Below are 144,179 nucleotides of genomic sequence, written 5' to 3'. Positions count from 1 at the left end.
TTCTTCTTTTCCAATTTGTATTCCTTTTATTTCTTTTTCTTCTCTGATTGCCGTGGCTAGGACTTCCAGAACTATGTTGAATAATAGTGGTGAGAGTGGACATCCTTGTCTCGTTCCTGATCTTAGAGGAAATGCTTTCAGTTTTTCACCATTGAGAATGATGTTTGCTGTGGGTTTGTCATATATGGCCTTTATTATGTTGAGGTAGGTTCCCTCTATGCCCACTTTCTGGAGAGTTTTTATCAGAAATGGGTGTTGAATTTTGTCAAAAGCTTTTTCTGCATCTATTGAGATGATCATATGGTTTTTATTCATCAATTTGTTAATATGGTGTATCACATTGATTGATTTGCGTATATTGAAGAATCCTTGCATCCCTGGGATAAATCCCACTTGATCGTGGTGTATGATCCTTTTAATGTGTTGTTGGATTCTGTTTGCTAGTATTTTGTTGAGGATTTTTGCATCTATATTCATCAGTGATATTGGTCTGTAATTTTCTTTTTTTGTAGTGTCTTTGTCTGGTTTTGGTATCAGGGTGATGGTGGCCTCATAGAATGAGTTTGGGAGAGTTCCTTCCTCTGCAATTTTTTGGAAGAGTTTGAGAAGGATGGGTGTTAGCTCTTCTCTAAATGTTTGATAGAATTCACCTGTGAAGCCATCTGGTCCTGGACTTTTGTTTGTTGAAAGATTTTTAATCACAGTTTCAATTTCATTACTTGTGATTGGTCTGTTGATATTTTCTGTTTCTTCCTGGTTCAGTCTTGGAAGGTTATACCTTTCTAAGAATTTGTCCATTTCTTCCAGGTTGTCCATTTTATTGGCATAAAGTTGCTTGTAGTAGTCTCTTAGGATGTTTTGTATTTCTGCGGTGTCTGTTGTAACTTCTCCTTTTTCATTTCTGATTTTATTGATTTGAGTCCTCTCCCTCTTTTTCTTGATGAGTCTGGCTAATGGCTTATCAATTTTGTTTATCTTCTCAAAGAACCAACTTTTAGTTTTATTGATCTTTGCTATTGTTTTCTTTGTTTCTATTTCATTTATTTCTGCTCTGATCTTTATGATTTCTTTCCTTCTGCTAACTTTGGGTTTTGTTTGTTCTTCTTTCTCTAGTTTCTTTAGGTGTAAAGTTAGATTGTTTACTTGAGATTTTTCTTGTTTCTTTAGGTAGGCTTGTATAGCTATAAACTTCCCTCTTAGAACCGCTTTTGCTGCATCCCATAGGTTTTGGGTCGTCGTGTTTTCATTGTCATTTGTCTCTAGGTATTTTTTTATTTCCTGTTTGATTTCTTCAGTGATCTCTTGGTTATTTAGTAACGTATTGTTTAGCCTCCATGTGTTTGTCTTTTTTACGTTTTTTTCCCTGTAATTCATTTCTAATCTCATAGCGTTGTGGTCAGAAAAGATGCTTGATATGATTTCAATTTTCTTAAATTTACTGAGGCTTGATTTGTGACCCAAGATGTGATCTATCCTGGAGAATGTTCCATGTGCACTTGAGAAGAACGTGTAATCTGCCGTTTTTGGATGGAATGTCCTATATATATCAATTAAATCTATCTGGTCTATGGTGTCATTTAAAGCTTCTGTTTCCTTATTTATTTTCATTTTGGATGATCTGTCCATTGGTGTAAGTGAGGTGTTAAAGTCCCCCACTATTATTGTGTTACTGTCGATTTCCTCTTTTATAGCTGTTAGCAGTTGCCTTATGTATTGAGGTGCTCCTATGTTGGGTGCATATATATTTATAATTGTTATATCTTCTTCTTGGATTGATCCCTGGATCATTATGTAGTGTCCTTCCTTGTCTCTTGTAACATTCTTTATTTTAAAGTCTATTTTATCTGATATGAGTATAGCTACTCCAGCTTTCTTTTGATTTCCATTTGCATGGAATATCTTTTTCCATCCCCTCACTTTCAGTCTGTATGTGTCCCTAGGTCTGAAGTGGGTCTCTTGTAGACAGCATATATATGGGTCTTGTTTTTGTATCCATTCAGCCAGTCTATGTCTTTTGGTTGGGGCATTTAATCCATTCACGTTTAAGGTAATTATCGATATGTATGTTCCTATGACCATTTTCTTAATTGTTTTGGGTTTGTTTTTGTAGGTCCTTTTCTTCTCTTGTGTTTCCCACTTAGAGAAGTTCCTTTAGCATTTGTTGTAGAGCTGGTTTGGTGGTGCTGAATTCTCTTAGCTTTTGCTTGTCTGTAAAGCTTTTGATTTCTCCATCAAATCTAAATGAGATCCTTGCTGGGTAGAGTAATCTTGGTTGTAGGTTCTTCCCTTTCATCACTTTAAGTATTTCATGCCACTCCCTTCTGGCTTGCAGAGTTTCTGCTGAGAAATCAGCTGTTAACCTTATGGGGGTTCCCTTGTATGTTATTTGTCGTTTTTCCCTTGCTGCTTTCAATAATTTTTCTTTGTCTTTAATTTTTGCCACTTTGATTACTATGTGTCTCGGCGTGTTTCTCCTTGGGTTTATTCTGTATGGGACTCTCTGCGCTTCCTGGACTTGGGTGGCTATTTCCTTTCCCATGTTAGGGAAGTTTTCGATTATAATCTCTTCAAATATTTTCTCTGGTCCTTTCTCTCTCTCTTCTCCTTCTGGGACCCCTATAATGCGAATGTTGTTGCGTTTAATGTTGTCCCAGAGGTCTCTTAGGCTGTCTTCATTTCTTTTTATTCTTTTTTCTTTAGTCTGTTCCGCAGCAGTGAATTCCACCATTCTGTCTTCCAGGTCACTTATCCGTTCTTCTGCCTCAGTTATTCTGCTATTGATTCCTTCTAGTGTAGTTTTCATTTCAGTTATTGTATTGGTCATCTCTGTTTGTTTGTTCTTTAATTCTTCTAGGTCTTTGTTAATCATTTCTTGCATCTTCTCAATCTTTGCCTCCATTCTTATTCCGAGGTCCTGGATCATCTTCACTATCATTATTCTGAATTCTTTTTCTGGAAGGTTGCCTATCTCCACTTCATTTAGTTGTTTTTCTGGGGTTTTTTCTTGTTCCTTCATCTGGTACATAGCCCTCTGCCTTTTCATCTTCTCTGTCTTTCTGTAACTGTGGTTTTTGGTCCACAGGCTGCAGGATTGTAGTTTTTCTTGCTTCTGTTGTCTGCCCTCTGGTGGTTGAGGCTATCTAAGAGGCTTGATGGGAGGCTCTGGTGGTGGGTAGAGCTGACTGTTGCTGTGGCGGTCAGAGCTCAGTAAAACCTTAATCCACTTGACTGTTGATGGGTGGGGCTGGGTTCCCTCCCTGTTGCTGTGGCGATCAGAGCCCAGTAAAACCTTAATCCACTTGACTGTTGATGGGTGGGGCTGGGTTCCCTCCCTGTTGGTTGTTTTGCCTGAGGCAACCCAACACTGGAGCCTACCCGTGCTCTTTGGTGGGGTTAATGGCAGACTCTGGGAGGGCTCACGCCAAGGAGAACTTCCCAGGACCTCTGCTGCCAGTGTCCTTATCCCCACGGTGAAACAGAGCCACCACTCGCCTCTGCAGGAGACCCCCCAACACCAGCAGGTACGTCTGGTTCAGTCTCCCCCAGGGTCACTGATCCTTCCCCTGGGTCCCGATGCACACATTACTTTGTGTGTGCCCTCCAAGAGTGGGGTCTCTGTTTCCCCCAGTCCTGTCACAGTCCTGCAATCAATTCCCACTAGACTTCAAAGTCTGATTCTCTAGGAATTCCTCCTCCCTTTGCCGGACCCCCAGGTTGGGAAGCCTGAGGTGGGGCTCAGAACCTTCACTCCAGTGGGTGGACTTCTGTGGTATAAGTGTTCGCCAGTCTGTGAGTCACCCACCCAGCAGTTATGGGATTTGATTTTACTCTGATTGCGCCCCTCCTACCGTCTCACTGTGGCTTCTCCTCTGTCCTTGGACGTGGGGTGTCCTCCTTGGTGAAGTCCAGGGTCTTCCTGTCAATGATTGTCCAGCAGCCAGTTGTGATTCTGGTGCTCTCGCAAGAGGGAGTGAGAGCACGTCCTTCTACTCCGCCATCTTGGTTAATCTCTCTCACTAACCTATTTCTTAGTTCTGTATTTCTTCTGTCTTTGAAGAAATAGCCTATTTCCTCCCCATTTAAAAAAAATTTTCAGGATATACAAGCAATATATTTAACATTAAGTCTGATGCATCGTTATAAGGCTAATAAATGCTTAATAAAATCACCGGTTTGTTTACTTTCTGAAATCACATAAGAAAATAAAAATATAATTCCTTTTTTATACGTATAAATGTAGTACTTCTGAAAGATGCCAAATGAAGGATTGAAATCCTTCATTTATGACCCAGATAAATAAAATAAAGGAATAAAATACAGAACTCTGTCATAGTTATTTAAGCTATTAAGTATTTATGCTGTTAAGTTTTATTTTAGGAATAATTTAGAGGAGGCATTTTTCACGTTTACAACCAGGAAATTTTAAATCAAAAGTTTAAAAACCATGTGGTACATTTTACCTTAATATTAACTACAATTATGCAAACAATTAGACTTACCTGTTTTCTGTTTAGTTCTATTCCTAGAATACTTCTAATACAGTCTTAGTGACCAAGTTTCTAGACATAGCTTGCAGTTTATCAGCTTGCTTCTATTTAGTAATCATTAGAGCATTCGGATGCATTAAATAGAAATATGAGGTATACCAGATTTTGATAATATATACAATTTACCTTAAGTATGTGTGGTGATTGCCTAGTGACTATATTTATGCATAATATATCTCTATTTATATATGTCATATATAAATACATATATATTTTAGAAACTATATTATAGAATGAGTGAATGTTATGTGTCTTTTATTACAGTATATATTTTTCTTTTTCCTTGAACGGCTCTTTTCAGTTTATTGTATGAATCAGCTATTAATCACAGCTAAAAACTAGCATTGCTTTCACATTGCTTGTGTGTATGGGGGAAGTGGCAGAAGGGAGGGAGGTTGCAGGTTCTGGAAGCATAGAGAATGGTGAGGAATCTCAGTGTATGGGTCCAATAGTTTCTTTAGAAACCATAATCCAGTCCAGTTCTCCTAGGCTTTGAATTTGCAATTATTGGAGGTTAGTAAATATTGTCTTTTGTTTAACATAGTAACTTGTTTTTCCCATGTTCATGTCCTCCTATGAATGTATTATCATTAAAAAGAAATAATTTGCTATTGCTGCTTTCTCTGGAGTACCATACCTAGAGTTGCCCATGTGGGAAGCAGCCAATTGCAAATCATCCACTGCTTGGAATCACTGTCTCTTAGAAACCATTGCTTATTTACTCCCTTCCATTTGCATCCCGTTGCCTGTGGCTTGTCTCTCCCATTGAGTAGTCACATGGGCCCCTTATTGTGCTTCAGTTTCAGCTGCCCTGAGGGATTTTCACATTTTTGAATCTTCAGTTTCAATCAAATCATCCCAAACATAATCTCAAATCTGGTGAAAATCAGTTCTTTTTTTTTTTTTTTTTAAATAAATTTATTTACTTTATTTATCTTTGGCTGCATTGGGTCTTCGTTGCTGCACACGTGCTTTCTCTAGTTGCGGGGGCTACTCTTTGTTGTGGTGCACGGGCTTCTCATGTTGTGGAGCAGGGGCTCTAGGTGCATGGGCTTCAGTAGTTGTGGCATGTGGGCTCAGTAGTTGTGGCACGTGGGCTCAGTAGTTGTGCCTCGCAGGTTCTAGAGTGCAGGCTCAGTAGTAGTGGCACATGGGCTTAGTTGCTCCACGCCATGTGGGATCTTCCCGGACCAGGGCTAGAACCCATGTCCCCTGCATTGGCAGGCAGATTCTTGACCACTGTGCCACCAGGGAAGTCACGAAAATCAGTTCTTAAATGCTGTGCTATTTGTCACAAAATGGAAATGTTTTATTTATGTTACATCATTTTTATTTATTTATTTATTTATTTATTTATTTATTTATTTATTTATGGCTGTGTTGGGTCTTCGTTTCTGTGCGAGGGCTTTCTCTAGTTGCGGCAAGCGGGAGCCACTCTTCATCGCAGTGTGCAGGCCTCTCACTTTCGCGGCCTCCCTTGTTGTGGAGCACAGGCTCCAGACATGCAGGCTCAGTAGTTGTGGCTCACAGGCCTAGTTGCTCTGCGGCATGTGGGATCTTCCCAGACCAGGGCTCAAACCTGTGTCCCCTGCATTGATAGGCAGATTCTCAACCACTGCGCCATGAGGGAAGCCCTATGTTACATCATTTTATTCACTTTACTTATTCCTCAGTACAACCCTATGAGTAAGGTATTCTTATTATTCCCATTTTACATATGAAGAAACTGAAGCTTAGAGAGGTTAATAATTTGCTGAAGGCCACATGAATAAGAGAAGCTAGGAATCACACCTGCTCTATCAACCTTCAGAGGTCAGGCTTTTAAGCAATGCATAATATTTATCCAGCCCTGGAGGTACTGAAAAATCTAATTAAGAGAGAAAGAAACAAAAAATGAGAGAATTTAGGAACAAATTAGTAAACAATTATACCCCATAGCATAAAACTGTTACATGGTAATAACTAGCTTTTCTAGTTCATAATCTGGACTACTATTTAAAAAAATTATATACACTGGGGAAGTAGAGCACATCTAACTATATTTTAACAGAAGAAAAGTAACTGTAACCTCTAAATGTGGGTTTCCTCTGTAACTGAATAGCTGAAAGTTACCTTGATGTCAATTAATTAACCATTTATTTTATTTTATTTTAAATTTGTATTCTATTTATTTATTTGGCTGCATCGGGTCTTAGTTGCAGCACATGGGATCTTTGTCGTGGCATGCGGGGTCTTTCGTTGTGGTGCGCAGGCTCTTCTTTGCAGTGCGTGGGCTTCTCTCTAGTTGTGGCATGCGGGCTCCAGAGCGCACAGGCTCAGTAGTTGCGGCATGCAGGCTTAATTGCCGCATGGCATGTGGGATTTTAGTTCCCCGACCAGGGATTGTACCTGCGTCCCCTGCATTGGAAGGTGGATTCTTAACCACTGGACCACCAGGGAAATCCCAATAATTAATTTTAAATGCTACCATGAGTTTGCTCTCCTATATCCACTGAACCTTATTCTCTATCTCCCCAGGGAATTGCCTTTCTCTTCCTAGTCTCACTGCTTTAGGTACCACCCATCATTCAGACTTTAGCACTCAATCTCCTTCAGTTCATTAGAGATCCCATCCATTCAACTTTAATTACTAAGCAGATGATCCTCTGTTAGATTCAATGTGACAGTCTTCAAGACAGAACAAGAGTTGAAGTTACTACTCCTTCCTTAGTTTTTTTCTTCTTTCTCATTCTTTTTATCTTAAGCTGACCCCTGGTAAAATCTATCTCATAGACCTTTGCTATTCTACACTCCAGAGAAGGCTTATCTGGAGAGAAAATCTAGGCTCAGTACAAGAGTCCATACTCTTATGCCTTTGGATATCATCTGGCAACTGCATAGTCCACTTTCCTTATTTCCATTCATCCAGTTCCTGAACTTGACTTGGAATGCCTTTTCCTTGACCATCTGCAGGTACTCACCTCAGACTGCTCTTAGGCCATTATATTCTCTGTGATCTGTTTTTCCCCTGAGTCTCTCAGTTTAGTTTTCCTGTGCACTCCTGTACTGTTTGCCTGGTTACATTTTAAATCAACTGAAAAAGAACCATGTTCCACTTTACTTCTGTTCATAACCCTGCATTGGTTTTCAGATGGTTGAACCTGGATTCTAGCTAATGAGATGCTCCTGGGGGAATCATGCCTTTAAAGGAAAGTGCTTCTTAATTTTGGTGTCAGTTTTATAGTTTTGTATAGGGTTAACCACTGGAGGAAAAAGAGATATTTTGAACCAGTAATCCCATTTTTACAAGAGAATTTATTTTATAATTTCCTAGGTAGGCAAAGTTACTTAAATAAAGTTAAGAATTGAAGAGTAGACACCAAGTGTTCTGCTTCTCTTTTACTTTAAGGCAAATATCCCAGGTGCTGGATTCATTTTGGCATCACATCTGTGGAATAAGTATTGCATACACTGAACATGAAGTAGGGCATATGCTTAAAACAGGCTTTTTATACTTCAAACTGTAAAATTTGCAGCAAAAATAATGATAAAGAAAACAATGACAGGCATTAGTATCAAGCTTTGCTATTTTAAATATGTATCTACTTAAAATTACTATTCTAAGAAAGACCAATTAAAGTAAAATACAATCAAAAGTGAAAAGATAGTAGCACCTCTCTTTGAAGTGAAAAAAATTCCCTTGGTCCAACTAGGAAGTGCTGACTTGGAAAAATTGGTAGTTTGACACTGTGAAAGAAATAAAATTGTCATGAACAAAGGTGAAAAGGGATTGTATTTGTCAAGAAGAGGCTCCTACTGGATGAACTGTCTGAGGGCTGTGGCATGTCACATCTTGTCTTGGAGAGTTAATGACTGGTAATGTTGAAGGAATAGGTCTTTTGTCAGATCATTACAGCAGTCCTAGTTACAACTGCCTCAAATGTAGTGACTGGTTCAAATAAGGGGCCAAAATACTTCATGTGAAACATGACTTAATCCAATCACCTTCTCCTGATTAGGAGAGGGAATCCAAGGCAGTTTTACCTAGAAAGCACTGAGGGTAAGTCCTAGGGCACGAACATAGGAGCTGCTTTTGGTCCTCAGGAAATGAGGGCTGAAGTTTGCTTGGTCTCTAATTCTGCACATGTAGTCCATTGCTACATGTACTACATGTACAATGTGCAATACATTGCTCAGCCTTGCTCTATTATGACTATACTCTTCTTACTTAAGCATTCTGAAAGAATGAGAAGAAAAAATTAAACTGGTAAATTGAATGAGGCTGGATGAAAGGTGTTATTGCTCCTGAATTAAATGAAACATTTTTATTGCTCCTTAGAAGAAAAGACAAGATCCCACACAGTTCAGGTAACTCAAGAATATCAGGAAGACACAAGGAAATTGTCCCTTTCCAAGATTACCAGAGGTTAAATTTAATGCCTGGGGTTATTGAAGGAGCATTGGTTTTTCTCACCCATACTGCATATCAGATATTGATGTGTATCTAGAACTCGTTGACTAATGTTAATCTGTGCAGGACACAGAAAGGCTCCTATTGAAAAACAAACAAATAAACAACCAAGAGACATCATTATGATGAAAAATAAATATACTTTTAAACCACACTTTAACAGTTAACTAAAAAAATATTTTCCTCTGGTTTAAAAAATATCTAAAAAGTTTTAAATGAGACAGTGCCTAGTACGCTACCCAGCTCATGGTAGGTGCTCAGCAGATGTTAGTGTTCTTTCATTCCCTTTAGTAAAAAAGAACTAATATCTTCATTTCAATTATAAAGCAGTTCAATTACAGAGATTTGGAAAATTCTAAAAAAACGTGAAGGAGAAAACAAATCATCTTATAATTCCACTATCGAAAGGTGAACACTTAAAATATTGCTTATTCATTTTCTTACCAACATTCTAAATACTTCACAAACACAAAAATCACCTAGCAATCTTTTCTTTATGACTCCACCAACAGTAGATTTCAGAGCTAGCAGTGATCCATTCATATGCCTCTACTAGTTAATTATTTCAGAAAGCCATAGCTACAAACTGGTGGATGTCACTTAAACACCTAGATTCATCAGACACTGTATAAGTGAGGGGCATTGTTACAGAGTTGTTATAAGCTTTAAAAATTAGCCTCCATTTCTGGCAAAAGGAGAGTAGCTACTATTGAGCAAACTGTTCCACAGGTAACAGTGATAAAATATGGACAGTATATCAAAAACAACTATCTAAAGGCATGGGAATATGACCAAAAGTTATAAAAAACAGGAGGGAATCAGAAAAATTAATTGATAAAGTGAATGACACTAAGTGAACTTCCTGTTTTTATGGTTTTTTTGGCCATCTGTTGCCATGCTGGGTGACTAAAAACCAGATAAAAACTTGCAATCTTACAGGCCTAAAGCACTAATGTTCAATTAGCCTAAAAATTGTGGATAAATAGACAAAGAGGAGCAAAAAGCTAATGGGACAAACAGAAAGCAAACCGTAAGTGGTAAGAATAGAGACAGAATAATAGTTACATTAAATATAAATTGGTTAAAAACTCCAGCTAAAAGGTAGAAAATTTCACAATGGATACTAAAAAAGCAAGACCCAACTACATGTTCTGTAAAAAAAATAATTTACTTTAAATACATGGCTAGGTTGAAAGTAAAAAGATGGAACATTATATAAACCATGCAAACAATCAAAGAAGGCTGAAGGGGCTATGTTAATATCAGATGAAACAGACTTCAAGGCAAAGGAAATTAACAAAGATAGGGATAATTCATAATAACAAAAGGATCAATTCATTATGAAGACATAATAAAAGATCTTTAAAGCACATGAAGTAAAAATTGACAATTAAGTGAAGAAATAGACAAATCTAATCATGGAATATTTAACACCCCTCTCCCAGCAATTCACAGAACAGCCAGAAAAAAACCAGTAAAGATATAGGTCTGAATACTACCAATTTCCTTGACCTAACTGACATTTATAGAATACTATACACAACGACTGACAGACTATCCATTCTTTTCATGTACACATGGTATGCTCACTGAAATAGATCGTATGCTGAGCATATGATAAAACAAGTCTTAATAAATTTTAAAAGACTGAAGTCTTGAAAAGTATCTTCTGTAATCACAATGAAATGAAATTAAAAATCAATAATAATAAGATATATTTCCAAAAATGCAAATATTTGAAATTCACATTACATGTTTAATTAGTCCAGTGGGTTAAAAATGGAAATCACAATGGAAATTAGAAAATATTTCAAACTGAATGATAATGAAAATATAACATATCAAAATTTATGAGATGCAGCTAAAACAGTGCTGGGAGAAAAAGTTACAGTTCTAAATGCATATGTTAGAAAAGAAATTATAAAAGTGGTAACTTAAGTTTCCAAGTTAAAAAGTTAGACAAAGAAAAGGAAAGTAAACTCAAAATAAATGGAAAAGAGAAATAATAAAAATAAGAACAGGAAGTAATGAAACAGGAAACAACAGAAAAAATTAACAAAGCCAAAAAGACAGCTCTTTGAAAAGATTAATAAAAGTGATAAATTCCTAGCTAGACTGATGAAGACAAAAAAAAAAAGAGAACACAAGTTATCAGTGTGAAGAATAAAAGAGGGTGTATCAGTACAGATCTTAAAGAATTAAATGGGTAATAAGGAAATATTATTAATATCTTTATGCCAATGAATTCAACAATTTATATGACATAGACAAATTCTCTGAAAAATATAACTTACTCTACTGACAAAAAATGAAACAGAAAATCTGAATAGCGCTTTACTTGAAGAAATTGAATTTTTCACTGAAAAACATTCTGGCAGAGAAAGCTCTAGGCCCAGATGATTTTATTGGTGAATGCTATCAAATACTTAAAGAAATAACCCTTGTCAGATACAAACTCTTTTAGGAAATGTACCAGGAGGGAACACTTCCTAAATAAATAAAATAAATGGTAGCCATTTTTAAAGTAGAGCAATGTAATTCTAAACTGAGAAAGCATTAAACATTTGAGCCTAAAACAAAGAAAGAAAATATCCATCTTAGTCCGTTTGAGCTGCTACAACAAAATATCACAGACTGGGGAGCTTATAAACAACACAGATTTATTTCTCACGGTTCTGGGGGCTGGGAAATCCAAGATCAAAGTGCCAGGATGGTCACGTTCTGATGAAGGCCTTTTTTGGCTCATAGCTGGTGACTTCTCTTTGTGTCCTCACGGAAGGGGGTAAGCAGCTGTGTGGGGTCTCTTTTATAAAAACACTAATCCCATTCATAAGGATTCCACCCTCATGGCCTAAGCAACCCCTCCAAAACCCCATCTCCTAATACCATCATCTGTCAGCGTTAGGATTTCAACATATAGATTTCAGGAGGACCCGAACATTCAAACCATAGCAGTATCTTTTTCAGTTTACAGGTAAACAGCAGGAAAAGGTATAAGGAGAGTTAGCTGCATGGCTTAATGCTTTATGCTCTTGGTCCATCCATATTGTTGTAAATGACAAGATTTCAGTTTTTATATGGTTGAATAATATTCCATTGTACAAATATACTACATCTTCTTTATCCATTCATCTATTCATGGGCACTTAGGTTGCTACAATATCTTGGCTATTGTAAATAATGCTTCAAAGAACATTGGAGTGCATGAATTTTTTCTAATTAGTGTTTTTGTTTTCTTCAGAAAAATACCCAGAAGTGGAATCGCTAGATCGTATGGTAGTTCCATTTTTAATTTTTTGAGGAATTGCCATAGTATTTTCCATAGTGGTCATACCAATATACATTCCCACCAATAGTGCACGAGGATTCCCTTTTCTCCACATCCTTGCCAACATTTGTTATTTGTTGTCTTTTTGATAATAGCCATTCTCACATGTGTGATGTGATAATTCATTGTGGTTTTGATTTGCATTTCCCTTATGGTTAGTGGTGTTGAGCATCTTTTCTTGTGTCTGTTGTCCATCTGCATGTCTTCTTTGGAAAAATGTCTACTCAGGTCCTCTGCCCATTTTTGAATTGGGTTGCTTGTTTTTATGATGTTGAGTTGCATGAATTCTTTGTACATTTTGGATATTAAACCCTTATCAGATGTATTATTTGCAAATATCTTTTCCCATTCAGTAGGCTGCCTTTTTGTTTTGTTGATAGTTTCCTTCTCTGTGCAAATGCTTTTTAGTTTGATGTAGTCCAATTTGTTTTTTGCTTTTATTTCTCTTGCCTGAGAAGACAGATTAAAAAAAAAATATTGCTAAGCCTGATGTCAAAGAGTGCACACTCTGCCAATGTTTTCTTCTAGAAGTTCTATGGTTTCAGGTCTTAAATTTAAGTCTTTAATCTATTTGAGTTTATTTTTGTATATGGTATGAGAAAGTAGTCCTGTTTGATTCTATTGCATGTAGCTGTCCTGTTTTCCCGACACCATTTATTGAAGAGGCTGTCTTTTCCCATTGTGTATTTGTGTCTCCTTTGTCAAAGATTAACTGATAATAAAAGTGTGAGTTTATTTCTAGGCTCTCTATTCTGTTCCATTGATTGATGGGTCTGTTTTTATGCTAGTACCATACTGCTTTGGTTACTGTAGCTTTGTAGTATAGCTTGAAATCAGGAAGCATGATATCTCCAGCTTTCTTCTTTCTCAAGATTGTTTTGGCTACTCAGGTCTTTTGTGTTTCCATACAAATTTTAGAATTTTTTGTTCTACTTCTGTGAAAAATGCCATTGGTATTTTGATAGGGATTGTATTGAATCTGTAGATTGCTGGGGAGTATGGTCATTTTAACAATATTAATTCTTCCAGTCTATGAGTATGATACATCTTTCCATTTGTTTGTGTCATCTTCAGTTTCTTTCATCAATGTCTTATAGTTTCCAAGTACAAGTCTTTTACGTCCTTGCTTAGATTTAGCCCAGGTATTTTATTCTTTTTGATGCAGTTGTAAATTGGATTGTTTTCTTAATCTCTCTTTCTGATAATTCATTATTAGTGTATAGAAATGCAACAGATTTCTGTATATTAATTTTGTATCCTGCAACTTTACTGAATTCATTTATTAGTTCTAATAGTTTTTTGTTGGTGTCTTTAGGATTTTCCATATATAGCATCACATCATGTCATCTGCAAACAATGACAGTTTTACTTCCTCTTTTCCAGTTGGATTCCTTTTATTTCTTTTTCTTGTCTGATTGCTGTGACTATGACTTCCAATACTATATTGAATAATATGATGAGAGTGGGCATCCTTGTCTTGTTCCTTCTCTTAGAGAAAATACTTTCAGCTTTTCACTGTTGAGTATGATGTTAGTTGTGGGCTTACCATATATGACCTTTATTATGTTGAAGTATGCTCCCTCTATACCCACTTTGTTGAGAGTTTTTATCCTTAATCGATGTTGGACTTTGTCAAAAGTTTTTTCTGCATCTATTGAGATGATCATATGATTTTTATGCCTATCCTTTTAAAATCCTTAAAATATAAAATAGTTGAAAATATTAAAGTATTTTATTTGCTAAAATAATCATTTGATCACTTTTTGTTTCTTCTCTCAATTCCCCTCTGTTATACTTTTTAAGACAGATGGTATTGCATAGCTATGGATATTTGGGGGGATTTGGACAGGGGGAGGTTGAGTTGAAAAAAATCATTTAATTTGGATTTAGGGGAATATATTTAGGTGGTTCACTGTCAATTTGTGAACCGTTAACTTTTCTTCCATAGTGCCCCCAATGTAGGAAAGATCTTAGGAATCCTGCTTCCAACTGTGCTGACTCACCTGGCAAAGCTACAGAGCCTAGGGATGTATCATGATGTAAGTGTGTCCCATGGTACCCAGCACTGGAAGTTATGTAGACAGTGAGGGGAACAGAGGGACCAAGCATGAAATATACACAGCTAGAATACAATTTGCTTCTATTAGCTTCCAATAATCAGAAATGCAAAATTATAAGAGAAAATGTAGGGAAAAAAGTACTATAGAAGTGTCCCAGGCAGTTAATAAAAATATTATGTTATTTTCTGGATTCTGTTATGTTTGTGGAACTATCATTTTTTAAAGATTTGTAAATTTGTAAAATTTAAAAAATTATATTTTGTTCTGATTTCTTTCCTCATTCTAAATAAACATTCACTTTCTTACCCAATTTTTAAATTTAGAATTTCAAATTATTTTAAAGAGTATACCCCAAATTGTATAAGCTTTGGGCTCTACAAAAATTGGATCTGCCCCTATTTGAGTTGTAGGAGAAAGTGGGGGAGAAGGGCAGGATCAGGGCAAGATACAGATGCTGCTTAATTCTACACTTTAAGAGCAAATATATATAAAATGGAGGTTAAAATTTAAATATATAGGAGCAGAATACAAAATAAGACGTATACTTTCTAAACTACTAAAATAAGAAAAAAAGCAAGCTTGATTAGTTCCACAAAAGGCAGAAAAGAAAAAAAAAGTAGTAAATAATATAAATAAAGTGGCAGGAATAAATACAGTCACAATAAATATAAGTAACTTGAATCCCCCTAATAAAATAAAGCCTTAATCTAATTGGGCTTTAAAAAAAATCCAGTCATATGCTTTTTAAAAGAGTAAAGGAAAATAGACTTTTAAATTATGTTGGAACAAACTCGTATCAGAACCACCTAGAAACTTAATATCAGAATCACCTAGAGAAGTCATTACATTAGAATCAGGGGGTGGACTTTGGGATAAAGGGCTTTCTCTATTCAGGACCCTAGAAAGTTAAGCAGAGTTGTTGGCATATCTGGGCACTGACACTTGTCATTGCTTCTGGAGAAAGAAATAGAGTACAGACGAACAGAATAGAAGGTACATTTATTTCTGCTCTTCACAATTTGCATTTTTGTACCTTTTTGAATTTAGTTTCTTCATTAATTTGTTTTGATTTTCTTACCAGTTGAATGTATTGTTCACTCAAATAATACATTTAATAGAATAGTTAGGGGAAATCATCACACATGAAGAATTATGTGATTTATGACAAAGGTGCAAGTCAGTGGAGGAAAGGATAATCTTTTGAATAAACTGTTCTGGATCAATTGAATATTTATATGGAAAAATTTTAACCTGACCCCTTCCTCACGTTATACATAATATTAACTCAAAATGGATCAAAGATCTAATGTGAAGGGTAAAACAATGAAACTTCTAGAAGAAAACATAGGGAAATACCTTCATGACCTTAAGATAGGCAATGTTTTCTTAAATACAAAAGCACAAACCATGAAAAAAGAGACTGATAAAATAGACTCCATTAAATTAAGAACTTTCATTTATCAAAAGACATTTTTAAGAGAATGAGAAAATGATACACAGAGTAGGAAAAGAAAAATATAAAACGACTATTGACAAAAAACTTACATCCAAGATATATAAGGCACCATTATAAATCAATAAGAGAAAGACAAAGAACTCAATTTTTTGAAAAACGGGCAAAAGGTTTGAATATGTATTTCATAAATCTAGATATCTAAATGATCAACAAGCATATGAAAAAAGATTCAGTATCATTATTTATGAGGGAAATGTAAATTAAAACCATAATCAGATACCACTACACACTAAAATTTTCAGAATCAGATACTACTAGTCTTGTACATTGCTGGTGGAGTGTAAATTGGGACAACTCCTTTGCTCCTACTGTTTCCATCTTCCCTATACCCACTAGCAAATTCTCATCCTGCCAGAAACTTCTTTGCTCATCACAAGGTGATAGATTTTTCTCACACATAGTTTTTCCTTTCCAGCTCAACTGGCAAATATTAAGCACATAATAATAGTTAATTGTATAAATCTGTACCAGCCTCCTTCCTTATCTATTCATCTTACCTTTACTCTTTGTATGTTCCTTGGTTCCTTGTTGCAAGACATAGGGACCTGTGTTTCCTCACTTTTTAGTGGTTGGGGTCTCAATCTATCACATTCAGTTTAATAGGTAAACAGTTTATGCATTGATGAGTGAATTACTGGAGAGAGGACATATGGAGAGCTTCTCAGAAACAGAAAACTTAAAAATTTTGTCTTACCCTCAAGATGCTCAATATATACTAATCACTCTACAAGTAGGGAATGAATTTAGCATGATTATGGTCATAAAAAAGCTAATCAGGATATTTAAGAAAGTTGAGTTGCTCTCACATTCTAGGCATGACTCTCCTATTTTGTCTGTGTCATTTTCGTTGTATCTCATCATATAGTAATATATTTTTTCTTCTATTGTAGATGCCCAGAGCAACAAATCAAAAAAGAAACCCACTTCTTTTTTCTCTTTCTCCTCACAGTCATCACACATTATAACCACTGTTTTCTACGGCCACAGATTTCCCTCCAGCCTCTCTTCAAACATAACCTGTACTCTTCCAACCTTTTTTCTCCATAGCAGTCCTACAGTCAAGTCAGAGTTTTCAGGAGTTACCTCTTGGTCTCAGTGCTTTCAAAATTCACTTTCAGGAAAAAGAATTGATAGAGAATTCAGTTTTTTCCACAGGTAACTGCTTTAAGGAATTACTGTTTAAAATGCAAACAAATGAATTTCTAATGGTGGAATTTTAAGTTCTGACAAGGTGGTAGAGGACTGGGGGTTGGTTTTTTAGTCTAGTAACCCCTCTAACCTTTCCTCTGTTCCTTATAACTATAACACATAATCTCTTTTCCAGTAAAGCTAGCTCTGTTTTCAACAGACTACAAAGTATAGCTATCTGATCTGCCCTTAGCCCCATGTATCTTTGATCTATTTTCTTTCAGAGGTATCGCCTTCTCAAAAAGCGAGGAGGAACTGGCAAGGAGTTGAAAAGAATTCTTTTCTTTTTCCCTCCCAAACTAAAATGACCTCAGTTGCAAGGACTGGGTGATCTCAGTTTCTCTGGAAAGTACAGTGTTGTTTTTCATGGTTGGTAGTAAACAAAGAACAGAACACATCATTTGCAATACTTACCTAAAACAACCCTTCAGTTTATGACCTATTGCCCAAATTAATGGCAGCTTACAAGAGACCTATCTGTAGGTGGGGACCCTGAATATAATAAAGTGCAAGCATTCACAACTTCTATAAGAAGCATTAGCAGCTAAACAAGATCCAACCATTGCTGCCTTTGCACTGAGCATGAACATTTCCACTGTCAAGTAGGGAGACATCATTTCAACAGTTTATAACATATGGTGTTCAAAAGTTACAAACCTGCAGCTTTAACATTTTAAAGTCAGTGCCTCAAAGTATAGAAGGTCTATAATACAAAGAGATCAATAGTATTACATATTATGATAATATCTTGCCATTATTTGAACTACAAGTAGGTAACCAATGCAAAAAACTCAGAGATGGTGGGCTCAATTCTTTTTGGTGCGTGAACTGTGCACTAGTAAAAGACAGCTATAGAACTCTTTGAAGTTCTCATTTAATTCAAACACTGCTTTGTCTTTTTGTATAAATAGTAAATTACCAAAGAAACACCAGTGATAAGAGGGTTAATATTAGTATCCTTATACCTAAGTCAAAACTGGACAGCTGAAAAAGATTTATAAGCTCTGCCCTCAAGTTGTGTCTTTGACATAGCTTCTTGTTTTTACATAGACACTTGGAATTTGTTATCTGTAAGAAAAGAATGAACTTATCCAAGGAACTGGTAGCCATGGCCTAAGGAACTAGCATGACAAAATGACTAAGCATGTTAATAACAATAATAATAATAATTGCACTTGCCATACATAGCACTTAATGTGTTGGGAATGGCTTTAAGCCCTTAATGTATATTAACTCATTTATTCCTCGCAATACCCTATAAGGTAATTATTATTCCCAATTTACAGAGGACGAATCTAAAGAACAGCGAGGTAAAATCATTTTTAACATTACGTAGTTAGGAACTGCCAGAATTTGAACCTAGGCACTCTGGCTCTGAAGCAACATTTATATCCACCTGAGTTCATTCAATTAGTTAATCAGTTATTAAGTCTTTAATCAAATATTTATCAAATATGCAGTATGTTCTTGGGTTCCAGGGCATACATAAATGAGTTAAACTATATATGGTACCTGCTCTTATAGAATGTATAGCAGTAAACACAAACATTAATCAAATAATTACACAAACAAATGTAAAATTGCAATGTGACAGGTACACAAAGGAGGGAATGTATGATGCTGAGAGTCAATCAGGGAGACTGGGGGAAGTTTTGCTGAAGAACTGACATATGCACTAGATATGAAGGATAGGCAGACTTGAACTGGACAAAGAGGAAAAGGAAGAGATTTCAAGGTAGAGGAAACACCACATACAAATTCTCTGTTGTGAGTATGAACAGGAAAAGTACTAGTAATTGAAGGAAGGCCAGTGACGGGCAATCAAAGAGAACAAGAGTGAGAAGAGTTCAAGACAACGCTCAAAGGGTTGGCAGGACCAGATCGGGCAGGAGTTTGGTAGGCTATGTTAGGCTATGTCTTTGCCTTATGATCTCTGAGTCCTAACAGGTTTTAAATAAGGGCAGGGGTGGTGGTGGAATTACTTGAGTAGATTTGTGTTTTAAAAGGATCACTCTAACTTTAATATTGACAGTGGGGTGGAAGAGGATCAATGGGTATAACTAGATGAGTGAGAAGATTGTTATAGCGGTCCAGGGTGAGAGAGGAAGGTAGTCTGGACTGGACTGATGGTGGTGATAAAGAGAAATGGATAGAGCCAAGCTGTAGTAGGCAGAAAAATCAATAGGCCTGTCTTGCAAAATTAGCTAAGTCAATTTGGTCACGCACAACTATTTTGTTCTTTTTGACAGATATAAGTAACCACCAATTTTTGATATAAGTGAAGGGGGTGGTTACTTTGACATAGCTTTTTTACTAAGTCGCAGTGCAAGCAAGTATTAGACCAAATTCTGTCACATAAACAAACATTTTAAAAAATAAAGTTATTAACAAGGAGGCTTACACGCAACAGTTCATACAATCTCTTCTATAAGTTCAATTAAGTGTCAGCTCTCTGTCCTTTTATGTACTATGATGTATTAGTTATCTATTGCTACATAACAAATTACCTCAAAACCCAGTGACTTAAAGTAACAATAAATATTTATTATCTCATAGTTTCTGTTGATTAGGGATAAATCAAGTTGGCTGGGTAGTTTTGGTTCGGGGTCTCTCATGAGTCAAGATGTTGGCTGGGGCTGTTGTTACCCAAAGGCTTGACTAGGCCTGGAGAATCTACTTCCAAGACGAGTCGCTCACACAGCTGGCAAGTTAGTGTTGACTACCAGCAGGAAACCTGAGTTCCTCCCCACACGGATCTCTCCGTAACAGCTTCACAGCATGGTGGCTGACTTCCTCCAGAATAGATAATCCAAGAGAGAAAAATGCAGGGTCTGCAATATCTTTTAAGACTTATCCTTGGAAGGCACTGTCTTCATTTCCAGAATATCTTATTCACACAGGTCATCTCTATTCAGTGTGGGGGAACTACAGAAAGGGATAAATACTAAGAATCATTGGTATTAAGGGCACTAAGGATCAGTTTGAAGACTGGCTACCACATATGACTACAACATGCATGAAAGGTTCACTTAAGGTAGATGCAGTAATATTTAAAGACAGGATTCAGGCAACCAGAGTCCAATGAAACAATAGCTGGATACAGGACATTTTAGGGATCAAATGTTGGTACCTTTCCTAAAGATACAGATTACGGTGCTTGCTAGATTTTTATACCCTATTCAGCAAAAGTGGAATGTCTAAAATATATTAGCCAATCCATATAACTTGAACAACACTAATTTCACCAATGAAAACTGATTGCTAATATTTATTATGCTAATTAGCAAAATTCTGGTGTTGGTCAAGATAAGTATGACTAAAGCACTTGTCATAGCTTTCTCTGGAGTGTGGCCTTATGGCTAAATATCAGCTGACCATACCTGGGAGTGTGAGTTCCTAATTAGGGCAAGCAACAGCACTTATGATGTAGCCTAAATTAACACGCATATATATTCACACATAATATCACATTATCCATGCTCAATTATTTTAAAAGTAAATTACAGACATCATAATGCCATCCATGATTTAGAAGATGCAGCCCATGAAAAGAGTAACTATCTTGGCCAATGACAGTTACTGAATGGGACTGCTCATATTAGATAGAGTAACTTACAATTGAAATTACTGAATGGCCATTAGCAAAGCATTTCTGGGATTGGGGTATGTTGCAGAAAACACCTATATTGATTTTCATTTTTGAAGGCAAAGCATTTAAGATTACATTATAGGGTTATTTTGGGAATTACATGAGTTAATAATTTCAAAGCACTTAAGATGTGCCTGGCGCATAATAAAATTGTCAGTAAATATGATAGTGATGATGGTGGTGGTGATCGTCTAACAGATAGATAAATGCCTCTTCATGATTATCAGGTGTACTGGACACTGGGATAGATTCCACTGACACCATATTCCTCTTCAGGACTGAAGGACTTGTTTGTCCAGCTGCTGGGAATGCTGTGGCTCACAGCTGTCAAGATGTCAGCTCCATCCAGAAACTGCCTTACCCAAGGTCACACCTACTTCCTGGGAGCAGTCTTTATCCAATGACTGATCATTGATGGGTATACAAGGGCCCAGTACCCTTGTCTCAACTTGGAACACTTCTGAAGGGCCACCCTAGCTTCAGAGCCACCCTCAGGGTAGGGTTGCTTTAGGCTTTGTTATAACTATTTCACAGCCCAGCTTCTCCTCTATCCAATCCTGCATTTCACCACAGGTACTAATTCCAAGAGAACCCCTTAATAAATTTTCCTGCATGCAAATCTCTATCTCAGGGTCTGCTTCCCAGGGAACATGACTAGAAACATCAGGGGTCATTTAATGAATTAAAATACTGTATAAACAAATGCATCCTTTTTTATTGGTTGGTAATGATTAGCACAGGGTGTAAGTTTGAGATACAGGTATATATAATTTAAAATATTGTTCATTTAGATTCAAAATTTGAGATCTTAAGTTGGTGGTAGAGACTAATAGAACAGGTTATTAATTAAAATGCTAATTATATTAAATATTATTGGAAAAGCTGTAACATATAACTATCATCTGACTATGGAAAACACAAAAGGCCATGAAAACCTTTAACATAGGCAAAGTTAGTATACAGATTCTATTTGTCAGGTTAGGCTAGGGAATGCTGCAGTAATAAACTATGCCAAAATTTCAGAGGCTTATCACATAGAAGTTTCTTACTCAGGCAAATCTGCTAAGAGTCCAGGAGTTTCTCCAGGGCAGCCCTTCATGTAGTGGCTCAACATTCCAGATTGCTTCCTTCTTCTGGTAACTCCATCTGAATGATACCTCAGGGTTCTTTGTGCCAGGAAAGACAGCACGGTGAATCATGCACAGACTTGTAAATGCTTTGGTCTGGAAGTAACATATCACCTCGGGTCACTCACTGTTCATTAGTAGAACTAGTCACACAGTGCTGCTTAACTTGTAGAACTAAGAAATGTAAGCTTTTGCATATCCAGAGAAAAAAAGAGAATTGAAAATATTGAGCATTGGTAATGTTAGCCACAAGAACAGCCTTATACCGTCTGAGAGACATTAATATTTTAGTATTTGTAAGGATCATCTTATAAGAGAAATTCACTTTTGGGACAAACTCTCTGTGTAGATTTTTTTTTTTTTTTTTGAATTATTTATTTATTTATTTATTTATTTTTGGCTGTGTTGGGTCTTCGTTTCTGTACAAGGGCTTTCTCTAGTTGTGGCGAGTGGGGGCCACTCTTCATCGCGGTGCGCGGGCCTCTCACTATCGTGGCCTCTTTTATTGCGGAGCACAGGCTCCAAACGCACAGGCTCAGTAGTTGTGGCTCATGGGCCCAGTTGCTCCGCGGCATGTGGGATCTTCCCAGACCAGGGCTCGAACCCGTGTCCCCTGCATTAGCAGGCAGATTCTCAACCACTGCGCCACCAGGGAAGCCCCTCTGTGTAGATCTTATCCTAGGATAGGAATTAATTTTAAGCTTCTATGTTTATTATGCAATTTAATTGGAGGTAAATTTAGTTCAGTATAAATAGAGAGAATCAGCAGCTAAAGTAGAACCTGGCAAGGTGTGGACAATCTCTTAAGTCATATGATAAATAGTTAAAATATAGATCACATTTGAGTGAGCTGTGAAAATTTATATAAAAATATTTTCCCAGAGGCTTCCTTAAAAATGGGATAGTAAAATTTAAAAATAAGAATAAAATATCAATAAAAGTGAGCTTTACCTGAATTTACTTTCACATTTGACCATTTATTCCTTTAAAGAAAAAGAATAAAATTACTGTTAAGTAAATACACCTCACACCCTATTTCTACAGCACTCTTCAATAAAAAAGTTTCATATGAAAAACATTCTATATTATTGATTATAAGACAGTCCAAAGCTAAACATAAAAAGTCAATGTAAACAAAAAAGTGAATAATGATACAAATTTTATTGCTTTCCAGAACCTTGAAGATAAATGTAATTTTTTTTGGTGTATAGTTGTATAAAATTGTATTGCATGTAATAAATTAGTGATCACCACAATTAGGATATGAAATTATTAATTATTCCACTACCCTAAAGTAACTTCCTCATGTTACCCCTTTATAGTCATACCCTCCCCCCAACCCTAACTCCTTGCACCACTTATTTTTTCTCTATCACTATAATTTTGCCATTTTGAGAATGTTATGTAAATGGAATCATAGCATATGTAACTTTTTGAGATTGGTTTCTCATCAACACAGTGGCCTTGAGATCCATGCAAATTGTTACATGTATCAAATTCATTCCTTTTTATTGCTGAGTAGTATTCCATGTTATGGGTGTACTACAGTTTATTCATTCACCCATTGGAGGGTATTGGGTTGTTTCCAGTTTTTGGCTATCATCACAGATAAAGCTGATTTGAACATTTATGTACAGATTTTTGAGTGAATATAAGTTTTCATTTCTCTAGAGTAAATATCCAGTAGATAGATATCTGGGTTTTACAATAAGTATATATTTAACTTTATAAAAAACTACCAATTGTTTTCTAGAGTGGCTGTCCCATTTTACATTCTCCTCAGCAAAGTATGAGAGATACAGTTGCTCCATATCTTGTCAGCACTTGGTATTATCAGTATTTTTTTATTTTAGCCATTCTAATAGGTGTGTAGTGGTATTTCATTGTTGTGTTAATTTGCATTTTCCTAATGGCCAATGACGTTGAACTATAACAAAGTCTTACATAGAGTTTTGCATTTTTACAAATACTTTTTTAAACATCTAAGTTAATTCTCACAACTATAGTGTGATGTATTTCAAGTGATAAGAGGCTGATATCAAGTAAATCTGGAAAAATCAGCCAAACGTAATTACACTAATGCAGAATCAAAACAATTTAAAACTCAAAAGGAACATGGAGGTAATTTAGTCAAACTTCCCCATTTTACAGAGAACTGTGTCCCAGAAAGGTTAAATGACTTCTCACACAGCTGGAATCATACCAAAAGTCATACTTCTGATGCTTGAATCTCTTCTATAATGTCCAGTCAAGTAGGTGACAATTTATGCTTGAATTCTTCAAGTGACTGGAAATGCACTCATTCTTTGCCCCATTCCATTAGAAAGTGTTTCCTGACATTGAGCTGAAATGGCCTATAAACAAATAAACAAGTCTGTAAATGTTTTGACATTGAACTGAAATGGCTTACTATAGCTCTTGCCAGTGGGTCTAGTTTCATCCTCTGAGGCTTTCCTGAGGAAGTATGGACCCTTTTCCATATGACAGTACTTCAGATACTTGAAGACAGCCATCATGCTCTCACACATATACTCCAGGCCAAACATTCACATTTTCCTCCAATCATTCTTAGATGAGCTTGTTTACCATCCTTCTTGCTTGTATGTAAACTGGTCCTAGGTTTCTTATGGTGAAAAATACCGAACAAAATATTTTTTGTAACACAACCAGAATTATATATATTTTCCAGGTATATGAATTCACTACAGGAAATAATAAAATTTTCTTTTCCCTCAGTGTATTTCCTTACATCATTAAACAATATTCGTAAGTGTATTTTAAAAATTTTATGCTGAATACTTTTATTTTCAAATTGCGTTTCTTTTTTGGATGTATTGCATGCAAATGGCACAAAACTCAAAACATTTAAGAAGGTTTACAGTGAAAAGTCGTGATCCCTAGACTTCTAGTTTAATAATAATATAATATAATATATATAATGCAATATAATATTGCAGATACCCTCTTTTTAAGCACATAATTCTGATTATACATTCCATCATATGGTTGAACATTTTAAAAAATTATTCATCTTAATTTTTTATTAGTATTATTAAAAATGCTGTTATGGGCTGCCTTATGTATATTTTATGTATATATTTTAGATTATTTCTTAGAGTAGACTCCTAGAAGAAAATAGCTGCATTGCACAGTATGACTTGTCTTACTATAACTTTCCACAATTACCCTTTTATACACATTAAATGTTTATTAATATACACCGGCAGTTTATGCATCCATTTCACCACACCTCTGCAAGCATGGAATACTATTATTTATTGATTTTTTTTTCAAATTTGTTCTCCTGATTTGCTTATAACTGAGAATGAATTTTTAAATATGTTTTTATATCTCTATTGGCTATTTGTATTTCCTCCTTAGGGTGTTTAAGTCCTTGTTAATTTTTAGAAGATCGATTTGTATGAGCTAGAATATCAGCCCACTCTCACATTCTTAACAAACATTATTTTGTTCAGCTTATTAAACTCTTAAAGGCGTTTTACATATGCTAATGCCAGTCCATCCGAAACAATTAAATGTAGTTAATTAAAAATTTTTTTTGCTAAATATAAGGCCTTACAATGAACATACTGTAATATATCTTATCTCTTTACACATCTGTTTCACCTACCATATTTTAAGCTAGTGCAAGTCAAGGACAATACCTTAATCATCTTTCTAAAGCTTAACATAGACATTTACAGAGAATAGATGTTCCCTAAATTTATGATATCTAAATGAGTGAATAAACTTAAAAATCCCTATTAGTTTGTTGGATTCTGCTTGTATGGTTACAGATTCCCCCAGTTTTTTGAATTCTAGTTATGGCTATCTAGAACTTAGCCCAGAGTCAACATTAAGCTGTTCTAAGGTTTGTTAAACCCCCTACCCTTTGAATCAGGTAAAAATTTGGAAAATATGGGTTTTCTCAAGTCAGTGAAATACAGTGTTGACCGATAATAGGGACCGTTGTTCTACCCTAAAAACCTCTGGAGAGGCTGACTGCCCTCCAGGAGTCAGTACCCATTGGGTATTAAGTCATTGCCTGAAGGTACTATCATCTAGCCTTTTTGCCTCCCCAACTTACTTGTAAGTAAATGATGAAAAATGTCAATAATGCCTTTTGGGCACAGATAAATATTGTCTACTGCATTTTATTGGCGTACTGGTCTAGTATCCCTGTCAGGAAGAAAATAAAATTAGACAAATTCTGGTTGGTAAACCCATACTGTATTTGACTGATTACTGCTTTCTCTTATAGATGCTCCCAGAGCATCCTTTTAATAATTCCTTTTACATTCTTGCCTAAGATCAAAGTAGTCCTGGTGGAGGGTTAGAGGTGTTAGGGACTCTCAAGTGAATGACTAAAGTCCCAATCAAGTAAGGATTGAAGGGAGGGTTTCCAAATGATATGGATTTCCATTCTATATCACTGGAACCCCTTTAGTTGTCCATGATATTTTCTCTTTTTCTGAGTGTTTGAGACTGCCAGGGACTAATGGAAAAGTACCTATTCCTATGGGTAGTTTGGATAGGATTGCAAAAAGTATTGGCATACAGACAGATGTTACTCCTGCTACAGATCAAGGGAGTGGGGAGTGAAAAGCATTTGTCAATCAAACAGAAACTCTTTTTGATGATATAAAATACTCTTTGGGGGAACTCTGAATATTAGATTGCCTGCCACATGGCTTTCTGGTTCTGGCAATGCATGGTAACCCTGTCAGGTCTCTTCTAAACTCTAACAATCTGTCAAAGCAAAGACTGTGGGGTCTGTAATTTGCTAACTCCACCCTTGTTCATATATTTCCTCCAAGGAGTCCCTCAGACCTTCTTCACCCTCCACCATCCATTTCACAATCCCCCATTCCCTCCAACCCAGGGAATTCTAATCTTGAGATTCTCTTTAAAATCTGTGTATTAACTTCATAGGGTTGCTGTAACAAATTACCACAAACAGGTGGCTTAAAACAACAGAAATGTATTCTCTTACAGTTCTGAGGCCAGAAGTCTGAAATTAAGGCATCAGCAGGGCTGCAGTTTTGGAGGACCTAGGGGAGAATCTGATTTTTGTTTCCCCCAGCATCTGGTAGAGCTGGTCAGTATTCCTTCACTTGTGGCTGTATTACTCCAATCTTAGCCTCGTTGTCACACTGCCTCCTCTTCTCTGTCTTCTCTTCAGTCTGTCACATAAAGATACTTTTCATTGGATTTATGGCCGAGCAGACAATCCAGGGTGATTGATCTCTTCATCTCCAGATCCTTAACTTAATTACATCTGCAAAGACCCTTTTTCCAAATAAGGTAACATTCACACATTCCAGGGATTGAGACATAGACATATCTACATCTTGCTTAAGGATACCATTTTTTTTTTCCTTCTTCTTTTAAGCTTTACCTCTTGAAGCTTTGAGGAAATTCAAGAAACCTCTTCTTTCTTCATCACCTTAGCTTTCAAGACTGCATCTTCACATTGAGCACTTTGGAAAATTCAACCTACTCCTTTGTTTCAGTTGCTTTTTTTTTCTGGAATTTCCCCTTCCCTGGGCAAATGAATATTACACCAGTGGGAGGAAACATCCCAAATAATTCCAGGTTTTAGATTTCCACTTTTCACCTTGAAGGCAGACATTTGCCCATGTTTAGTGTTCTAGCACCTATTCTGTTTACCATAATTCCTCAAAGATGGGAACAGTTGTTCTCAGGTCTCATTTGTACTCCCTGCCCCTCCACCCACAAAAGCCTGCGATATAAGCCATTCATATCAGATGATGGATTCTAAATTGGAACTGTTAGGTACTTCTTAGAATTCCTTTTTCTATTTGGGAAGAGTATTGCTTCTTGTCACTATTTATACTACTCTTTTGAGTAATATTAATAAGTTCCTATTTACTGAGTCACTACTATGAGCCTGGCTCAGTGTTTTGAATGTGTTACTTCCATTACGCAGAACAATCCTATGAGAAAGATATACTTATCTCCATTTTACAGATGGGGAAAAGGAGACCCCGGGTAATATAACTATTAAGTGTTGAAACAGAGAATTAAATCCAAGTTTGCCTGACCCCACAAATACACATAGTTCTTTCTACTATGTCAAGCTGCTTCTCAAGTTTCCTTTGTAGAGAATGAAGAAAATAATATTTAGGGACTCTGTTTTCTCTCTCAGATCTAACTTTATACCAGCAGCTGTAAGTGGGCTTTTCCCTTCCTTGATCATCTTCTGCCTTTGAAGAGAATTTTAAAAGGCCCGTTCTTTGTCCTCTCTTAGCATTTTTTACAAGTCTCACCTCATTTGGGAGCTTCAGATTTCTTGACTATGCTTTAAGGCCCATGTTACCTTCTTATAATTATCCTTGGTATGTGGTTGTTTTCTCCCAAGGTTTCTGTCACTTCCAATTAGCCAAGCAATTTCTCCTTGTTGGTCAGAATTAGGTTCCCCAGTTGCTCTGCTGGGACATCAAATCATGAGAAAGGCAAATCAAAAACTTGTCAGATGTTTTGCTTTTAGCCCAATGAAACTTTTAGGAGGTGTCCAGCTATTTGAGTTTTCTTTTTTGATTGTTGCATTGCTACATGTATTGACAAATAGTATGCTGTAGGGTATTATGGTATCAATAATGAATTCTTTTATGAATAATTGCATGTGACAGTACATGTTTGGAACCAGTTTTAAACTTCTTAAATAAAACACTCTAAAGCAGTTCCAAGCTTCCCATTGTCTATGTGTACACCTAGTCATTCTAACACATTCCTGTTTCTCATTCCCCACTCAAGTTTATCACATGGAGAAATATTTTTTATTTCTAGTAAACTAGTTTGTGTATCTCATTTTGAGCATAATCCCAAACCAGAAAGTGGAAGATAGGCTGGGGAATATGACCTCTCTGAAGTAAAGCATATGTTAGGAAGTCTATGAATTAAGGTCACAAAACAGAGGGCTGTGAATTTCTATGAAAAAAATATTATAACCTAATTTTTGCTAACCTCTAAGTGAAATTTAGCATTTCTTTCAATTGTGAACATAGGCAACAAACCAGTGTTACTAGAAGTACCACTGACTTTTTCACCAATAAAAATCACAAATATTTTTCCATCACATTACTATAGTTGTAGAAATCTCAAGATATAGTGTTCACTACTTTAAAATTATAGATATTATTCGACCCTCTACTAGATTTTGTTTTTCAACGCATTAATAAAGAAGCACATGTACAGAACACTTTTGTTGAATAACTTGATTACTGTATTTTAGTATAATTGGTTTCATTCATGATCCTATGCATATTTTATGCATTTAAAAACATGATTCTACAAAGGGCTTTATAGGCTTCACCAGACTGCCAAAGGGATCCGTAGCACAAAAAATGATTAAGAATATCTATTATGGATTCTGGCATTGCGTTAAGAGCATGTAGTCTGGTGTCACATTGCTTAGGTTCAAATTCTGCTCTGTCATGGTATGACTTTGGCTAAGTTACACATACATTTTGTGCCTCAGATTCTTCACGTGTAAAACGGAGATAATATTATAATACCTACCCAAAAATCTTGCTATGAAGATGAAGTAATATCTGTAAATGGCTTAACACAATGCCAGGCATATAGTATGTTATTTATCTCCACATATACCCAGATGACAAGGGTTTCATTCAAATCCTATTTACATTTATTCTATGTACAGATTTTCTTTTTTTTACCATGTTGTCACTGTCTAAAATTTAAAATTACATTATAAAATATTGGCTATTTTCAAATGGATATTTGTAAAATACATGTGTGATATAAGGAAGAATTATACAGTGATGATCCATAGGCCTCCCATCCAGTTAAAGGGAAAAAAGATACTTTAAAAAGGGTGAATATATAATTTACTATCCAAACTAGGACACTTTTGAGAGTGAAAGAGAGTGCTATTAGTTATTACACCAGGAATATAGGCAAACCAGGACTGTTCTGACTAAATTAACATGTATAATCACACTACTTTTATGTTCCTTGTGTTCCCCTGCCTTAGTCCATTCCCTTCTTTCTGCAGCTAGAGAAGATCACTATCTTGATTTTGTGGTTATCATTCTGTTGCTTTATAGATTTACTTCTTAAATTATTTATTTATTTATTTACTTTTGGTTGTGTTGGGTCTTCGTTTCTGTGCGAGGGCTTTCTCTAGTTGCGGCAAGCGGGGGCCACTCCTCATCGCGATGCACGGGCCTCTCACTATTGCGGCCTCTCTTGTTGCGGAGCACAGGCTCCAGATGCGCAGGCTCAGCAGTTGTGGCTCACGGGCTCAGCCGCTCCACGGCATGTGGGGTCCTCCCAGACCAGGGCTCGAACCCGTGTCCCCTGCACCAGCAGGCAGATTCTCAACCACTGTGCCACCAAGGAAGCCCTATAGATTTACTTCTTATGTTTGGTCTCTTAAACAAAATATTGTTTACTTTTACTGGTTCTTTAATTTATAGAAGTGAAATCCTACTGTACTATGCTTTTGTGAATTGCTTTTCTGCTCAGTGTTGTTAGAGATTCATCCATGTCCATGGATTTGTGATTCATTTTTCCCACTGTTGTATTCTACTGTATGAGTATACGTAATATATTTAACCACTCTACTGTTGATAGACAGTTGGGTTGTTTCCGATTTTTACTGTTATAAATAATACTGTTAGGAATTTTCTTGCTCATATATCCTGATACACATTTCTCCTGGGCCATAAGAGACGTGCAAATTCAAGTTTACTAGATAATGCCAAATTGTTTTCCAAATGGATATATCAGTTTATACTCCAACAAGTAACATAGAAGTGTTCTGGTGATATAGTCAGACTTTAACATTTTTGCTTATGTGGTGGGTGTGAAATGATATTCAGCATGTGGTTGAGCATCTCTTTGGGTTTCCTCCTTTATGAATTACCTATTTATAGTGTGGTAGTTAAGAGCATTATCTATTTTTAAAAATATTTAAATTGTAGTAATTCTTTACACAATTATTATTACAAGTATTAATCCCTTTGCCAATAATATGGGTGGTAAAGATCTCCCAGTTTGTATCTTGTCTTCTCCTCTCCTTATGATGTCTTTTTTTTTTTTTACTTTTTATTATGGAAAATTTTAAACATACATTAATGTATAAAAATATGCAGAATAAAATAATGAGCTCCGATTTACCTATCACCCAGCTTCAGCAATTATCAACTCATAACCAATTCAGCTTCATTTATACTACCACTCACTTTCTCCATCTCTTAGTATTTTACAGTATATCCCAGACATTATATCATTACATGTCTAAATATTTCAATATGCATCTCTAAAAAATAGGGATCTTTAAAAATTACTATTATAAACACACAAAAAAATTTACAATACTTCCCCAATATCATCAAATATTCAATAAGCATCCAAATTTCCAATTATCTTAAGTGTGTGTGTGTTTTAAAGTTTGTTTGAATCATGATCCAGATAAAGTCTTGTGGTAGCAAGCCTCTAAAATGGTACCCAATGATTCCTACTCCCTGGTATTTACACCCTTGTGTAATCTCCTATGTATGATCAACCTGTGGGTCACATATCTGTGTAATGGTATGTCACCTTTTTTTTAAATGGTTTTGATTTTCACATCGTTGATAACAAATCATATCAAGCATTTTTTTAAACTTTTTACTTTATATTGGAGTATAGCTGATTAAAAATGTTGTGATAGTTTCAGGTGCACAGCAAAGCGACTCAACCATAAATATACATGCACCCATTCTCCCCCAGAATCCCCTCCCATCCAGGCTGCCACATAACATTGAGCAGAGTTCCCTGTGCTATACAGTAGATCCTTGTTGGTTATCCTTTTTATTATTTTTCTTTATATTTTTTTTGAATTTTTGAATTTTATTTTATTTTTTATACAGCAGGTTCTTATTAGTTATCCATTTTACACATATTAGTGTGTACATGTCAATCCCAATCTCCCAATTCATCCCAACCCCCCACCCCCGCCACTTTCCCCCCTTGGTGTCCATACATTTGTTCTCTACATCTGTGTCTCTATTTCTGCCCTGCAAACCGGTTCATCTGTACCATTTTTCTAGGTTCCACATATATGTTAATATACAATATTTGTTTTTCTCTTTCCGATGTACTTCACACTGTATGACAGTCTCTAGATCCATCCACGTCTCTACAAATGACCCAATTTCATTCCTTTTTATGGCTGAGTAATATTCCATTGTATATATGTACCACATCTTCTTTATCCATTCGTCTGTTGATGGGCATTTAGGTTGCTCCCATGTCCTGGCTATTGTAAATAGTGCTGCAATGAACATTGGGGTGCATGTGTTTTTTTGAATTATGGTTTTCTCTGGGTATATGCCCAGTAGTGGGATTCCTGGGTCATATGGTAATTCTATTTTTAGCTTTTTAAGGAACCTCCATACTGTTCTCCATAGTGGCTCTATCAATTTACATTCCCACCAACAGTGTAAGAGGGTTCCCTTTTCTCCACACCCTCTCCAGCATTTGTTGTTTGTAGACTTTCTGATGATACCCATTCTAACTGGTGTGAGGTGATATCTCAGTGCAGTTCTGATTTGCATTTCTCTAATAATTAGTGATGTTGAGCAGCTTTTCATGTGCTTCTTGCCCATCTGTATATCTTCTTTGGAGAAATGTCTATTAGGTCTTCTGCCCATTTTTGGATTGGATTGTTTCTTTTTTTAGTATTGAGCTTCATGAGCTGTTTACATATTTTGGAGATTAATCCTTTGTCCGTTGATTTGTTTGCAAATATTTTCTCCCATTCTGAGGGTTGTATTTTCGTCTTGTTTGTAGTTTCCTTTGCTGTACAAAAGCTTTTAAGTTTCATTAGGTCCCATTTGTTTATTTTTGTTTTTATTTCCATTACTCTAGGAGGTGGATCAAAAAAGATCTTGCTGTGATTTATGTCAAAGAGTCTTTTTCCTGTGTTTTCCTCTAAGAGTTTTATAGCGTCATGGTCTTACATTTAGGTCTTGAATCCATTTTGAGTTTATTTTTGTGTATGGTGTTAGGGAGTGTTCTAATTTCATTCTTTTACATGTAGCTGTCCAGTTTTCCCAGCACCACTTATTGAAGAGACTATCTTTTCTCCATTGTATATCCTTGCCTCCTTTGTCATAGATTAGTTGACCATAGGTGTGTGGGTTTATCTCTGGGCTTTCTATCCTGTTCCATTGATCTATATTTCTGTTTTTGTGCCAGTACAATATTGTCTTGATTACTGTAGCTTTGTAGTATAGTCTGAAGTCAGGGAGTCTGATTCCTCCAGCTCCATTTTTTTGCCTCAAGACTGCTTTGGCTATTCGGGGTCTTTTGTGTCTCCATACAAATTTTAAGATTTTTTGTTCTAGTTCTGTAAAAAATGCCATTGGTAATTTGATAGGGATTGCATTGAATCTGTAGATTGCTTCGGGTAGTATAGTCATTTTCACAATATTGATTCTTCCAATCCAAGAACATAGTATATCTCTCCATCTGTTTGTATCATCTTTAATTTCTTTCATCAGTGTCTTATAGTTTTCTGCATACAGGTCTTTTGTCTCCCTAGGTAGGTTTATTCCTAGGTATTTTATTCTTTTTGTTGCAATGGTAAATGGGAGTGTTTCCTTAATTTCTCTTTCAGATTTTTTCATCATTAGTGTATAGGAATGCAAGAGATTTCTGTGCATTAATTTTGTATCCTGCAACTTTACCAAATTCATTGATTAGCTCTAATAGTTTTCTGGTGGCACCTTTAGGATTCTCTATGTATAGTATCATGTCATCTGCAAACAGTGACAGTTTTACTTCTTCTTTTCCAATTTGTATTACTTTTATTTCTTTTTCTTCTCGGATTGCCATGGCTAGGACTTCCAAAACTATGTTGAATGATAGTGGTGAGAGTGTGCAACCTTGTCTTGTTCCTGATCTTAGAGGAAATGCTTTCAGTTTTTCACTGTTGAGAATGATGTTTGCTGTGGGTTTGTCATATATGGCCTTTATTATGTTTAGGTAGGTTCCCTCTATGCCCACTCTCTGGAGAGTTTTTATCATAAATGGGTGTTGAATTTTGTCAAAAGCTTTTCCTGCCTCTATTGAGATGATCAAATGGTTTTTCTTCTTCAATTTGTTAATATGGTGTATCACATGGATTGATGTGCATATATTGAAGAATCCTTGCATGCCTGGGATAAATCCCACTTGATCATGGTATATGATCCTTTTAATTTGTTGTTGGATTCTGATTGTTGCTAGTATTTTGTTCAGGATTTTTGCAACTATATTCATGAGTGATATTGGTCTGTAATTTTCATTTTTTGTGATAATTTTGTCTGGTTTTGGTATAAGGGTGATGGTGGCCTCATAGAATGTGTTTGGGAGTGTGCCTTCCTCTGCAATTTTTTGGAAGAGTTTGAGAAAGATGGGTGTTAGCTCTTCTCTAAATGTTTGATAGAATTCATCTGTGAAGCCTTCTGGTCCTGGACTTTTGTTTGTTGGAAGATTTAAAATCACAGTTTCAATTTCATTACTTGTGATTGGTCTGTTCATATTTTCTATTTCTTCCTGGTTCAGTCTTGGTAAGAATTTGTCCATTTCTTCCAGGTTGTCCATTTTATTGGCATAAAGTTGCTTGTAGTAGTCTCTTAGGATGCTTTGTATTTCTGTGGTGTCTGTTGTAACTAATCCTTTTTCACTTCTAATCTTATTGAGTCCTCTCCCTCTTTTTCTTGATGAGTCTGGCTAATGGTTTATCAATATTGTTTATCTTCTCAAAGAACCAGCTTTTAGTTTTATTGATCTTTGCAATTATTTTCTTTGTTTATATTTCATTTACTTCTGCTCTGATCTTTATGATTTCTTTCCTTCTACTAACTTTGGGTTTTGTTTGTTCTTCTTTCTCTGGTAACTTTAGTTGTAAGGTTAGATTGTTTATTTGAGATTTTTCTTGTTTCTTGAGGTAGGATTGTATTGCTATAAACTTCCCTCTTAGAACTGCTTTTGCTGCATCCCATAGGTTTTGGATCATTGTGTTTTCATTGTCATTTGTCTCTAGGTATTTTTTGATTTCCTCTTTGATTTCCTCAGTGATCTCTTGGTTATTTAGTAACGTATTGTTTAGCCTCCATGTGTGTGTTTTTTACGTTTTTTTTTCCTGTAACTGATTTCTAATCTCATAGCGTTGTGGTCAGAAAAGATGCTTGATATGATTTCAATTTTCTTAAATTTACTGAGGCTTGATTTGTGACCCAAGATGTGATCTATCCTGGAGAATGTTCCCTGCGCACTTGAGAAGAAAGTGTAATTTCCTGTTTTTGCATGGAATGTCCTATAAATATCAATTAAATCTATCTGGTCTATTGTGTCATTTAAAGCTTGTGTTTCCTTATTAATTTTCTGTTTGGATGATCTGTCCACTGGTGTAAGTGAGGTGTTAAAATCCCCCACTATTATTGTGTTACTGTCAATTTCCTCTTTTAGAGCTGTTAGCAGTTGCCTTATGTATTGAGGTGCTCCTATGTTGGGTGCATATATATTTATAATTGTTATATCTTATTCTTGGATTGATCCCTTGATCATTATGTAGTGTCCTTCCTTGTCTCTTGTAACAGTTTTTATTTCAAAGTCTATTTTATCTGATATGAGTATTGCTACTCCAGCTTTCTTTTGATTTCCATTTGCATGGTATATCTTTTTCCATCCCCTCACTTTCTGTCGGTATGTGTCCCTAGGTCTGAAGTGGGTCTCTTGTAGACAGCATATATATGGGTCTTGTTTCTGTATCCATTCAGTGAGCCTGTGTCTTTTGGTTGGAGCATTTAATCCATTCACATTTAAGGTAATTATCGATATGTATGTTCTTATTACCATTTTCTTAATTGTTTTGGGTTTGTTTTTGTAGGTCCTTTTCTTCTCTTGTGTTTCCCACTTAGAGAAGTTCCTTTAGCATTTGTTGTAGAGCTGGTTTGGTGGTGCTGAATTCTTTTAACCTTTGCTTGTCTGTAAAGCTTTTGATTTCTCCATCAAATCTGAATGAGATCCTTGCTGGGTAGCATAATCTTGGTTGTAGATTATTCCCTTTCATCAGTTTATATATGTTATGCCACTCCTTTCTGGCTTGTAGCGTTTCTGCTGGGAAATCAGCTGTTAACCTTATGGGAGTTCCCTTGTATGTTATTTGTCGTTTTTCCCTTGCTGCTTTCAATAATTTTTTCTTTATCTTTCATTTTTCCCAATTTGATTACTATATGTCTTGGTGTGTTTCTCCTTGGGTTTATCCTGTATGGGACTCTTTGTGCTTCCTGGACTTGGGTGGCTATTTCCTTTCCCATGTTAGGGAAGTTTTCAACTATAATCTCTTCAAATATTTTCTCTGGTCCTTTCTCTCTCTCTTCTCCTTCTGGGACCCCTATAATGAGAATGTTGTTGCGTTTAATGTTGTCCCAGAGGCCTCTTAGGCTGTCTTCATTTCTTTTCATTCTTTTTCTTTATTCTGTTCCACAGCAGTGAATTCCACCATTCTGTCTTCCAGGTCACTTATCCTTTCTTCTGCCTTGGTTATTCTGCTATTGATTCCTTCTAGTGTAGTTTTCATTTCAGTTATTTTATTGTTCATCCCTGTTTGTTTTTTCTTTAATTCTTCTAGGTCTTTGTTAAATATTTCTTGCATCTTCTCCTTCTTTGCCTCCATTCATTTTCCGAGGTCCTGGATCATCTTCACTATCATTATTCTGAATTCTTTTTCTGGAAGCTTGCCTATCTCCACTTCATTTAGTTGTTTTTTCTGGGGTTTTATCTTGTTCCTTCATCTGGTACATAGCCCTCTGCCTTTCATCTTGTATATCTTTCTGTGAATGTGGTTTTTGTTCCACAGGCTGCAGGACTGTAGTTCTTCTTGCTTCTGCTGTCTGCCCTCTGGTGGATGAGGCTATCTCTGGTTATCCTTTTAAAATATTAGCAGTGTGTACATGTCAATCCCAAACTTCCTAACTGTCCCTTCCCTCTACCCTTCACCCCCAGGTAACCATAAGTTCATTCTCTAAGTCTGTGAGTGTGTTTCTGGTTTGTAAATAAGTTCATTTGTATTTCTTTTCAGATTCTGCACAGAAGCGATATCATACGATATTTCTCTTTATCTGTCTGACTTAATTCACTCAGTATGACAATCTCTAGGTCCATCCATGTTGCTGAAAATGGCATTATTTCATTCTTTTTTATGGCTGAGTAATATTCCATTGTATATATGTACCACATCTTCTTTGTCCATTCCTCTGTCGATGGACATTTAGGTTGCTTCCATGTCTTGGCTATTGTAAACAGTGCTGCAATGAACACTGGGGTGTATGTGTCCTCTTGGACCACGCTTTTCTCTGGATATACCTGTGATCAACCTGTGGGTCACATATCTGTGTAATGGTATGTCATTTTTTTTTTTAATTTTTAAATTATTTATTTTATTATTTTTGGCTGCATTGGGTCTTCGTTGCTGCTTGCGGTCTTTCTCTAGTTGCAGAGAGCAGGGGTTACTCTTCGTTGTGGCACGCAGGCTTCTCATTGCGGTGGCTTCTCTTGTTGCGGAGCATGGGCTCTAGTAGTTGTGGCCCATGGGCTTAGTTGCTCCGCGGCATGTGGGATATTCTCGGACCAGGGATCGAACCTGTGTCCCCTGCATTGGCAGGGGGATTCTTAACCACTGCATCACCAGGGAAGCCTGGTATGTCATTTTTGAGGGTAGATCAAAAAAACACATAAAAGGCATGGTAGCTTCTGTCTCTTTCTCTTGGATTACTTGCTTAAGGGGGAGGCAGGCAGCTCTCTGGAGAGGCATATGGTGAGAAACTGAGGTATTGTGCCAGATAGCTAATGAAGAACTGAGGCATCCTGCCAATGTGAGTAAGCCATCTTGGAAGTGGATCCTCTAGCACTAGTTAAGCCATTAAATTATTGTTGCCCCAGCTGACAGCTTTGACTGTCACTTCACAAGAGACTGTGAGCCAGAACTACTCAGCTAAGCTACTCCTGGATTTCTGACCCTCAGACACTGCATGAGTTAGAAATGTTTGTTGTTTTAAAGATTATGTTTTGGGGGTAGTTATAAAGCAATATAAAACTATTAAAGATTTTGGCACCTGGAAGTGGGGTGCTGACATAACAAAAAGCTAAAATGTAAGAGTGGCTGCGACTTCCCTGGTGGTCCAGTGATTAAGACTCTGTGCTTCTACTGTAAGGGGTGTGGTTTCAATCTCTGGTTGGGGGAGCTAAGATCCTGCATGCTGCACAGTGCCGCCAAAAAAAAAAAAATTGCAGTGGGCAGAAGCTGGAAGGACTTGGAGGAGAGTGTTTGTAGATGCATGATAACTTTGAGGAGGCTGCAGATGAGGTCTGACAGATTTAAAGTCGTATTGGAAATTAGAGGAACATGGCAGATAGTTTAGCAAATTTGTCACCTGCAGTTATGTGCAAAGTAGAAAATATGCCTAATGAACTGGGTGATCTAGTTAAGGCAATGTCCAGCCAGAATATGTTAAAGATGTCACCTGGTTTCTCATTGTTGCTTATAGTAAAATGTGAGAGGGAAGAGATAAGTTAAAGGAAGAACTGTTAAACAAAAAGAAGGCAGAACTTTTGGGATTTGAAGATTCCCAGTCTCTCTAGGTGACAGATGTTGTTAAAATTAGTAAATGGTTCAGAACAAGAACAAATACAGGGACTTCACTGGTGGTGCAGTCCTTAAGAATCCACCTGCCAATGCAGGGGACAGAGGTTCGAGCCCTGGTCTGGGAAGATTCCACATGCCGCAGAGCAACTAAGCCTGTGCGCCATAACTACTGAGCCTGTGCTCTAGAGCCCACGACCCACAACTACTGAAGCCCGCACACCTAGAGCCCGTGTTCCGCAACAAGAGAAGCCACTGCAATGAGAAGCCTGTGCACCACAACAAAGAGTAGCCCCCACTCGCCGCAACTAGAGAAAGCCCATGCGCAGCAACAGACACAATGCAGCCAAAAATAAATAAATAAATTTATTTAAAAAAAAAAAGAACAAATGCAAAGCACTAACAGGAAAATATGAAGTTGAGGATGTAGTTTTTTTTTTTTTTTTAAAGATTTATTGATTGATTGATTGCTATGTTGGGTCTTCATTTCTGCACTAGGGCTTTCTCTAGTTGCGGCAAGTGGGGGCCACTCTTCATCGCGGTGCGCGGGCCTCTCACTATCGTGGCCTCCCTTGTTGCGGGGCACAGGCTCCAGACGCACAGGCTCAGTAGTTGTGGCTCACGGGCCCAGTTGCTCCGCGGCATGTGGGATCTTCCCAGACCAGGGCTCGAACCCGCATCTCCTGCATTAGCAGGCAAACTCTCAACCACTGCGCCACCAGGGAAGCCCCGAGGATGTAGTTTTAAAGCCCTTTAAGACCTCAGAAACATCTAGCATGGTGCTTCAGAGTATATTTATTCAGACATAAAGGATGTGCCTGATGAAACTTCTCAAGTTACAGGTTCTAAGAATTTTAAGGGTGTGGTGCATCAAAAGCCCAAGGCAGAGAAGGGTTTATATGGAAGATATTTATGGGTGTTGCTTTGTCTAATGGCGTGAACTCAAATAAAATTCAGAGGAGAGCCACAAAGTTTATAAAAGAATTATATGAACAGAATATAATGTTTTAAAAGAGACTTTTAAAAGAGGATTATATTAGTACATTGTTTGCCCGCCTGAACTGAAAGGGACAGAGCACCAAATCAAAAGAGGCTTTTGGATATCCAAGCTTCTACAGGCAGAGACAAGTACCTAGCTGTAAATGTGGAAAACGAAGGATGACTCAGTGGGTGGATCCAAGTGACCAAAGTAGAGTTAGGAGACCTGGAGATTTACTCTCAGGCCTTGAATCTTAATGAAGAAACTGCCAACCTGTTCCCAGGTGGATTTCAGAATTTCTGTGAACCTGTGTACCTCATTTCCCTCCTTTTAAACACACATCCATAGTGGATGCCCTATTTTATATTAAGTGTGTGGAGGCAGATACCATGTGTCTTTAGTATACAGCTCTTCAGATCAAGAGGAACTCTATTTAAAGAACTGTGCTTAAGGAAGTACATACACAAGTCCTCATCTATACCTAGAATTGATTTACATTCCTAGACTTTGAGTTAATGCTGTAATGGGATCAAAGTTTGGGGGAGCTCAGGTGGAGGATGAGTATATTTGGCATACTGGAAGAGTGTGACTCTTTGGAGGTCAAATTGTGGTAGCCAGCTTCCTGATATTCATGCTTTTGCATAATTTCCTCCCACACTCTTATCAGGGATGATCTGTGGGATTAAGAGAATACAGGACAAGTAATGCATCACTTTGAGTGATTTTAGCTTGTCTCTTTCTTGGATCACTTGCTCTGGGGAAGGCCAGGTGCCATGTTGTGAGGATATGCAGGTAGCCCTGTGAATGAACCATCTTGGAGGTGAATCCTCTCTGACCAGGTCAAGTGTTCAGAAGACTGCAGTCCAGCCAATAGCTTGACTGCACTCATGAGACACTGGGCCATGAGACCTAGCTAAACCACTCCTGGATTCTGACCCTCAGGAACTGTAAGAGATAAGTATTTTTAGTTTTAAGCTGTTAAGTCTTGGGGCAATTTGTTATACAGCAATAAATAACTAATACAAGTTCACACATTGCTTCATATGTCTTTTAGGTGAGTCTCTTTTTAATCTACATTTGTTTCCATCTTCTCTCCCTCCTGCAATATATTTGTTGAAGTTAATTTGTCCCATGATTTCCATAGATGAAAATTTTCTGATTGCACAGCCACTGTGTTTAACACATTCTCTGTATTTCCTAATGTCAGGTTCAATTTTTTTGGCAAAAGTTTTTAATAGGTGATGGTGTGTTTTTCCATTAAGAGGCATATAAAGTTTCCTTATTTGTCACGTTAGCAGCTGTTGATATACAATGAATAAACCTATTTATTCATTAGGAATCTTAAAATTTTCTAATTTTATCATTCATTCTTCATTTATTAATACATTTATATAAAAAACTTCCCCTCATTTACTTACCTGTGGTACAGTTCATATAGGAAAGGCAGGACAAATAATTACCTTTTTAAAAACTGGTTTTCAAAATAATGATTCCAGAACATCCTTCAGTGTTGATCAATTAGATGCTTTTTGTTAGTTTTATTATCATTAAGAACTCATGAATATAAGGACATTTGATAATTTCAGATGTTCCAATCCATTGCATTTGGTATGCCCCAGTTTGTGCTCAAGGGGATTTCAGAATTTCTGTGAACCTGTGTGTCCTTACTGATACTCAAAGTGTTCCATCTTTGGCCAGAGGGATGCTTTTCAGTTGGCTCCTGACTCCATTTGACATGATCCTAGTAGCCTATGACAGCTTCCTTGCTAAACTGCACAACAAAATGTTCCAGGCTCATTGTGTACATTTCCTGTACCTAAATGAAATCAACTATTACTCCAAGGGCTTATGATGTCTTTTGAACAGAGATTTAAAAAATGTATTTGAATGTAATTCTTTTATAGGTTTTGCATTTACCTACTATAAGAGCATAAAGATCTCTCACTATCTTGTCTTCTGAAGTTTTAAAAAGTGAAAGGTTTTCCTTTCACATTTAAATCTTTAATTCACCTGGAACTGACTTTTCTGAATGGTGTTAACTAGGGAGGTCCAATTTAATTTTCTTCCATATGGATATCCAGTACCATTTATTGAAATGCTCTTGCTTTTCCCTTTGGCCTACAATGTCATCCGTCTTAAATCAATATCCCTTGTAAGAGTGCATCTATTTCTAAATCTGTATTTCAGTACAGACATACTTCATTTTATTGTGCTTCACAGATATTGTGTTTTTTACAAATTGAAAGTTTGTGGCAACGCTGCATTGAGCAAGTCTATCAGCACCATTTTTCCAAAAGCATTTGCTCACTTCATGTCTCTGTGTCACATTTGGTAATTCTCAAAATATTTCAAACCCTCCACCAGATAAAAGATTACAACTCACTGAAGGCTCAGATGAAGGTTAGCATTTTTTAGCAATAGAGTATTTTTAAATTAAGGAGTGTACATTTTTTTTAGACAATGCTTTTTCACACTTAATAGAATACAGTACAGTGTAGACATAACTTTTAAATCACTAGGAAACAAAAAAATTTATGTGACACATTGTGATATTTGCTTTCTTGCAGTGGTCTGGAACTGAACCCACAATATCTCCAAGGTATGCCTGTACTCCTTCTTCTGAGAATTAGAAAAGCTAGACAAAATATAAAACAAACATCTGAAGGCATCAGAGAGAGCTAATGAGGCAGTAGAAAATCCAGAAGAAGAAAAACCCAGAGTTGTTGAACCCAGTATTTACTATAGCTTTTTTCTGGGGTTATCTGCTTATTCCTGAGAAGATAGCTGAGAAGCTGAACAGAGCATCTGACTAACTCAGTGAGTTAAAAAGACAAAAACTGGGGTTCAGAGCCTGCCTTTGTTAACTCCACAGGCTTCAAGTTGAGATCTCAAAGGTCTATACCCTAGGAAAAAGTTTGAACTAGAAGTAGACCTTCCAATCATCTCAGCCACTGACCAGATTAAAGTGATTTTGGATTACTAGTGCCCAGAGCCCCTGCCAGGAGACATAAATCCTTTCTATCATCATTTTAGACCTCAAAGTATAATTTCATATACCAGTTCTGGCATTCAATAAAAAATAATATAAATAAATATAAATAAAACAATATAAACAAAAATTCATAAAAGTAAGTAAGATAATATGATAAACAACAAACACAACAAAGAAACAAGGAAGCTTCAGACAACAGCAGACCCCACAGCTACTACATACGAGTTTTAAAGTAGTTATGCTTAATATGTTTGAGAAGATAAAAGATCAGAATGAGATAGATAACTGGATAGCTAACTGGAAACTATAAAACAGAACCAAACAGAAATGCTTGAACTGATAACAACCAAAAACATAACTGAAATAAATGCTTCAACAGATAAGTTTCACAGGAGATTAGAGACTATTAAAGAGAAAAGAGTGAACTGAAAGGTAAGAATTATCCAGAATGAACCATACAGAGACAAATAAATGGAACATAAGGGATAAATTGAAATGACTGAATATTCATTTAAGTGGCGTACCAGGAGAGGAGAGGGCAGAGAGTGGGGCAGAAACAATAACTGATAAGAGCTGAGAACTTTCCAAAACAGAATAAGACATGAGATCCCAGATGCAAGAAGCATTACAAACCTCAAAAAGAAAACAAATTAAAAAAAAAAAAAAAACAAAGAAAACAACATTTAGTTACATAATAAAACTGCTTCAATTTTACTATGGACATCTTATAAACAGCCAAAGGAAAAAACAGATTACTTTAAGGGGGCAAAAATAAAACCTACATTTTTTCTCAAAAAAAAATTGGAAGCCAAAAGCAATGGAATGTATCTTCAGAATGATAAAATACAATAGCTGCTAATTTAGCAAAAATGTTCTTTGAAAATGAAAGTAAAATAAGTAGTTTCAGGATACAAAAACTGAATTTGTCACCAGCAGCCATCTACAAAGGAAATACTAGAGCATGTTCTTCAGGAAGAACATATAAGATCCCAGATAGCAGCTTAGAAACTCAAGGAATCATAAAGTACAACAAAGTAAATGTTTGAGTAAATATAAACACACATTAATTGTATAAAAATAATGTCTTAAGAAATTAGGAAATATGTGTTAAGTAAACACAATGTATATAACATGCAGTGGGGCAGTAAATTAAGTTGATGTGTTCTCAGGTCCTTACATTATCCAGGAAGAGTATAATATAAATTACTAAATAATACATAACTGTCAAGCTTATGGGGTAGAAGAAATGGATTAAAAATAATCAATCTAAAAGAAGGCAAAAAAGGAGAAACTGAACATAGGAGAGATGAGACAAACAGCAAATACAGTAAGTCCCCTACATATGAATGAGTTCCGTTCCGAGAGCACGTTCCTAAGTCCAATTTATTCATTAAGTCCAACAAAGTTAGCCTAGGTGCCCAATGAACACAATCGTCTATACAGTACTGTACTGTAATAGATTTATAATACTTTTCACACAAATACATAAAAAACAAACACAAAAAATAAAGAAAACATTTTTAATCTTACAGTATAGTACCTTGAAAAGTACAGTAGTACAGTATAACAGCTGGCATACAGGGGCTGGCATCGAGTGAACAGGCAAGAAGAGTTACTGACTGGAGGAGGGAGAGGAGGTGGGAAATGGTAGAGCTAAAAGGATCATTGGCAATAGGAGACAGAGGGCAAGCTGCAATTTCACTCATGCCTGACGCTGATGGCACAGTTCTGGTTCCTTGCTAGATTCAATTCTATCGTTTTTTTCTCTTGAAAAAACAATCCAGTGATGTCTGGGTAGCTATATAGTACTGTACAGTAAAGTACACAAAAGCACAACCACTTGTAGAGGATGCACGCACATGACAATGTAAGCCAGACACATGAACTAACTTATGTGATTGGACATGTGAATGCATGTTCGCATCTTTGAAAGTTCACAACTTGAAGGTTTGTATGTAGGGGACTTACTGTAATATGACAGATTTACGTCCATGTATATTAGTAATTGTGCTACATGTGAGTCAACTAAACATTTCAATTACAAAAATATCATTAAAGTAGATTTTAAAAATATATTCTTGCATATAACTCCTCAGGTTAAAATGCTTTTTCCACCGCACTTAGAATAAAATCTAAACCCTTTCCTGGCTTTCAATGCAACCATAATTTAGCTCTTTCCTACCCCTAAACTTACTCTTCTTGTAGTCACTATGCTCCAACAAGGCAGGCCTTTTTTTCGTTCCCAAAATATTACAAGATAGTTCATGCCTCAGGGTTTTGCATTTTTGCCCCCTCTGCAAGCAATGGTTTCCCCAATTTCTGCAAAGCTGGATTCTCCTGTCAAAAGGCAGTTTAAATAAAAACACTGTTTTAGAAGTTTTCCTTAGTGACCTAATCTAAAATATTCATCTATGTTAATTCCCTGCCTAGCACTATTACTATCTTATATTTTTCTTGTTTATTTAAGTATGGTCTATTATCACTAAAATGTAGTAGGGACCATGTCTGCTCTATTTACCACCGTTTCCCCAAGTATAGAACAGTGACTAGGACAGAGTAGATACTCAATAAATACTTAAAGAATGAATAAAGCTTATTTAGGTTTTAAACTTTTCTAACGGTTTTATTGCTCTCGGTGGTGGCTGTTTAAAGATCTTCCTGATACCAAAAGGTATCAAATGATATCAAGATCCCATTTATGTACGTTAGTAATCCTTGAAAATGTGCACTGTATAATTTGTGTAAAATTTGCAGGAGTTTTTCCACCAGTCAGATATGTAGTACAGTCCTAGATATAACTATAATAACAAGTAAATAGAGAAAAGGTTCAGAGGGAGGCTACTGAACTATCAAAAAGTTGCAATACACTTCTGAAGAACATGTGTGTTTGTATGTTTTTCCCAAATTAGAAAGGTGAGAGTAATATAGGTGGATGTTACAAAGCATAATTTTGGGGGGGGAAAAAAGCTCCTTTCGTCTACTCCTAAGTAAAAAAATTAAAAAAAAAAATTATCCCCTTACAGAAAGGTTGTTTTAGAGTGGTAATTCCAGTAACGATGATTGATATATTTTTGTTACTTCCTTTTTTACTCTTTGTCTATACTTAGTTTTTTCACATCAAAGCAATCATACTGGTCACATTTTCCATTAGAAAGACCAGTTTAATGGCTTTTAAAAAATAGCTAGATAATATTCCACTAAGTATACATGATAGAATTTGACCAATCTCTAATTGTTAAAGATTTTTCCTAATTTTTTATGATGATAAGTATTCCTACGGCTAACATTTTTGTCCATAAATCATTTTAAGGGCAGTTTAACTGAAGTGATTTTTGTCCACAACATTCCTTTAAATGGTATTTCTCAAGGGGAAGAGGGTGGGCAACACAAGAAGGTCCCAGGCATTTATGTCTAATTAGGAAAACAATATACATTGCGCGGAGGTGGGGGGATAAGTTATTATATTACTAAAATAAGAAAGAGCAGTGGAAATTTCTTAGAGGAGCTAATCTGGAAAACATTTTGCAAAGAATATGGAGCTAGACTTCAAAAAAGTGATAGGTCTTAATGGTTGAAAACGTTCCAGATAGGTGGAGGTCCTGAAGGCCGACGTAACTATTTGTTGGTGTTCTTAAGTACTGGAGAACAGTTCTCACTCAGGACAACTCATCACAAAGCCTGAATACTGAGCAACCAAGATTTTTTAAAATCAAAGATTGGACTCCTAACTTCCTTGACAAAAACAACCAAACTTCTTCTTAATCGCCATCATCCACATCTTACCCCCCCTTTCATTATTTTCCCCTCTTTCTGTACCTTTGTCAAAGACTCTCATCTACTTTAAGTAATGGAAATAGGTAAATTCCTGTACTTCAAGGCATGTAACCTTACACAACATACTCTGTGGGATTAAAAAAAAGACAGGGAGGTTGCAGCTTTAAAACATGCATGCATTTTAATCTTAAAAAACCCATTACTTATAACAGATTTTTCACACCGTAACAGAAACATTAAAGGATATTAACCAAGAGTTATTTACCAACTTGCCATATACCAAATAAGGAACATAGAATCCCATGATCTATTTAAAATGATCAGCAGATAACGAATACTGTGATTTCCTTTCGTTTATTCTGGCAGGAATGGATTCCAAACTAATCATTTCAGTCTTACTGCCACATAGGAGATGCTTTGTGAACCTCAATGAGGCTGCCAGGTCTAGGGCAGATGTTAAGACCCACAGTGTCAGAAAGGAGAGTAAGACTTAGCAGGATGTGTTGTCACTGACAGACTTATAGCCACTTTCCTTCTCCACATTTTCTTCCTCAAGGATCGCAGCTGCTTTCCACAGACACACCTGCCAACAGACTCCAATTCGTCTCTCCCAGTTACCATCTGCAATGCCCTGAGGCTTGTCAATTTACAACCTTGTTCCATACAGCAGAAGTGGAACGAACCCTCAGCGAAGTTCTGGATTCAACCTCAACAGGATCTGTTTCATAAAATATTTCCCAGCCCCACTCCACCTGCAGCTGTTTCCAATGTTAGTACTTATGATTCTTACATCTTTTTTAACTGTCACACTATTCATCTCCCAATAAAATTTAAAGTGAAAACTAATATAGAGTAACTGCCCTGTGCATGCTCCTTTTAGATGGCTGGAAGCTCTGATTCTCAGGATCTTTCGACCATTTATAGCTTGGTTATCTATGGTCTTCAGGTACTTTGGTAAGGAAGGTGAAACTTAACATCTCTAACCACCCCTGCCAACCCAATTTTCTTAAGTTCTTCTGAAGCTTCCTAGTTTCCCGTCTCAATTCCAGATTTACGACAAAACTAGACCCTATGGCAAAAAGAGATCCCACAGATGAAATTGCAGATACAGTTGGGACTTAAGCAAGTATCCCTAAGTTGTGAGATGAATTTCTGGGTTAAAGGTCCTCTGTATATCCACTTCAAGCCTGCCATTAGTACTATGTATAACCAAATAAAAAGACAAAGAGAGAGTTGATAGGTACAGAAAACAACACATTTTGAGAGTAAATGGGAGTTGTCTTTGGAAAAAAAAAACCCAGCACAACATTAGAAGTTATACGGGAGTTTGACTTTTTTCCATCTGATGACATATACTTTTTAATCTAAATGGAAACCGTCCATACTGCAATGTATTAAATAGGCAGAATTCTCTTGCCGGTTTCTCTGCTCTTGGTAGATGTCCTTCTGGCTTCAGCTGGTACCTGTAACGAAGAAATTTCTCACGAACAAATTCCACTGCCCTGAGGAAGGACAGAGCTGGAAGAGCCACTAAAGCAGGGAGCAGAGACGACAGAGGGACAGGTCTGTAAAGAAAGTCTCCAAGAAAGGGCAGCTAGAAAAACGAGAAGGTAAAAAGAGAAAGGGCGTGGCTGAGCTGAGGCAATTTCAGTGTTGTCTCAGCAAGAGCGGGGCTTAACTGTGGTTTTCTCCCGCAAGAAATCCGCTGTATCTGGAGTCGGCTCCCACCTCATTCACCAACCTTTATCTCCATCACCTTGTAGAGAGAGGCTGCCCTCTTGCCAACACCACCCAACCTACCTCTGGCTCCTCGCAGGCGCGACAGTGGCGCGCCGCCCGCCCACCTACCTACCTGTGCTGCGCCTGCGCCTCCCGCGTGTGCTCTCAAGGTCAGCACCTCCCCCAGTCTCTAACCTAGCGCCCGCGGAAGTGGCAATGAAGGACGTCCTGCGTAGCCTCACCTCTGCGTGGCGTGGGGTCGCCGGCGTTCAGCAGAGGGGAGGGACTTCCTGTCCCGCTCAGACAGAACTTCCGGCAGAGCCGGAAGATCTTCTCTCTCGCGGTGTCGAGTGGATCCCGGCTGTAGAGTGGTGAGGGGAGGTCCCGGACGGCCCCGGCGACTCCTGGGCGTCTGGTCCACGACCTGTCCTTGGCGCCATGGTGAGTCCTCCTGTGAGGGCTGGAATAACAACAGTCGGGAGGAAGGGGCCGGGAGGTCAGTCCTGTGAAGGGAGCCGGTTGGGTGCCCAGCTGAGGGAGGATGGAGCGGGCGGGAGCAGTGGGGTGAGCGGTAGGACAGGACCTACCACCTGTCCCGGGGCGCCGGGGCCCCAGAGGAAGCAGCATCTGTCCTGCCCAACCGCGAGATCTGTTCAGGAGTACGGAATAGGTAGTCAGAATGTTCATGGCCCATTTACTGTGTATGGCCGTGGGCCAGGTGGTCCCAGAGTTGACCTTGCCGGTTGATGATCTCCTCCCTTTACTCTCAGCTGTAGGGCAGTGACCAAGAAGTTCAGATCTTAGAAATGCCTATAGCCTTTCCAGGTGGACACAGTACATTCCCTTCTTGTAAAGGATCAACACCTGTCACTTAAAGAAAGGGCAAAGTAAAGAAACGGCAAAGTCAGTTTATCTTTCAAACTCAGCCCTTGTGGAGTTGGAAAAGGTGTCAAATAAAAAATCTGGACTTAATAAGCAGGGTCTATATTCGAAAGGAATAGCAAGGGCGTGGGCGAGGGAACTATTGGAGTAGGGAGAGTGCCCTGACCATAAGATCTGCAAGAGTCTCAAAGGTTAGGCAAAAGAGCTTTTCTTTTTTGGGCAGGAGGAAACAAGGCTAGAAAGAACTGGGTGTGGGGAAGTGAGATGAAAGGGATTGGACTGTAAATCAGAGAAAGTTTTACCCCCACGCAAACCTGTTCTGAGGGAAAACTGTTGGGGGGTTGTATCCTGTTTCAGACTGAGGGGGGCCAAAGTTCAGGAACCTAGGGGAAGAGATCTTGGAATTTGGGTAATATTTTGTTCCATTTGCTCTATGGGGACAAGCAGTTCAACTAGTCATTTTTGAAGGGAAGAATGGGAATTTGCAGGCGCTATGTCTGCCCTTGTTATAGGTAAACAAGGTGGGTGGGTAATTCCTGAGTCTTGCTTACCTAAGTCCTATGGAGACTGTTGGTTCTTTGCAATAAGCCATTTCCAGATCACAGAAGGGTGGCAGTGGAAGGATTTCTTAACCTTTGCTGTTTCCCAATATCACAGGGGTTTGGTAATGTTCAAAATTGTCAGTTACTTGACTATATAAAAGATTTCAAATCCTCATCTGGAAGACATTCTGTCTTGGAATTTGGAGTTTGCCATATTTTTTCAGGATCAAATGTTGACATTGTTCAGCTGCTGTGTATGATGATTGACTTTTGAATGATTTATAGAAACTTAACTGACTGTGAAACAAAAGAACTTCAAAATAATGTGGTTCCTGGTGCTGTCTACCAGCTAACCTCTGACTCTTTTGGGCACTGGTGCGTGTGTGTGTGTGTGTGTGTGTGTGTGTGTGTTTCTTTAAACCTCAGTGAATAGTAACAATTTGTAATCATTAACAGTTTTTTTCCCCTCCTTTTGTATCAGTGAAGTTAGACAAAGATAAGGAACAGTAGAACTGGAAGGAACCAAAGATAATAACTAGCGTAACCACCTTCCTCCCTCCCCCCAACCCCAATTTTATAGAGGGAAGGATCTGACGTCTAGAAATAGGCAGTGATTTACCTAAAGTAGCGATAGTTTGGCACAGTCTGGACTATAACCCGAATCTCCAGTTCTTAAATATCAGCTCAGTTTTTGATATCTTGGTCTGAAAAGTTGAAGATAGGGTGTAATTAAAAACTTTAAATTTATAATTGTCACAAAGAAGCTGAATGTGAACTTGTTCTCAGTATTCTGTAGTTATAGAAGTAGAACCCCTCTCCCCCTGCCAGCTCAAAAAAAGGTAGTTTTGTTTTAAGCTAAGGTGAACTCATGATGTTTATCAAAATGCCACTTAAGAGAGTGTCACCTGGAGAATGTCACCAGGAGCCAGATAGTTTACTCTCCATTTTGTTATTGCTTATAGTTCTGAGTTAATTACTAAGCTTGCAGCTTTACCTTCCCCAACTATGAAATTGATAATGTCTGTATATGCAAGGAAAGGGTTTAGCTATTTTATGACGTGAACAAGGGTTGAATTTGTTTAGGATTCAGCTTAGTTGAATTGAGGTCTTGTGCACTGCTTGGTCCTAATGATATAATGAAAAGGGCACAGAAGTCAGAAAACCCAGATTCTGCCCATTATTATATGAATTTGGCAAAATCACTCAACATAGATAAGAATTCCAATTTCCTTCTAGATAAGTGGAACTTGATAGGAATTAAAACACCTTTTAACTCTAATATTTATGATTCTGTGACTTCACCCAGGACTTTTTTCAGAATTTTCAGAAAGTTTCTGATTAAGTAAAATTTAGTCTGATTTCCACTGTCCTGTCCCCCCATCCCTCCTTTGGTTTCTCAAGTTGGATTTTTTTTTTTTTTTAATCATTCACCTTTTCATTTTTTAATATATCAGGTTGGTAATACTTGGAATCTTTGTCAATATGTTTGGTCAAGTATTTTACTACTGTTTTAAATACAACCATAGAATGGAAAGCAAAGCCTTTTTTATTTTACACCTTGATTTTATTTCTGTTTTAGTCGATATAAACTCATGATGGAGACCAAAAATACTGAGTATTCACTCTTAATTTTTTTGCTTTCATGATGTGAGAATGGATAGTCCATAGAAAATTTACTAAAGGAATAAAGCTATTTTATTATACTTTTTGAAAATTATAGACCAACTTTAATCAAATAGATCTTTACACCATTTAGGCTGCTTTGTGGGAGAAAAGTAGATTAGAGCTAACTCCTGGAATTGCAGGAATCGCATGGCTTATTTTATCTATGTAACATCCTCTAGTAACTTTTACTGTGGGATTGTGCTGTGGTGTGTTGGTTGTGAAAAAAAGGTTGTGAACCTCTGCCTTAATCAGAGTTAATGAGAAAGTTTTCTTTTTGGGGAATGGGGAGGGCTGTTGGGAAGAGATAATGTGGTATAAGTTATAAGAGAAATACATGTAATGTGTTCAAAGAATAGTACAGAGGAAAGAAATTAATTCTAATGGGGGGGTGGGAGTCATGTAATAGGTGACTTCAACTGAGTTTTGAAAAGTGGATTAGGACACCAATTCTCAACTTAAGTTCCCATAGGCTTCACCTGTGATGCTTGATAAAAATGCTTATCTGGTCTCCATTATTGGGGGGTGGAGTCTGAGAATTTAATTTTTAATGAGTTTTACAGTTAAGTCTGAAAGTCGTGGTCCTTAAAGCACTTTGAAGGAACTGTAATGCAGACATTAGAAACTTTGATGGAGATATTGAGGTTTTTGTGCTGAGTGATAATCAGATGTGTAGTTTGTTGATGTGGTGGATTACTTTAATTGATTTTTGAGTGTTGAACTAGCCTCAAATACCTGGAATAAATTCTGCTTTGTTGTGGTGTATAATTCTTATACACTGTTGAATTTGATTTGCTGGTATTTTGTTTAGGCTTTTTGCATCTATGTTCATGACAGATACTGGTCTGTAGTTTTTGTTTGTTTTTCTTGTAATGCCTTTGCCTGGTTTTGGTAGTAGGGTAATGCTGTCCTCATAGAATGAGTTAGGAAGTATTCCCTCTGCTTCTGTCCTCTGAAAGAGATTGTAGAGACTTGGTATAATTTCTTCCTTAAATGTTTGGTAGAATTCACCAGTGCACCCTACTGGGCCTGGTGCTTTTTGTTTTGGAAGGTTATTAATTATTGGCTCAATTTCTTTAGTAGGTATAGGCCTATTCAGATTGTCTACTTCTTGTGTCAGTTTTGGCAAATTGTATTTTTCAGAAATTGGTTAATTTCATCCAGGTTATAAAATTTGTGGGCATAAACTTGTTCATAGTGCTTCTTTATTATCCTTTTAATGTCCATGGATCTGTAGTGATATCCCCTCTGTCATCTCTGATATTAGTAATTTGTGTCCTCTCTTTTTTTCTTACTTGGCTTGTCTAGAGGCTTATTGATTTTATTGATCTTTTCAAAGAACCAGCTTTTGGTTTTATTGATTTTTCTCTGTTGGTTTCCTCTTTTCAATTTCATTGAAAATAATTCACATTATTTCTTTGCTTTTGCTTACTTTGGATTTAGTTTGCTCTTTTTCTTGTTTTGTTAGATGGAACCTTAGGTGATTGATTTGAGATCACTTCTAATATATGCATTCAATGCTGTAAATTTCCCTCTAATCACTGCTTTTGCTGTATCCCATAAAATTTGATTAGTTGTGTTTTCATTTTCATTTAGTTCATAGAAATTAATGTTTTTAATTTCTCTTGAGATTTCCTCTCTGACCCCTGTGTTATTTAGAAACATGTTGTTTAGTCTCCATGTATTTTGGGATATTCCGGTTATTTTCTGTTACTGATTTCTAGTTTAATCCCATTGTGATCTGAGGGCAGACAACGTATGTTTTCTATCCTTTTAATTTGTTAAATGTTTTATGGCCCAGAATGTGCAGTTTGAAGGATGGATTCTGGTCAGGTTTCATCACTTTGCCACATAGTGGCAGAGATTTGGGCCTCTTCTCAGTTCTCTGACTTTTCCTCCACTTCTTTACTAATTCTTTCCAAAAGAGGCTTAGTTCAAATAATCGTAGAGACTGTTCTCTTGGTTAGCATTTGGTTGATTCAAGGTTGATTCTTATGACTGGTTTATACTTTGGGCTCTGTCCACTTTTTAGATAATTAGTTTGCTTGTTTGCTCTGGGATAGAAGCTTAAAGCAAATATAGTTGATTTTAGAAAATCAGAACATATTCTAAAGTGTTCATTTTTTAAGAGAGAATTTATTATTTTCTTACTATTGTGCCATGGTTTTCCCGTGTTACTAAGTCAAGAATGAACACCAACTTGCCCCAAAGGAACTTTGAAGAAATAAACCCGTTTTGTACACTGCCCTCCTACTCTTTCTGTACCACCTACCCTTGAGTTACAGAAAAAAAAAAAAAAAATCTTTAAAGTCCTGGTGAGATGAACATTCTCTTGTTTTTAACTGAAATGATTGTGTCTTTTGTTTCACCAAACACTTAAAAATCATGCTTTTACTTCAAAAGTATTTGTTCAGTCATTCATTCATTGTCTGTTAAGCAGTATCTGTATGTCATGTACTGTTCTTGGCAACAGAGATATAACTGTTTATAAAACAGAGACATTCCTGTCTTTATGGACTTTATGTTTTATTGAGAGAGTCTGACAATAATCAAATGAGACATAATATTTTTTAGTCATGGTAAATACAATAAGGAAAGATAGAACAGAGTTAAGGAAATGATTGAGGTGGTTATTTTAGATAGGGCATTCAGGGAAAGCCACAATGAGGAGGTGACATTGAAATAGATTTGAGTTCGTATATATATTCAGCCTATGTACCTGGTATCTTTGAATATGTGTTTATGAACTGCACCCTAGAAAAGTGTTATAGTGTCAGGCACAAAGCTCATAGTTTCTTTAACTATAGTGGGAATCTTTCAATAAAGCCATGTATTATCATCTTTCCATACAGTGAACAGAAAAATAATAGAAATGTGTTTTTTTAAATCATATATTAGTAGGTGATATTATATTTTACTGAATAGATTACATTTTTTATGCCACATATTTTTAGTCTTTTAAGTTGTTACAGATCTTGGGAGAATATAACTTATTCACTCAAAATATTCTGATTTTACATTGTATCTTTACTTACATTAAACAGACTTAGTAATTCTTTTGTTAAAGTAAATTAAATATCTTTTATGTTTTGACCATAAACAAAGATTTAGAAAAACCTGAAATAATTTCACCTTTTGATACTTTGATGTTGAAGCTCAGGATTTTAATATCTGATTATAGTGTTTTATTTATTTTTTAAAAATTGTAAGATGTTACAAAAACCAACTGCTCAAACATGCGTATCTTTAAAAATGACTTTGCAAAGAATATAATAAATATATGGCATTGAAAGTCTGCTTGAACCAGAACTAGATGACCTCCATAGTTTGTTTCAAGGTTCTGTGATTCTGAATGTGTGATTTTGTGAATGTTATTGATGTACTTTTAGTTGAATGTACATTGAGGGAACAAAGGAGGGAATATTCAATTTGTATGGAGTTTAAGAAGGATTTCACAAAGGATTGATTGGACTAGGTCTTTAAGGGTAAGTAGTGGAATTACGTCAGGTAGATAAGAAATTGAGTGTTACTTTTCCTCAATAGCAATAATAGCTACATTTATTTAAAGTTAATATTTATCTACTCTACTTATATTAACTTAACTAAATACTTATAAAGTTATTCAGTCTTGGGTTTTTTTTTTTTAACTTCCTACTATTTTTTTTTTTAATCTGTGTATTTTACCTCCTTTTTTTTTTAACCTCTGTTTTACAGACGTAGAAATGGAGGCACAGCAACATTAGAGTAATTCATCCAAAATCACATCTAGTGGTGGTGGAATTTGACTTCTAAATCAGGCTGTTTGGCCACTGTAGTGTTGTGCCAATCTTATTGTTTATCTTTGATAAGTTTTAACTTATGAAAGGATTGAATTTCAGAAACATTTTCCTATAGAAGTAATATTATAATTAGTGATTATATTTCTAGAAAATCCTTCCCAACCTAGTTACTACCTAGTATCACATCTCATGGTATTAGAGAAATTAATTATTACTGTCATGTGTAGTGCTAATGATTGGCATTTCTAACTCAGCTGCTAAATACATCTGACACTGCTGCAGTAAGTCACAATAAGGATTCTGTCATATTCCTTTTACCTTAACTGGCACTCCTTCACGCCAAAGCATTAATTTCCCTTAGGCCTGGGGTTGAACTAGTAACACTGATGAAGTGTGGAGCAATTAGAGAACTGGGGATGAGGACCTGTGGTGAATTGGAATTTCTTATCAGCGTAAGCATGTAGTGTGTCACATTTGTTCCAAGCCTGTCTCACAGCCCATTTCTTTTCCTGAGGGCTCTCAGGATTGGCTTGCTCCTTTTCTTATCACTTGGATTGCCTATTGCTTGCAACTAGAACTTTGTTCCCTCCCTGAGTTGCAAAGAATGTGGTCTTGTAGAGTATCTTGCTTTCCCTCCCAGACATTCAGCACACTCTAGTAAAGGTTTTTACTGCTAGAAGAATTTGTAAAAGTTATCTCCCCATGAAACTTCTGAGAGACCATAAACTAATTATCTAGCTAGCTAGCTAGGTATTTATTATAAAGATCCTTTAGGGAAAAAAATTGAAGTGCTAGATGATAATGATGAATCTTTGCAATAAATTCTTGGAAGTAGAGAGGTTTGGATTGTGAAGAAGAGATGAGATGGAAATACTAAGGGGCATTGGTTAGAGAAAGGGAGACTTTTCTCCAACAGTAGAAATTACTTAGGAAGTAGGAACTTCAACAAGCTCCATATTATAAATATATGATAGTAGACTGCCATCAGTTAATGTCACAGATAAGGCACTGCTAAGGCTATGGCCATTTTTCTTTTTTTAAATAAACTTAATACTTTTATCTTTGTGATAAGTAATAAAAGCCTTTTGAAACAGTAATCTTGAATTGCTTGTTTTTTATATATAGTTTTAATGTCTGCCCTTTACACAGTGCTTAGCTGATTTTTGTTATCTTCTACCTGTTGATTTCCACTGTTTGCCTACGTGCAATGATCCACTTAGAAAAAGCAGTGCCATAGTTGCCTGTTTTCTTTTCCTGAAAGAAAAAGTCATACTGGAGGATTCTGCTCAACTAAAACTTTATTAACTTGAGTGTTTATTAAGTATTTTTATCATTTCTGAAGATTTTGGCTATTTTTATGGTGAATATAAATAATTGATTAGAAAATAGTTCCAGTTCTTTATGGTTTATGGGCATATGCTTTTAAGTGTTCCATGACTAGAATCATTTATTTCTGGATACAGTCTTGCTCAAAAGAGAAGCCATGCCTTTTTTTCCTCGAAAGTTTTGCTTTTATTAGTAGCTAATTCATCAGTAGAATTTTACTTCTGTTTAAGTTTATGCTTACTGACTTCCCGCTCTGTTCCCTATTGTCTTAATTAACGTTAAGACAATGAAGCCTTACTGTATCATTTATTCCTAGACAGTTTAGTTGTTTGGATAGGTCAGATGTTTCATGTTGATTATACTAATCTTTTCCTAGTCCAATTTTTAAGCCATAAAGGAATTTGAAAAGAATCTGGATAGCTGCAATTAGAATTGCCAATGAAATACATATTCCAGTCAGGAGGGACAGATAAGAAAGCTTTGGTAGAATTCATTGTAGTATAAGTAGTAACTTTAACTGAGACATTAGTTCTTTAAAACTATTTTTAAATTTGATTTCAACTAACATTGATTGAGTACTTATTCTTGACTTTAAGAGTTTCTCAATCATTACTGTCAGAAGTAGTTGTGGTCATCATAGTTCTTTCTCTTGATGGTCACTAAAAATTTTTTCAAATCATAAAGAAAATCATTTAATAAGAGAGAATTGGCCAAGTAGCTAAGTTTAAAAAAAAGAAAAAAAAGAAAAGGACTCTAGAACCTCTGGCATTCACAAATCTCCTAAGAGAAATTCCTGCAAACCACTATTTGAGGTAAGATGCTGGGCAGTGGGCTAGGTGTACTCCTTTACATTAACTTGGAGCTCTGATTTCTATGCAGGTCTACTATAAATATTAGCTCATTTAATTCTTATGAGGAAGTGATAATTATTCATTCCCATTAGCAATAACCACGTATCACAGGCTTTGATGGTGGCTTAGAAATGGTAAATATGTGAATGCAGCAATCTATTGTTTATTTAATTAAAGTTTTGCAGTCATCATCAGTAAGCTTTTTTAAGATTTTGGAGATCATTTGCCAACTCCTGTCATTTTGTAGATAAGGAATGAGTCCTAGAGAGGGCTTGTCTAGTTGCTGTACTAATGCTAGTTAGTGACAGAACTACCTCGATTCTAGTGTTTAATTACTCAACATATTAAAATATTAACAATGAATGCATTTTTCTAACAGTTAATATTAGGGGTGCACATTAAGTTTTCTTGGCTTTTGTATTTGGCTTAAAATTTAGAGATAAGCTGAAATTTTTATTTTGAATTGCTTAATAAAGCTTTATTAGCACACTTAACCAAAGTTTGAAAGTATTTGCAATACTTACTGCATTAAATTGAGAGGATTATCTTGTAAAAATAGCTACAACTCTTTGCGTTTTTTATTTTTAACATCTTTATTGGAGTATAATTGCTTTACAATGGTGTGTTAGTTTCTGCTTTATAACAAAGTGAATCAGCTATACATATACATATATCCCCATATCTCTTTCCTCTTGCGTCTCCCTCCCTCCTACCCTCCCTATTCCACCCCCAAAATAGCTACAACTCTTAACTCTGAGGTATGCAGAGTGCATGATGTATTGTCTTTCAGTCTTAAAGTGAATAATTTTCTTCTTTATTGTAAATAAAGTTCGGTGTTTGGCATGTATAGGAAACTGAATATAGTGAAGAACAGTGGGCAAATTTTTGCTTTATCCTTTTATTTCATCTAAAAAGTAAATATTCAACTTGTAATGAAAGCCTGCCTTGCAAGGCGCTTTTCTGGGAATGGAGTTGGGGCTGAAGAAATGAGTTAAGTACAGTTCTAGTGGGGGAGAGACCCTTAAATTACAGCTCAGCATAATAAAGTCTGTTTTGGAGTTATGCATATGTTTTTTAGTAGCCAGGAAGGTTTTATAGAGGAAATGAATGTTGAGGAATGAGGAGGAATTGGTTAGAATAAGCAAGATGATTTGTAAATGTCAAATATAAATTTATTAGTTTTGACTAATAGCTTTTTTGAATATAGATCTGTAGGGAAATTTTTTATATTGTCAGAAAATACTCTTACAGTTAAGGAAGAGTGGCAGAATTTAGGGATGTCTTACATTAAACCTTTTGTTTGTTATTTATCAGTATTATAATAAAACATTTATGCCTGTTTTGCTTAGAGATAAAGTAGTTTGTTAACATCTTTAAAAATATTTGTTTTCATCAACATTTTAATGACTGTATGGTATTGCTTTACATGAGATATTGCATAATTTATTCAACCTACTATAACTGGAAAATTATCTTTTAAACAACTAGGGACTTCCCTGGTGGCGCAGTGGCTAAGAATCTGCCTGCCAATGCAGGGGACACAGGTTTGCGCCCTGGTCCGGGAAGATCCCACATGCCGCGGAGCAGCTAAGCCCGCGAGCCACAACTACTGAGCCTACGCTCTAGAGCGCGCGAGCCACAACTACTGAGCGCACGTGCCACAAGTACTGAAGCCCGCGCGCCTAGAGCCTGTGCTCCACAACAAGAGAAGCCACCGCAATGAAAAGCCCGCATGCCGCAATGAAGAGTAGCCCCCGCTCGCCGCAACTAGAGAAAGCCATTTGCAGCAATGAAGACCCAACGCAGCCCAAAATAAATAAATAAAATAAATAAATTTATAAAAAAATAAAATAAAATAAACAACTATTAATTTCAACACATATGGTGTTGAAATTAATAAAATGGTTTATAAATTATATTTAATTAGAGTGTCCTGTATCCTTGGGAAAAAGCGTCTTGATCCTTGCACTCTATTTGTTGTTGGTCTTCCACTTTGCCTTATCAATTTATATCATAAAATATCTTAAGTTTTTTCTAAGTTTAATCAAATTCTGAAAAACGGCTTTCTATCATCTTCAGCAGAAAATCTGGAGCTGCTATTACTGAATATAGTTATGTCAAATTCATGCATTCTACTATGTTGTAGGTCTAATTAAGATATTTAGGGTGAACCGAGGCATTTTATTGAAGGTTTGTGGTTTTGGACCTTAGTTTTAAAGTACATTAAATTTCTTATTCTGAATTCGGAAACAATAACAATTTCTGCTTGTACTTTTTACTCTAAAGAAATTAAATTTTGTGGTGCAGAACATCAATGTTGGCAAACCGGACTAATTCTCTAAACATTTAAGTTTGAAAACCCATGTCGTTTGAGTTCAAATCATAGTTGTTGATAATTGTGTTTTCCAATTCCCTTTCTGTCATTTTACCTTCTATATATTATGTGTATATAATTCTATTTGTAGTAACAATTTAACTATATGAAATTGCTGTTTTGTAGGTCAAAACAAATATCTGATTTCATATGATTCAATCAATAAGTCTGTTAAATATCAATAGGTGACTTTATTCATATTCTTTAACAGCTTTCCTACCAAAACCTTTTATTTTCATTTCATTTGTTTAGCAAAGACCTCCTTATTTTCAGGTCTGTTTACTGTGTCTGTAAGGGCTGGAGCTATGATAGAAAACCAGATAAAGGCCATGATAGCCTGTATAGTCAACCCTGGGATTCTAGGGATGGTCTGTGGGGAGGAATTCTCCCTGCCTATTCATGATTGTTTTATGCTTTTATCCGCTTTGGCATTATATGGAAGAATTTCTCTTCTGGGTGAAATTTAGATAGCCTTCAATTCTATTAAAGAACTTATTGGAAGTAATTGTTTATAAAAATGCAGCTTGGGTTTGTCAGTCATCTACATGTATAAGTTCATCAGCCCTTTCTTAAGTTTCTGGACATCCTCTCAGTCACATTGCCAAGATCTTGACCTTGATGCGGTTATTTTTCAAGATCTCTCAAACTTTGTCCACTTCGGTCATTTCTTTGGCTCTTTTGACCAGCTACTTAATTATCCTGCAGATTTAACCTTTAACTCCACGTCTTTCATTTCTCTGATGTTGTACCTGAGCTACTGAGTCATGCAGACTTGTAGTTGCTTGGCAATTATTCATTCAGTTCTTCCGTTAACTTTTATGTCAAAGTTCTCACGACTTGCTGCCCCTCCCCTCTTTTGTTTTACAGATCAACTCCCTACCCCATCATGGTTTTTAGGGAATGATCTGAAGACTTTGAAGTGATATGTAATGAGTTTTCCAAAATGACTATACCCAGTGGAAAGCAGGACATCAAAAATCTTGACCTAGTTTTTCCTTATCCCACCCCAGCCAAGTTATGTAACCTTTGAAGACCTCAGTTTTTCAATTTAATACGTCTCTATACCTTTTGTGCTTCTGTTCAGTAGAACAAGGTCTCATAAAGTTTTACTTTCAACTTAGGCCTTTGGTCTCATCTATTTCTGATTCATAAGCAATACCCACAGTTAACTCCTTTTTAGAATATTTAGCAGCCCCCTTATATTGGTTCCTTCCCTTTTGCCTTAAGTATGTATATTTTCCCCCTTACAAATGTATATTTTTATATGTGAACCTTTCTAGTAACTGTCAGATTTTCCTCTTACTGCTTAATTTTTCCAAGGAATAATTATGGCCATTATTCTCATTTTATCTTTACGTAATCACTTAAGTTTAATCTTTACCTACTGATACTTTTCTTGCAGAGATAATTATTAACCTCATGCCTAATTCCTTTTTTTTCCTCTAAAAAAATGTTCTTAATTTTGCTCTTGTTTTTGAAGCTGTTTTAGTTTAGGCTTTTATGGTGTTGGTTGGACTATTTCAGCAGATATCTAATCTAGCTCTTTGCTTCCAATTACTTTTACCCACCTCCACTTTATTTTTCCACTGTAGTGGCAGAGTTATCCTTCCAAAATATATTTGGTTTAGTTACTTCCAGGCTTAGGATCCTGGACTTATTTCTAAGTGCCTGCAGAAGAGTCCATTTTGGGCAGCCCATACCAAAATCTAGCTGTGTGGAACTGCTCATTATTTTAGCTCATGCCATTTACATTCTTGGTACAAATAGGTGTATCTGTCTAAACTTGTATTCCTTTCCTGTCTGACAGTGGGATACTACTTTAACCTTGTGACATTGGTTTAGATGTCACCTCTGTGAACAACTCTTTCCCAGTTCTCTAATGTAGATTTAATCACTGCCTTTCCTGGAATGCTCCCATAACACTGTGCACTGACCTCTACCATACTACTTATCACATATTATTTGTAGGTGGCATGAGGGGTGGTTAACATTTTAATAGTTTGATAAAATCAACACGTGATGGAAGAAATAAGTTGTCCTCTTACCTTGAACTTAGATGTGGATTGTTTGCAAGACCTAAGGTAGACTAGATTGTAGCCAAATCAAATGGTATTTACGTGTCAAAAGATAGAGAAAATTTTAGATAGGTTTTCGTCTAAAGAAATAGGATTGGAAAGTAGTTTTGTCGTTTGAAAGTCGAGAAAAACAGTTTAAATAGCCAGAATTGGACATACTTATCCAGAACTATTTAGTGTTGGAGTATTTTATACTCTAGAGGGCTGTTTTATGTATTTCTTCAGACTTCATCTCTACGTGAATGAAACATCCCTCAATGATGCCTTTTGCTCTGAATCACTACGTACCAAGCAGCCTGTTTATAATTTGACTTCCAGTGTATCATTAAGACAGTAATGGAGTGGGGCACTTAGTGAACTCGAGCATCTGATTCACTTGATAGCTTATGTTTCACTGTATATTAATTGATAGAACTCTTACAAATCTGATTATTGCCAGTCTGTCTGATGTAGAATTGGTTGTACCAGAGAAACATGTTCTGTGTGTGTTCTGGATGGCTGAGGATACAGCCAAGGTGGGAGGCCTGTGGTAGGGTTGTTAGTCCACTTTCTTGAGTTTCCTTCAGCCTACACCTTTTTTGTCAGTGGCTCTAGGATTCTGCCAGTCACTGAAACTAAAGCATCCTGAAATAACCTTTGAGACAATCCTGTTTTATTCTATAGTTGTTTTCCTTCATGGTCAGTCACACTCAAAGTCTGATTGGTTTTCTACTGACCAAGTTTTAGTTTTGTTCTTTCCTTCCTAGTTTCAACTGTTTCTATCTTAGTCTTAGGTTTTCTCTTTAATTGCTCAATATATTGCTATGTCTAATTTTCCTTATATGTTACTTGCATTATTTTATTCTCCTACCCCTGACTGTTTAAAAAGCCTTCCAAGGTGATCTTTATAGACACCTCAGCTCGATGCCTCCTCTTGGTTTTAAAGACTCTTTAACAATCTGAAATTCTGTCTTCATCTGATTTCTCACAATTCTTTGTCATATATTAAAGTCTGCTTTGGTTGAGTTAAGCTTTTTGCTGTCCCATGGTTACTCTGTTCACATTTGTCATTTAGCCTGGAAGTCCCTTCCTTGATTTCAGTTTACTCATCCACTCTATGAAACTTTTGTATTCAATTTTTTGAATTTCTGTAACTTGTTCATAGTACTATGCAGTTTTGTGCTCCAACATTGTCTTAATATATTTGTTGTTACCTAATATGATAATCTTGGATTTTAAGTTCTGTTAAGACAGATGGTTTTGTAGTAGTGTCATTCGTTCTTTCAACCCTACTATGTGCCTTGAATTATTCTAAATGTCATTGCTCTGAGTATTTGGGTTATAATAGTGAAACACAGAAGTCCTTTGCCAAGTTTCTAATAATAGCCAGTAAGATATTGGATGTATGTTAGGCAGACAGCCTATATTTGTTAACTAAATTTTTGTTTGCTTTTCTCATTTATGGATATAAATAATTTCTGTAGTGACATAATTTGAATTTATAGATTTTTAACATTGTTTGGCCAAGACCCTAACTCATTTGTCACTATAATATATAGTGATTCTATATAGTTCTTATCACCAACATAAGAGAGGCTGCACCTCTCCTTCCTGCAGTACTGCTACTACCTTCAGTGCAGTTCCTCCTTTCATACCTGGGCAGTTGTCTTAGTGCTGCTGGGTTAGCCCTCATCCAGTCTTTACATGGGATCCAGAGCAACTTTTCTTAAATACTGATCTGGTCATATTACTTTTCATGGGTTTCCTTATTGTTTTCAGGCTAAATTCTAAACCTGTAAGTGTTGCCCTTTAGTATCTGGTTTTGGACTACTGTCATCCTATGTGAAGCAGGTATCACTGATGGTTCATCAAGCTGATTCCACCGAGTCTTGACTCATGCTTTACTTTCCATCATCCCCTTTCACAGCTTTTTGCCCTTAGTATTCTCTCTCTCTTCTCTCTTCCTGTGTTCTCATAGAATCCTGTGCCTATCCTCTCATAACTTTGTATTGTGAGGGTCCATTTACTCTGTTAGTGGACTGGTTGCTCATTGATGGCAGGGACTGTGCTGTTTCTCCCTATTGTGTGCAGGTGGTTCAGTGCCTGTAGCTTGTTACTTGATAAATGTTCATTGAATGCACTGAAACGACTTAGTGCATTCGCTTGGAAATTAGGGGTCTGGGTTCTGGATAAGTCTGTGACTGAGTAGTTCTGTGGTCTTTGCTGTTTGGACCCTGATTTCTTCATTTGTAAATTGTTCAGAGATGGTTTGCTTAAATGCTCAGTGTGTGAATTCTAAGTTTTATGTGAATCTAGATTGAAATAAAGTTCACCCCTTCTTTTGTAGTATAAATCATTTGAGCATCTCTAAGAAGTCTGTTTCAACATGTCTAGCTATCACTAAAATATGTAAAAAGTTAAGAAACCAAAAATAGCAACGTCATTGGGTAACAGCCTCTTTCTTTTATTTCCCTTCTTATTCAAGGGGGGTGATAATTAAAACCCTTTGGGTGGTGTGAGTCCCAAGTATGTATGCTGACTTGCCTTCTGATGCTAAACAATGTATACTTTGTTTCAGTCTGTTGTCAGCAGCAGAGCTAGTTTAATGAAACAAAACAAAATGTCAACTCCGCTGAGGTTGACATAATATTGTTCCAAGTTTGAATTTTAAAATTGCTGGGACTTCTGTGTTTGATCCCTGGTCGGGGAGCTAAGATCCCACATGCCTTGCGGCGAAAAATCCAAAACATAAAACAGAAGCAATATTGTAACAAATTCAATAAAGACTTTAAAAATGGTCCACATCAAAAAAAATCTTAAAAAAAAAAATTGCAACATGTTTGTTTTTAAGTTTGGGGAGTTTTATTGTCAGTATTGTCAAGCAAGGTAAAATACTGCTGTTTGATATATTTTATTTCTTGGAGAATTGTTTAATTTTCCTTGGTAAGAATTTTTTTAACCTACCCAGAAACGATTACTAACAAAAATTGAAATGATCATTCTTCTGTAGACTAAAGGCAAATAACTTTTTCTTGCTCTTCATGGCCTCAGGTTAATAGATGTGGAAAGGCTGAAACCTAAGTTGCCCCAGTGTTTCACCCTTCTTGGGTGCTTATGAGCTATTTCATAATTGACTTTCCCCAGTTCCAGTTATCAAGAGAATTGGGGCCTAGGGGCAATGAATCCAGACAGAAACCATCTCTTTGGTCAAGTTATTGTTTTGAGGCCCTAATAAAACCATTAAGGCCACTTGGGTCAATGACCCATATGGTTGTGTGTTTGAGAGTTCAGCCATGATGGACTTTATTGTTTCAGCGCATATCTACCCAGTTTAATAGTTTTTTCTTGTGAAATTTATGTTTGTTTATGCTTAAATTTACTTAAGCATTATCTTTTAATTAAAAATAATGAAAAATATTCAGGAAATTTGGTTTTTAAACATTTCAAAAATTCTGTTTTGTATAAACTTAGACATACATAGACATTTAAGTTGGTCGGTGAAGGCAGGTTATTTAAATGGCTTGTTTTTAAATTTCAAATGATTGTGCCTCTTAGTTAATGAATTGAAAACTTTATATTTCAATATGTTAATCCCTGGCATGAACACTGTAATTGTCAATTGTATAGTAATGTCTCAAAAGTTGATCTAAGTTTAGTATTAATAATATATTAAATTGATAACATATAATTCTATAAAATGGTTGCCATTTTGAAAATATATTCCAAGGACTCTTTTCTAAATATGTATGAAAAGGAATAACTTTGGGGACATATATTCCATATAATTTAAAAATTACTTCTCAAAAAAATTAGGTAGATTCTTGTACTGGGAAAAAAGCAACATATTTTCTTTCAGTACCACATATATAGTCACCTAACAGCTGATTCATTCTCAGAAAGATTTATTGACTTCTATTAGAAAGTTGGAAGAAAACTTCTATTATATAATATATTTAACCCAGTATATAGATGAGGTTTTGAGAGAGTATTTTCAACTGCATTTAAAAAGATGGAAATGGCATAGTAAGGTAAATGAATGGAGTGAAGTTACACTTTTCCATTGAATGTTTTTTAGTCAAACATTAACTACAACATTGAGAATGATGTTTGCCTTTCTTGGGGTTGATCTCTTTAGTTCCTCCTTTGCCTCAATATACCATCAGTCTCTGAATTCTTCAACAATATCCTTAGAATGCATTTTTCTTCTGAGTACCAGAGATAACCACAGTAATTTAAAGCATCATCATTTCTGGTCTGGATCATTGCAGAAGCCTAGTTGCTATTCTTAATTCTAGTCAGTCCAATTTGCTGATTTTTGTTTGTTTTTGCCTTCACATGGTTTACATTCTTCAGTAGTGGGTTTATCAGCAGTTTATGCTTAGTGATTTGGAGTAAGAGGAGAGAGTTTGGCAAAATGCCTCTTTTCCCCAGTTCATCACAGTCCATCATATATATATCTTCCAGATCAGTCTTTCTGAAATGCCATTTAATACCTGTAATATTTATTAGGTGTGACTAAGATATGATTTCTGCTATTAAGGAGCTTACACTTTAATAAATTGTTATATATGTTTATGAGAGATTGTCCTAAATGACCTTGAAGATACCGTGATACTATCACATTTCTTTCAAGGCTAGATTGAGGTTCACTTTGTCCACAAAACTTTCCCTGACTAAAAAAATTATCTTTTGCTTTTAAGTCTATAATCTCAAATAGACTAACCTTCTGACCTACTTGCTAATATATTTCTTGGCCTTGTTCTGCCTGAAAGAGTTCTTTGTAGCGGCATTCATTGTATGGAGATTGCAGAACTTCTATCACAATCTACATAGAAAATAGGATAGTAAATTCAAGTGATAGGAAATGTGAAAGAAAAAAGGTAAAAATGTAACCTTTGATGTTAGGTGAATATAAAAGTGGTCTGAATCTTAACCCAATTGGTAGAATTTAAGGCATTAAAATATCCACAGTGAAACCAGAGTTGAGGCAGGTTTCAAAGGCATTTTAAAAACAGTCCTGTTTAAGAGCCATTTTACTTTTTTTTTAAAGAACAGTAAGTACATTTTTGTTCCTCTTTTTAAATTAGGCATTTGTTCTTTTACTAATTGATTTATAAGAACTCTATATAATATCTAACAAGCGAATTATCCCTTTGTGATATGAGTTACATATACTTTTTCCCAGTTAGTCTTTTGACATTGTTTATATTGTTTCTCTGTGAATAAATTAGATTTGATTTTTCTTAAAATCTCATATTGTTGGAGCAGTTTTAGGTTCGTAGCAGAACTGATCAGAAGGTATAGAGGGTTCCGTATCCCCTGTCCTGGCATGTGCGCAACCTCCTCCACTATCGACATCCCACATCATGATAGTGCATTTGTTACAGTGGTGTACAGTCGATTGAACAGTTTGTTACAGTCGATGAAACCTGACGTTTTCAAAAATTTTTTGTGTTCTTTTATCACTTAGGAGACATGTCATTTGTTATGGTATGATTCCATTTATTTTGTTTTTTAAATTTATCTTTTATAGAAGTAACATTGGTTATTTTTTTGCAAAGTCTCCTCTATTCTTGAAATTAAAAACAAGTTATCACATAATAGTGATAATAATGACAATAACAACAAATAGTACTAATTCATATTGACTGCTTACTCTGTAACAGGCACAATTACTAACCACAGCTTGATTAGTAGGTAGGTTGAATTATTAGCTTCATTTTATAGAAGAGGAAATAGAGGTACAGAATGTTTGAATAACCTGTCCAGAAGGCATGCAGCTAGTAGATGGCAGATTCTATCCCAGGCAGTTTGGGTCCAGAGTCCATGCTCTTAAACCAGATAAACTATACTACTTTTTAAAAAACATTTTAACATTTTTTTAATGCACTTGTTTGGCATATTAGGTTTGAGGTAGGAATTCAACTTTATTTTTGGACTGCTTAGATAGAGGAAGAGCCAACAAAGAGGAGTATAAAGAAATGGTCATCTAGGTGGGAGTAAAGCAAGGGATTTGGTAGACCTTGTTGGGATTCTGCTGAGATTTAAGATAAGGAAGGGTAATTTGGCAAGATGAAGTGATTGTGATTGTAGGTGTTTTATAATGGAATGGGCCGAAGCAGAAGTCAGATGGGAACTGTGTGGGCATATGAGAACATAGAAACAGTGAAAACAAGTCTTCTGCAAAGTGGCTACGTATTTGAAGAAGGGGAGGGCTGTAGAATAAGGGAAAATTATTGGTATTTTTTAGAAAGGTGAAAGGTGTTAAAATGCTGATAGGAAGGATTTAAATAGAGAAGAGATTAAGGAAGATACAGGAGGGAAGCTATTCATTGGTTAAGGTTCCTGAAAATCAATGAGAGGATTTGCTCTGAAGCATAGATAGAGGGATTTGCTTTATACTGAAAATGCTCTGTTATTTCTAGAGGGTGTGGAAGAAGGGTGCAGATACAAGTGATTGTGAGCTTGTCGGTGGCAAGTGAGAGTTCTCATTTGATGCTGTTGTTTTTCTCTCTGTGAACTGGAAGATGTTCTTTACTGAGTAGAGAGTTAGAAGTTTGGTGGGGGGGATAAATTAGGAGTTAGGGATTAGCAGATACAAATTACTATATATAAAATAGGTAAATAACAAGGTCCTATTGTATAGCACAGGGAACTATATTCAATATCTTGAAATAACCTATAATGGAAAAGAATATGAAAAAATATATATGTGTGTATATATGTATTTATGTATAACTGAATCACTTTGCTGTGATTGTAGATCAACTATACTTCAATAAAAAGAATTTTAAAAAATAGTTTGAGGGAAGTTGGAGGTGTGAGGAGATGGGAGAAGGTTTGAATTAGGTATTACGGAGAACAAGAGAGGGATTAATGAGAGCAAACTACGGGCATTTTTGGACCTTGTTGAAGGCCCACCCACTGGAAGTTGGTGAAGACAGCATGAATTAAAATTTTTTTTCTAGTGACTTTCAGGCCAGTTCTGCTATCACACTTACTATAGTTAATGCTCTTTAGTCATTCACTACCACCCTAGAATTTAAAAAAAACGCATACTGCTTTTAGACCTAGCCAAGGTAGTGTTTTAAGTGTGTTGAATAGAGTAACTTTGGAGAAGGATGAAAAAAACAAAATCACCATTTTTCACTTCATTTTGGTACACTTAAGTAATGGAGAACATTTCTTGGGAATAGATTTTGAATGTGTATGCTACTTTAACTTGTAGAGGATTATGAGAGGAGATCACGTATTTTAAGTTTAAACATATGTGGTCTTGAATACCTAAATGGCAGAATAATATGTATTTTGGTAGTAAATCCATCTTTCTTAAAGTATAATTTTCAAAATGTATAGAAAGCTTTTCAGCAATGTCCTCAAATCTAAATTCGTTCATTGTTAAACTTGTTTGTTTGTTTCTTTACACAGGGTGTGATAGGTATACAGCTGGTTGTTACCATGGTGATGGCCAGTGTCATGCAGAAGATTATACCTCACTATTCTCTTGCTCGATGGCTACTCTGTAATGGCAGGTAAGGCAAGGATAGGCTGATTCTGACTGGCACTTTCAAATCTTTGTTTAGTTTACCAGGCTGATTAACTTCCTAGAAGTGAAGTGCTAATTCCAATTTTCTAAAAACATGAAAAAGGAAAATAATGAGGAAAATCTAGCTTCCTTATTTCTCTTACTTGAGATATTAGTAGTTTATCTGTTTAGTACAAAGGTAATAGGGTCATGGTCAAGAATTTAGTCCCTTCCTTCTCTATCCCTTTCTGTCCATGGCCACTGGAACTATCACATGACTTTTCTAGTTACCTTTAATAAAAGTTGGTCAACAAGAGGAAGAGACTGTAAATGGAAGTGCTTAAATATTTTTACCATTGTTGGAAAAGTGACTCAAAGCACATATCCTATTATTGGTGACTTACTTGAGAGTTTATTATGAGAATTAGGGGCTCTTTGTTTTACTGCAAATAATTTTAAACTTTAATTTAGTGAGGAGGAGATGAAGTTGTTTTGTAGGATTTTAATTTTGTTTACTGCAGTTTAAGCTTACTACTGTCGCCTCCTTCTGCAGAGGAGGTAAGTTACCTTGCTGAAATTTGTACAATAGAAGTATAAAATCAAAAGTAAAGAAGGTAAATATAGGAGGTGTAGTGAGGCAAAAGCAGTAAAACTCTGCATACAGAAATACATGCCACAATCTTGTATAATTATGAAAGGTAAATTATAGATTTGGTACCATGACTATAGCTTTGCTCCAATTATTTGTCTCTAATAAATAACCAAATTCTATTATTGATTTGTATATCAATTTTCTTCTGTTTAGACCGTTGGAAATTAGAAAGCAATGGATAGCTATTATCCTCGTAATGATTTCATATACTGTAAGACCAATAATAAGCAATTCTATCCATAAAGCTTAAATTTATTTTCTAGTTTTAAGTATATTCTTCTTCTCTAATGCTTTATACTTTTTCCTTATCAGTGTTTAAATATAGGAAAATATTATTTAGACTGCTTAAAAAGTTTTTTTGAACACTGATAGGCACACACATGTGTGTGGAATGTGTGAGAGAAGAGCAGTTTAAAAATGTATATTTTATTAGCAAAGTAAACAATGACTGAAGTTTTAGTGAAGTTAAATAAAAGCTTCATCAAAGCTATTTATAAGTGAAAAAAGTAAATCATCTGTGACTAGTTTTTAACTATGTACGTTTATGCCCTGTGCAACCTTGCTTCCTTTTTTTGCTTAGCAAAAACCCTTTTTTGTAGATCATGAAAGGGTGAACATCTGCTGGGCAAACACCATTAATTCTAAATAAAAGGAATCTGAATTAATAAACTAGTTAAAATACATATTAAGGTAGCTTGTTTTCTATTAAGAATTGCACATTTCTAGATTTTTGTTTATGATGAGTCTCCAGGGAGACTTCCAGGTCTCTTTTGGCTTTAAAGATCTTTGCAGTCATGTCCCTTTTTAGTCCATAGGCAACTTCTACTTTCTTAACGTAATCTGCAACGCATTTGTTTCTATAAAACTAAAATTTCAGAGCTTGAAAACTGATTCTCTTTGTTAATATTGGAACAATATATTTAAAATCTTTACTCATTTGACAAGTATGTGTCATAAGTACATATATTGCTAATTTGAAGAGGAGCTCAACCTTCAAAAATAAACGTGAAGTTGATGTTTTTTGTGATCTTGATTTGCTTTTATAAATAGATTAACTTTAGTGGTAATTAATGCTGTCTCTAATTCCAAATCAGGTTCCAAGGATACCAATCAGGATTTTCTAGTAATAGTTACTCTTCTGCTGTAGTTAGTTTCATTTCCGTTCTGTTTTTGTTTGTTTTGCTCTGTGTTCTTAAGATCATCTATTTTTCTTTAATATTAATTCTGAAATTTTTAGGTCATGAAGCTATATTGCTCAATGTTGCCTAACTCTGTTGAATAAGAATATTGATTTTATCATTTTGGGATCATTATTGTTTTGCCAACCTTTTGTGATATGAAATGATACTGTTTTAATATTAAGAAAATCTAAAATCTCTTCTAAATTGCTCATGTAAAAATATTATTGATCAGAAATGACAGTTTGCATTTTAAACCATATGATGTTGCTGAGTTGAAGGAGAAAGATCTGAGGGCCTTCTTAGATTATCGGCTCTAAAATACTTGAAGAAATTTAAAGGGAGAGGCTTATGAGGACTTTTAAATTTATGAATAGTGTAGGATGGTTTGGGAGTGACTATATTGAATAGCTATTTAATAGAACTATTCAAGTGAATAGATGTGTAGATACCACGATAGGTTAATCATGGGTATGACAGAAGAAACTTCTTTTTGGTTTCGGTATCTGTCGACTTAATATTTATTCCACTAGTATCATATCTTCAAATTGTAAGTATTCATATTTTTCTTAAAAGTTATGGCTTCTCTTTTTATCATGTAAATTAATTTCTGTCCATATCTCTCATCAGCTTCTGTCTCTTTTAGAATGGAAGGTGTGAAGTGGCACCTGTTTGTATTATGTTGACTTAATGAGTAAGCCTGCCTATTTCCTGAAGAAGTCAGTACCTTGAAGGAATTAGCAGTTTTTGCTTATAAATTAACCTGCTGATTTTTTATATTAAAAATTGACTGGTTTTCTAGCTCTTGTTAAATAACATTTATATATTGTAATTAGTATTGTAGATATCTAGTTTTCAAAAAAATAATGCATAGTCTTTAGCCTGGTTTAGTTCCATTAATATTACCTTTACAATGTTACAGAACTTTGTACTGATAAAATTTTTATTTCTGTTATCTCATTTGGATCTCTACACTCTGAACTTGGAAGAAGAGATGTATTGGGATATGTTATGACCTCATAAATCTTGGTGTCTGAACTTAATAAAAGTTTCTCACTCAGTTCCTCAGACAGGAATCAGGGTCAAATGGGGGTACCTGAGAGGGGTCAGGCAGCTCTCTGTGTAGATCCTTCACAAAATGATGATTCAAGGATTCAGCTATCCTTCAGGTGGTTACTTAGGGATTCTAGGCTTCTTCTGTCTTGTGGCTACTCTGTTCCTTCTGCTGCTTTGGAGTCCTTCTATTAGATGCTATGCCGGTTGGCAAGTAGAGAGAGAGTGGGCTGTGGATTTTTCAGGAGATTCTAGGGGCCAAGCTTAGAAGTAGATATATCATTTTTGCCCACATTACATAGTCTGGAGCCCTATGACTGGTTCAGGCCAAAGTGCACAACAGGCTGGGAAATACACTTTTCATTGTACCTAGGAAGTAAAAGCAGGATGGGTAAGTGCCTAGTCCTTCTTTGCTGTAGGTGATATTGTCTCCATTTTTACAGATGAGAAAATTTTAACTTTACTCCTGTTCACATACTGAAAAATGAAACAGATCCAGGCCTTTTATGCTGGAAGTCTGATTCATAGTCTAGTAATTATTTGATTTATGACTGCTCATCAAATTCCAGACCCTTGTCCTGGAGCAGACATACTTGAACCAAGGTTTGAATTTGGTGGAGGTGAACTTTTCCACAACCACTGTGACTTCTGCTGGCAGTTTATAGAGTAATTTATTGAAGGTTTTCTTTTTTCTACCTTTTTTCCCTAGCTGTGCTTAGCCTTCTAGAAGATATCCTCAGGTTATAAGCAGTATATGGTTTCCCTTTACTTACTTACTCTGTACTTATTTTTCTGGCTTCTCTAGGATTACAGTCACCCTTTATTCTAAGTTAAAAGGCACATCAGCATTTTTCTGATTACCAAAAGCATGCTAAGTGTGAAGAAGAGTTTAAGAAATATCATCTGTTAAAACTATACCTCTCCTCACCATTTGAGATGAAATTTATTCCACATTACTAAATTATAATTGTTTTGTATTGCATTCTTCCAGTTTTTTAATAGATAAATGTTTTTCTTCTAGAAAATGTTATTCTCCTTTTTTTACATGCCTTTTTATATAACTGTCAGACTGTTGAGGCATTCCTGCTTTAACAAGAATTTAAGCAGCAAAATTTTTCTTGCCATAACCTGTGAGCAAGTATTACTGACCTTGAAAAACTCAGGTGTGAAGAGTCTAGTGCTCTTAGGTTGCTCTACTCTTCCCTTCCTCCCCAAAGGAAAGAAAAATTGTGGAAAGTTGGTTTCTCTTTACCTTTACTGTGAATTGCTTTCCCTAACGCAAGGAACATTCGTTCTAACCATTGCTCAGGTTGCCTAAAGACATTAGTTCTTTATCATGTCCAGCATACCACTGATTTGTAGCCAAAGTATTCTCTACTTTCTAATGTAATTAAAGTTCCTTTTTGTTTTGAAGTTTGCTTGGCCCCTCTTTTCATGGAGAGGTAAGTGATAGGTTACATTCTTTGTACATTTGAATAGTGGGTTTTGCATGAGGAGTAGGATTTTGCTTTTTCTCCTTTATAGCTTCCTTGCTGAACCTGCTTTCCATTTTCCTGATTGTTCAGCTCAAACCTTATGCATTTTTCTCTACCCCTTTATTCCCCTAGGCTCTCACTTTGGTCAACTACTTCCCTTCATATGTCCCTGACTCAAAATATATTACGGTTGGATTTATTCTGATTTTGTCTCATCCTATATTGGGTAAAGACGGTGTGAAAACACCCTGTTCAGTTGCTCTTAACTCTTTTTGCCTGTTGCTGGATCCAAGAATTTGTAAATTCCCTTTGGTGAGAGAAACCTACTATTCAAATGCACAGTAGGTGGGACCTATGACCTAAGGGAAAGGTTTAAACCTTAAGCTACTACCCTTATGGAATGCCTGAGTCCTTGCTCTCCTGCCTTAACTGTCTTAACTTCCAGTTCCAGAATGTCATGATATTCTAGTAAATTTTCCAATAAATAACAAGAGAATGTATATGTATAATAAATGATATTTTAGTTACTTGTACTGAAAGGTTTTCTAGGTTTTAGGTGGTGTTTGTTTTCCCTTAAGTTTTTTTTTTTTCACTTCTAAATTATTATTTAGAGATTTAGAATGGAGACTAAAACTATGTTGTGGCCTATGTTGTGAAAGAGTTTTGTATGTTTATTTATGTATCAAAGCTTTTTTTTAGCTTTCTCTCAATACTAAGCTTTTCCATATTTGTTCATGTTCAGATTTTCATTTTAAATTTCTGAAATTTTTACTTCTGAAAAATTTTTAAGTAGTTTGCCTTAAATGGCATTGCTGCTTAAATTTTTTTTGAAGAATCTGGGTCAGTACATTCTGTATTTTCTGGTATATGTTTTTTCAGTGCTCTTGAACTGCCTTAGTAAGAAAGGTTGTAGCCTGATACTACTTTATGTAAGAGGTTTATGCAAGAAAATTATTGAAAAATTATTTCAGTGATTTAGTGGAGTATAACACCAAGTTGGCTTTGTTATCTGAGACACTGCTGACAGTCTGAATATAAGTGAAAATAGCCAAAGTAAATGTCATAAAGTACAATTTAACTTAAATGCAAGAGGTTCAGTTTTGTAGTGAGATTCTATTAATACTTAACTCTTTTTTAATTTTTTTCTATTACTAACACAATACATGCCTATGATTTAGAAAAAAGATGGTAAATTGATAAAAAGGAAAAATAAGAGGTAGCAAACTATATTCCTCTCAGCTAAAGACAATCTCTGTAAATTTTGTTGTATTTCCTTCTAATTTTTTCTATTCATATTTTCCCCTCATGGATGTGATTATTTCCTGTGTAATTTTTACATCATGCTTCTTTTGCTTAACATAAAGCATTTTTCTCTAATTGTGTTTTTGTAACCATTATTTAACATCGAATCTAAGGCTGATAAACTTTTATATCTGTCTTCTAAGCCCATATTTGAAAGGCCTAGTGCATCAGAGGCAAGCAAATTGCAAGTCATTTTGCAAAGGAAAAGACCAAAAATTGAGACCAGAACTTAAAGTTTAGTAGATGGGAATCATATGATATGAAATCAAACTGTGTATGAAGCACTGACTGTTGAAGAAAATTGTGCAACTGTACCTTTAGGTTTTACTTTGAATTCATGTCCTTAGATGGCTACTCCATGCTACCTGGCAGTCTTTGTGTGTTCCACTTCTCAGACAGCTTTTCCAACCCAAATCCTCTCTTCATTTATACATGCCTGCCTCAGCCTCACTCTAAGCTCTTGAAACCAGAGCCTGTCGCTCTCGTCTTCATGCCATCAAACCCACAACCCTAGTTACACGTGCAGCCTCTCTTTGTTTTTTTTTAATGTTTATATATTTTAATTTTGGCCTATGGAGGAGGTATCCTGCTATCAAGACCTAACTCCAGCATTTGTGATCTATATCCCATTCCCTCTAACCTTCACCCTGACTTTTTTTCTTTGGCCATTTCCTCTCTTCTTTGCCATTAATTGCTTCCTTTCTGTTGGATTATTCCTGTTAGCACACTTTTTTTTTTTAAGGTCTCCCATTAAAAATAATAGCAACAAAAAATAAACAAGAGTCACAACTCTGCCTCCCTTCCTTCTTAAAAAACAAAGCCCCTCCCATATCTATTCCTTAGTTTTGGGCCTATTTCCCTGTTTTCCATCAATGCTGAATTTGTTACATACTTGTCCTCATAAACTCGATTTTCCCACTTCCTTATTAACTATTTAGCCTTCTACCATGTTTTATTTTCCCCTTAGGTGATCTTATTCATGCCTATGGATTTAAATACCACAATTATGTAATAGCCCCAGGTTATCTGTGAGCTCTAGATTCTAATATACAGTAGCCCTCTTGATATTTTCACTTCATGTCTCATAGGTACTTAAAAACTCAGCATGTTTAAATTCTTGATTTCTTCTTGCTCTACTCTATGTCAGAAAATGTACCACCATCTTCCTCAAATCAGAAATGTAAATATCATCCTTCATTCCATCCTTTCTTTCCATTCCTTACCTTACAAGAACTGTTGATAATGAAATATATTTCCGTGCTATTCTTGCCTTGTTCTAATTCACAGAGCAGTAAAAGAAATCTTAAAATGTAAATCAAGTTATTTCTCTTGCTTTGAAACCATTATTTTAGCATAAAATCTATACTCCATATGGACCCAAGAGGCTTTGCATGACCTGTTCCCTGTTATCTCTTCAGCCTCCCTCATGTGTTTCTCCTTGTACATGGTGCTACTGCCTTCTTGCCCTTTTGGTTACTGCATTGTTCTGAGTTGTTTCATGCTTTTGTGCTTTTGGACATACTCTTCTCTGCCTGGAATGCTCTCGCACTCCATTCTTATTCTTTAGTTTGCTGGGCAAATGTCATCTCAGAGAGGTTTTGTAACCTAATACCTTAAGGCTTGTCTCTCATTCTCACTACATATTTGATTCTTTTGTGTAGTATCCAATATATGATGTTTGTCTTTTCAAAAATTGGTTAAATTCTGCCCCAACTGAAATATAAACATCAAGAAATCAGGGACTTTGGCTTTGTTGTGGGTGATTATATCTCCGTTGCCTGGCAGAGTACTTGACCGTAGTGGGCTCCATAAATGTCTGATAAGTCAATGGGTGGATAGATGAATGGGTAGATGGATGGATAGATGAGTAACAGACTGGAAGTGTCCCTGAGAGCACTCGGTACTTTTAGATTCTAGCTTTGAACAGTAATTGTTACTAATGAAGATGACCTGAACGTAATAAATGCAATTCATTTTAGAAAAATGGATTCACAAAATTAGATTAAACAAGTTTGAGAATATTTTAAAAGAAAGTGGGTCCTAGAAAATGTAAGGATCTTATAATATTTTATTATTACAGGACTCTAAATGTAACTTAAGTTTTCCTATAGTACTAAGAGTCTTTCACTGATAATTATTTCTCAAAGAAATAAACAACTAATTTTAGTCTTTATAAATGAGTTATTGCTTATGTGTTCTCCTAAATGTTATACAGTCAATTCTCATTATTTGTAGATTCTCTACTTGTGATTTGCCTACTTGCTAAAATTTATTTGTAACCCCAAAACCCATACTTGTGGTGCTTTCAAGGTCATTTATAGACATACGCAGAATGGTAAAAAATTTGAGTGGCCTGTTCCCAGCTGAGGCCCAGGTTCCTAGCTGAGGCCTTCTTGCTGTACCTCTCATATTGTAAACAAGTATCCTTTTTGTGGTCTATTTAGTGCCATGTTTTTCATATTTTTGCTTTTTGTTGGTGACTTCGCTATTTAAAATGGCCCCCACATGTAGTGCTGAAGTGCTTGATATCTAGTGTTCCTAAGCGCAAGAAGGCTATGATATGCCTTATAGAGAAAATTCACTAGAAATATTCACAGAAATCAGGAAAATACTATACTTATGATTACAGTTATTAGAAAAGCTTTGCTCACGCATGAGTTTTATTACTGTTGGCCATGAATTTAATATTAGTGAATCAACAGTATATATTAAATAAGGTACTACTTTAAACAGAAACACACATAAAACAAGGGTATGTATTGATTGATTGATGAAGATGTTGTGACCAGAGGCTCGTGGGAACCTAACCCTGTATTTCCCCTAGGAACAATGGTTCAGTGTTCGCGGCGACTTTATAGAACATAACTACCGCGAATAACAAGAATCGACTGTAAGTTAAAATTCTGGACTTCAATCGAAATTTCAGGAAGTGCCTCCCTACCCGTGTTAAGTATAGCTTAGGGAATTTTGGGTTGGGATAGATATATTTTATTGTAAAACCCTTAAACTAAGAGGAGAACTGAATTCATTCATTGATCCTTTTTGAGCACTTACTATATGCCAGTCACTGTACTAGTTTTGAAGTATACAAAAACAAGTAAGTCATAAAATCTTCACTCCAAGCATCTGTCAGCTAGCAGAATATTCCATTTTAACCTAACCGGTCTGATACCAACTGCAAATCAATTTTGACACTGACTACCTGGAGTTAGCACAGATCCCACAGGTTAAAGGCAAAGTCCTCCATAAGAATGCCTAGGCTTCAGATGCCAGCTGCAAGTTCTTTGGATCCCTGGGCCATACTTCTGACAACCAGCTACTGGCTACCAATTAGGGCGTTCCCATGACCCCCTCAGGTTCAATAATTCTGTATAACAACTAGAACTCAGGAAAGTGCAGTGATTACAGTTTTATTATAAAGATTACACATCGGATGGCGTTTGGGAAGGAGCAGTTTCCATGTCCTGTCCCTGTGGAATCAGGGCATGTCACCCTTCAGGCACTTTAGTGTGTTTAACAGCTAGGAAGCTCCTCTGAGCTTCGGTGTCCAGAGATTTTATGGAGTTTCATTACATAGGCATGATTTTTTTTTTTTTTTTTTTTTTTTTTTTTTTTAAAGGATTTTCTTATTTATTTATTTATTTATTTATTTATGGCTGTGTTGGGTCTTCGGTTCGTGCGAGGGCTTTCTCCAGTTGCGGCAAGCGGGGGCCACTCTTCATCGCGGTGCGGGGACCGCTCTTCATCGCGGTGCGCGGGCCTTTCTCTATCGCGGCCCCTCCCGTCGCGGGGCACAGGCTCCAGACGCGCAGGCTCAGCAATTGTGGCTCACGGGCCCAGCTGCTCCGTGGCATGTGGGATCTTCCCAGACCAGGGCTCGAACCCGTGTCCCCTGCATCAGCAGGCAGACTCTCAACCACTGCGCCACCAGGGAAGCCCCAGGCATGATTTTTAATCAATGGCCACGTGATTGAACTCAATCTTCAACCCCCTTCCTCTTCTTGGAGGTGACCTGGCTGAAAGTTCCAACTCTAATCATGTGGTTGGTATTTCTGGTGACCTGCCTCCCTTCCCAAAGCTATCTAGAGGTCCCCCCTGAGTCCCCACATTAGCATAACAAAGACTCCCTTATCACTCAGAACATTTCAAGGGCTTTTGAAACTCTGTGCCAAGAAATGGGGACAATGACCAGGTATATTCTTTATTATACCACAGAGAGACTGCCTTATAAACCATCAAAGGTAAATTAGGAGTTTGCCAGTAGTAGCATAGGTGTTTACAAGCAGAGAGAAGAATATATGCAGAAATGCCAAGGGATGAAAGAATTTGTGGAATAAAGGTCATTTAGTCTAGGTAGAATGTCATGTACAAAAGGAGAATTCTTGAAAGTGAGTCTGGTGAAGCAGACAGTAGTCAGATTGTGAAAGGCTGTGAAAATAAGAGGTCACAAACTCTATATTTGGCCTTGTAATGTGTGTTTTAGTTTTAATGCAAACGTTTAAACGTATACAACGAATATAGACAGAATAATATCGTGAATATATAACAAATATAATAGCTCCTGTGTATTCATCACAATAGCTGGTAGCCAGTTTGTTTCATCTATGCTCCCCTTCATCTCTCTTTCCCCCCAACATTATTTTGTAGCAAATATTATTATTATTTCATTCGTAGATATTTCAGTGTATATCTCTAAAATATATGAGCTTTTAAAAAATTACTATAATCCCATTATTACAGTGAAAAAATTTTAACAATAATTTCTTTACATCATTAAATATCCAGTTATTACTCAAATTGCCAGTATTTTTAAAACAGCAAATCAGTGGTAGCATTTTTTAAAAATTGGGGTATTTCACTTTAAAAATCTAGATTTTTGTGGTTGAAAACTTGAAAGATCTATCAATACTAGGTGTCTTGTTTCCTTTTTATAACAGCAGGACCTTGGTCAGAGTCCTTGCCTAACTGCCTTACTCACTGCTTTACTCTGTGAGGAGTCTTGAAAAGGATTTACACAGGCATATATAGCTTGATACGATTTGCATTATGGAAAAATAAATAAAGGTGGGATCAGAATGCATTTAGTCTAGGGGAAAGGAAGGGGAGGTTTGCCATAGTCAGAGCTAGAGAGGAAGATACGCTGAACTAAGGTCCTTTCAGGGAAGTAGGCAAGTTTAGAATTTTAAGAGTTAAAGAACCAAATTAATGATAATATGTGGAAAGGGCATGTTGAAGGTAAAACCCAAATATCAAATTTAGGTGGCCGGCAGATAGAAAGTTCAGGTGAGACAGGAAATTGAGAATGAGCAGGTGGGGGCTTGGGAAGGAATAACAATGACTTGTTTGGCTGTTTTGACTGGCTGGTGGGGGTAATAAATACAGTCAGTTGTTTTTGGAGCCCTAACTGAAGAGGGTTAGCTATAGCCAAGAGTATAAGGGTTTTGTAAATACAGCAATTCGCTTGAATCCTTATAAGGGTTTTGTAAATACAGCAATTCACTTGAATCCTTATACACATAAAGTTCGCGAATTCTCCAACTAAATTAAAGGGAGGAAAGAAAGAAAAGGAAAGCAAAGAGTACTTGTAGTTTTGAGAGCATTCAAAGGACTGTCTTTTTAAGACAAGTAACAATTCCTTCCGTGTAATGGGTGGAGAATTCTAATGTGCTTCTGTCAGCTTGCCTGCAGAGTTTGTTAAAGTAAGCCAATATGATCTTAATATATATATTAATACACTGTCAGTTGTGAGAAAAATACCTACAAACAACGTTGCAGGGTCTGGCATCTAGTAAGTGCTGGTAAGTGGTTGCTGGATTTGAATCTAAACCTTTTAAGACTTAAGCAGTAGTTATCTGTTTCATATTAGAGTTTTTCACCTGATATTTCCCTGCAGTGTCTTCACAATTAGGAAACTCAAATATTTGTAGAATAAGTGAATAATTCTGGTGATCTTAATTCTTTATTTAAAAGAATTACTTTTCTCTTAGTTTGCGTTGGTATCAACATCCTACAGAAGAAGAATTAAGAATTCTTGCAGGAAAGCAGCAAAAAGGGAAGAGCAGAAAAGATAGGTAAGTTATATTGCCAAGCTTGTAAGGTGTCAAATATTTAATAGAATTTATGTAAATATATTTTGGTACTTTGGTTAAAGGAACATTTACCGATTATGCTATGAACAGTTGGTAAATCTGAGATCAAAATCCATGATCTAAAATAATATTGAATCACCCTTTAAGAGCACCCAATGTGTAGTAATCTAATATATAAGCACAATAGTGATTATTTTACTTAAGAATTGTTAGTGGGGGATTGACTAGGGGAGACCCGTAACCCATGTCTTTACAACTCATTTAAAGATACCAGTTGGTCTGGGTTCTTTTCCAGATTTTGCTACCACTCAGATACTGGGCAAATTCATTTGCTTTTTACCTCTGTTTTCTCATTTTTTAAATAAAAGGGGTGGACAGTATTAACTTCTTAGGTCCCGTCAGGCTCTTGAATATTATACTTAAAGCTTCTGAAGAAAACTGCCTGCTAATAAACCTCACTGAATAGACCACAGCAGCCTCATCTGTGAAGTAGAAGGACCAAACATAGTAATTGTGAAAGATTCTTCCAGCTTTAAAATTTTGTACCCCTATTTATATTGAATTTTCAAGGAAAGTGCATGTTAGTTAGCCTCTCTAAATGGGCCTTAGTTTCCTTAGCTGGGGAGGACTTCTTAGGCTCTGATTCTGTGATTCTAATATATTATAAAATGTCAGTGACAACATATTGTCACCAAATTCCTCATGTATATCATAAAAATTCTGTTAACGTGGGCTAATGGATATATGGGTGCTAAAAAAATATCCTTTGAAGATTATTGATTATTGATTATTTGACATGAAATTGGAAGTTTGAAAAGACTGTCTTTTCTGATCTTGCTACCATTTTCTTTTTCACTTATCATTACAAATATACCTTGAAGCTCATTGGAATATTAAGTGCAAATCCTCCTCTGTATTCCAGTGGTTATGTTCTTTAATAAAATATTTCTGCCTAATATTATAATTTTCAAAACACTTTTACACAGTCTTATTTAATCCACACAGTAACCCTAAATAGTCACTGTAATTTAATTTATGTTTTACTAATGAGGAAGCTGTTGATCAAAGAAGTTAAATGAGTTGTTCAAGTTCACATAACTATTAGGAGTCAGGATTTTAATCCAGGTCAGTTTTTAGTTTCTGTGTTTCTTTTTAACTATTCCACATTTGCCTTTTCACAGCTACCATAGTCAACATTTGTAAAACTTAGTTATGTAGTACAGTATTTATTTTATAAACATTTGAATTCTTATTATATGCCTTGTCAATAATTTTGTTATTTTTACAATAATTTTTATATGTTGAAAATGCTTTACATTTACAGAAAGATGCACTAACAACACTATTATGTTTTAGTAGCAATAATTATTATTTGATTTATTGACGTGAATTAAAATTTTTACTGAGGTTTTCCCAGTTTATACTTACTCAAGAACAAATGCGAAATTGTTTCTTGTTATTATAATTATTGTTACTGAAAGTTTATTGCTTTTGATTTATGATTGTGTTTAAAAATTAAATTTGGAAATAATACACATGTACCTGAAGAATTCTGTTGCTTTCCTCCATCCATGATTCTTAGTAAAAGCAACTCTGAGCTAGCCTTTCACATTTCAGAATTTCTCATGCACATAAATCTTAATGTATTTTTTCAGCTCTGACTTGCTTATAGCTACAGGTCTGCTTATATGTATGTGTGTGTGTACGTGTATAATTTCAAAGTGAAATGCATTTTGTCTTCATTTCCTTTTGCTCTTGTGCCTAAGGAAAGAGATGTTAGGGCTGTCTTTAAATCTACAGGAGAGAGCAGAAAAAATGGGGTGCAGTGGTAAGCTAGCAATCAAGGTTTTGTTTCTGTCACTAGCTTAGGTAACTCTTTCCTTGGTAATCTGTATATTCTCATAATAATTTACATCCATATTTTGTAGTTCCCCTTTTAAAAACTACTTTTGAGTGCCTTACGTCCTTTTTGATGAAATACTAGAAGTTCTTCTTTTTCACTGTGAAATTTATAACCTCATTTGTAGTTAGTTTGATACAAACACTTGAATAACAGTGAGGGTAACTTGTTTTCTGTGTCACTTGTCTGATTTTTATAGGAAATATAATGGTCACATTGAAAGTAAGCCACTAACCATTCCAAAGGATATTGATCTCCATCTAGAAACAAAGTCAGTTACAGAAGTGGATACTTTAGGTAAGGGAAATCTGGGTAAAGTGTTCTGTAAATCTCAGTTTTATATTATGCTAGTGAAAGTACTTTATTGTTGTTAGATTTTTTTGTTTGTTTTCCTGATCATTAAGTCCATTATATAGACTGAAATCTTTCTCAGAGCTTAGAAGCTCAAAATGACTTCATCTGAATTGAATTTGTCTTTCTATCCACCTAACTTGTAGTAAGCCTTATTTTCCCCATTTTTTAGAAGAGGCTGTCTTACACAGGTTTGTTACACAGTTTTTGTTTATGTTGAGATTATAGTCAGTTATCATTATCTCAAATTCTATTCTAAATTGTCATCTATACCAGTTTACTCGTTTTATAGTGTTGCTTGCAGAAATGCATTTGTATGTTTGTATTAAACTACCTGTATTTACAACAGTTCAACTTTATGCTGCATTTAGTGGAAAGGAAAGTGATTTTAGTATGATGAATTAGATTAGGAATAGAATACTTTATTCAAGATTTATTTTTACCCATTGGATATCTCTGAATAAGTCATTCAATTTTTTCCCTGTATATTGGTGTTTATAATTGTATAATAACTATGATGACTTTAAATTTAAAATGAAATTTATATGAAATTATCCAGATCCTAAAAGAGAAAGGCATCTAAGGTGATATTGTTTAGAACACTACTTTTCAAACCTGGCTGAATGCCAGAATCACCTAAGCAGTTCTTTAAAAATAAAGATACCCCCATACCTAGCCTTGGAGATTCAGTAAATCTAGACTGGGTTCTGGGAATTTGTACTTTTTAAAATGTTCCACGTGGTTCTGATTTTTTTTGACCAGGTTTGAGAACTAATGGTTTACATGATAAGTGAGGAATTAAAATAACACATTTAAAAAAGTAGTTTTGGTAATGCTGTGTAATGTATCATTATGTAATTTGGTCCTTCTTGGGTTAACTCATACCACCTCAGAAAAACCATAATAGATTCATTTAAGCATCTCATAAAGAATTATTTTGTGATACAAGGTGGCTTCAATACATTTGAAAGTCGATTCTATATTTACAAAGATTTTATGTATATATATGGAAAGGGTGTCCTAGAAAATGTCAGTGAGGAACAATATAAATCAGTTGTCTGGTGTCATTCAGACTGTTGAGACTGGTTATGTCATCCTCTTTTTTCTTTTTAACTATTTTTCATGCAAAATTTAAAACGTAAAAGCACTTGAACTTTCTGATTAGTTGTCCCATTTGTTTTATTAATCCTGTATGTGTGCTTACTTGTACAAGAATACTTATACACGTTTCCTGATTTCTAAGAGAATTTTTTGTTATTTTTACTAATAACTAATGTTTATTGAATAGTTATCAGCTAATTAACCTTAATAATAGTTTAAATTGAGTACTTAGCAGACATTGTTATTAAGTACTTTATTTGTATTAACTTGCCCTCACAGTTCTGTGAGGTATGTAACTGTTATTGACTTTTTTTTTTAGCTCGTTAGATAGAGGAGTTAAATAACTTGACCAGGGTTACACACTGAATGTGGTAGAGCCATTTAGTGAGAATTAGGCTATTTAAATAAACTTTAAAAATTGAAGTTAAGGATAATGTGGCTTCAGCTTATTCAATATTTTGTTTTACTTTTACAATTTGGAGAACTAATTGCAAATGGTACTAGTTAAACAACTGGTCACATAACATTAAGATCATTGTAGTTAATCAGAATAACAGAGAGATATTTTATTTATATTTATGTAATCATCCATGATTGCATGCTCTGTGTCTGTGTTTAGGTAAAAGTAGAAGGTTTTCTGCCTGAACTTTAGGTACTCTCAGGAGGTTAATGCAAACCACTGGGATTGATGAACTCTCAGTTTTCTTTTTATTCCAATATTCTATTGAGAGGCATGTATATAATTACATTATTGAATACAGAAAGAAGAATATAATACTTGAGTTAAATGTATAGCCAAGAATATTTATAATTTGTTCTTTTGTTGAATGTATATATTATTGATATCCCAATAACTATCTTAAAGTCTCTCAATCTGTATTAGCTCTCTATTACAAGAACCTCTTAAAGAATGTAAGAACATTTGAATGTCACTTGGCTGTTTGCTGTGAATGAGTTCCCTGAGGGAAGCCTGTGTGAGTGTGGGCAGGCATGGAGAATTAGAACATTTACTTTAACTTTTGTTAATAAAAACTGAAAACTTTTAGATAAACAGATATTTGTCTGTCTGTTCCATCCATTTCTCTGCTATCCTTCCAGAAAGTTATTTAAAAAGCTCCACTGAGTGACTTTAGAGGGGAGGAGGGAGGTCTACAGAGTAGGAATTCTGCAACCACTTTAGGGTAAATCTTTCAGAGTGATGTTCAGAAGCTATTAGGTCTAATACAGCAAAAAAGCTAAAGCAGTTAAAATAACTTGAAGGCAAATTTAGTGTGTTAAATTAAGTTGAAGCAAATAAATAATTTACCCAATTATAAAAGGATTTGGAATTTTTGCTGTCACCTCATAGAAATGTAAGTTTGGTTAGTTTGTTTTGATATTTTAAATAAGTCTTATTTTGAGTGGTATTTTATTTTTAAAACAATTTTTCTGTAAACTCTGATTTCACAATATCCTCAGGTGTTACATTTTACAACTAAAATTTTCCCAAAGCAATGTAGATCATTTTATTATGTGCCAGTGAGAATGTAGGAAATGCTGTTTTAGTACGTGATATATTTCCACATTTTTAGGAGGCCTTCTACAAAATGATGTTGATATTTTAGACTGCTCCCTGGCAGAAGTAAACCAGCATATCTGAGAAGAAAAGGGGATAGGATCATACTTAGTTTCAGACAATGCTAATTTTAATGTCAGTGAATAGTTTGTTGAAGTAGTATGGCTATATGGAAAATTGACAGGCATTTCATCAGCTTTTCTTGCAGGAGTAGAAGAGAGAATAAAAAGTACATTAATTTATTATTTTAATCTGCAGTAACTCACAAAATTACTAATCCTCCGTTTGTATGGTTAATAAATGTGACATAATGCTCAACTCTCTTGCTTCACAGAAATGAATATAAATAAACCTGTAGTACTCTACATCAAGTTGTATTCTAAAGCTAAAATATTATAGCTCAGATTCTTTTAAAAAAATCGTGATTTATAATTTCTGTAGAAGCTGATTAGCTAAAAAATACCAACTCATTTTTCAATCATATATTTTTAACAACAATTTAAATAATTTTTGGTAATCATTTCAGGTTTATTTTAATTATTTAATTTATGAGGTATTAAAATTTAGTTTTGGATGCCAACATTCTTGATCTATTTCCTGCATTTTTAGATTCTCGTATTTGCAAACCTTACATTGCAAATCATCAAACAATAAAATCTAGCATGTTTGAAGTTAATTATAGATAAGTCCTCCTAAGCTGTTTATGAAAGGTTAAGTAAAGCTTTCTTTCTTACACCTTTATTTTTCAGCATTGCATTACTTTCCAGAATATCAGTGGCTGGTGGATTTCACAGTGGCTGCTACAGTTGTGTATCTAGTAACTGAAGTCTACTACAATTTTACGAAGCCCACACAGGAAATGAATATCAGCTTAGTCTGGTGCCTGCTTGTTTTGTCTTTTGCAATGTATCCTTCAAAACATCATTAATATTAATTTATGAATTCGTTTTCCTTTTACAGCTAACACCATTAGATCTCGTCTCTGATTTAAAAAGGATTTTAGATCGTTAGAGAATTTTTCTTTGTTGAAATCCTCTTTATTTAGTTGAAAAAAATTTTCAAAATAGAGGTAAATAGTTTACAAAGTGAAATACAAAGAAAGATACCAGTTCCCTGCCTTCCCTTTCCTGTCTGACTCATGTCACAGAGGAGCCACTTTTACCTCTTTTAGGTATTTCTTTTGAGATTTCCTTCCATATGTTTAAATCTTATGTGATAGTGGTATTTCTTTAATTTTAGATATTATTGCATCTTTCTCCCCCTTCCTTTTCCTTCCCTTCTTTTCTTTCCAAATACTAAGGAGACAGCTTTTTACTTAAATCAGTAGTTGGTTTTAGTTACACCTATGAAAATACTATTGATAGTTAAGCATTGTAATATCGTTACCCTCCTTGAACAGTTTTCTGTTCTCGTTGTATCGAAGCTAAACTCTCCTACAGAATTATAAACCTCAGTAGTTCAGATACATCATTTCTTTCTTTTTTTTAAAACTGAAGTATAGTAGATCTACAATATTCTATTAGTTTCAGATGTACAGCATTTTTTACAGGTTATACTCCATTCCTGTGCTATACAATATATCCTTATTGCTTATCTATTTTATACATAGTAGTTTGTATTTCTTAATCCCATGCCTCTAATTTGCTCCTCCTCCCTTCCTTCTACCCTTTGGTAACCACTAGTTTCCTATATGTGTGAGTCTGTTTCTGTTTTACATAATACATTCATTGGTTTTTTTTTTGTTTTTGTTATTTTTGGTCACGCCGCTTGACAGGCAGGATCTTAGTTCCCTGACCAGGGATTGAACCCACACCCCCTGCAGTGGAAACTCGGAGTCCTAACCACTGGACCGCCAGGGAATTCCCTTTTTGTATTATTTTTTAGATTCCACATGTAAGTGATGTCATACAATATTTGTCTTTCTCTGTCTAACTTATTTCACTAAGCATAATATTCTTTAGGTCCATCCACAGTGCTGCAAATGTCAGAGTTTCATTCTTTTTTTGGCCAAGTAATACTCCATTTTGTGTGTGTGTATGTATATGTATGTATATATACATACTACATCTTTATCCATTTGTCTGTTGATAGGCATTTGGATTGCTTCCATATCTCGGCTACTGTAGATATGAACAGTGGGATGTACTTATCTTTTTGAATTAGTGTTTTTGTTTTTTTCTGGATGTATATCCAGGAGTGGAATCTAGTTTTAGTTTTTTGAGGAACCTCCATACTGTTTTCCATAGTGGCTGCCAGATAACATCATTTCTATTCTGTTTTTCCATGGAAATATCCTCCTAGAGCCCTCAGTTCTCTCAACTTCCTGTGTATCTATTATCCTGGGATTTCCTTCACTATCTTCCCAAGAATTCCCTGTGCCCCTCTTTGGATAACATCATCTCCTCTTCTTTGGTTTACTCTCTGGTTTTGGCAGAATGCATTCTCCTATAGTGTCTTTAGAAAGTGTGGTACTTTTTTTTTTTTTTTTTGAAATCTTGCATGCCTGAGTTATCTTTATTTTTTTTTCCCATATTCAGTTTATATTTTGGCTCAGTACAAATTCTAAGAAAGAAATAGTTTTTCCTCAGAGTTTTGAAGGCTCTTGAGCAATTGGATGCCCTCTTGCTCTTGGCATATGCCTCCCCTCCCCCCACTCACATTCACCCTCCAGAAGCTTTTTCTCTTTCACCAGAATCCTTACGGTATCCTGAAACTTCATCATTAACTGTGTTAAGTTCTAGGTTTAGCTTTTAAACTGGAAACTCATTTCCTTTAATACTGGGCAATATTTTTGTTATATTTTTAAAAATTTTTTATTGAAATTAAACATTCTCTCTTAAATTTCCACCTGTCTGGAGGCAACTTTTTCTAGCTCCTTTCTGTTTGATGTTTATATCCATATTTCCATATGCATACAAGGCCACTGCCTGATTTTAATTTTAGGCTTTAACTATTGTCATTTCACTCTGGAAATGAGGACTTAGCACATCTGCCTGGGTTGTCACCTGCCATTGATCATTTCCCATTCACCTTATCTTCTGACTATAGTAATGTCATATTTTAAGGAAGTATTCATTATTTATGTTCTCATGTAAATGCTATTCACAGATAAATACTTGCCTTTTCATTTGCATTGTTTTCTTTGTACATATTGTTAATTCAACTGCAAACTCAGTATGTTCAGAAGCATCAGGTAGTATGTCAGTTTCATCTTCCTGGAGAGAGTTCTTCGGGAGGCCTCAGATAGGCCCTGTTCTGGATTGGTTAAGCTTCCCAACTGATGCACAGCTATTCCCCTGGAAGCACCAGTTATTATCTTCTTGGGGATTCTCTTTACATCTCTCAGACTGGGACTCTTTTTCTTATATTCCATGTCTGCCTCTTCCTTGGTTTACTTTCTCATTTCAGTATTATCTTCAGGAAGGTTGTGTGGGAAATGCATTTTTTGTGACTTCACGCACCTAAAAATATTTTTACCCTGCATGAAAATTAATTGATCCTTTGATTGAGAATGGAATTCCAGGTTTTACATCATTCTCTTTATAGTTTTGAAGGCATTATTTTTCTGTCTTTGAAGTTCCATTCTTGCTCTTCAAGGATTCCAGTTGCCTTTCTGATTTCTGATTTTTCATATGCCCAGTATTTTCCCCCTCTATGGAATCTTTACTGTTTTTTCTTTGGCTACCTGGTATGTTGAAATTTTATGAAGATATGCCTTCTGTTGAGGATCTGTTTTCATCCATTGTGCTGGGACTTCACCAATCTAGAAACTCATATTCTTGACTTCTAGAAATTTTTCTTGGATTATTTTATTTGTGATTTCCTTTTCTTCATTTTCTCTGTTTCTGAATGCTTATTTTTCAGATATTAGATTTCCTAGACTGGTTCTCTAAGGTGCTTATCTTCTGTCTCTCAAAAAATGTTTATATTTTTATATTTTAATTTTCTAGGAGTTTTTTTCCAACCTTTCCAACCCTTTAATTGAATTTTTGTTTTTAATTTCTGCTATAATTTTTAATTTTCAAGTCTTCTTTTTCTTCTGTTTCTATCCCCCACCCCTCACAGGATCATACTTGTTTTTTTTTTTTTAAATAAATTTATTTATTTATTTATTTTTGGTTGTGTTGGGTCTTCATTGCTGTGTGTGGGCTTTCTCTAGTTGCGGCAAGCAGGGTCTACTCTTCATTGTGGTGCACAGACTTCTCACTGCAGTGGCTTCTCTTGTTGCGGAGCACAGGCTCTAGGCGCACAGGCTTCAGTAGTTGTGGCATGTGGGCTCAGTAGTTGTGGCTTGCAGGCTCTAGAGCGCAGGCTCAGTAGTTATGGCACACGGGCTTCGTTGCTCCGCGGCATGTGGGATCTTCCCGGACCAGGAACCCGTGTCCCCTGCATTGGCAGGCGGATTCTTAACCACTGCACCATCAGGGAAGTCCCATACTTGTTTTAAGATTACATTATCTTCTCATGTATATTTGAGATATTGATAGATTTTGTAAAAGTTTTCCTTCCACCAAGTATCTTTTTACTCTGAGTTGATTCAGTTTCTTTGGTTTGGTCGCTGTCTTTCATGTTAAAGACTTGCAGAGATCTGGTGATCGATATTTGCCTGTTTATATTTAAGTGTGAGGCACTAAAAGGCTGAATGGAAGCTGTGAGCATATGGTGAGGCAAGTTGTTGAATCATCTTGATAGGCCAGAGATCATCTTTTTTAACCTCTCTAAAGCATAAATCTTCAGACTTCTTTTAGGAAGGGACAGTTAGAACTGGTTACTTTTTTAAAGTACTTCCTTTTAGTAAATACTTAGTTTTACTATCTTCTGTTCCAACACACATATTCGCACTTTCACCCCAATGTAGATAATTACGTGGTATCTGACCAGTTCCTTATCCTTTCTGAGAGTTCTGCAGGTTGCATCTTGACTTTCTGTTTGAGCTTCCTAATTCTCTTTAGTCATTCACCACTTATCTGCCTGCTTTTTGCTTCAAATTTTTACTGCTTTTTCTCTTCCTATTCACTGTATTTCTGTACTTAAAAACAAATTCCTTTATTGTCATTTTGGTGGGAATTAGGGAGAGGCAAAAAGTAAGTGGATATGCTCAATATGCTATTTCTATCCAGAAGTATTATATTATCTCTTTGGTAAGATTCTCTGTTCTTTATCTTCATTTTTAGGAACTCTGGTTAGTGAGATGTTGGATATCTTTGAATGATTGTTTAATTTTTATCTCCCTCTTTCCATTTATTATGCACTATTTTCTTGATTTTTCTCAGTTTTCTCTTTTAAGCCTTCTGTTGAATTTTTATGTCATTTTTTAAAAGACTTTTCTTTTAAAGTTCCATTTTCATAGCACTCTTGTGTCATGGATGTGTAATATCTTTTTATTTTTAAGAATATTAATGGCTTTTAAGTTTAAATTTGCACCTTGCATTATTTATTTTCTGAGTCTCCCTCCTCCCCCTTTTTTGTTTTAATCTCTACTGTGTTAAAGATTGTTCTTGAATGTCTTGTGGTCTTTGAGTATCTGTTTATATTCAAGAAGGAGGGGTTAAAAACTGGAAGTTTTGTGCACGTGGCTGGAGCTTGTTGATTGGTAGACTTTTTAGTGGATGATTGAATAGAGACCTGGAAGTATTCTTCGGGAACCTCTAAATATCGGTGTCTGCTGGTTGTTGGGCCTGTCGTTTTCTCCAGAGAAGAATTTTCCATTCTCCCATCTGTGGGATCTAAGTCTGACAACCAGTGTTAAGAGAGCTGATTGGAGAAGAAGGCTCAGAGACTCAACATTCAGTGTGCAGGCGTTAACTTAACTGCATGTCTGAGTCCTCCCCCTACCCTTTGTTTTCAGCTCTTCATTGTCACCCTAAGTTTTACATAATACCCCCAAGCCCAATCTTCTCTGGTATAATATCTTTTTATTGATTGATTGATTGATTGATTGATTGCTGTGTTGGGTCTGTTTCTGTGTGAGGGCTTTCTCTAGTTGCGGCAAGTGGGGACCACTCTTCATCGCGGTGCGCGGGCCTCTCATTATCGCGGCCTCTCTTGTTGCGGAGCACAGGCTTCAGACGCGCAGGCTCAGTAATTGTGGCTCACGGGCCTAGTTGCTCCGCGGCATGTGGGATCCTCCCAGACCAGGGCACGAACCCGTGTCCCCTGCATTGGCAGGCGTTTTCTCAACCACTGCGCCACCAGGGAAGCCCTCTGGTATAATATCTTTAAAAATTAATTCTTCTGGGTTTTGCCAGAATTGGGGAAAAGCTATCATCAAATCTCTATAATTAGGCAAGAAGAAGATCTGGGAAGTCTAATCACACTAATACAGACATTCAGCCAATCATCTTATTTTCATACATTTTGCAACCCTACCTTCAGAGGTCCCTGCTGTCTCCAATTTCTGACTTTTATATCATGTGTTATGAATTAATTGGCTTTCTTCTCACTGGCTTCCTCACCTTGTAGATCCAACATAGTAGAGAAAACTGAAACCTAAATCAGTTACTGCTTGTCCATCTATTTCATGTCTTCCAAAATTTGTTGAAAATTTTTTTCTACTGTCATCTCTTTTCCTATTCTTTGTTTTGAGGAGTTTTACTTTCCTTCCTGTGTAGTTTATTTAGTCAGATTTTGGGAGTAAGCAGAATTAATACTTATATCTTTTATTTTCAACCAGAGACTGCTGAACCGTCTTTTAAAACTGTTCGTGGATACCATTTAAAATACATGATACGATTTGACATTCGACACCACTGTGCTATCTCTCTATTGACTTTTTTGGATTGATTTAGGTATAATTTAGAGTAGAAGAGCCAGAACAAAGCCTTAAGAGTTGATGTTTTCACAAGGTTTATATTGTACTGGGTAGAAATACTGATCATGCATGTCAGTTGAGAAATATCCCCAGATATTCAGTGTTGTACTTATTCAAGAGCAGATTAAAGAACAGATTAAATTCAAGGATTTAAAATATTACTATTTAGTTCTATAGTATTAAATATATGAAAATATCATTTAGTCAGAATAAAGACCATCCCTAGACATCGTCATATGAAACACACTAAAAATATTTTAACTTGATAATTAGCACTAGCTGAATGTATGTCTTGCTACTTTTTTCATACTTAGAGTTTTTATGTTCTCTGAAATATTGTTTATTATGGAATATTCTTGTTTTTGCTTCATTCTCTTCATGGTTTGTAGCTATGATGTATTTGTGTAGAAACGCGTATCTTGATACCCAGTTTTATTTAATGTGATACAACCCTTAATACCTACTTACCAGAGAAATTAGAAAAACGTACTTCTTAGTAACTACTCAAATTATTGTTTATGTGAATAAATTTTTATCTTTCATTTCACTCAGTAATGCCTAATAATATGAGAGCAAAGGTCCCAAACAGTCTTCAGCACTGAACTGGCTCTGCTTAGTTTTAAGTAGCACACTCGTGAAAGGCACCAAACAATAGCATCCCTGCGGGAATCTAGTAGCTGGCTGTCTCTCTATCCCAGAGAAGACAGAAACTGGTGAAGGGCTTTATAATCCAAGCTATTTTCTGCCAACTTTGACCCTCCACAAAGGGGGTAGAGGAGAAGAAGGAAAGTAGAATTGTGTATGATTTTCCTTCGAACTTGTAGCATGTGAGAAAATGACCTGCTGCCTTCAATGGCATGCAGGAAACCAGAATTAAATGCCAGATATCCAGATTAACACCAAGGAAGAGTCTGTTAATAGCCTATCTTTTATCTTAGTTATAACATATCTGGTATGCCTTTCACACCCTATGAACAGTCTAGCTGCAGTGACCTCTGTCTGGCTTCTCTTTATTTTCTTATTGTATGTGCCTACTTATTAGTCAAACACATGTCTCCATTGATTACATAGGACAATGGCTCCACTTAATTCCAGAGTCACACATACATCAGTTGATTCAGAAATTCTCTGCAGTTGTTACTGATGAAATGTCCTTTGTTAAAGTGGTCCCCAAATTAGACACATATAACGTAAATAATTGGTTCACTTCAAAGTGAGGAAGAAAATGGTTTTATTTTTGTGGTCATTTCCCCCCCATCAGTTTTATTTGACATTCTTGTGTCGGACAACAGTTATAATTTTTACATAATCTTGAAAGTTTTAAAAGCACAAGAATGATTTTTTAAAACATGTGACACTAAAATCTTGAACCCTGGAACCTAAAACTGACCCATCCCTTGTCATCAGCTCTGCTTTCTGCTTCAACTGAGTTGTACATGCATCTAAGCTATGACACCTGCTTCCAGTCTTACTCCTAAACCCATACAAATTCTCAGCTCTACTCTCTTGCCCATTTGTAATTCTAACCACCTATTTGTCCAAGTCTGTGTGTTCCGGTTCCACTTATACCAAGTTACATGGTATGTAGAAGGTAAGGGGTAAAGAAAGCCTTATAATGAGGATGGAACAGTTGTAGTAATTGTCTTTCCTGTATGATGGCCCATAACGTCTTAGAGTCACTGGATAAATGTCTACTGATTTCATAATATGAAGCATGTAATTTTCATTTATGAATAAAGAAAAGTAAAAAGGTAAAAACACTGCTTGCAAAAAATCCAGAGATCCTTTGGTGGAAGTAAAACTTTTAAAAATTAAAATATTCTACAGTTGATGGATTTCTTTTAAAAAAGAACCTTTTCTTATGAATAAGCTGTATCACAGAGTAATATTGAGTCAATTACGTGAATTTGAGTGAGAAGAAAGCTATTCTACAAAGAATGATAAAGCTTCTCAGTGGTCCTATTATATTTGGTTAAAGGACTGGATCATTAGTCACATTTCCACAGTGCTTGTATTTTACAATGTGGATGGTTTAAGGTACAAAACCCTATTATGTATGTTTTTAAGGCTATGTTTTAAAATTTTAATTTGTCTTGGTTGCCAGACATGCAAATTTTATACAAAGCAAAAAGTTGTGAATGGTTTAAATTGAAATAAATTCTAAGGTTTTCTGTGTTAAATATTCAGTTCTATATGTAGATTTGTAAATTAAAGGTCTACAGATTAAATGCTGTATTTGTTTGCTGTAAGAAATAGACAACTACAGCAAAGTAGTGCAACTTAGTCACCTCTTCTGAATTCCTTAAACGATTCTAAATTACTGTATTCTTTACAAAAATGTTCTGCTTTAGATTAATAAGAAAAACGAAACACTAAACCCTGAAGTGAACTGCATAAGATATCATGTTTCCTAGTGAGAATGGAACAGAGTCAAAGCTATTGAATTTGAGCCAAGGTACTTTTTTTGTCTTGAAAATTTGTACATAGCGTGTTGTGTCAAAACTTGATTCTTTAACAAACTTTTGGAGATCTTCTGTGACATTAGTGTTGTCAGATTATTCACCTTTCAGGTCAGAAACCTAGCGTTACATAGAGAACTTACATGGGAGATAGGACTTTTTCTGTTTATTAATATATAGTTAGGTATGACTTTTTTTTATTCTTTTAGCTAGGATATGATAATTTTCCTTCTGAATCTAAAAATGTAAGTGTAACTTTGATTGTTTTGCTCTATTTTAATCAGAAGATTAATTAATAGTTTTTTGTTTGTTTGCTTTTATTTTTTAATAAAGCCTTTGTTTTTATGCTTTCAAAAATCTTTGGCCATCATTTCTTTCCATAATCTGGTTAGGTTGAGGCTGGCTGTAAGCTGTTTTGTGGCACGGGTTTTAAAATTGCATAGTAGTTTTTGGCTTGTATCTAAGAGAATTTTAACTAAAAGTAATCGAACCTTCACCTCCAAGAAAACATGAAAAAATGTTTTAGTTAAAAATTACCCAAATTTTGTTTTGTTTTTTTAACATTTGAAGACAGGATCAGATTATTTTGACAAGGATTTTATTTGGTACCTCATAAGAATTACTTTATTGTTTTTAATGTCCATTCTATAGCAGATTCTTGGTATAGTTTCTAGGTTTCTCTTCGGCAAGAATGCAAAGTATAATGTTTTGAGTATTTCATTTGCCTTTTCTTATGGAAAACTAGATGTGTAAGGTTTAATCATTTGAATAGGAAAAAAGTTAGGGTTTTTTTTTTTGTTAGTGGTCACAAAAACAATATAATTTTTCACGTATTAGAAAACTTGCAGTTTATATGGAAATTGCTTAGTTGAGTGGAAACGTGATCTATTTTAAAAAGGTAATTATACATTTTGTGAAAAATTTTTAAGAAATGTCTGTGAAACCTCTGTGTTTATTCCTTAGGTTACTATACACTAGATTTATATATTGGCAAAAAAATTGGCAGCATTTCTTATCAGAATTTGATTTCTTTGTATTTCTTTCCTTCTCAAAAGAGCATTTATAAAATATATTTGAATAATTTCAAGATGTTACAGTGTAGTAGACATTTTCTTAATACGAGAATTGGGGCTTTAAAGCAATGTAAGTATAAATTATGTTAAAACATCGTAGTGCTTTGACATGTATATGTTATTGAAGTTGTTATCCTAGATGAGGGAAATTTGCCATTTTTAGAACTAAAAATTAAGCCTGTTCACTATTTCAAAGCTCTTATCTCCAGCTCAAAGATAAATACATTTAAAATACTTCCTACTGTGTAAATCTTCCTACCTGTCCTTGATTTTTCTTTTCTGTTGTAATTTTTGTATCTATAAATTATGACCTAATTCCAGTTGTGAAATACATTGACATTAAATTAGAACTTTAAAAATGTCAGCCACATGGCAGAAAAAAATATATTCCATCCCTAACATTCTCTATATTTCAGGGGTTGAGATTTTATAATATAAAACAAAATAAGCTAGCACCCAAAGTAGGTGGCCCGTTTAGCTAGGACTGAGGGGTTAATTAACAAGGTGGAAAATTATTAAAAAGAAAATGACTATTTGCATCAATGGTTTTGCATTTATAGCTTTGAATATTTACTAATATAATATTCTTTATGAAAGTCTAATGTACAGGATGATCTATGAAAGTAATAATAGCAAGATAAAGGTAGGGAGAAGCATTTACTCAAGTGAAGGTACTTGGCCATTATTTCCATTAAGTCATAAATAAATAAATGTTATATTTTTACCTAGTAAGTGTTTTTTGTTATACATGTACTGATAGAAGCCTTAATTTGGTATTATCATAATGTTATTTACATTATTGAGTTGTATTTGTGTACCAAAGGGTTAAAAATAACTATATCTAATTTACTTGGAAATTGTGGACAATTAGTAAAGAAAGATCAGATCAAAGGAAATAGCTCTTAGAGAAATTTTATTTTGAAAGCCATTTCTATAGTATTTCATGTGTAGTTTATTATTTATTTTTCTATATGAATAACTTATTGTTAATAAGCATATTCATGGGATTAGAGAATAAAAGGATGTTTCTTCCTTATTTAGAAACAATCCGTTATATAAGTATTAGAGAAATTTGGTAAGTATCTCAACCAGAAACTTTGTTAATCTCTTAGCTAGTACAGAAAGTCTCTATAAGTGATCTCAAAAGAAAGTTACCACAGTTGTTAGTGAGGAACTAAATGTGGTACCATAATGTAGTTATTTCTCCTGTCTCTTTAAAAAAAAAGCCAGATTTATATTCTGATATGTCTAATGCTAACAAAAGTCTTCTTTTTAGGAGATTTTTGTTTAGTCTATACTGTTTGGGTCTGTTATATATTAATTGAATAAAATACACATTGCTCTAAAAATTTGGTAGGATAAGCAGTTGAGTTTTGAGTTGAAACATAATGAAGCATCTACAAAATAAAATCCGAGAATAGACTTTAGTTGGTTCAGCAAATCTTTGTGTAACTCTTGGCCAGTTTCTTCTTGACCAGGAATGTACTGTTAAGGGTTGTTGCTGGAAAATACTCAGATTTTTTTCTTATTTTATAGGGAATGTATAGCTGTTAGAAAAGCTGCCTATTTACTTCTCTATAAAATAGGTGAAATACTTGTTCTGTTCTGTCCTGGGTGTATGTATGTCACATCTTTGCCAGTGAAAGACTTAGACTGTATTGAAATCTTAAGGTTTTTATGATCATAGTGTTTAACAAGCATGGGAAGCTTTTCTAACAGTTGGTTAATGTTAATCATCATTAACATTTTACTATTTTAATTCATAGGACATGGAAATAATCTCAGTGTGTATGTGTTTTACACTGTGAATTTGTGTGTAGTTTAGGTTCTGTTAAACTCTAGGACATAATGTACTTTTTTCCAGAGTGGGGGTACATTGTAGATCAAGATTTTATTAAAATCTAGATTGAATTTTCCAAAATGTTAACTTTTATTAAATACTATATATACATTGTTTATATAGACAAAAAGTACTAAAAGTGTTGTATTAAAAACCAAGAGTCCCTTACCTTCTTGCCACTTCTTCTGGTCCTGTTTTAGCTGTTTATTCTGGCTTTAAAATTTTTTTCATATTTCTAAGTATAATGCTTATACTACTGACACTTAATTCATCACTTGTAATAGTTGAGGACTTTTCTTAAACTGTCATCCTCTGTTTTCTCTTTTTTATGTTCTTAATATAGTTACTTTACAATTTTTGTTGAAATCAGTTCAGTGATTTTTAAAAATTTATTTATTTTATTTATTTTGGCTGCATTGGGTGTGCGTTGCTGCGCGTGAGCATTCTCTAGTTGCGGCAAATGGGGCTACTCTTCATTGTGGTGCGTGGGCTTCTCATTGCGGTGGCTTCTCTTATTGCGGAGCATGGGCTCTAGGCGCTCGGGCTTCAGTAGTTGTGGTTTGTGGGCTCTAGAGCGCAGGCTCAGTAGTTGTGGCGCACGGGCTTAGTTGCTCCGCGCCATGTGGGATCTTCCCGGGCCAGGGCTCGAACCCGTGTCCCCTGCATTGCCAGGCGGATTCTTAACCACTGCACCACCAGGGAAGCCTTCTGATTATTACACCTATATAAATATTGTTCATATGTGAGCATTATAAGATATTATATCTTCTTTTGCAGTTTTTTCATTAATTAATAATTTTTTTTAATTTACTTATTTTTCTTTGTGTTTATTATTAATTCCACTAGCTTTTCAAAATAGTTATTTCACAACGTCACTTATAATTTGTATTAGTTCCTCTTCCATCCCACCCCCACCCCCACAGAGATACCCTTCCCAGAGACCTCTGTTCTCTGGCTTTTATCTGGACTGGTTGACCTTTTGGCTTGCTACACAACTATCATCCTGGGACTTATTTTTGTTGTCATCCTAGGAATTCCCTTTGCCTTTCTCCCAAGTTTAATTTCCCATTTCCAGGAATCAGTGTTTTTCTCTTTCTTGGTTTGTTCAAATGTTTTGGTGGAGCATTTTACGCATGTGAGGTAACGAGTTTTAGACTTGCAGTTTTGAAAGTGTCTTAATTCTCTGCTCTCATTTATTTAATTGATATTTTGGTTGAATAGTGAACTCTGGGTTGTCAGTATTTTTCTTCATAATTTTGCAGACATTGCTCCATTGTCCTCAGTGTCAAAAGTTGCTGTTAAGAAGTACAATGTCATGATGTTTAATCTTTTGCATATGACTTGTTTTGCTTTATTTTTCTTTTCAGAAGGTTTTCACAGTCTTCTCTTTATTTGTCTGGTTTTTGAAGGTTTATGATCATGTGCCTTGTTGAGAATCTTTTTTCATTCTTTGTGCTGGGCTTTTGGTAGGCTCTTTTAATTTGGAAACTTCAAGTTTGGAAATTATCTTGTACTATGTCTCTGATAGTTTTTTCCCTTCTGTAATCCTCCCATCCCCTGTTCTCTTTCTCCCTCTCACTTTTGTTAGTCGGGTATTGTGCCTCCTGGATTGATCATCTCATTTTATCACCCTTTTTGCTTTCTTATATCTGTGCCACACTACAGCTCAAGGTAGCTTGTATACTTGGCAAATGAGTTATAGTAGTAAGTGCTATGAGTTCAAAAGAGGAAGGGAATGGTCTGGGCGGAAGAGGTAAATTGTAAGCTTCATGAAGGATGTGGAGCTTGAGCTGAGCCTTTGATTAGGTAGAGGGAAGGGAAGAGGGTAGTTCAGGTAATAAGTTATGATCCAAGACAGTATAACTGTTACATTTAGGCAACGGTAAATACACTGTTCTGATTTAAGTGGAGGTTTGGGGACTATTGAATGAAAGCTTGAACATATGGGCGTAGCTAGATCATAGTGTACATATCAGAATATTGTTTGTGTGTTTACACTGTGGGTTATGGGAAGGTTTTGTTCCAACATGGAGCTCAATAAGTAGTTGGTTTTAAGCTTTATCTACTCTTCAGTATGAATTCAAGATGTAGGCATTCTAACCTGGATTTGGTTGCATCTAATTTTGTTTTTATTTTTCCCTTTAGTGTTGACATATTTCGTAATTTATTTAATAAATCTGTGGTAACAAAATTTGGCAGTAGGTATAATCTTTGAGAAATTTCATTTTGGTCATTTGATATCACTTTTGGCTAAAGATGTTACTTTGCTTTGTAGTGTACGTGAAGGAGTTGGAAATTGTACCTTTATAGACTCTAGTATCCATTTTCAGTAAAAATGAAGCAGTGTTTTTCCAACCTGGGCTTGGGGCCCTCAGGCAATGAGAGAGATCATAGCTAAATCTCAAAAGCATTTCATTTGTGGTTTTGGAGTTTTTATGTTTTGTTTTTAAATGTTTTTCCTTTTTCCTTGTTATCTCCTAATATGTAAGCTCTTCGTTAGAATGCCAAGAAAGAGATGGACCTGTAGTGTTTGATAGTAGTAAAATGAACCACTAGCTTTGTTTCTTTTATTTTTAAGTTTCAGAGAAGAGGTAGATGAGTAAGGAGCATGGGATTCAGAATATCCTGGAGAGAAAAGTTTGAGCATCTGTATTCTAGAATCTCATCACCACTCTTAAACAGTGTTTTGTGTTTCATAAAACTGCATCTTGAATGTTGAAAGTTAGATGAAGTTTCTTTTAAGACTTGTAAAATTGTTCTTAACTTGCTGTCTTAGAAAACTTGGTACTCTACTTCATTGTAAGAAAAGCTACTATTTGCATGGGGAAAAGCTCCAGTAGTCCCCTTTAATTAAAAATCAGATTTTTTCTTTGTTACTTGCTTTTGTATTGTTTACACTTAATCTGGCTTAACTCTTATTGAAGTGATTAATATCACTTATTAATCATAAATATGATTAGGTTATGCTTTTAAAATTACATAATTTTAAAAATAATTGTATTATAGACTCTTATAGTGCTGTTCTCTCCTATAAGGAGAAGTTCAGAAGATTAACCAGGGAAGTCTTAACTTTGTAGTTTTTCTTTATTAATTGAACTACTAAAAAAATCATTCGTAATGTAAATTTAAACTACAATGTGTTTATTACTTTGGTTAATTAGAAAACTCTTCCAAGAGCTTAGTTTATGCAAGATGGTTTAGAGTTATGCTTTGTAACCTTTTTTTTCTGCCTGCACACACAGCTGACTCCTCTCAGAGGCATCTTTCATTACAAACAATATATCTTCACCTAGGTTAATGGGATGGGTGTGCCCTGATGGTGGGGCAGGTCCTGCCTTTATCTCCCCTAGCTGGAGACTGGTGATTACTGTCAGAGTTCTGACCTGGATACATAGTCTTCCTAATTTTTTTTCCCTGTAAAGTCTTTTTACTTTAAGCAACTGTAGACTACCACTGTCTTTGATGTGAGAGTACAAATGCAAAAAGTCTGAAATGAATGATATTCTTACAGAAAAGGAGGAGAAAATAGTGGTAGGATATATGCAATGATTAAGTTATAGAAAAGTTTAAAAAATTCACATCACATCTTAAAATGACATGGAAACTAAATGTGCTTTGTTAAACCCCCATCAATCATTTTAATTGAAATTGACATCCTATCAATTTGACAGCCCTACTTAAGCTTAATATAACAAAATCATGCCAACTTCTGCAGTGATGTAGTATAGTCTTATTGCTTATAAATGATTTAGTAGTTGTTAGCCAAAATAGGAAGAGGATTGACAACTATGTTTAGGGGAAACTTGAACAATAATGTTAGGTGATTTTAGAAAGAATTTCGAAGGAATAAGACATGGAAATACCACAAAATTCTTCATTACAAAGTAAGAACTAGAGTGTAAATATCACTCTTTAAATTCTTACTATAATTTGCAAAGATTGTTGGTTTTACAGATATATAAGACTTGAGGATTTATTTCCCTTGTTGTAAAATAATTTAGCTTCCCTTTTCCCCTGATGTTCAATATCATAGAAAACCTGACATCTATTATTATGTGGATTAGCTATTTTACTTCAGTAGAGTTTCAGATATCTGTGTATTGCAGTACTCTATAACCAGAGTACTGCAGAGTTAAATTGAGCAAGATAACCTTGTGTCAGGGTGCTGAATATTTGATGGAGGAAATAATGTAAACCAGTGGCATTTCCATGTTTATTAGTTTTAATTTTTACATTAGAGCAGTAATTTGTTAATAAGAACCTACTGTATAGCACAGGGAACTCTATTCAGTACTCTGTAATGACCTATATGGGAATAGAATCTAAAAAAGAGTGGATATGTGTATATGTATAACTGACTCACTTTGCTGTACAGCAGAAAGTCACACAACATTGTAAATCAACTATACTCCAATAAAAAAATTTTAAAAAGAAGTAATTTGTTCAAATACTTGACTATTTTATATATATATATAAAATATGTATACATATATATATATATGTAACCTGAGTTATGGTGAATATAAGAAGACATTTTTATTTTTTTAACTATATGGATTAAAAAAAATTTTTTTTATTTTTGGCTGTGTTGGGTCTTCGTTGCTGTGCGCGGGCTTTCTCTGGTTGTAGCAAGCGGGGGCTACTCTTTGTTGTGGTGCGCAGGCTTCTTATTGCGGTGGCTTCTCTTGTTTTGGAGCACCGGCCCTAGAGCTCACGGGCTTCAGTGGTTGTGGCTTGCAGGCTCTAGAGCACAGGCTCAGTAGTTGTGGCGCACGGGCTTAGTTGCTCCGTGGCATGTGGGACCTTCCCGGGCCAGGGCTCGAACCCGTGTCCCCTGCATTGGCAGGCGGATTCTTAACCACTGCGTCACCAGGGAAGCCCCAACTATATGGATTTTTAATTTCCAAATCTCTTTAAAAAGATAGTTCTCTCTAAACATAATAACGAAGGTATTAATTTTTTAAAAATTTTCATTGGAGTATAGTTGATTTAAGAAGACATTTAGAATGAAAGTAGCATACCTGGTAAATGTCTTCAGAAGGTGTATGCCTAAATTCTATAGTATTTCTGGTTATATGGATCCTAAAGCATGTATTTGTTATAGCAAATATGAAAACATGCAGAGGTCTTTGTAGTCAAAAAGTTAATAGAGTATTATCTAGCTTTTCATGATCTGGTTTTGTTTGTCTTAAAAGGAAATCAGGTACTTAATTTAGAGAATGTAGAATTATACGTAATATTATAATAGTCTGTAAAGAAATATATTAAAAAGTTGAAATAAATTCCTGGTACAGCAATTTTTAGATTGTACCTCCACCTTGCATGTAGATTGTATTCTGAAATGCTTGGAAATAAAATAATCTTCTTTTTAGAGAAATAATGCGATAAATGGCATTTCCTTTCAGATTAGCCCATGAAAGTTCATTTGATCTATAATTAGCACACAAGACCACATTTTTTTTCCAAAGAAAATAATTCTATTGCTAGTAAGTAATTAGGAAAATAAATTTTAGCAAGTATTTATCTTGAATCATGGAATTTGAGAAAGAGCAGAGAGGTTTGTGTGAAAGGGAGATTAGCTAGAGTGGGATTAACTGAGGTGAGAACAGTGAAAGTCAGGAAGGGGGATGATACTCACGGAAAAATGAGGTGCTTGACTAAAGGAGGTTAATAAAGACACTTCCCATCACACACTTCGGAGGGCCTCGTTGCCCCAGGAATAGGTGAATAAAAGTGAGCTATTCTTATACTTCATTTTTTTTGTTTTGTTTTTACATTTAAAAGAGGGAACTATCTTCTAAATAAGCCTTAAGAAAACAAAGCCTAAGCCTTTATAAAACTTAGAACATCCTTCAAATTTATAACCCTGAGTGGTAAATAATTTGTATTTTTGTTATTACCACTGATAAAAGCAGATCTTAGATTAAAACTTTTTCTATATTATTTTTTTACTTTGAGTATATTATCCCAGAGAAAGAATTGTTTTTATCTCATTCTTCAAAAGGTCTGTTTACCGTTAAAGCATAGAATTAATAGTTTCAGCTTACCTAAACTACCATGTAAAACATTATTTCTATGGCAAAATTTGTTCACTGATTGTTTGAGTACCTACTATGTGCCAGGCACTTCTTTTGGTGCTCTAACTAAGCAGTGTGCAAGAGACAAGAATCCTTGATATGGAGTTTACATTCTAGTAGAGATTTATTTCAAGTTGCATTTGAAAGATGCAAGAAAGTCATCTGTCTTTATTACCTTCTTGTTGGCTTACTTAGGGTAGGTGCCCGTAAGCTTTAGAGCAGCTGGGACTCTACATTTATATCCAGTATCCTAGGTAGGATCTTAATAGAATAAGAGACTGGGTAATAACTATATTAGCATATTTTAAATAGGCAACAAAGGACATCTTCCTTTTAAAGAGCAAGGACGAGCGTCCTTATCCTTGCCCATCCATTCCTTAATAAGAATACTTCTGATTGTGAGGATGTTTGAATGAACTATTTACTTCTGTCAAGGCAGCTCTATTTTTAAAATGATTTCATGTGTTGCTGCTAACTACCACATAGCTTAGGTGCTGTATACAGTATCTTAGAGGCAGTATACTAAGTTGTTAGCTGAACATACTCTGGATCCAGACTGCCTAGATTTAAATCCCAACTGCCTCGGATCTAGCTGTGTGATCTTGGGCAAGCTATTTAACCTATCTGTGCCATAGTTTTTTAAAATCTGGAAAAGTAATGATAATAGTTGGCTAATGTAAGGATGAAATGAGTTAACTGGTAATGCTTAGCACTTGTCAAGTACTAAATGACAGCTGCTATTATTTCCTATGCTTGACATATAATTTATGTAAAAGTTGCTTTTCTAGATTTTTTTTGGCCAAGCACCTTATTTTGTTTGGTGGGTTTATGCTTTCAAGGAGAACAATTTGGTATAATGGAAATCTGGATTCTAGCTATGGATCATCCACTGATTTGCTCTTGATTTGATTAATTACTAAGGGGGGGAGGGCTGAGATAAAATAGTCTCTTTAGTATTTTCATATAAAATTTAAATATTTAAAAATAGGTGAGCATGGTGAGCCTTTGGTTGTTTTTGAGTACTCAACAGGAACTTGTTTAAAGTATTTTGTTTTGTCATACTGTGAAATGGTGATCCCAGATGCTTATTTAGTTTTTGTGCCACAGCTTACACATTGGCTATTAGTAATTCTCAAATTTTGAATTAGTGGATGATTTACAGATGATTCCTATGATGTGTGTTTAATTCTAAATATAAACTACTTGACAAACATGCCCAATAAAAGGTAGTTCTCTAAGATAACTGGTACCTTGGCTTTTCTGAGAACTATTTCATAATAGTTTCACTGAGAACCTATTTCATAAAATTATTGTAATAACCTCCTAGTAAATTTGAGTTAGATAAAGTAGAAATACATTCTTTCCCTAATTACAGCTTAGTATGTGTATGTACACTTTTTATTAATTTAAAAATGTTATAAACTTCACTTAGATTTGCTTTGTTTTTATGTCCTATTTTCTGGAAGACTATTCAGATTTTCATAAGTTTTTCACTTACTTCCAAACGGCACTTTGTAGATAAGCATGTTGTAGCATCAAAATGAATGTTGTAGTCAAATTTTATTGGGAGTTCAGGCCCTGTAAAGATGGTTGTGTTTAACTTCCACAAAGTTATTTGTGGTTTTTCCTGAACTTTTCCTTCTGCAGCAAAGTTCTATTTTCATTAACTACACACTATTTTAAAGTAGAAGATGGTGGTGAAAGATCAGTCTGTGTTACCTTTGGATTTTTTTTCTTTGTGAAAGCAATGGCAGTCTTGATTGTAACAGAAAACTATCTGGAATTTGGACTTGAAACAGGTAATAATTTCATATCTGTTAAGTTTTTAAAATTAGGTTTGAGGCATATGTTCTGTAATGTTCTAAATAATTAACCTTTATTATTCTTAAGATCCTTTTTTTGGTTTTTTTTTTTTAGCTAAGTTTTTGCTACCTTTTTCCAAAAATGCTGTTCCCTCCCCATTTTTTCCTTAAAGTTAAATAAGTTTCACCAATGCTAAAGTTGACTCACATAGATAAAGATGCAAATTTTAATGCAAATTTTATGCATACTCATGGAATGTACAAATATCAAAGGGATGTTTTCAAAGACTATTTCTCCTAATAACTAAATTTTATTGCATTATGACATACTAATTAGCACATGAAAGAGCTATGCTCATCACTTCAAAATTTAAGATGTTCTGTTTTCTAGCATTTTATTTCCAAAGATTCTGTATTTTACCCCTATGATAAGAGTAAATTTTTCCCCCTACAGGGTTTACAAATTTTTCAGACAGTGCGATGCAGTTTCTCGAAAAGCAAGGTTTAGAATCTCAGTAAGTTTTTAAAAATTAATTATTATTCAGATTTAATTTTTTCCATATTTGGTAAAATAGCATTTACTATAAGTGATTCTTTGTTTTTAATCAGTGAAAGTTCTTTTTTAAGTAGGACTGTCTCTTTTTTAGCAATATTCTTACTCATGTTTTTTACATTTGTATAAAGTATCTTTTATAGAATTCTCATTTGAATTTGCTCTTATTTAACTTAATTCCCCTTCTACTAGAGACTAAACGAAATTTATGAATCACGTGTTATTTTCTATGTTGAACATGTAGGTTAGATTGTTAAAACTGTGGCTTAAGAGATGTCTGATTTACTTTATACTTCACCAAAATCCTTTATGGGTGATTGGATAAGAGCAGTCTTTTTGTAGGAGTTTACTTTGTTTGTATTACTGTTATTATTGTGGTTTGTAAAGTAATTGATTAGAAGAATGGAAATTTCTAGAAAGTTAACTTCAAAAGTTTATCAGCTTTTTAAAAAATTTTATTTTTAGGGGTCCTGTTTCAAAACTTACTTTCAAATTTTTCCTGGCTATTTTCTGTTCACTCATTGGGGCTTTTTTGACATTTCCTGGATTACGGCTGGCTCAAATGCATCTGGATGCCCTGAATTTGGCAACAGAAAAAATTACACAGTAAGCGGAAAATGTACATAAGCACATGCAGATAAATATATGTTTTCCATCTTAATGAAGGTATATTATTGTAATGAAATCATAAATTATTGTATTTAAAATTAATAATCATTTGATGTCACACTTCTTCCTCTTTCTACTATAAGCAAGCTTCTTTCATTCACTTCTAAATTTTAAGTCCTATGTAAAAAAAACCCCACTAAATTATTAAATTTCTCTTTTATCTGTTAAAATGGAAATATCAATATTTATGTTAGTTATTTTGAACTCAGATGAATGTTTATGATATTGTCATCTCTGCCACTGATCTAAGGATCTATGGAAATTTCTTTAAATCAGAATTTTTAAGTTAAAAATACTTATTTAAATTTCATATAAATAATTTTATTTAAATAATTTAATATTTTTTATTTAAAGTATTTTATTTAAAAATGTTTTGAAAGTAAATCTGTATACATAAGAAATGTTTGTTTTCCTTATATTATTGATCTGTTTGCAAGATTATTTTAGTTTGGGATTGCTAATACTGTACAGTGTTAAATATCATAGATTACTATTTTAGTTTTCAAATGGAGAAATCGTATTTGAATCTCTGCGTATTGTTCAGAGCCCATTTACTATATTATTTGTGGTTGTCACAGATTTTTTGTTGTTGGTGGTGTGGACACCTTGGCAGAGTGACAGATTTTTATCTTCATTTCATATCCAGATCCAAATTTCCAAGTCCTCTTTTTGTTTTGCAGTAGAAGGCTAAGTTGAGAATATTCCATTTTGATATATGTATTTATAGTCATTAAGTTTCTCTGAGTAATCGTAATTCCTAACATTTCTGCTCTTTAAAAGCCTGTATTTAATGATGCTGATTCTCTAGTCTTTTTACATTCTTATCTCTTACCTATGTCATTTTCCTTTATTTTAATTTTGAAAGTTTTTTTGTGTTTTTCCTTACCTCCATTTTTCTGTATATGCTTTGTGTGTGTATTTACTTATTCTCACCTCCCAGTACACACTCCTTCATCCCTCTTTTTTCCGCTCCTTTTACTCAGCATGCTGTTGGCTACATCCTGCCTTTCTCCCACTATCCGTCTCTCTAATGGCTTCTTTTAAAACAAAACCTGATTCTCCCCCTCCTCTCTACACACACACTTCAGTCCACTAACCCCAGTGTTATGATTTAAATAAGCTGAAAGAGTGGGTGGAGGGGAGCCCTTCACCAGCTACTGAAACCGCTGTGGGCTGCTCCTTGATACTAGAGTGTTCCCTAGCAACACTGCATACCTAATACTGCTGCTTTCTTCCCCTGCACCCGATGGTTTACCCAGGCTGTGGGATGAAAGAATCACTTTATAAAAACATTGAAAGCATTTAGTGGTGGTTTGGGGTTGGGGATGGGGGCACATTTTAGTTTCCTTCTCAGTAAAATGTGGCTTCTTAAGATTTTTCCCTTTGGGAATTTGGAGTTTTATTTTCAGTGTATTGCAAACTCCCCAACCCCACGCTCCCACGCCCCCCCCGCCCCCCCCCCCACACACATTGTGTTGTAGCACTCTGCCCGGATACAGGGTGTGGGAAGCTAGTTTTGTTGTGAGAGCAGCATGACTGGCACAAAGCAGCATTCTCCTTACTCCCATGGCCAGGCAGTAGGACTTGTTTTAGTGCCAGAGCTTAGATCCAGAGTTCCACCTCTCCCTGTCAGGTGTTCATGGTTTCCTGATCTGGCCATTTGCTCACATAAGTCACTATCACTTGCACTGTAGTGGTATTTTAAAGTGTGTGTGTGTGTGTATTTTAAAACCTCCAGTTTAGCTCCCCCAGCATGGTTGGTAATAAAAGCAGTACATGGTAATAAAATAGTCTGAAGAATTTTGTCTTTCTGAAATAAGGACAGTCTTTACCAGTCATCTATCTCTGTAGGATACAAACTTGGGACAACAATTAACAATGACATTACATCTCACACCTGAAACCTTTTGCTGTATTGGGTATTTCACCTTGTAGGAGTAATGTAAATTTCCTTGGTTTTTATAGGATAGGGAAATTAATTTCAGGTATGTTCTTAATGCTTCAAGAAGAAATAAAAATGTGAGTCATTTATGATTTTAACAATGTAATTAAAACATTGTAGATGTTCATTACATATTGAAAGTTTCCTCATTTATAAGTAAGTTGCTGCAGTAGCTTCCGTCTGCCATATGCCTACTAGTATTATGGACCTTGCTAATCACTGTCTCTTACTTGGAAATAATGAGAAGGCACTTTGTTTTAGCTGGGCTGAAAAGTATCAAAAGATGACTCCTATACTGAAAATTCATTGGATTCATTGATTGTACAACGTTAGAGAATCATTTAAGTACCAGTGTATTAAATCAGGGATACAGTAGGAGATTGTTAAAGAACACTAGAATAGGAGTGAACAGATTTAGATTTTAGTGCTAGATCTCCTTCTAACCTGTAATATTGCCACGAGCAAGTCATTTAACTTTCCTCAATCTAAATGTTCTCATCTGAACAATTAAAATAATGAGGTATTTTTGCAAGGGCTCAAATCAGTGTTAAGTAGTAATGATAAATATAAAATAATGGTGACAATAGTACCTTAGTATAGAATACTGAAAATAAGTTCCTACCTTCATTTTTGAAGTCCCAAAGTTCTGTAGTTTATTAGTGTATTTTGCTCCTGGATTTTTATGTTTATTTCTTACATACTTTCAGAACATTACTTCATATCAACTTCTTGGCACCTTTATTTATGGTTCTGCTCTGGGTAAAACCAATCACCAAAGACTACATTATGAACCCACCATTGGGTAAAGAAAGTGTCCCTTTGTAAGTATGGGTATTTGGGGGCTAATTTTTATTTCATTATATAATCAAAACTTTTCAAAAATGTTATTTACTGTGTTCACGTTTTTTAATGATAACATTAGGACACTGTATTTTTAAAACATTAATAGAAATGTTTAAAAATGTATTATAAAATAGAAACTGTAGGTCATCATTTTACCTTTTTGTGATCTTCATTAATGGTTTTGGATGATTATTACTCTGCACTAATATTATCTTGTACAGTTGTAAGTTTTTCTGCTTTTTTTAAGACACTACATTTCTCTTATTTTTTTCTTAATTGTGAAAATTATGGAGGAAAAAATGAGTAGTATAAATGGAAATTCATATATTTAACTCCTTAAGTGTTGTTAACATTTTCCATATTTGCTTCACTGTTTTTTGTTTTGTTTTTTGATGAAGTAGTTTTTCAAGTAAATTAGAGGCATAACATTTTTACCCCTAAGAAATTTAGTATGCATCTCTAAAAAATAAGGATATTTTTCTACATGACAATATTATCATCATAGCTATCAAAATTAAAAATAAAGCCTTAACGTTGTTATCTAATATTAGGTCGTATTTCCCCAATTAGACAACTGTATTTTAACAGAAGAAGGTAACATAGAAACAATTTATTAAAAGGCATTAATAACTGTACTTGATATGTTAACTCAGCCTTATGGAACTATGTTAGAGTAATAAAAAGATTCAGGCAGAGCTGGTTCAAACCCCAGTTCTGATTCTCACTAAAACTGTCACTTGAGGGAGATTATTTAACTTCACTGAACCTCTGTTTCCCCATCTGGAAAACGAAGATAATAGTATCCACCTCACGAGGTTATCATTGGAATTAAAAGAACACATGTAATGCAACCGGCTGGAAGTAAGTGCTTAATAAATGTTCCTTTCACTGCTTTGCCTCATCAAAATTAAAATAGAAAATCTTGACTAGTTATTGATTCCACAGTATGCATTTTTTATTATGTATTTCTTTTAGATCCTGGTACAAATTTGTCTTGAAGTGTAGAATCGGTGATGACCATGATTTTTTTTTTTTAACACCTTATCTTATTGAACTAAGAAAGTATACGTTGAAGTCATAACATTTTTTTCCCCCACACAAATAAGCTTTAATGGTAATTTTAACTTGACAGGTTCACTGAGTATTTAAAAGTAATCCTAAGGATCGTAGGGTTCCAGACCAAATCTCAGATAAACTTTTAACCCACAGCTTTGATGCTGAAAGCATTCCTAGTCCTTCCTTGAAGTTTGATCATGGAAGTTGGATTTTATACTTCTGTAATTATGTTTTCTGATTTTATATTTGCCTTAGTTTAACTAAGAAAACAAGGAAACTAGCATTTGTGACATACACCAGTTATTATGCTGGGTATTGATATTTTACATATTTTATCTCATTCATTCTTATAGTAATTCTCTATTTATGATTGCTGTTCTCATTCCATTTTATAGATGAAATAACAGATTCAGAGGTTAAATAATTTGGCTAAGGTTATTCAGCCAGATCTGGTGTATGTAAAGCATTTAGTAGTTATACCAACATTCATTTCCCCACTTGTAGCCTACAAAACTATGTACAGATTAGTAGTGAATACTATTCTTAAAGGAAGTAGGAAGAAGGAATTTTCTCCTTGGTATATTGAATTATAGGAAATATTTTGTTGCACATGAAGGCCTAGAGTCCTCTTCCTATAGCTTTATTTCCTTTGTCCCATTCCCTTTCCTGACCTTCATAAACAAAACAGAATTACAATCATATCTCTGCTCCATTTTATTCTTTTTTTATTTGTCAGATCATTACATTAAGTGATTAGACAGGTGATTTTTAATTTTTGTTTAAACTCCAAAGTCCATGTTGTAGATTGAGAAAAAATGGCTGCCCATCAACCCAGGTTCTTCGTCTGTCACGTAGATTAAATGGTTTGTCAAAGGCCTTTATTTGTAGTCAGAAGCAAAAATGGATAGAATGCAGTTTCAACCTGGAAATGTATTTAAACTCATCCACCCATGTGTTCTGCTTGGGCATCAAAAAAATAAAATGTGAGCAAGCAGAGTCCATATGTGTGTAACCTTGTGAGAAGAAAACCAGAAGAGAACATATGCGGTGAACCCTAGAATGGCTTCAGGAATTTGGAGAAGTTTCTTCTGCTTGTTCTTTACCTATATATTTTGTCCCAGCTCAGACTCCTTCTTGAGATACCCCATCATATCAACTTACCAAATCCTTATGAAGTTGGTTAAATAATCTGAGTTAGCAGTACTATTTAATTAGGGACTGTTATCTAAATCCTGAACTCCTCATAAACAGAGCAGATATTTTTTGATTCACTGCCTTATACCATTCGCTTCATTTCTATTACCTGTCTCCCTCAAAGCATGCATAATAGCTGTCTTCAGAATACTACCAGTCAAACCTCCTGGCTGTACCACACCAGGGAGCACAGTATTGTCTGTAAGCCCCTGGAAAGGTTCAAGGCTGTGGCTGGTCTTGATTTTTGTGCACTGTCAGTCTCACATGACTGATACCTTAATCTCATTGTTCATTACAGTGTGAATGTATTGATAAAAAGTTATGCCTTTATGCTTCCTAACCAACAGTACGTTTCTATTGGAGTCTTATGTCCATGTTCACTCACGACCTTGTAAAAAGGAAACCAAAAGAGAATATACATAATAAAGCCTTTGTTCCATCCCTATTTTCCCTCCACTTCATAAATAGTTCAGACCAAACTGTACACTTTCACATCTTCTCTGCCTTTTCTGTTTCCTGTACTCTTCTTCAACTTTATTTCCACAGGCAACTTCTATATTGTAGTTTTAGTCCCTTTCCTAGGTGCTTACACTGGACAGAAGGAAGGGGTGATAATGGAGCCTGTTTTGGAGCAAAGTGTTGTAAGGTTTTTTATCTTTCCCCACTTGGTCTTCTTTATAGCCATCCATTCTACCCTCATGGTCTTAAGAATTTGGGGGAGACCCCTATAAGTTCCAGATCCTGTCTGGCAGATCACTCCGCACATTTCAACAGTCACATATTAAGCACCTGATGTGTGCTAGAGCTTTGAATAGAGTCAGGCATGGTGTAGGCATTATTTTCAAATTACAGTGTTATCTTTTATCAAAGCAGAAACCGTGGACCCCAAAAGGACATCAGAATTTACCTCTTCTTTCTAAAGTCCTTTAGGGAACATCTGATTTTGTCAATATATCAGAATTCTTGATCCCAATCAGGAATTCAGCAGAGTGAAAGATCCTACTCAGGTATTTATATAATCAAACAAAACTGTAGCCAGAAATAGATGGGTTGATAACTTGATAGTTCCACAGGCAAGCTCCTCTGGTTTCCTTCCTTCTTTCTCATAGTCTCCAGTTTAAGAGCACCCAACTTCCCTTTTCGTTTTATAGCCATTTTTCCCCCCATGGAGGAGGATAGATAGAGAAAAGAATCCCAAGTGTTGCTCTACTTTTTTCTTCTAGATTTATCTCATACTGTTTTATTTCATGATACATTTATCTGTTAAGCAAGTGAAAGTATCATGTAGGTAAGTCTGTGGTGGAGTGGGATACTTTTTATATCTCCATCTGTAACTAAGTCTAGATTTCCCTATATCTTACATGATGAACATTAACACATATAACTAGCATGCTAGCATATTTTGGTCTTTGAGAGCACCATATCAACTTTTTGATCTGTAGAATGACAGAAGCTACATTCGATACTCTGCGACTCTGGTTAATAATCCTGCTGTGTGCTTTGCGGTTGGCCATGATGCGTAGTCACCTGCAAGCTTACTTAAACTTAGCCCAGAAATGTGTGGATCAGATGAAGAAAGAAGCAGGGCGAATAAGCACGGTTGAGCTTCAGAAAATGGTAAGTTTTATACTGCAGTCAAAATGGAAAATAGCAAATATTGAGTTGTAAATGACTATAAATAGATGGGATAATCTTAAACTGACATGTCAGAGACTGATTTGATTTTGGTGCTAGGTGAAGAAAGGGTCTCAATTCCCCTTCTTGCCTTAAGTACATTAAGTATCATACAGTTTGGGTTGCAAAGCTGTGGTATATCTACTTTTGCTAAATGGGACTCCCCTAATTGATTTGAAAGACATCACAATATATTATATAGCCTTTATGACTTAAAGAGTAGGAAATATTAGTTTTAGTGACTCAATGTATTCCTTTCAACATTATTCCAAGTACTTGAACATGAAACATAAAATTTAACTTAATGGGGATTCCAGAGAAGGAAGGTGCTAGGAATCCATCCACCATTATAACGGACTGGACCTATAACCTGATCGAGTCTTTTTGAAGAAATGTGGTGTTGGGTCCTCTGTTTTTTACTCTCGAAATTTCATTGTAAGAAGTGTCTATAAAGATTCAAACAATTTTTTTATGTTTTACCTTTCATGTATTTTCATACTTTGTAATTTTACCTCAGTCGAATATAAACGGGGATTGATGTTTTTATTTATGCTCATATATGACTGTTATTGTTATTTAGTTTGATATTTTAGGTGTCTGTCTTTAGAGATTTTAGCATTTTGTTTTATATGTGAAATAGTAAGTGAATATAGGCCATTTGAATTTTAGTGGTTTTGTTTCTCCAATTTGTATTAATCACTTAAGAACTATTTTTAAGGAATTTATTTTAATATTTTCACATTTTAAAGAACCTTTGAACTGAGCCTTTCTGAAGTCAGTCTGGTGGCATTTATAATGAAGTACAAATTTGTTACCATTTAGCTGTCTTCCCATGAAAGGATTATTCATCTCTTAAGCAATTCAGTTTGACAATTATATGAAAGTTTAATTCATTCATAACATGTCAGCCGTGTTAGAAACTTAAGAATGTTGTTGGTTGCAGGTCGCTCGAGTCTTTTATTACCTTTGTGTCATTGCACTGCAGTATGTGGCTCCTCTGGTCATGCTGCTTCACACAACCCTGCTTTTGAAAACTCTAGGTAGGCATACCCTGACAACTGGGAAACGTGTTGCTTTACTTTCTACCTATAGTTAATAATGCTTTTTGTTACCTACAAAGAATAATCCTCTTAAAATTGTTTTTCTCTTTAAAAGTTTTAAGAGGAAACATACGAAACTTTAAGCTGTGGAAGTTGATTCATTGATTTATCATCTTGATTTTGAAAATTCAGGCCCATATCGTTTTATAATGTTAAAAGAATTGTTTGCTAAAGGCTAATTCTGAGTAACTGGAGTGAGCACTTTTCGTCTTAATATTTTGTGTTGTAAGAGAGTGATTTAAGATTTTGTTAGTGCATAACATTTAAATTATTACAAGGTACTTGTAAACTTATGAATTACAGAACCCTTTGGTGAGTTCTGCTTCAGATAACTTACGTTGAGAGAGTAAAGATTTCTCAGTGGCAGAAACAAAGTTCTCCTGTAAGTCTGTTCACTAAGCAATCCAGCCCATCTGTGGTGTTACTCAAGAATCTTTTGTTGTATTGATCATTTCTTTGCTTAGGTCAGGCAGTCTGCCAGTGTTGGGGTTTTAGAAGCCAAAGGAACTAAAAGCATTATTGGGTGGGCTTATAGATGCTTTAGAGCTGTGATAGATGTAAATGTCCTTCAGGAATCTATGGAACATAAAAGAGTAGCTCAGTTGTAAATTATGTGACTCATATTCTATCCAAAATAGGAAAGTATATGATAAAAATATTTCTGGAAGCTATTAATAATCTCTCACATTGACATCAGAGAGAGTTTCTGAGAAAGAATTTATTCTGATATTCTAGAGGTAGAAAAGATTCTAAGAAGTTATAGAGTCTGTCCCTGTCCCTTCATTAGAGGTAGTTGATTCATGGATTATACAAGAAAAAAAAATGTTTTTGTTATTTTACCAGATTTTAGTGCAGTTAATTAAAAGTAAATTAGATTTTAGCTTTTATATGCACCTCTACTGATACGGTTAGATTATAGTCTGGTCAAGTTAAGTGAATTTTCCCCAGGTGTGTAGAAAGATTATTATTTTACTTTATTTTCAACATTGAATAATTTGTTGTGCCACTAAACTTTTTGTTCTTAATTTCAAATATAAGTTAAAGAATTTATTTATTTTTTCTAAATAAGGAGCTTTGGAATTACTCTTCATGTTTTATTTGTGTCTTGAATTTTCTAGGTAATCATTCCTGGGGGATTTATCCAGAATCTATCTCTACCTTGCCAGTGGATAATAGTCCACCCTCCAATTCTGTTTACTCTGAATTACCATCTGCTGATGGGAAGATGAAGGTAACTGTTACACAAATAACAGTGGCACTGAGCAGCTTAAAAAACATTTTCACTCCTCTGCTTTTTCGAGGACTTCTGTCTTTTCTGACCTGGTGGATTGCTGCTTGTCTCTTTTCTACAAGCCTTTTTGGGCTTTTCTATCACCAGTATCTCACTGTGGCGTGAATCTCAGTTAACAAAAAAGGATATCGAAGTCACACTCTGAATTCAGATACTCGTACCCTTGAAGGTCTGACAAAAACCAGAAGAAAGCAAATACAAAGGAAGGAAAACCATATCAGAATATCTTGTTTTAAATACTTCCTCTGTATTCTCAGGGTGGATTAATGGTATTAATATTTAAAATTATAGAATAGATTGTTAACTGCTATACTGTGGCATTGTAATTTTAACTCCTTGTATTAATGGATGTGAGAGAGCTATCTACAAGTGTAATACTTCTGATGACCTTGGTTTACAGAAACCTCCATCAGTCTTTGAAACTTCTCAGATGACTCCAGTTATTGATTGGTTGCTCTTAATGGTATTAAGGTACTGTTAATATTCATAATGGCTGCCTATAGAACAATCTTCAAACTGAGCCATGCTTTAGGGGAGGGAAAGGAGCTAAAGTCACTTCTGTTGGTAATATGCGAGTCACTCTTCAAACAGCAACAACAGCAAAACCCAACAGAAAGGAATAGCTACTGTATATTACAGTAAAGAAAGCTGCATAGTAATTTTAAATTTAATGGAGTTGTACATGCTTAATATCTACAAGTACTGCTGCTTGAGAGTAGCAAGAATATTGTTTTAAAATGCATTCTAGCCAACTTGAGGGATCTTTTACAGTAATTGGCTACATGAACATTTGCAGTCTTGCTATTAAGTTTGGACTGCCCATATTTTATTTTATTCTATGATCCTAAATATAGTTCTTTTTAATAGTCTAAAGATATTTATCAATATTGATCAAACTTTTAAAAAATTACTTTGTAATCCTGCTGACTACCTGTATGTATTGTACATATATATTATATATTAAATATATAATATATTGAGATTATAAAAGATGAAAATATTGGGTTCTTATAATATTTTAAGTTGCTGAATGTATTTTAAAATGTGATTGAATGAGATGTATTTGTATCTAGAAATTTTCTTTCTTTCTGGAGCGAGATTAAAATACATTTTGAAAATTCATCTGAGCAAGCGATTTATTTGTATTGCCTATGTGTGAGAGTACTTCTGATTTTATAAATACTTAGGTGGTTGCTGCCAAATTAAAATTCTTTTTCTGTCATTTAAAAATAATTAGAACCTTTTGACAGATTTACCAGTATTATTTAAACCTATGTTAAATAGGACTTGTTTTAAATTTGTAGTGTTTGTATTTTATTTTTTATTATTTTATTTGTAGTGTTTTTACTTTATAGGGCAGAAATTGAAGTAATTCGAATGAAAAATTCAAATGAAATGGGGAAAAAAAGTAAATTTTTTGGGATGCTTTTTTCCATAGGGAATGAATATAAGAGATAAACAGTTTTGTTTTGTTGGTTTTTTTCCCAAATGAATAGAATTTAATGGTAAATATTTTCATATAACTGTCTTGAGAGGGTCACTATTGAAAGCAATTTTGAAACTCTTCTTTTGGAAGTACTTTGAAGGCTTGTGGTTCATATTCATTTGAATAATCTCAGGACAGCAAGTTCCTGTCTTTTGGTGTAGGTTAAATATTTTGAAAATAGATGATATTTTAAATAAGACTGAGTGATAAAGTAAATGCTTAAGTTGGATAAAACTGTTTGGTTGAAATGAATTGTGAATATAGTCTAATGTTAGTTCATGTGTATTTCCAAAAGCAGCATTCCAAATATATCTTGAGATATCAGCATCACTAAAATAAGTATCTTATAACAAGATTACAATGAAGTATGACATTTATTTTGTTTATGAAAGTTCTTACATGTTGGACTTGAAAAAAATCTCACCTGGTGTTTATAACCATTCTTATTAAAAAGCTATACTGTGAAAGTTATAATTAAAGTTATTATTTTGATTTTCAAGGATTGTATAGTGGAGTAATATGGAGGGAAAGGAATAGAATTCATTATTGGATGGAATAACGTATTTTTGAAATACTATTGATTGACTCTTTTTAAACTTGATTCTCCCTAAGTATATTATGAACTTACACAAACTGCTTGTTAACTGAAGTGATGAGTTGGTTTAGGTTTTTTTAGCCTTTTAAAGCAAATTTTGAGAGAGTGATAGTTGCAACTACTAACTGGTTTATTTAAGCATGTTGTCTTTGTACCAAGGATTATGTTAAGTGCAAAAGGGTTTGTACTTTATGTAAACCAAGTAATATTTTTTAAATTGAGATATAATTGATATATAATGTTGTATTAGTTTTAGGTGTACAACGTAATGATTTTTGATACATGTATGTGTTGTAAAATGATTGCAAATATTTTTGAATACCTCAAATTAGGCCAGTAGAATTCTTAGTCAGTATAAATGCTTCAGAAGTCAGTTATTTTTATTTTATATTTTTGCCAAGTCAACTAGGAACCCGTAAAATCTTGCTTTTACTATGATCTGTAGAATGTTGCTTGACAACTTGTTGGTTCCAGTCTGCCCTCCCCCCCTGCCCATTGCACTATAAAAATTAGAGCTTATTCTCTTTCCTACTCCCATTGATTTGTCTGAAATGAAAAGCATACAATTTTATCTTAATATCGTATGCATTTTGATTATCTTTGGTATTTTCCCCAGAATTTCAGTTGTTATGCATAAATGACCAGTGCATTCATGCAGTGTGGGCTCATTGTCTTACTGTTTCTAATATAAATATCATTGGTAAAATAGTGACATTTCTTCTTGAGTTTTGATTCAGAAGAGATATTCATCTATTAATGGAATTGATAGGTCCAGGAAGCAATAAGTAGAATTCATTATGAAATCTGTAATTGGAACTTCACTGGATAGATTTATTCTTTCAAATGAAAGATTAACTTCTCAGTATTGTAAAGCATGGGGTCTCAACATTCTCTGAATTCATACACACTTTCTGAGCCATCACATAATTGAAAATGGTCTGTCGTGGTATATGGCTCTATTCAGCAAAATAAAACTAAGTGATTTTTGAATGTGGATCATCCTTTGTCTTCACAGAGCTTTAGGTGGCTTAAAGAATCAGATTATGATCCTAGAGCTTGAACTCAGTGTCTCAAATAGTCATACAATCTCATCTTTTAATTCCCATTTGTCCCGTTATGTCTATACCCTGAGTTTATAGCTGAGCTGGTTATACGCCCTGAAAACTCTGACATGGGCATTAAGGATGATCAAAGAGCTAATGTCAACATTTCCCTTCTTTTTTTAAATTTTCATTGGAGTATAGTTGATTTACAATGTTGTGTTAGTAACCTTTCCCTTCTTTAAAATGGTAAACACTTTACTAATTTCATACCTAAGAAAAAAGAAAACCAGATATAGCCTGTTCATATGATCTTCTTTTGTTACCATTGAACTCCTTTTTAGCTACAGAAGATTACATTGGAAGGGCCTATCTTTAATGATTCAGAGAGTTTGTATTTTTCTATCCTATTGTTGTTTTTTTGTTGTTTGTTTTTTTCTTTTTTCTTTTTCCTTATAACTCCCCGTACGTAGCTACTCCCCTCCTTTCTCCCATTTGGCAAAAGGCTACCCATTTTATAAGTGAAGTAGCAGTACAATTTTCTGGCAAGAATGTTGATCTAAGAATCAGGAAGCATTTCTTCTCATCCCTTTTCTTCCTGCAATTAGCTGTTTTTTCCACTTATTAGGCGTTAACCGATACTAATTAAAACTGAATTACCATCACTGTTGACCTCAGGTTTATCATATGTAAAATAAAATAAATAGTTTACATTAAATGTACGGCTATACATTTCCAAACCTGTTTCTGTTTATGTTAGCATCAGAAAAATGAATAGCTATTTTTGGCTTCAGGAATGATTACAGATCATGTTAGTTAGAGGACATTTATTTATTGTTAGTTGAGAATGACTTTACAAAGAACATTTTCTCCAGGAGTATTTTGGTTTGTACTCAATTATTTGTTTAATAAATATGTATTGAGTGCCTATAATATTCCAGAAACTGCCCTACATACAGCAGTAAACAACATATCAAAATCCCTGCCCTCCAGGAGCTTAGAGTCTAGTGGGCGAGTGCAGGCACTAAACAACGATGAATATGAATCACACGTGGGGTAGGTTAGATAGTGATAAGATCTAATAAGCAGGGGATGGGGGGGCATCAGGGAAGGGGGAAAATGAAGTTGGAGGGTAGGGATAAAATTTTAAATGGAGCGTTGAGGGAAAGCCTCACTGAGAAGATGATTTCTGAATAATGCTTTGAAGGAAATGAGTACCATCATAGGGTTTCTTCTTATATCACTGTGGTTCATTGGTCAGCAAAACACCCTGATTACTTGGACTTTGCTGAGTGTGAGGTCACTAAAGAAATGTTTTAAGAAATGGACAATATTGTACATTCCCCTTTTCAGTTGGTGCATTGTATAGGAAGGATTATAGCCATTGAATTAAATGCTGCTTGTTTACTAATGAACTAAAATATGCAATAAGTATAATCTCTTGAGTCTACTTTTTATAGTTTTTCTGTCGAGTGCTTTTTAACTTAATTTGGACATTTTTACATTTTATTTCAGTAGAACTTTTAAAGACTCAAAGGGTTGCAAAAGAGTTGAAGATATGTCCATTTGGCAGACAATATGATGTGTATATGGCAGACAGATTTTACCCGTAGTTCTTTATCTGTCAGATAATCTGTTACACAAATGTAATTACGCAAAGGGTAACATAGCTGAGGACGAATTTGGATTAATAACATCTTATCAAAAATTTAAATATATATATAGCACAGTTTGAATATATTAAGTACCCATTGCTGAAGTATTTAATATGAGGGAGATATATATTTCTAAAATAGTGCTCTATACAAAAATTAGCTTTAAAATCTATTTAGTTTGTTTGGAATGTATTTTCTTTCTGTAATTCTACAGTGAAACAATTTGTACGTATGAATAGGAAATTCCAAAAGACTAAACAAATGAAACTATGTTAGTAGGGCTACTTTGAATAAGTAGCAATGATAAGATATAGGAATTATTGTAATTGTGTTTTGTTTACCCTATATGTGTAAGCTCATTCTGTGTTTTCTATTTTTAACAATTCCTTAGAGCGTGAAATGTAATTTTTTTCTATGTATTTAAATTTCCATCATTATAGTAGATGGTTTGTGTACCTGTTTTGGATAAGTGGCTGATGTCTAAAGTTGATAGTCTGTCAACTTAATAGTCTGTTGAAACTGAATATCTACATCAGAGAAAGAATTGAATTATAGAAAAAAAACAAAATTTTATTAAAAAATTTTTAATAACAATTTTTTAAATTTAATAGTAAAATCTTAAAAGAACAACATTGCAACAATGGGGAAAACAGTCATTTCAACTATTGGCACTAGAGTAATTGGGTATCCACATTTAAAAAAATGAACCTCAATCTCTATCTCATACTACACGCAAAAATTAATTCAAGAGGGACCATATTTTTCATTGTAAAAGCTAAAACCATAAAGTTTTTAGAGGAAGTCATAAGAGAATAGTTTGATAATTTTATGGGTAGGCAGAAGTTTCTTAGGACACAAACAATTTTAAGCAGAAAGTTTATTTTAATGCTATTGCGGCTGGCCAAAAAGTTTGTTCGGCTTTTCTGTAAGATGTTAATGGAAAAACCAAAACAAACTTTTTCGCCAGCCCAAATAAAATTTCAAAGAAATTAAAAGCTTTTGCTCATCATAAAACCTGTTAAGAAAATAGACATGTCATAGTTTGATAAAATATTTGCAAAATGTGAGACAGTGGACTACTGTTCAAGATAAATGAAGAATGACTAAAAAAAAACAAAGAATGGGCAAGAAATATAGATACTTCACAGTTAACGAAAAAGCACATGGAAAAGTGCTTAATCTCTAGCAATTCTAATATGATAGTCCTTATTACAGTTTCTTATATTTATTGCACTGAGTTCATTGAGGTTCTTAGATCACTAGGTTTTTTTTTTTTTTTTTTTAAGATGCCATTGGTTGTAAGAAGCACCATTATTTTAAATTTTTTTTTTTAATTTATTTATGACTGTGTTGGGTCTTCGTTTCTGTGTGAGGGCTTTCTCTAGTTGCGGCAAGTGGGGGCCACTCTTCATCGCGGTGCGCAGGCCTCTCACTATCGCGGTGCGCAGGCCTCTCACTATCGCGGTGCGCAGGCCTCTCACTATCGCGGCCTCTCTTGTTGCGGGGCACAGGCTCCAGATGCGCAGGCTCAGTAATTGTGGCTCACGGGCCCAGTTGCTCCGTGGCATGTGGGATCTTCCCAGACCAGGGCTCGAACCCGTGTCCCCTGAATTGGCAGGCAGATTCTCAACCACTGCGCCACCAGGGAAGCCCGATCACTAGGTTTTTATCTCAGGTCAAGTTAAAGACTGACTAATTTTTCCATCCTGAGGAAAGAAGTAGAAACACAGTTGCAATGCATTGTTGGATTTTACAATAATTTTTTTGATAGCGCTTTCTGCAGAAGAAGGTGTTGAAAGAAAAGAGTGTTAGATCTTTAAAAGTTAGGATGGTTACATAAAATATTAATAGTACTACCTGGGTCAGCCACAAAAGGCTTTTCAATTATATGATCAGACATTTGCAGTAAATTTGATAATAGTTTTCTTTGCCTTTTAAAAAAAGTATTGATTCTGCTTGAGAATATTAAAGTTCTTGGCAGAAGTAATAGATTTCAGTTTTAGCATTTTAATGGAAGACCACTCTCTGGTCTTGTCACTTTACTTGAGAATTTGGAAGTATGGTGTTTGTACTTACTTAACTGGCTTGCAGAACAATAAAAAATTTTTTGTCTGTTATTAAAAAAAAGTTGAATTTGTCCCACAACTCATTTATACCCTGTTCATTTTTTTCTAGTTTCCCCCCCCCCCCCGTTTCATTTTGGATAGTTTTTATTGCTACGTCTTGAAGTTCACTACTTTTTTTTTTTTTTTTTTTCCCCAGTGTCTAATCTGGTATTTAACTCATCCAGTGTATTTTTTATCTCTAGAGGTTCAATTTGGGTCATTTTTATTTTCTCCATGTCTCTCCTTAACGTGTTTATACTGTACTTTCTTGAACATATAGAATATATTTATAACAGTTAATTCAGTGTCTGTGTCTACTAATGTTATCTTCTGTGTGACTTTGGAACTTGTGCCTATTGATTGATTTTTCTTCTTATTGTGGTTCATATTTTCTTGCTTGTTTGCATTCCTGAAAATCTTGGACTAGAAGCCAGACACTGAAATTTGCCTTGTTGGGTACTGGATATTTTTGTATTTCTTTAAATATTTCTGAGCTTTGTTCTGGAATGTGGCTAAGTTACTTGGAAACCTAGGAGACAGTTTTGACTCTTTGAGGCTTGCTTTTAAAATGAGAGCAGCTTTTAATTTAGTGCTAATTTTTACCCATTACTGAGGAAATACTCTTCTGAGTATTCTACCAATGCCCCATGTGTTACAAAGTTTTCTCACTTTGGCTGGTGGGAACAGGAGCTATCCCTACCCCTCTTTGAGTCCTAAGGATTTTTGCGCCTGTTCCTTTCTGGTGATTCTTCCCCCAACATTGTGTGATTTCCTCAAATGCATCTATTGATCAGAACTCAGCTGAAGATGTAAAGGAACTCTGCCGACCTCTAGAGCTCACTCTCTTCGCAGTTTTCCTTTCTGATACTCTTCTATGATTTCTACTTGCGTCACCAGGTTCTCACAACTCAGGGAGACAACTGGGCTCAGTTTAGGGTTTTGCTTTTTGTTTTTTTCCCCCCAGAGCTGTGGCTTGAACGCTTCAGTCAGTAAGCTGGAGCAGAATTCACCTCGTAATTTTTTTTTCCCTCAGGAATCACTGTCCTGTGCTCCCCTGTTCAGTATCTGAAAACTGTTGTTTCATGTATTTTGTTCAGTTTTTTAGTTCTGTAAAATTAAAAAGTACATCTGCTCTCTATTAACTTCACCTTGGCTGGAAGTGAAAGGCCCCAGCTTCTAAGTTTTAGTTTTTTTCCTGGGGACTTTTTCTACCCCACCAAGAGTCTGTTCAGAGACAGCCTTCCATTCATATATTATTTTAAAAGATGTGTCACTCAACATCACTTGTCATTAGGGAAATGCTAATTAAAACCACGAGATACCAGAGCGTATCCACTGAAATGATTAAAATTTAAAACTCTGACACCACTAAATGGTGACAAGAATATGAAGCAACTGGAACTTTCATATTGATACTTTGTGGTGCAGCCACATTGGAAATGATACAACCACTTTATAAAAAGTTCTGGCAGTGTTTTATAAAACTAAAAACACAGCTACCCAGCAGCCCAGCAATTCTGCACTTAAGTGTTTACCCAAGAGAAATAAAAACACATTTACAAAAAGACTTGATAAGAAAATTCATAGCAGCTTTAATCATAATAGCCCCAACTAGAAACAGCCCAGGTATCCATCAATAGTAGAATAGATAAACACATTGGTATATTTGTACAATGCAATACTACTCAGCAGAGTAATGAGTAGTAGTACATGCATAGTGATTTCCTTACAAAGACTACTGTATGGAAAGGGGAAAAAAGCTAACTTTTCAGTGGAGAAACCAGATAAACATCACCTTAGCCTAGTGATCAAGGTTAGCATCAACAATAAGTTAAGAGTATGTATCCTTAATGTGATGAGAATGACATGTATACCTCTTGGTATTCCTCCCTAAAATCCCTAACGTTAGTCTAATCATGAGAAGAACATCACAAAAATCCCAAATGAGGATTATTCTACAAAATACCTAACCATTATGTCTCAGAACTTTCAAGACTATCAAAACCAAGGAAATTTTGAGAAACTGTTAGAGCCAAGAGAAGACTAAAGAGACATAACGAATAAATGAAATGTGGTGTCCTACTTGGTATCCTGGAAAAGAAAAAGGACGTTAGGTAAAAACTAAGAAAATCTGAACAAAGTCTAGACTTTAGGTAATAACAGTGTATGGTATTGGTTCATTAATTGTGAGAAATGTACCATACTAATGTAAGATGTTAATAATAGGAGCAACTCGTTATAGGGTATGTAGAGCTCTCTGTACTATCTTTGAAATGTTTCTGTAAATCTAAAATTGCTCTAAAATTTAAATGTTTTAAAATATGTAAATATTAGACTCCAGTAATGCACAGAGCTCATAATTGGGTTTCTGAATGTAGTAGACGATGTCATATGTTTTTCATGAAGCTAAGATGATACAATTTAAAGGACTATTATTTATTTTAAGATTGTTTCTAGAGTTTGAGATGTTAAAATATCTTTTGCTTTGAAATGATGCTGATAGTAGATTTGGTCTACTATTATACTACCACAATAAAAAGTTTATTAGTCCCTGAAATAAGAGTCTGAGAGCCATGGACTTTACCAATTCAGTTCCTGAAAACTCTTACAGAAGTTTGCTCCTCCTCCTGAGTAGAGCCAGCCAAAATACTATTGCTTTATGGTGTTTCTCTTACATCTACTCCTACATATTTTTAAGAGTCTACATAGGTTTCTGATACTTTCTGGTGCTCTTGAGCAAAGGAAATAAAAGCAGAAGAACCAAATAAACGCAAAGAGTTCCTGCAACCTCATCTGGCATCCAGCGGTGAAAGGAAATGCCAGGATCGTCCAAAGTTCAGAATCCAAGAAAAGAGCGCTTATCAACTCCTTATCAGTGAGGTAGGAAATGAAGGCCCTAGAGAGTATGGCATCTCGGGACAATGGATTCAGAAGGTGAGTGGTAGAAAACTCTCCATAATGAAACCCCAAAAATGTTAATCATGGGTTTTTAGTCTGGGTTTTAGGGTGGAATGAGCTGGGGTTTTTTTCTTCTTAGATTACAAGAGTTGGAAGTTCCACTGACTAATCTTTTGAGGTTATCTGAAAATAATTTAAACCTCCATCAACTACTACAACTGCTATTGCCTTGTGTGGCAATAGCAAATTAAAAAAGCAAGGCAAGGTTTCAGGTGTTCTCATTAATAGTCATACCTCTATAAACTAAGTGTATGTTTTAGTGATGTGTATCCTTCAGTCAGATGTGCATTAGTTTACCCAGCAAACATTTAGTGGTTACTGTTTGCCACTGCAATGTGTGATGTGCAGGTAAATGTGAACAAGACATTCGTTGCCTTGAAGTGGCTCCTAATCTAGTTGAGAGACATGATTGCCATATAGGATGGTAAGTGTTTTGTTAAGGATTAATGTAAGTTTGATTTTTAGGGAAAACATGAAGGACAAAAGCTGCTTTGAAAGTTGGAGTTTGTGTGGCTGAATTGCTAAATGTTAAGAAAATCAAGATGTTAAGAATCATCAGTACTCTTAATGTTAAGAGCAATCAAGGCAGAAACCTCAAACTTAGCAGTTGGCATGATATTGAAAGGAAAAGATATATTCTAGAATCACAGATGGGGATAACAATATGAAATACTATTTAAACCACTATTTTAGAAGTCTGGGAATCTGAATTATCAATTTGCTTTGAGCAGAAATGCTTATAAATGAAGGGGAAAAAAGAGATGGTCCATCTCAGAATCCCTCTCCTAAAACTCCTTTTTTCCCCTAATTTATCAATTTTATTTATTTATTTATTTAAACAATGAGGCTTTTTTTTTTTTTTTAATTTTTGGCTGTGTTGGGTCTTCGTTTCTGTGCGAGGGCGTTCTCCAGTTGCTGCGAGCGGGGACCACTTCATTGCAGTGCGTGGGCCTCTCACTGTCGCAGCCTCTCCCATTGCAGAGCACAGGCTCCAGACGCACAGGTTCAGTAGTTGTGGTTCACGGGCCTAGTTGCCCCGCGGCATGTGGGATCTTCCCAGACCAGGGCTTGAACCTGTGTTCCCTGCATTGGCAGGCAGATTCTTAACCACTGTGCCACCAGGGAAGCCCGATCAATTTTATTTATTTTATTTTGTTTTTATTTATTTTTAAATTGAGGTAACATTGGTTTATAACATTATGTAAGTTTCATTTGTACAACATTTTATTTCAACTTCTGTATATACTACAGCATGCTCATCACTGAAAGTTTAGTTTCCATCTGTCACCATACAGTGGACCCCTTTAAACATTTCACTCTCCCCTGACAACCTTTCCCTGCTGGTAATCACTACTCTGTTCTCTGTATCTCTGTTTGTTTTCGTTTTATTTGGTTTGTTTATTTTTTATTATTAGTCCACATGAGTGAATTAATACAGTGTTTGTCTTACTCTGACTTGTTTTACTTAGCACAATACCCTCAAGTTTCAGCCATGTTGTCACAAATGGCAAGATTTCATCTTTTCTTATGGCTGAGTAGTACCCCATATTTATATACCACATCTTCTTTATTCACCCGTCAATGGGCACTTAGGCTTGTCCATATCTTGGCTGTTGTAAATAACACTGTGATGAACATAGGGGTGTATATATCTTTCAAATTAGTGTTTTCGTATTATTTGGTTAAAAACCCAGAGGTGGAATAGCTGGATCATGCGGTAGTTATATTCTTAATTTCTTGAGGAATCTCCATACTGTTTTCCATAGTAGCTGCACCAGTTTACATTCCCACCAACAGTGTATGTTGGTTTCCTCTTCTCCACATCCTCTCCAACACTTGTTATTTCTTGCCGTTTTGATAATAGTCATTCTAACAGGTGTGAGGTGATATCTCATTGTGGTTTTGATTTTCATTTCTCTGATGATGTTGAACATCTTTTCATGTATGTGTTTGGCCATCTGTATGTCTTCTCTGGAAAAATGTCTCTTCAGATCCTCTGGCCATTTTTTAATCTGGTTGTTTGTTTTTGTTGTTGTTGAGTTATATCAGTTCTTTATATATTTTGGATATTAAGCTCTTATCAGATACATGATTTGCAAGTATCTTCTCATTCAGTAGGTTGTTTTTCACTTTGTTGATGGTTTCCTTTGCTGTGCCAAACCTTTTTAATTTGATGTAGTCCCATATGTTTATTTTTGCTTTTGTTTCCCTTGCCTGAGGAGACATATCCAAATAGGTATTGCTGAGACCAATATCGAAGAGCATACTGCCTATGTTTTATTCTAGTATTTTTATGGTTTCAGGTCTTAGGCCATTTTGAGTTAATTTTAGTGTGTGGTGTAAGGTAGTGGTGTAGTTTCATTCTTTTTTATGTGGCTGTCCAGTTTTTCCATTACCATTTATTGAAGAGACTGTCCTTTCTCCATTGTATCTTCTTTGCTCCTTTGTCCTAAATTAATTGACTGTATATGTATGGGTTTATTTCTGGGCTCTCGATTTTGTTCCATTGATCTGTGCGTCCATCTTTCTGCCAGTACCATGCTGTTTTGAATAATACAACTTTGTAATATAATTTGAAATCAGGGAGTATGATACCTCCAGCTTTGTTCTTTTTTCTTCTCAGAAAAGGGGTCTTTCAGGGACTTCCCTAGTGGTCCAGTGGTTAAGACTCCATGCTTCCACTGCAGGGGGCGCAGGTTCCATCCCACGTCGGGGAAGTAAGATTCCCCCACATGCTGTGCCATGTAGCCAAAAAGAAAAAAAAAAAAAGGAGAGAAAAGGAGTCTTTTGTGGTTCCATATAAATTTTAGGATTTTTTGTTCTATTTCCATGAAAAAAGTCAATAAATCTCTTTATCTTTGTAGTTGCTAATGAAAAAGCAGAAAACACTAAATGTATAGGGCATACATTTGTCCAGAGACAAAGATAATGGAGCCTAGAGGTGGGATTCAGATTAGGGACCGTGGGGAAAGGGATGAGTTCTGTCCTGCAGAGGAGAGAGGGGCAATCTAACAGCAGAGTGTCTTTCTACATTCATTGCCAAGGCTAAGGTCATGTGATGGTCTGAGATGAAGACAATTATTTTCTAATAGACAAAATGAAAGTTGTAGCAGCTTGTTTTCCTGGATTTCTTCCAATGTTAACATTCTCTGCCAAATGTGCAGTTGTTTAAGATGGCTGGGTCAAACTCAGACTTCCCCTTGTTACACTGTTCCTGAGGTTGGATGGTATTGGAGTGTCTGGGACATCCATTTAAGGGGGAGCTGAATTACAGATATGTGTCCTTCAGGTTTAGTGGGGTATGTTTATGTGGCTTTCTGTCACTTCCATGTATAATTATTGCTGGCCATCGAAGTATAGGGCTGACTTCTAGAATATGCCTAACTCCCACTATGCTGACTCATCCAGAATCATGTCATGAGATGGGCCAGAGGTATGTCACCTAATAAAAATATTATGTTATTTTTCTGGATTTTTTGACATTTGTGTTATTTTCAAGGTTGTAATAATTGTGATTTGATGTGATTTTTCATTCCCAGTAACTTCACTTTTTAACCTAATTTTTTATACATAATTATGTATTTTTCTTAAAGAGAGTCCCCCAAATTGTTTATGCTTCAGGATCCACAAAACATGAATCTACCTATGTTAAATTCATCTATGGGACTTCAGCTCATTCACTCTTCTGCTCTAGTAGTCAATCAATCAAACAACAATAATTTGTCTCTCTGCCTGTTAAAGCACAGAAGTACAAGAAGGTAACATTTTAATTTCACATTTAGACATACAAATCTTTAAAAAGTAACTGCCTGGTTGAAGTAGTGTTTTCACCTACTTGAGTTTCAGTTATGTGTAGCCAGTTATTCCAAAATGCTGCCTGACTGCCATGTAGTTCCTTCTTTGTTTAATACTGAGAGAGGATGAAAGGTGCAGGAATGGTTCTAGAGATGAGGGCACTTTGTCACCAAGGAGATTAACAGGTCAGAAGAAGGAGGATGAGTACTTAGAAAGCCAAGCCAAGCCACATCCCTAGTTATCATCAGTGTGGTAGTTATAAACGGAAGCTGTGGACAAAGGAACCATTCCTCACTGGGCAGCTTTTAAAACTAGCTTCCTGGGACCCTAGAAGTTAGACTGGTTTTTAGGAAGCAGCCTTCAGAGACCACGTAGCATGAGGATAACTATTAAAATAATAATTCTGTAAACCTCTTGAGAGGTTTGGCAGCTTTCCTAGACTTGATTTTTCTCAGATGACTGGCAAAATAGTTAAAAGATTTGGCATGCGGAGGAAGCTCATTGGATGGATGAAGGCTGAATGTAAGACTTTAGGTTTAGTTGGGTGAGTTTTGAGGCCTGTTTTTTTTTTTTTTTTTTTTTTTTTTTAAAGGATCCATGGTATCCCATATTTATTATTATTTTTTTTATTTTTTTATAGCTACTTTATTTATTTATTTATTTATTTTTGGCTGTGTTGGGTCTTCGGTTCGTGCGAGGGCTTTCTCTGGTTACGGCAAGTGGGGGCCACTCTTCATCGCGGTGCGGGGACCGCTCTTCATCGCGGTGCGCGGGCCTTTCACTATCGCGGCCCCTCCCGTTGCGGGGCACAGGCTCCAGACGCGCAGGCTCAGTAGTTGTGGCTCACGGGCCCAGCTGCTCCGTGGCATGTGGGATCTTCCCAGACCAGGGCTCGAACCCGTGTCCCCTGCATTAGCAGGCAGATTCTCAACCACTGCGCCACCAGGGAAGCCCATTGAGGGCTGTTTTGTAGGTAAGAATATGTAGGTGAAAGGACCTAGGGAAGGAAAGACACATTGATTCCAGTCCCAGCTATACCACTTCATATGGCCCAGTTTCCTCTTCTGTATTATGAGGATAACAATACCTTCCATGCAGGGTTGTCACGAAAATAAAGTTGAAATAATCAGTGACTGACACATGATCTGAGGTACATGAATGACCTTGAGAAGGGAGAGTGCTCAGCAAACTCCTTAAAATTTCATGCAAATGTTTCTGTGTGTGAACATTTTCAGGAGAATAACTTTTGTCAAACTCTCAAAGAGATCTGTGACTAAAAATAGGTTAAGAATCATTGAAGAAGGAGCTCATTTCTGTTTGAGAATGAGTTGCAAAGGGAAAAGTCTGAAATTCTCTAGAATAGTCATCAAAAAGAAAAGATCTGGGACAGAAGAGAGTGAGGCTTATAGTGGAGAAAATAATCAAATTGACATTGATTAAAGTAATTCTATATTTGTACTGAGTACTCAGCACTCTTCTTAGTTTGTAAATATATTTGGTTCTATGATGAAAAGAGCATAAAATATTTTCTTCTTTTTCATGCCATGATAACATGGCTGATATATTTTCAATGCAAGTAATTTAAAACAGCATTAGAGTGGGAGTTTAAAAATTAAGGACATAGTCCTGGCCCTACAACTGATAAATGATATGAATTTGAGAAAGTCATTTGCCTCAGTTTCCCCAAGTGTAAAATAGTATAGATAAACCACTCCCTAACAATAATGCTTAAAATTTGACTAATAAGTAAAAATATGTTGAATTCCTTTGAGGGCAGGAGGTATTTAAAATCAAGATGTGATAGCATATTTTTCTTTTAAAATTTAATCTACCCTTTACACATTATTGTTACATTATTGTTAAACAATAATCATATCTCAAATTCATTTTAATCATTTATTGAAGAGCTTAAATTATTGGTATCCACACTTTAAAGTCCTTTGGTATTGATGGTGAACATTGTAAATAATCAGTTTCACTGCACATCTGGTGATTTTTACACAGCTATATCATACCAGTGATACCTGTTGCCACAGTCCAAAATTTCCATGCCCCACGGTACACATTCATCCATCACCCAGCTAATCCTGTACATCATTATATTCTTAGCATGAAGCTCACCTTCTTAGGGGGGACCTTCCTTCAGTCTCTACAGTTGAACAGCTTCCTCTCTTACACTTATAATTACTTGTTCAACTCTTGCTTTCCCTGCCAGACTATAAGCATTAAGTGGCGGGAACTGAGGGTTTTTTTCCTGCTCCTTTATTCCTAGGACTTAGCAAATAGCCTGATTTATAACAAACCCTTTAAAAAAAAAAAGGTTATTATTACTGTTAGTTATTTTGAGACTCTTAAATTTACATCACAGTTTTAAGTACAGAACAAAGGGCATGTTTTGTTTTGTTTTTTTTTTTTAATTTGCTGAACTATTTCATAGTAAATTGCTCACAAAATGCCCCTTCACTCACTAATACTTTTAGTGTGTTTCTTTGCCAAAGACATTCTCCTATATAATAACAATACAACCATCAAAATCAGGAATTTGATATTGATATGTGACTTCCATCTAAACTTTAGACCACAGTCAGTTTTGCCCCTTGTCCCAGTGATGTCCTGTATGTAACCCAGTGCAGAATCATCCACTGAGTTTAGTTGTCATGCTCTTTAGTCTGAAATAGCTCCTTAATCTTTTCTTAGCTTTCATGGCCTTAACCATTTTGAAGATAATTCGCCAGTTAGGTTATATAAGGACCTTCCATTTGGATTTGTCTCATGTTTCCTTATGAGTAAATTCAGGTTATTCAACTTTGGCAGGATTATTAGAAAAGTAGAGTCAGCTGACACACAGTTCCTGATGATCTTCACTGTAATCCCTTAAGGTGGTGTCTGCCACTGTAAAGATGTTTTTATCCTTTTGTAATTAATAAGTATTTTGTGGAGAGGTACCTTGAAACATTGTAAATATCCTGGTCCTCACCAAACTTATAATTCATTAATTATTTAAATCATATGGACTCATGTTTATTAAGTGGGCCACTCATTATCTGTTACGTATTTTGATACTCATTGTCCCAGATGTTGCCAGTGAAAGTTTCTTCAAGCTGGCTTCTCTGACCTTTGACACGCCCCCATCATTCTTTGAGCTCCCTTACACTCCGGCACAGCAAGATATACCAGACTCATACTTTCCCTACTCTGGTATCAATCATTTCTCTAAGAAATCCTGGTTTCTTTTAGTGGAGAATGGTATTTAGAAACCATGAGATGAGCATTTAGTTGTGTTTATTGCTTTTGGATTGTCATCGTCCCCAAGCCCTCTCAGTGGACAATGGATAGAGCTGTGGAATATAGGAGTATGAGTGTGCACACACAGACACGAAAACATACATATACACAAATGCAATTATATTTATTTTCATTTATTTTTGATATATACTGACAATGGCAGAGCCCCCTCTTCCAGCATGGATGTCTATCTTGCTCAGCCCACCTAATGCCTTGCATTCGAGAAGAGGAAGGGATCAAAGATTACTTTTTAAATGTCTGAATAAAAACTAAAGATGTTATTAACTTTCGTCTTAAATTTCTCCAATCTCTTGATGCGTTTTATCTTTTTCGAGACTAATCTGCATTTCTCTGGGTATGTGATAGGGAGAGTTGTGCTTCATTGGAAGAAGAATATAAAAGAGTCCATGCTTGATTTCTTCTATCCTAAGTTTTTGCATTTGTTTAGCTCAGTATTTTTGGCAGGAAATGCTTTATTGTAGGACTGTCCACACACTGCAAGATATTTGGTATCCCTGACTCCCCACTCACTATTGCCACTGAAGGTCCCCTGCTAAAAAAAAACTTGGGATAACTGAAGAGCAAAAACAAAGAACTCCTATACATTTCTAGCTGCCTCCTAGGAAGGCACCCTTCCCGTAGTTGAGAACCCCTGGAGCTCTTTGCAACTTGTATAATAGCTGTTTCCTACTACATTCTTGGGTTCACACTAATTCACATGAAAACTCACTTACATGGAACAGTTTTACTACATCAGTCTGTTCTACTCAAGTGTGTTAGCCTTGCCAAATCAGTGTTATTTTTTGATCAAGAAAAATTCCATACTTTTGGGTTGGTAAATGTCTGCTGTTGATTTTTTGGGGGGTTCGGAGGCCCAAATCCAAATGCTGCTTTGAAAAGAGGTTTTCTTCTGTTGTTGAAATGTCTCTTAAATTAATTGAAATATGTCAAGTCACAAATACAAAGCTGTCTGAAGCAACTGGGTTATTAGTTTAAATTAAGGCCCCAATACCGTCTATATAATGTGTGTTACTGGCTTGTTAGCTATATATTTTCTTAGCAGTGGTAGATTACTTGGGTTTGGGCAAATCAACTTCTAGTTAAGAGCCAGAGCTACACTCAGCAGGCTTGTAAATAGAGAAGATTTGAGGGCCCTCTTTCCTTAGTGGCCCAAGCCTGTCATACCTGCTGATATGCTGAAGGCAGTACTCTTTCCCTGATTAGACAAGGAAGGGTCATGTTCTCTCAGGCTCCATAGGCTGTGGAACAAGTTCATCCCCCTTTCTTACCACTGGTGTGAACACCAGCCGACCTGCAGTGGGAAGAAGCCAGACCCTTCAGCTAGAGATCTGTTTCTTTCCCACTGTGTCTTTGTTTGGGCTGCTATAACAGAATGCCATAGACTGGGTGGCCATATATAAACAACAGAAATTTCTTTCTCATGGTTCTGGAGGCTGGTAGTCTGAGATCAGAATGCCCACATTGTGTTGCAAACAGCTATCTTCGAGTTGTGTACTAGCACACACTCGGGGGGAAAGGGACAAGAGAGCTCTCTGGGATCTTTTTTATAAGGGCACTAATCCCATTCATGAGGGTTCCACTCTCAGGACCGAATCACCACCTCCTGAAAGCTCCACCTCCTATCACATTGGGGGTTAGGATTTCTACATAAAATTGGGGAAGGACATATTTAGTCCATTGCATACTGGGACTCAAAAGAATAAAAACTTGCTTGTGTTTTGACCTTATGAATTTGAGCTCTTGTTTAGATGAGAAAAAATCTGCTCCTAGTTCCACCAACTATATAAATAAAGGAAGGAAAAATAAGGTTCAACAAATGTTATGTTTGAAAAAAAAAAAAAGATCATCTTAGACTTGAAAGTAAGCTCTGTATAAAAACTTGGTATGATTTAAAAAATTAGTAGGGTACATCTACTCTGTTTTGGGTAGAACCCATGGCAGAGATACTTACTGCTTCTCAAATATGTAAGTGCTCTCCCATACTTCCCAGCTCTCTTGCAGTTAGGCAGGGCCATGGGACTAGTTCTGCCAACTAGGGTGAGCTAGAGTAGTGAGCAGAAGTGATGTGTGTCACTGCAACCTCAAATGTGTAAGGATATGGTCATTTTAATGCATGCTTTCAAGTGAACTAAATTTGAGTTGTGCAGAAACTGGACATAGAATGTTTCTAAGATAATTTCTAGCTGTCCCAGGAAATGGAAGACATTATTACACTAGTCTGGTGCAACACCTTCACTTAGAAAGTAATGTGTGGATTTACTTGGTTTGGTGGTGAACAAGTTTGAACCAGGGCTGATATAGTCCATTATCTAGAAGGACGTAATCTGAATGGGATCAATTCAGTAATTTAAAGACAAAAGCAAACTAGAAAATTGCGTCAACATGAGTTTTAGTGTTCTTCAGTTGGTGGTTTAAGCCATAGGAAATTTATTTTAACTCAAAAAGAAACTCATACACTATAAAGTGCGTAATCCATTTCCTTTGTCATCCCACCTCTTACTTTCCCTGACAAATGGAGCATTGCTATTTCAAGGGCATTCCCCAAAACTTGCATCAACAGTCTTCTTTGTACCTGTGAATTGCCTCTTTCTGTTCATTGAGGATCCTGGACAGATACAATTCTCTCTCTCTCTCTCTCTCTTTCTCCCCCCTTAGGGGATCTTACCTAAAATCGAATATTTCTTAATCTGAGAACTTCTTAGAATTTTGATTACTTGGTGCTGTTGAAAAATGGAGATTTTTTACATTGTGTCCTTATGACCATTTTTTTTTTTCTTTTGGCACTTGGTGAACAACAAAAACAAGGCGAAAAAACATAGAACAATTTCACACCTAAAATTGAAGGAGTTGATTACTGTCATTTTGGTGATGTGCCTTTCATAAGCTTGCAGTGGTTAAGAAAGACTTTATGGTTTGGAGCATGAGCACTTTAAAGTGATTCAAAATTATTGAAGAGCTACAAATTTTATAAAGTGCTTCAATTTGTTACTGACTACAGCTGCAGTGGAACAATTCGGCAGAGCTTTTAGTACTATGCACAGCCTCCAAATGCTCTCATAATCTTCCCAGGTGTAGCTCCTTTACACTTGGGGGCTCTGAATGTTCCCCCCAGAGATACTGCATTGTTAACAGCAGCAGAGCCTCTGTTCTGGAGACTTGCATGCCACAAAAGGAGCGCTCACACATGGGTGTCATTTTGGCAATGCTGCAAACTCCAGAGCAGCCTTCTGTTGTTTTATGGCTTTGCCAGAATTATAAACTGCTGGTCTAAAAAACTACTGGAATACTAGTGTCTGAATGGGTGTAGGTGTATGTGGAGTGGAAAATAAATGGGATGAGAGTGGGCAAGGTGGCTGAGACACTGAAAAATGAGAAGATGACCTTTCAGTCCCTTTGAGACACATGGAGACTAATGTTTAAATAGTTGGTACTTTTGAGAGAGTCAGTAACTTTGTAATAGCAGGTTTTAATGATACTTTTCTGCTTTGCCATTAGCTTACACTATTTTGCTGGACTTTGATTTACATGTTTAGAGCAACAGTAAGCCCTGCTTATGTAAAATAGGAAAAATAAGGCATAATCTTTGAAATTTAAAATGACCAGGTGGTTTAGATATTGACTTGTAATGTGGGGTTCCGCTAAAGCACATGTATAATTCTGCCTTTTAAAATGGATTTACACAGCTGAGATGTCCTGAAAAGTACATGACTTCTCCATGTGATGGCTGTCAATGGGACAACATTTAATTTCTTTAGAGCTAGAGTTGTATTGATAGAACTCAGCTAGTTCATTAAGGAGAAGGTAATCTTAAATCGGGACAAAGCTAAATGCAGAGAAGTCAGTTCCAAGGCATAACCAGTTCAGCAGTGGGACAGGGGGAGGGTGGCCTTTAGTAGCTCTCTAGTATGTGAGTATTTGGTAACATTAAGAGTGCTTGAAAAACCTTGGTCCACGTGGTTACCTCACATAGGTGATTCTTGCCAGAGCTGAGGTCAGAGTCCACATTTTCAAGACTTATCTCACCAGTATGCTTTTTACCACCACGCTGTTGATCATTCATTCTATTTAAGAGCATGATGTACCCCTTTTAGGAGAGGACTTAACATGTTAGAATATAGCTTTTCTGAGATGTGCTTTCTCTTATCAGAAAATCGAAATTGATGGTGACGCCCAACTCTGCTCCAAAGGCGCCCCAGATAATAAATACTGTTGCAAGTGTGTGCACCGACCCACCTGAACGTCACAGTCTGTTGTGGGCAGTGCTTGGTTGAGGAATTTCAGCCAGATTCATTTAGTTCTGCCTGATCCACTCTGTTTTATATGATTAACGTGCAAGCACCTGGATATTTGTAAACAAATATTAAAATATCCAGGCATTCTGTTTTCATTAAGAAATTTTAAGAGCTACAAATTGGAATTGCCAAAACTTAGTAAAATAGTCAGGAATGAGAGATTTTGTCCTTCTTTCAAAAGCAGACAAAAAACTATAAGGAACATTTGCATATTGAATTAGTATATTTTAATTCAGCCCCAAAGCCAAGCAGATGTGGTATGAAGCTCTTTAACCTTGCCTCAGGAATGTGGTTTTATATACCAAGATGATTATGTCTAAATGTCGATTCAGTAACTTTGATCTAAGAAAGAAAATCTGATCTGCATTCAGTGCTTCTTTATGAAACTATTACTTTTGAATTCTGTAAGTCAGGCTTTTGTTTTTTAAGTTAAATATATTGAATGACTACAAACATTTTATAAGCTAGATATTATTTTGACTTAAACCCTTTATTCCATGTAAAGCTCTTCCCTTATTTCTACCTATCAAAATCCTATCCCTCATTTTCTGCTTGATATTGCAATCATCCTGGCTTAAAGCAATCTTTCCCTCCTTTGAATGCCTATTATTGCACTTGCTCAGGTGACCCCTATAACATATATCACACACTGCAGGCTCTTATTCCTAATACATCTTAATACATCTAATTTCCCAAACCTGATTGTCAGTTTTAGAATCTCGTCTGGACACATAGTTCATTCAGCGTTTACTTGATGCATGTTTATCAATTGACCACAATGTGCAAGAGCTATGCTAGGCACTGGAGATGCACAAGTGAAAAATAGATGTGACCACAATCCCTGTGGAGCTGATCTATAAAGTGAATAAGTGAATGAGGGTCAAAGAACGTGTGTCATTTGCAGTATCAAGTAAACTGCTGTGACCATTGTCATGGTACTGAAGATACTTTTGAGGAAGGATCCACTATTGTCTGTTTGTTGATAAGCAAACTTACATCTGTCTAGTAATGGAATGCCAACTGTTGGTGTGTATGCTTTTGCTACAAGTAGGATTTTCTAGTTTCTTTAAGTAGCTTTTGAAAATATGTGTGGTATAAATAAATTTCAATAAATCCAACATTGTCTTTTCTAGGCTCTTAACACTAACATAGGACCCCCTAGAAATAAACATTTCATATCCATTTTATATTATGAAGCATAAATTTGAAAAAGAAAGAGTTATGTTTGGTCATTTAAATGATCAAAGACTGTGTCTTGGAACTAACTTTCTTTCCAATATATACTGTAAATTAAACTTGGTTTCATGATTAATTAGAAACTGCCAATAAAAAGCAGTAAATCAGGTGTAGTATGAAATAAGTATAAACAATATAAAAAAAGCTTTTAAATTTTTAAACATAAGCTTCTGACTCAATATGGCAGTCTGACCCTCCTAAAACATTAATAAATTATAGAAAACCATCTTTAAAAGTATAAACTAAAGAACGTAAGAGTCTAATAGCAAAAGAGAGATTTTGAAATGTTCTAGAATCTGAAAAACAGATGCAGGAGTGGCAACTGATGTACCAGGAAAGAAGCATCCACTACCTAGAGTATATGCTGAAGTGAATCAGGCAAAGATGGGGCCAGTCTGCCCTGTGGAACCCTGGAAGGCTCAGAACTCAGAAATTGCAGGTGTGAGGGAGGATGGGAGTGAGATGTGTGACTAAAAACAGGCATTTAATTGATTATATATACCATCAAAGCACCCACCCCAGGGTATAGAGTACAGGAAATTATACCTTTCTCAGGCAAATACAATGAACAGCCTCCACAAGAGAAATTGTCAAAGTGCAGGCAGTGACATCCCAGAACAAGGCCTTTGAATTATGGCAAGAGTGTGTTCTTCAATAAAATGGCCAGCTGCCCAATCACATTTCATTTATTGAACTGCTAGTAAAAAGGATTCTACCAGTGTTCAGAGAGCTACCAGTGAGCCACTTTACTATTTCCTAGTAATAAACAGAAACAAGTATCTCTAATCATTTGAGAAAAGCCAGCAATATAAGTGACAAAGGCCAAGAAAACCAGTCATTAAAAAAAGAGAAACAGGCAGGGAGATGGCAACATTCTGAAGGAAACAGATAAGTTAGGAAGAACAGCCACAAAAAACTCCTTAAAAATTCTAATTCATACCACGGAAAGATTAGAAAACATAATGCATCCATAAAATAAGAACAGGATGCTATAAAAAAGAATAGGATGCTATGAAAAAGAAATTATAGATCAAGTTAGTGTTCTTGCTATTTAAAAATGTGATTATCAGGGCTTCCCTGGTGGCACAGTGGTTAAGAATCCACCTGCCAATGCAGGGGACACAGGTTCGAGCCCTGGTCTGGGAAGATCCCACATGCCGCGGAGCAACTAAGCCCGTGTGCCACAACTACTGAGCCTGTGCTCCAGAGCCTGCGAGCCACAACTCCTGAAGTCCGGCACCTAGAGCCCGTGCTCTGCAACAAGAGAAACCACTGCAATGAGAAGTCCGTGCACCGCAACTAGAGAAAGCCCACACACAGCAACGAAGACCCAATGCAGCCAAAAATAAATAAATAAATTAAATAATAATAAAATTTTAAAACAATTCTAAAAATGTGATTATCAGACTAAAAAAAAATCAATTGGTTGAACAATAAAATTAAGTAAATTTAAAATAAAGTAAAGCAAGTAGAAAAATAAATGGAAAATACAATGGAAATGTGAGGGAGAAAGAATTAATCTCAAAAACCAACTGCCAACAAATAGGAATTTCAGAAACAAAAAATGACAACTAAAGACAGGAGCTAGAGTTGAAGGCCATGAGTAATTAGCCAGAAAGTATCCATTAAATGTTCAGAACAATGAATAAATGCAAACTCACATTTGATGCATTATTTAAATTTACAGAGCACTAAGGAGAAAGAGAAGACTCTAAAAGCTTCCAGAGGGGCAAAAAGCTTTAGTTTTTACAGAGGAATGAAAATCAGATTGGCTCAGTCTTCACATCAGCCACAGCAAAAGACAGTGAATCATGCCTTAAAATTTCTGAGGGAAAATATTTTAAACAGAGAATTCTACACCCAGCCAAATTATCAATAATGTGTGAAAACTGAATGAAGAACATCTTTAGACAAAAAAGGACTCAGAAAAATTGTCTCTTATGTGCTCAACGTTAGGAGGTTACTTGAGCAAAAAAGGGGGAAGTGGAAGGAGTGATACAAAAAGAATAATGTGAGATCCAATGCAGAAAACTGGCTACAGCCTGGAAAGTAATGAAGGGATGTCTCAGCCTGGCAGTTGTGAGATAACTTGGAGAGAAATGTGTCAATATTGGAGCAGAAAAGGAGAGGCGTACGGAGGGAGATTTTAGACAAAGAATAGATTCCAAAGATTTGATACCATCTTAGAGACCCTGCAAAACTTATGGAGGCAACAAAGATAATTAAAGAAAAAAAGACAATAGGAAACTCCAAGAAAAACAAAAAGCCATATAAGATGAAATATAATTATGGTTGTACAATAAATAATATTTATATTGTCACAACAATTTAAAAACTTTATTGATTTTGAATTTTATATTCAACTTATAAAAATGTTTATAAACTTAATTTTATGAATTAAAAAAGCAGAATGTAATGTCATCAATTTTGGTAAGGTAAATACAAAATACAAAGAATGCTAATTGGGTGGTGAAAGATGGGAGGAGAGCTAAAGTGTGAAATCAAAGGATATTGTCTGAGGTTGTTGTATCAAGAAATACATGTGAAAATGTATTATTTAGAATTTAAAAGGCAAACAATTTAGAAACTAAAAAATAGTGATGAAACTATATTGGGAAAAGGTGTGGGAAGTGGTATAGTAACCTATATCTGCATTTCCCATGGTAGATGTATAAACATTTAACAATATGGTGGTAATCACCAGAAAAAGAACCACCAGAAAGAGTTTAAAATATTTAAAGTTATTCTTTATGAGGGGCTATAATGGAAGTAGAGAAAGTTATTGCAGGAGACTGTGGCTTTTCATTTTAAGTCATTCTATACTATTTTTTAAAACCATGTATATGCTTTACTTTGATTAAAAATTTAAAATATTATGGGAATTCCCTGGTGGTCCAGTGTTGAGGACTCGGCACTTTCACTGCCAAGGGCCTGGGTTCAATCCCTGGTCAGGGAACTAAGATCCCACAAGCCCTGCCGTGTGGCAAAAAAATAAATAAATAAAAAAATAAAATAAGTATTATATAATTAAATAAATATAATAAAAAATAAATAAGGGGCAGAGAGAGCTCTTCTTACAGGAAAATTAATGACCAGATTAAGAAGACTGTCTACTTTCCTTTCAACCTCCTTCATGCCCTTGCACAAATCTTCCTCATATTTCAGGCCTCTTCCAGATGAGATATTCTTAACACTTCCAAGATAGTGCTTTTAGCAGGGGACGGGGAGATTGTTTGCAAGTTTATCTCTGACATACAAAGAACATAACTGGTTGCATATTAAGTGTAACAGAACATATTAAGTGTAACATTCTATGAAAATATCAGAATGGAAAAAAACATGGGATATTGTAGAAGTAGCCTAACCTAACTGAATATTGTCATTTCAATTTTCAAAATAGAGCTGCAATTAGGATACAATTCAGTCTTTTATGTCTACATAATAATAACTGACATTTATTATATACTTATTTTGTATCAAGTACTTTGTATCCATTATGTTTATTCATTACAATTCCGTGGGCTTAGTATTTTTACTGCCAATTTACAGTTGAAGAAGTGAGGCTCAGAGAAGTTAGGTGACTGGCCCAAGGTCTCACAGTCAAAAAATGGGGAGTTAAGGATGTGAATCCAGGGAATTCCCTGGTGGTCCAATGGTTAGGACTCTGAACTTCCACTGCAGGGGGCATGGGTTCAGTCGCTGGGGGTAACTAAGATCCCACATGCTGTGGGGAGGATGGGGGGGTGTAGGATGTGAACCCAGCTCACCTGACTCTCCAGTCCATGCTATGCTGCCTACCTATCTACCTACCTACCTACCTACCTACCTACCTATCTATTTGCCATTAGCAATATAAGTGTAATCCTTGGATTCTTGGAAGCAAGTACCTGCTATTTTTCTGAGTATTTATTTAGTTCTCATGTTTGTATATTTCTTTCAACAAATTATATGAGCATCAATTTAACACTGTTTTGTGTTAGGTACCATCTAATGGCTAAGAGCTCTTGTCTCTGTAATCAAATCTGCCTCTATTTGAATCTTGGCTCCAGCATAGACCAGTCATCAGCATCATACGATGCTGAGCAGTAAGTTAACCGCTCTGGGCTTCAATTTCCTCACCTGTAAAATGGTCATAATAGTCCATATCTCAGAGGTTTTCCTGGGAGATTGAATGAGATAATCCACACAAAGCGCTAAGATCAATGCCTGACACTATAACCTCCTGATCTTCCCAAGGAAGTTTAGATTTTACTTACCCTATTTCCATCAGTTGGAAGACTTTTAAAAAGAATTTTATGATAATGAAGAGCTTAACAAGTTTATTTCAGGTTTATGATATGTATTTAGTATTTTATTGTGTTTGTTTTGTATTTTTCATGTAAGAGCACTTACAGTAAAAGACCCATTATAGGAATCACTAAAAAACTGCCACTTCTCTTATGGTTCCAAGTAGTCAAATAGATATTAGGTAGCCTGTATTTTTTTTTTTTTTTTTTTTTTTTGGCTGCGTTGGGTCTTTGTCGCTGCACGCGGGCTTTCTCTAGTTGCAGCCAGCGGGGGCTACTCTTTGTTGCGTTGCGTGGGCTTCTCATTGTGGTGGCTTCTCTTGTTGCAGAGCATGGGCTCTGGGCTTGCTGGCTTCAGTAGTTGTGGCACATGGGCTCAGTAGTTGTGGCACACGGGCTTAGTTGCTCCGCAGCATGAGGGATCTTCCCTGACCAGGGCTCGAACCCGTGTCCCCTGCATTGGCAGGTAGATTCTTAACCACCGCACCACCAGGGAAGTCCGTAGCCTGCATATTTATTCATTCATTTACTAATTCACTTATTCTCTGAGCCATGTGCCAGGTATGCTGATGGGAATAAGGTGAAGACATACCAGTGTTCTACCTCTGCCAACGAAAGGGCAGGCAAAATATGGCACCCAAATTGGTATTTAATCTTCTGTCTTGTGTGAATCTGGCTGTGGTAGGAATTAAGATAATGACGTCTGGAATTCTGAATGTGCCTTTCTGTTAAGTCACTTGTAATCTGTTAACATTTAACAATTAAATGGTTGTGAACTAGTGCAGCAGAATAGTGCCCAAAATCCTGTCAATGAATAAGAGGATCTTAAGCAGCTTATTGAAATTAAAAAAAAAAAAGGTAAAGTTTCAAAAATGGTATTCAGCTTTTATTCTGTGATGAGGAGAAAAATGCCCGTGCTTTAATTGCAAACATGATTTCCTGAAGCATTCCAAGTTTTCCTTGGAGACTTTCAGGGCCAGAGATTGACTATCCCTGTGCCTGCTTGGAAAGAAAAGGGCTTGATAAAAGTGCTATGTCTCCTGGCACAGTTTAATCGCTTAATACCTTGTTCCAATTGAAAACATAACCCAACCCCATTCAGATGATGGAGCACCGACACTTGATCTGTCTGTGGCTTGTGCAGTCACTGATATTTCCAAGGGAAGTGTTGTAATGGTTGACATAGGAATTAATTTCATAGACTTGGGGCCAAACTGAAAAAAAAAAAAATTCATTGGTGTAATTTGCTGCTGATGAGCCCTGAAAACGTTGCTCAGACTAAATAAGCTCATGTCAGTCTGGAAAAATGGTCCTAAGTGTGGACTGGATATTGGGAATAGAGGAGGGATGGGGGGAGAGGAGGTAAAGAACTGAGAAAAAATTCTTTATTATTGGAGAAAA

The 144,179-nt window shown here is 35.5% G+C and overlaps 1 protein-coding gene across 8 annotated transcripts; it reads left to right on the top strand.

Annotated features, from left to right (window-relative positions):
* The first annotated feature begins 48,298 nt into the window (after positions 1–48,298).
* On the top strand, positions 48,299–117,240 carry TMEM161B (transmembrane protein 161B). Of its 8 annotated transcripts, none has more exons than XM_007193027.3 (12): positions 48,299–48,430; positions 68,888–68,991; positions 80,632–80,715; positions 82,833–82,930; positions 86,390–86,546; positions 105,548–105,699; positions 106,157–106,217; positions 106,721–106,861; positions 109,574–109,687; positions 113,402–113,576; positions 114,577–114,673; positions 115,852–117,237. In XM_007193027.3, the coding sequence occupies exons 1-12, from the start codon at positions 48,428–48,430 to the stop codon at positions 116,127–116,129; spliced, it is 1,464 nt and encodes a 487-aa protein (XP_007193089.1). In that variant the 5' UTR covers positions 48,299–48,427; the 3' UTR covers positions 116,130–117,237. The 8 variants fall into 8 exon arrangements, with proteins under 8 accessions (XP_007193089.1, XP_007193090.1, XP_057397080.1 ...); XM_057541098.1 differs by lacking the exon at positions 48,299–48,430 and adding an exon at positions 77,469–77,534; XM_007193028.3 differs by lacking the exon at positions 106,721–106,861 and having other exon boundaries at positions 115,852–117,239.
* The last annotated feature ends 26,939 nt before the right edge of the window (positions 117,241–144,179 follow it).

Source organism: Balaenoptera acutorostrata, chromosome 2 (genome assembly GCF_949987535.1).
Source record: "Balaenoptera acutorostrata chromosome 2, mBalAcu1.1, whole genome shotgun sequence".
NCBI lineage: Eukaryota > Metazoa > Chordata > Mammalia > Artiodactyla > Balaenopteridae > Balaenoptera > Balaenoptera acutorostrata.
Note: the sequence above shows the minus strand (reverse complement) of the source record. Positions and strands in the feature narration are given on the sequence as shown.

Bases quoted from the DNA above. Each gene is read 5' to 3' on its own strand.
- TMEM161B (XM_007193027.3), top strand. The intron at 82,931-86,389 runs GTAAGGGAAATC...TTTATTTTTCAG, and splicing joins TACAGAAGTGGATACTTTAG to CATTGCATTACTTTCCAGAA. The intron at 106,218-106,720 runs GTAAGTTTTTAA...TTTTATTTTTAG, and splicing joins AAGCAAGGTTTAGAATCTCA to GGGTCCTGTTTCAAAACTTA.